At 36.7% G+C, this 117,273-nt stretch overlaps 1 protein-coding gene across 2 annotated transcripts; it reads left to right on the top strand.

The window, feature by feature from the left end:
* The first annotated feature begins 23,224 nt into the window (after positions 1–23,224).
* On the top strand, positions 23,225–107,528 carry PAG1 (phosphoprotein membrane anchor with glycosphingolipid microdomains 1). 2 transcript variants are annotated; one of them, XM_087931453.1, is made up of 7 exons: positions 23,225–23,980; positions 92,897–93,062; positions 94,544–94,595; positions 96,033–96,129; positions 97,854–98,443; positions 104,134–104,193; positions 105,706–107,528. In XM_087931453.1, the coding sequence occupies exons 3-7, from the start codon at positions 94,587–94,589 to the stop codon at positions 106,054–106,056; spliced, it is 1,107 nt and encodes a 368-aa protein (XP_087787579.1). In that variant the 5' UTR covers positions 23,225–23,980; positions 92,897–93,062; positions 94,544–94,586; the 3' UTR covers positions 106,057–107,528. The 2 variants fall into 2 exon arrangements, with proteins under 2 accessions (XP_087787579.1, XP_087787578.1); XM_087931452.1 differs by lacking the exon at positions 23,225–23,980 and adding an exon at positions 74,543–74,756 and having other exon boundaries at positions 92,897–93,103.
* The last annotated feature ends 9,745 nt before the right edge of the window (positions 107,529–117,273 follow it).

Genomic DNA, 117,273 nt, shown 5'->3' with positions numbered 1-117,273 from the left:
TCAGGGCTGCCATATATTGATTTATGGATTCCCCCTCAGCTTGCTTCCTCATCCTAAAAGCGAAGCGCCTAGCAATCTGAGACGGTTTTGGGGAGTAGTGGTTGGATAGCGTTTCCACCAGCTCTGCCCATGGGACATTCCCTATTTCTCGTGGGGCCAGGAGTGCTGTGGCAGTGTCATATACTACAGCCCCACAGTAGCTGAGGAAGTAGGATTTCTTCCTCTGCTCCGAAGCTTCAGCCAGTCCAATGGCATCGATAAAGTGGTTGAAGCGATTTTTATATGAGTCCCACTTTTCCTCATCGGGTTTGAAAGGGGGGAATACTGAATTGACATTCATTTTGGATCCCTCAGTCTCTTGGTAGACTGGTCTGCCTCACTGGGAGCTCGTTGTCTTGGATTGATGCTGCTTGGGGGCGTGGGCGGCTGTGGCTACAGTGCCCTATTCTCACTCAAGGACTTCGGCTTTTCTGAGGCGCTTGAATTTTCGTGCTCTTTTGCTAGCGTTAGGCGGCTGTGGCTGTGGTGCTGTACTGACAGCGCTTTAAATTCGAGCCCTTTTTCTTCTTATTATTAATTTTTTTTTTTTTTTTGGCGAGGCGGCTGAGGCGCTCGCAATTTCACTGGGGAGTCTTCACTTAGAGACGGCTTCTGTAATTAGTGCCCAATTGTGATCGAGGCGGCTGAGGCTCTCAGCGCCGTAGCTTGCTCGGGGCTGCAGCTCAGTGACAGCCGTTAGAATTTTCGCGCCTTTTTTTCACACGCGCGGGCGGCTGCGGCTTCAGCGCCCGACTTTCCCTATCCGTGGTGCTCTAACCGACGCGCTTTCTCTGATAGCGCCCGGCCTTCTCTAACCCGGTTGATCTAACCTGAGCTTTCACTTTTGCGCTGACAGGCTGCTGAGTCCGATGGCTCGGTAAGCAAACGGCAAGCGGCTGCGGCTTCCGAAGACAGGCTTCTGAGTCCGAGGCTCGGCAGCAAAACGGCAAGCGGCTGCGGCTTCCGCTGACAGGCTCCTGTTCCTTTAGAAAATGCTCCTGGCTAGCCTTCACATCCCATCCTCGTCGCCAGTGTTGTATTTCAAGGGAAAGAGAGGCTTAGACCAGGGCATGCAATTAACACGTTTATTGAAGGAACAGTGGTTGTCGCGTCTGCCAGCCAACGGGCAGACTAGCTTGCGAACAACGGCTGGCTTGGCTTGACAGCCGACTTTTTATAGTCGGCTGTCAACCGACGCCAGCCAATAGGAACGGTTGTTGAACTTGCTTAACGAGTGGACCCGGTTGGAGCCCCAACCGGTTCCCAAGACATAACATTTATGTTCTTGTTGTGGGCAGATCAGTCTCTAATTGTTATGGCGGTTCATAGTGCAAACCCTCTGTGAAGTGGGGAAGACCCTGTTATATCAGTCTGCCCCAAGCACCTAATTGATCCATTGATCTTGAAGGCCTGTCAAATTGGTGACCCATGGGCCAGATGCATCATGCACAGGCCACGCCCACCCTGGCTCCGCAAAGGCAAAAAAAGTCACAATACATCCAGTTTGACACCCCTGTTTTAGAGGATGTTTAGGCCATTTCTCAAGGATCTGGTAGGAAGTTTGGTTAGAACTTTGATTGGCCAAAGGAATAAAGTGTGGCACTTGACCAAGTTGCTCTAGAGTAGCTTTGTTCTGTTGGTAGATCTACTGTACCTTCTTGCTTACTGAGAACCTCAGAAAGATGAAGCCTCGTCTATCATAATTAAAGTCTTTTAAAGCAGCAGCGGATTGGATTTCAATAATACTCAATACGTCTTTCAGTGATGGGATGTTTTCTGTCCTGCCCCTGTCGGAGTCTGAATCTGAGGGGAAAGAACAGCTGACAGAGAGCAGGAGAGTGGCTCTGTTGGCTGTGGGGGAAACTGGGAAAGGGCAAAGTCAGGCTGGGCAGAGCAGGGGAACAGCAGAACAGGGGAGAGGGGGTTCAGATGAAGAGTAAGACCCACCCCGTCCTCATCCTAGGGTGCATAGGGAAGAGTGCAGAAGAGAGCAACATGGGTAGCATGGCTTATGAGGAAGAAAAGGACCCACATGACTCCATATTGGCTGAACTGAGTGGCTATCCACAACTATATTCATTTTCCCATTCAATCAGGTCACCTCCAGCCAGGTCCCATCTATGTAAAAAGGCCATCTGGCATGGTCTTGGAAGCAAACTTTTTCGATCATTGCTCCCATCCTCTGGAATTCCTTCCCAGAGAGAAGGCATGCTGCAATTGGTAGAATAATCAAGTCTTGCCTGCTTTCCAGAAAGAAAGAGGAAGGAAAGGACCGTATTTCTGCAGAGAAGAAGGGCAATTCAGAGTGTTGGTTTACATTGACTGTTCCACCAGGTTTTGGGGACTTTCGGGAAATGAACTGAAATGCTCCCGGTGCCAAAATATTATATTAGTTTTAATTTTACCATAGATTGCATTTTCATAATTGACCATTTCTGTTCCTGCTTGTTTTTTTGAAATAAACTGTATAGAGTAGCCTTGGCTAAAGTAATTTATCAATTAATTAAAAATACAAGTAGTCCTCGACTTACAATGGTTCATTTATTAACCATTCAAAGTTACAAAGACACTGAAAAAGCGACTCATCGTCATTTTTCACAGTTGTGACTTTTCCAGCAGCCTCATAATCATGTGACCAAAATTCAGATGCCTGCCAACGGGTTCCTATTTATGACTGTTGCTGTGTCCCAAGCAGTGATGGGATTCAAATATTTTTATCACCGGCTTGGTGGGCGTGGCTTGGTGGGCGTGCTTTGCGCGTGTGCACACACTTTGCATGTGCGTGTGCACCAAACGCACACTTTGTGCAGGCGCAGAGGCATTTGCATAGGTGCAGAGGCGTTCTAACTCACCTCCTGCAAGCCTGCACAATCCCAGTCACTTCAGCAGCTGCTGCATGACACTCTTCTATGCTGCGCAAAGCAGCTGCGCTTCAAATTCAGAGGATAAAGGTGAGTATGGGTGCCCGGGCGGAGCAGTGGAGAGAACCGGTTTGGTCTCTGCTGCTACCGGCTTGGCAGAACCAGACTAAACCAGTAGAATACCACCACTGGTCCCAAGATTATATGATCACCTTTTGTGGTCTTCTGACAAGTGAAGTCAATGGGGAAGCCAGATTCATCTCACAACCAGGTTACTAACTTATCAACTGCAATGATTCACTTAACAACTGTAGCAAGAAAGGTTGTAAAATGGGGCAAAATTCACTTAACACATGTCTCACTTAACCACAGAAATGTTGGGCTCAGTTGTGTTCATAAATTGAGGACTACCTTAAAATACCATGCCAATTACTAATGTCTCTTTTAAATTCTATCAGCTCTGTGTTTTTCATTAAATATAGTGAAAGCCCACGTAAGAGTTGCCATTGATGAAGGAAGCAGTGTTTGGTGTTATGTAGTAAACGTCACTCTGAAATATAAGAGCTTTTCTTTCATTCTTTTGTATTTGTGTGTGTGTGTGTGTGTACAGCCTTCTTCCTGCTGAACATCCAGCTTTCAGAGTCTCTGTCTGTCATTTACACTTACTTGTGCATCACTGGAACTCAGGGATGCTACATATAATCTGTGCAGTGCTGGTGAATGAAGATTGTGCCACCATCTGTGATGGGTATCAAATACTGTAATATGGTAAGTCTTACCACCTAACATCTTTCTAACATGCCATGAGGAATACAGATAAAAAAGCTTTGTTGTCTGCTATGGCAATGGCATTTGAGCAAACATTAAAAAAATAATTTTCTTTTGCCTCTGTAAAATTATTTGCTTTCTATGACACTGCAACACTCAACAGTAGCAATTTCTTTTTCCAATAGAAGCATTACCCATAAGCCAAAACTCTCCCCCTTCTATGGACATTGTAATGCTAATCCATTTGCAGAAAATAAACTGGATATTTAAAGCAGCTTATCTTGAAACAAATTACTTCCTTTTCCCACACTTTCTTAAAAAGGCCTTGGCTGCAGCTTGAGATCCCATTTAAGAACAGCACTGACTTATTTATAGCAATTCTTTGCATATTTAAAAGGGACTTTCCATATGGTATGAGTACAGGAACCTAACAGTGTAACAATTAACTGACAATGAGAATGGTCTTTACAGTACCTCCCAAACAGAGGAGAGATTACTTAACCATTTGAAATAGTGAACCCTGGATTCAAACATTGGAGACACCGCTGTTTCCTAGCTATAGAGCTTAATCAGCTGAATTTTCAGAAGTTTGGGGGATGCATTTTAGAGACTATATTATACTGAAACAGATTATTGCTGGCAACCCTGGGATAATCAGCTTTCTTTTAGATCCATTGTCTTAAAGGCCTTGCTAAGTATAATCTATGGACTATATTTCCATCTTAATCCAATGTTTGTTGCTACTTTGCTGCATATTTATGCTTTCTTCCGTGGAGTGGCCTCTTTGAAAACAGAAGAAGTCACATTTTGCAAATGGAGATGAGCATTTTAATCTCATATTAGCTAAACAAAAGGCAATATCTCTACAAGCAAAGAAAGATTGTACAGTACGGTACATATGATATTATGCAACACCCTGCATTTGTTTCTAAGACCATATTCATGCTGGACGCTCAGTATTCTAGTTAATTGAAATTTCCTATCCAGAAAACCTTGATTCTTGTTTTTATTTGGTATTTTGACTTCTTAGACGCCAATACTGTTCAGTACAGTCACTCATGTACTTACAGCTATACTGGTGGCTTCCAAATTCAATGAATGCTTTGGAAATTTATCTGTCATTCCTTCATATAATCAGTAGGTTAATGTCCTGAAAATATCTTACCCCAAACTACTGAAAGTAAGCCAAAGAATTGCCGAGTACGCTAAGTCTATATCAGTATTGGGTGATCTATGAGCCTAAAGATACTCAGATTCCCCTTTTTATTTCCCATGGTATCAGTGCTGACTGATAGCTGAAAAACCTTCGTTTTATTATAGGAAGGACATTAAATTTGTTGTGTCAGCCTTAACATGGGTACAATACAGTTTTTAAAACCCCTTCCCCCAAATCATTGGAAACTCTCAGTGCAGCAAGGTTATTGTAATATTATATACATGAAGATGGAAGAGTACAGTAACACTAATAATGGAGGAATGGATTAGGAAAATGGCTGAATTTGCAGAAATTGCTAAATTAATCAAGGAGGAAACTACAGTCATTTTTATAAGCAGGAGTTGTCTGATAGAAATAAAAACTCTTTATAGAGCTTTTGCTGAAAATGGATGAAAATGAACTGCTGATTTTAGGATTTATTGATTAAAATGTTTGTTTATGGAAAGAAGAGAACTATGATATGTAATATGGGAGGATGGAGATGGTAATCACTGTATTTCTAATTGCTGCAAAGAAGATTGGAGGTCACTTCTTTAAATACCTTTTTCTCCTGCTTTTTGTTATACTTCACTTTTATCCTTTTCTAATCTTTTTGTATTTCTTCTATTTTTCTGCAGGTTTTTTAAAAATCTTTATAAAATCTTCTTTTAATAAAAATCATTTTTTAAAAAGAAAAATCTCCAACACAAGTGTGATGAAGCTCCACCCACTGTAATTCTTGAGCTTTTCTTTCAACCATTAAGAAAGAAAGCCTGATGATTAGATCCATCAAACCATAGACAATATTCTATGCTTCAGGATTTTCTCCAACACGTCAATGTTCCTTGATTTGCCAGAAAGGAATTATCTGCAAAACAATATGAAATGGAAAGGATTTCCTGGGGTCATAAATGTTCATTATTCAGTATTGTAAGCATTCAAAACTGAAAAACGTTTATATTTGATAGCCAGTGTGCTATAATAAGTAATTTATTTATTTGAATTTAAAATAAGATTAGGGAGCTATAAGTTCATTCTCAGCCGTGGAAACCCCTCCGTAATTTTGAGCCAATTATTTCTTTTCAACTGCCTATTTCATGAGGAATGAAACCTTGAGCTGTTGAACCTTGAGGAAAGATGGGTTATGACACATACATTAAAAATGTAATAAATAAAATTTGTAACCATATCAACAAGAAACCTATCTTTGTTTTTAATCATTTTTGTATTTAATAAAACTATTTTGAACTTTTATGTTCCAATACTTGTTAGGATCCTTTTTTATATATTAATGGAATGCAAAGGATAAAAAAAATGTCTTTATAAACATAAAAAGAATCTCAAAATCTCCATTTTAATGATTCTTGATTCAGCTTGAGATTAAGAATGTTAGGCCTTTTATTACATTAGAAACTATTCAAAGTCTCTCTAAAATGTGACAAAACTGTAACTTGTGATTTTATAACTCCCTATTATGTAATTGTATGTGCAGAAGTAGATATTTTATTTGATGCTCATACCAAAAATGGAGTATTTTTCTCAAAGAAATATATAGGATGCCATAGATACTCCAGATTTATTCAATAGTGGCAAACTAATTACAACTCGTAATTTTTATCCAGCATATATATTTTATTTGTTTATGTGCAAGCTACATAAACATTATGAGATGAGGCAAGTTTTCCATTCTTAAATAAGTAAATTAAGGTATAGAATACTTTTTACTCTTTATACAGAATTATATTTTTACCCATGGATATTAAAATAGAAATGGCAAAGTGAACTGATATGTATTTTTTTCCGAGCTTATATAATAAGAGTAATTCTATATATATCAAAAATGTTTCCTCCATGAATATCAGTATTATTTCAGCGTTTGCCGAAAGAACCGATGAAGTGTGATATAGGGACATGTATATGAATCTTTGAACAATTGAGGGAAAAGAAGAAGAAGGGGATGGCAGAGAATGAGGTGGCTGGATAGAGTCACTGAAGCAGTCAGTGTGAGCTTAAATGGACTCTGACGGATGGTAGAGGACGGGAAGGCCTGGGGTTGCAATGGGTTGGACATGACTTTACAACTAACAACAACAAATATGAATCTTTATATATATCAAGGAACAAATTAAATTTAAATGTATAATTTATTCCATGTAGAAACAAATCATAATCTTTCAAAGCTGTGGTCATAGCCTAAATCCCACCAAGCTTTGTTATCAACATATAATTTTAGAGTAAGAGAAGACCAATATTAAGAACTATATGATCAAATGGCACTATTGTTAAAAGTGAAATTACATTCAATTTTTCTATTTCCCCTATCTTATTTTTACATACCCTCTCTATTCTTTTTCTAGAAAACACTATGTCACCCTGATTTATGTCCTTTTTTAGGAGCTGTGATGGTGCAGTGGTTAGAATGCAGTATTGCAGTCTAATTCTGCCCACTGCCAGGAGTTCGATCATGACAGGCTCAAGGTTGACTCTAAGTGCTATTATTATTGTTATTATTTAAAGTGGTGCACAAAAAGATTAGTTGCAGAACATCTCACAACAGAATTACAGGTAGACATTAAAAAAAAAATAGAATGTCTCTCCAACAAAGTGGAAGGGATAGGTGGAAGAATGTAACAGGACTAAGGAATAAAACCTCATTGCTTCTTGTCATTGTAGACCAGGGCTGTCAAACTCACGGCCCACAGGCCAAATGTGTCACGTGCTGGCCATACCCCTACCTGGTTTAGCAAAGGGGGGGAAGTCCCAATACATCACATGCCATGACGACGTGAGATTGACACTCCTGCTGTAGAGTCCAACTCAAAAGCTTCATTAGTGAATTTTGGCTCATTCTAAATAATATTGCTTTTTCACAGACCTTGGCTTATGATATTTATATATTGATTTTCAGGCGGTTGCCCAGTCTAGGCAGTAACTCATCACTAGTAGAAAGAGATATATTCAGACACAATGACCATGGCCTACAGCAGATTCATATCTACTAAATTGCTCTTCCCTGTACTCCTGGCAACACTATTTAAAAATAGCTGTATTCAGACTTTATTAAATTAGGAGTATTCGTCGCATGAACACTCCCAGTAAGTTCCAACAGTGACAATATTATGCAGCTGAGATCAGCCTTCAGCCATGAATCCTGAAGAGTCTTTACATGTACAACTCCATGCACTTGACCCACATCCCTGACAATGAAGAAAGCTAGTTTTTCAAAGGAGACCAGAGAATAAAACTATATTGAGTTGGTCAAATATGTCAACTTTGACTTGTATCAAGATAAATGTTCATTTCTTATTTACCTTTTTTTTAGATTAGGTTACCTAAATAGAGCTACAATGACATTATGTGCCATTTTAGAAAGTTTTATTTATTTATTTATTTTTATTTGTCAATTGCTTACAAGATAATAGGTATAAGTAAAAACATAGTTATGAATACATGGATACATATAAGAAAAAGAAAAAAGAAAAAAGAAACAATAGGACAGGGACGTTAGGCATGTGGGTGCACTTATGCACACCCCCTACAGACCTCTTAGGAAAGGGGTGAGGTCAATAGTAGACAGTCTAACGTTAAAGTTTTGGGGGTTTGGGAAAAAAAACACAGAGTCAGGTAGAGTATTCCAGACATTGACCACTCTGTTGCTGAAGTCGTATTTCCTGCAATCAAGTTTGGTGCGATTAACCTTGAGTTTGTATCTATTGTTTGCTCTTGTGTTGTTATGGTTGAAGCTGAAGTATTCATTGACAGGTAGGACATTGCAATGTATGATTTTATATACTATACTTAGATTGGACCGAAGGCGGCGTAGTTCTAGATTTTCTAGGTCTAGAATTTCGAGTCTGGTGGCATAAGGTATTCTGCAACGAGTAGAGGAGTGGAGAACTCTTCTTGTGAAATATTTCTGGACTTTCTCAACTGTGTTAATATCAGATACGTAATGTGGGTTCCAGACTGATGAGCTTTATTTGAGTATTGGTCTAGCAAATATTTTGTATGCTCTAGTTATTAGTGTAATATTACCAGAGAAAAAGCTATGTAAGATTAGGTTAACAACTCTTAATGCCTTTTTGGCTATGTGGTTACAGTGGGCTCTAGCACTTAGGTCATTAGGGATGAGTATTCCAAGGTCCTTTACAGAGCTTGGATCATCAACAAGGCCTTGACTATTCAGCCTGTATTTTATTTTCTGATTTTTTTTTGCCAATGTGTAGGACAGAGCATTTATTTGTTGAGATTTGAAGTTGCCATTTGTTTGACCATTCTGATACATAGTCAAGGTCTTTTTGAAGGGTAGCAGTATTGTCTGTGGTGTTGAATAGCTTTACATCATCAGTGAAGAGAATGCAGTTGCTCTTAATATGATCACAGAGGTCATTTATTAGAGTATGAAGAGAGATGGTCCTAGAACACTGCCTTGGGAGACACCACTGTTGACAGGTACAGAATTTGATAGGATGCTCCCAATTTTGACCATTTGTTGCCTGTTTGACAAGAATGCTTCTATCCAGTTATGCAGGTGTCCAGAGATACCATAAGATTTTAGTTTTAGGAGTAGTTTGTCGTGTACCACTGAATCAAAGGCTTTACAGAAGTCTATATAGATTGCGTCTATTGCTTTGCCCTGATTGAGTTGTGTAGTTCATATGTTTTTGCAGTGTAAAAGTTGCAGATTATATGATAGTTTTTTCCTAAAACCAAATTGTTTATTAGAGAGTAGGTTGTTTGTTTCCAAGTGCAGGATGATGGACTGGTTAATAATTGATTCCATGACGTTAAAGGTGATGCAGCATAAATAGATTGATCTGTAATTTTCAACTAGGCTGGGGGCTCCCTTTTTGAAGATGGGGATGACCGTGGCTTGTGACCATAGTTTTGGCAAGGAGCTGGTCCTGAAAGATTTTTCAAAGATTATGCTTACAGGTTCCGTTATGGCAGTGGGTAGCTTTTTTAAGAAGTAGGCACATATTCTGTCCAGTCCAATAGATAGAGATGGTTTTAGATTGCGTAGTACTTTTTCAACATTGTCTTTTATAAAATCGATATGTATTAGATCACTGTAGTTGTCTGTGGTTCGACTAGGAAATACTGGGCATGATCCATTGCTGTTTACAAATACTGAGCCAAAGAATGTGTTAGAGAGGTTGGCTTTAACAATAATGCTTGGGGGATTTCACTTTCTAGGAAAGGACACTTCAGGGCAAGACTTCTACTCTGGGTTTCCACTTCAGAGATGTTGGTGGACCATATTCAGGCTATAAACTAAAATTAAAACACTTCTTTTCAAATACAAAACTACTGACCTAATTTTCAGGTATCTAGCTGAAATGCTTCTGGCATTCTGAATATACCAGATCTGTCACTATGGTAATGTTTTATTTTCAGAATATTTAGTACAGATACTGCCATGTAGACTGGGTTCTTTTTTTTTGAAAAAAACAACATAGACACACACTCACAAACATTCTTGTGTACATGGTAGTTCAAATTCAGTTGCAGAAAGATGTTTCAAAGTATGAGGAAGTATAAACCTATCACCTGCTATTCTTTAAAGCAGCTGCTTTGTTTCCTGCTGGGATTGCATAAATGTTTTATTTAAAAGGTACTGTTGCTTTAAAGAATTGCATGAAGATTCTACATGTGCTTTCTTATGAACTTTAAACCTGTTTTGGAAACTGAATATGAAGCACTCCACAACCCTAACATATACACATTGAGAAAAAATGATATCTGTCCCCGTCTCTCAGTTTATTTCTTCTTTTAATGCATGACACATTTTCTCTTGATGACTCTGACCAGAATATTTGAATATTTTTCTTGTTAGAAAACAATATCTATTTTCAATAACAATTTACAAATTAAATAGACAAGTGTTGATTTTAAAAGGAAGTTAGTATCTTTTCATCATCAAAATCTGTCTTGTGTTCCAAATAAATAAATAAATAAATAAGTAAATAAAATTAAGGGGGACACTAACTGAGATAAAAATCAGATAGCATCAAAGGTACATTAGAATGCCTTAGCCTGTTATAAAGACCAAATCTCAGCTTAGTATCACTGTTAAAATTTTGCCACCATAGGAAAGAAAGCATAGTCTGGATCAGCTAATGCCAGTACTATACCTTCTCATTTATTGAGTTACAACTTCCATTATCCCCACCAAAGCATAATCTCCAAGCCTACCGAGGATGATGGAGTTTTAGTCTAACAGATGTTGAAACCATTGGGTTGGGAAGTTGGTATAGCTGAAAGCCAGCAATATAGTCCCCTATATTTCAACTGTCTGGGCTGGATCTCCTGGCAAATGTCTTTTCCTTGGGTTCAGCTGTCGATCTTGATGCCAAGAATCAATATGCAGTTTCAAATTTTTATTCACTTAATACAGGTGTGACTTTTCAGCATCATCTGGAAGCCTTCTTGCATTTTAGTTATATAGAATCATGCAAATAATAATTTTTAAAATTTATTTATTACATTGGTTTGTGGCCCATCTTGCTTCAAGGCGACTCTGATTACATAGTTGATTAGGGAGAAGAACAGATCCTTGGAGAATCTAAAAGTCAATTCCATTATTCATTATTGCTCAATAGATCATACCCTTGTGTTCACTTGCCTGCTTTCAGTGGTCTGCTATTTATCATTCTGTAATAATAAAAAATTAATCTTTAGTATGGCTTCAAAGAGAGTTGCTTCCTGCCATTTCTAGATGACAGCCAACTCTTCAATATCAACAAACAAGAAATCCAACAATTGAGTAGCTAATAGTAATAGCACTAAGGCAGTACTTTACCCTTTTAATGCTACTCTGTTTTCTTTCTTTCTGAGCAGAGAGCTACACTTGAGTTTTAATGACCATAGTTGGTTTGAGTTTATTTCTCTCAACAGGTGGGCCATTAATTGAAATAGAAATTTTGAAGATCTATTTTTAATTCATTCTTCAGGCACTTTGATGTGCTTCCAAGTATTCTGAGGAGACAATTATAACAGACTCACAGTCCAACTAGTTCTCTCCCTTCTGAAAGAAAAATAAAAGGCTAGGCACACATACAAAACATGATCAGTTCAGTAATTTCACCACATAAGGCAGTTGCTTGTAGGTCATTATTACTATATACAACATTGGAGAAATTGGTACAGAGTATTTGCATCAAAATAAGCAAAGCTGCTTTGGATCCTGCATCTTTGTCAACTTCAAATCCAAATCTGGCCTGCCAAATTTTAAATAGACTTTGCCCAGTAGCAACTCATTTGACATGTTTTGAGTGTGGAGGGGGGAAATGAAGGGATGAGAGTGGAAGGAGTATCTAAGAAACAAATGAAAATAATTGATAAGAGTATCTTGAAAAATATACATTATTGATGATTTTCCCTCAGGGATTGTTAAAAAGGACGAAGTAGATACTAAACTGGTTAGACCTGTAACTCATATTAAGTTTTCTTAACAAAATCAACATTTCATAATCATAAAATGTTTTACTCACTTTTACTCAGGCTTGAAAACGATTTCAATAAGTGTTACATTTGAATGAGATGTTCAAGAGTATACCATTAGTAAAATTCATTATGTGAAGTAGTTTGTGTCTCTTTTTATCTATTAAATTCTGTTCTCCAGGTACTGAGGCAGTAAAAAATACATCAAAAACACAATAATGAAGACAATTAATCTGAACTCTCTTGTAGAAATAGCTTTTGTGAAAGACAGAAATTTCAATTGCCTCAGAAAAGTCCCACTCTCCCATCTTGGAAGTGCATATTTTGTGCCTAAAATCTACCAGATACTATATTTTCTACAAGCTGTATTTGACATGAACAATAAACATACTACTAAACACTAACAAGAAAAATTAAAAAGTCTGGAAAATCGATATGATAGTACAAAGAGACAGCAGAATAAAAGAGAAAGAGCTGGAGAAAACCACAAAATGCAAACACCAAATAGCAGTACCATGTCTATGGCAAAAGAAAGCAAATATAGTACCAATGAAAATAGGTGCCTTGGGTGCAATCCCCAAACAACTGGAGCACCCCTTGAACACCAGCGGTTCCAAATGGCAGCTTTATTTGCAACAGCTTACATCCTGCAATTCTGTCTTTAACATCAACAAACATCTGTTTATCCCAGGTCCTTTGACAAAAATGCCAAATCTAGTCTAAATACCTGGATGACTGTATGATAAACAACAACAACAACAATAATAATAAATAAAATGATGATAAAATAAGCAAAGGTGGTACCAATAGTAATAGGCGCCTTGGGTGCAATCTCAAAATACTTGGAGTGCCACTTTGGCATTGACAAAATCACCATCAGTCAATACAGCTTACATCCTGCGATAAGACTTTTAACACATTTACATCTACTATCCCAGTCCGTGGGAAGGATTCAATAGATGGGCAAAAATGCCAACTCCATTCCGAATATAGGGCTGATTATACTCAATGATCCAAAATGATGATGATAGTGATGATGATAATGATAAATATGATTCCCTAAATCCCAAAAACTTTAACCTTAGACTGTCTACTCTTGACCTCACTCCTTTCCTAAGAGGTCTGTAGGGGGCGTGCATAAGCTCACCAACATGCCTACCGTCCCTATCCTATTGTTTCTTTTTATTTTTCTTATATGTATCCATTTCATGTATTCATAACTATGCTTATATTTATACTTATTATCTTATAAGCGATTGACAAATCAAATAAATAAAATAATTCATAACAGAATTGAAAACCAAGCCCTATGAAAAAGGGATCAAAAAACTAATATGTCTGTAGAAGAGGTAGACTTTCGATATCTAAAGGCCTGTCAAACAGTAGACAGCGTAGTTCTCTTTCACCCAAAAGGGACAAAACCAAAACCAGTGGATTGAAAATAGGTTCAATTTAGATGCATAACTGAGAGATGTTTCCTGACAGGAAGAGCTACTAAGCAATGAAATATGCTACTTCATGAAGTGGTACATTTCCCCTTCACTGGAAGTTTTCAAACTTAGGCTGGATACCCATCTGTTAGAAATACTTCAATAGATTCTGAACTAAGCAAGGATGGACTATATGACCTTTGACATCTACGATGTATTGTATTATGATTCTCATCCTAAAAATGCTTGTTTCTGTGGTTCTCCTGGTCTTAAAAAATCAAGGGGCTTCCAGAAATTGAGTACAATGGCCAAAGTTGGCAATCTATTTAGTTTAGAAGGGTAACATAAAATCTACTTGGCGTTAAGACATATCTCCCACTGGTAGAGTTATTCTAGAATCAGATTTTAATTCTAGTATCTATCAGTGTGGAAGCAATTTCCAAGATAGAGACACTGGGATAAATCTTCTCAGTTCTAAGCATTGTTTTTAAGGAAGGCCTAGTTTTCAGTTGGGAGTAGTAAATTTAGCTATCCAGAAGCATTCCACATTAAACGAGACAAAGAACTAACTGTAATTGGTTTGCCTAAATTGTCAGTCTTGTCTGACAGGATTTATTTTACACATATCTCACACAATGCAAGTTGTCATTGATTTGAGAAATGAATTGCCCTGGATGCAGCTATTCAGTTTCTGTCAAGCTGGGGTTTTTTTTAAAGCTGCAACAGAGCTATATTAAATCATACAATTTGCCAGCAGCAATTCCATTCTGGAACACTGCTTGAATGAAGCAGATCCATTCTAACAACTTACATATCTTTGCCAAGGCCCATTAAATTTATTGACTTGCAAAGTTCAAAAAGTAGGTAAGATTTTCTCCATACCGTATTTTTATTGGCATATCTTGCAGCAGCACCATGATAATTGTCCAAATAGTAGGAAAGGGTGGATAGCTTTTCTAAAGGATGCAAAGCCTTTGTTGAAATAACAAACTCTTTATTCAGAAGAATCAATAATATTGCAGAGGGGAATAGATCAAAGAGCTTCAGAGATATTTTTAAAGCAGTTTTGCAGTTTTTATACTGATGTGAAAAATTGCAGCTATAATGATTATTATGGATGTTTTAAATTGATAACCACGATGCAATATTATAAACTACTGTAATAAACAAACATATACGCATATATCAGGAAAAGTGTTTTAAAGAAAACATTTGCAGAATGATGGCAAAATCTTTTATTCCATTCTAAATATTTTTAAACAGGTCTATTAGTAGATTTATATTTTAAAGTAGCAACAAAAATAAAACTTGCTGCTTCCAGAAATTCATCACTACATCCAGTAAAAATCGGAATGACAGAATAGAAAAGGCCCCGGTGTGCATGTGCTAGAGTGGCAGTAATTCAATTCCTCCACGGAGTTGAGCCCATGACTAATAATGCTTCCAGTCTGCTTGGTCTGTCATAATGCAAGTAGAACCAGCAGCTGAAGGAGAGGATGACACTTGACTAGCAATATGAATTTGAAGGTTCATTCAGAAAAGGACACCAGAATGTAGTCTAGAATGAAGATATCTGCACTTCATACAGCAAAAATATGTACATTTCACTAAGCCAAAATATTGTTTCCTTGCCCAGCTTATTTTATTACATGGCTCTACCTACTGTCCTTGTAAACCATGATCATGCCGTAGTGTCTTGTGCAACATAGCTATCTGTTTTATTCAGCAACAAATCATGGCTTATTACAGGTATGATCATTAGTCCACAAGCATCTGCACTTTAGCCAGTGTCGTCAATTGACATAACTTTCTCCAAACATCCAAACAGAGGGAAAGGGAAGAGGAAGGAGAAGGAGGAGGAGAAGGAGAATTTAATTATTATTTGATGTTAAATAAAAGTAGGTCAGCGGCAACTGATCTGCTCTTGGCCAATAACTGGCAATTAGTAGCAGAAAATAAGCAGGCCAGTGTGGTTGGTGTGTTTTTTGCCATCATGCAAGACACTGAAATGCTGAGCATGTAGAATGGTATCACCATGCAAGCTCCATAAGGCAATGTTGTCACAATGCAGGCATATAAAGGACATGCCCTGTGATATTACTGCAGGACAGAGCATCCTATAAAATGTCATTTTTGCAGTTGAGATCCTTAGGTTTAGTCTATTTTTCTGATAAGGTGGAAAATAGCACAAGCTTTTCTGCTTTTGTTGAGATAATAAGTAAAATTGTTGAAATCAAAGTCCAAAAGCTTTTACTTAATATGTAGTGATACCCAAGCCTCTGTTATCTCTTACTAAAATCTCTTTTTTAAGGCCATTTGGCAAATTTAGAATATTAGAAATATATTTCTTACTGTTCATTTCCTTTTAAAAACAACCAGGGAATCTTTGTTCTGTCCATCTTTTCCTTTACTGAAAAAAAGGAAATTATATGGGTTTGAAGCATCAAATAACTACATGTAGCAAACCCAATGTCCTTAAACAGATGTTCCTCTTAAGTAGATTGTTCTGTGCCAGAGACAGCTTTGCTTCTTATATGCAGAGACATGATACGTAGGATTTCTGGTACTGTATCCAAGGCTGTGACACCACAAAAATAACTTTATGCTGGGAAAGCTGCTTAGTTTAAAAACCCTAGTCCTTCTTATATTCACAGTAACCAATGAGCAAACGATAAAAAGGAATATGAAAGCAGGATCAAATGCATTAGCTACTACTTCAAAATAGCTAATAGCATTAAAACTGCAAGCTGAGAATAGAAGGGAAACTAGAATATTCATAAAAACACTGAACAGCTTTTGTACAAGTTGAGCATATGGTAGATTTCTGCACCTTCTGCAAAAGAAAAACACACATTTTTTTACCTTATAAGTAGCAAATGCTACAAAAACTTCAAAGAATTCCTCCAGTCTCTGTCTACCAATAAAGGAGAATATTTGTAGGTCAGTGATGATATGAGGGATCCTTGGTGCTATATCCTTGGTGCTCTCTGAGCTTGGTTGTTTTCCTGCAGACATTTCATTACCCAAAGTAGGTAACATTATCAGTGCTAGTAAGGAGTGGGTTTGCTCTTTATATTCTATCTAGTGGCTTGTCTTGTCAGTGTTGGTGGGGGTCATCTTAGAGGTTCTTGGTTTGGTCTGTTTACTGTTAGCTTAGCTGGCAGTTCCTTGTTTCAGGTATTGTTCGCTTCTTGACTATTGGTCTGATGTTAATCTTGGAATTAATCTATAGTTATCTGAGTGCTGAATGCTGGTGCGGAGGTGTTCTAGTCATTTTGTTCCCTTTTTGGCTTGTTGATTGTTTCTTTCATATAGTATGTAGATATTTAATTTCATAACATATGGACAGACTTAACCATAATTTCAGCTGGGAAACTGTGACCATCCTAGACCAAGTCAGGTCCAAAAATACTAGGGAATTTCTAGAAGCCTAGCATTCTAACAAATTAGCCATTAATAGACACAAAGACAAAAACAATATCTATATACCATGCAAAAGAGATAATTAACAAGCCAAACAGGGACCAAAAAACCAAAACTACTCCCCACTAGCAATCAGCTCCAGATGAACATAAATTACCTCCAAGATTAACATCATACCAACAATCAAGAAGTAAACAGAGCAACCAAAGAACCTTGAAGATCACCCACATCAACTCTTGACTGGACAAATCAATACAATATAAACTGAGAGCAAATTCCAGTCCTTATTAACACTGATGATGTTACCTAGTTTGGGAGAGGAAACATCTGCAAGGGGGAAAAAAACCAAGCTCAGAGAGCACCAAGAACCCCCCAGTTTCTCTCTATTTTGTGAAATCTTTTGGTGTTGTTTAGCTTTGTTTTGATGATTTATGGAACTCAAAATTTAAAAGGAAAAAAAAAACCTTCATTCTTACTAAGTCAAGAACAAAATTTGAGGTTTTCCAGATGCTGATGGATTTTTACAATAATTCCACTGATGTACATGTGTTATCCACCTTGATCTGCTTCTGGTGACAATCTGCAGCTTTTCCAAGATCATCCTGGTAATTTTCCTGACTCCATCCATATATTTTATTCATTCTATTCCTCTTACTCTCCCTTCTTCAACCTATCAAGCATAACATTTTTCCTAGTCCATACCAAAGTTATGACTTTCTCCTTGCTGATGATTGCCTCAAGACGAGCAACTGCTAAGAACTTTGTATCTATTACCACACATATATTGTTTTTTCCTCTGAAGGCTGGATAGTTAAAGCATTTCTAGTAAAAGAAAAACATCCTGGGTTATTATTGAGCTTTACTTATTCTTCATGATCTTTTCTAAGTTTATCATTGCCTTATAATCCCATCTCACTGCTTCCATACTGTCTATAAAGGCTGAAGCTGGTAAAGTTGAAACCAGTGATCTTCAGGCCAAAAAGAACAGCCACTTTCACTTAGAAAGAAAAAAATTAGCATAATCTATCTTAAGTTTTTCGCGGGTACTTACATGTATGATATTCAGCTTTGTTCGGGTATTTTCCCACGTCATTATAGTTGTGCTTTTAAAGTTGTAGAAAAGTTTTGGCAGAATCTCATCTGCCATCATCAGGCTTCTGTATAGTGTTCATCTGTGAGTCAGACTTTCATAGCCGTTTCTGTTTTAAATTTGGTGCCAGCCTACTGCTGTGCCAGAATGTTCTTTCTTCATCCTGATTGGTTGGGAGTCTTGGTCTGTGTTTACTGGTCTTGGAGTTTGCTGTGTTCTGCTTGATTGGTGTTTCTAATATCTTCTGTCTGTTTTGGGTTGTTTTTTTTTTGTCTTGATTGGCTGGCAACATTGTGTTTCCTGTATTGGAGGCTTTTAGTGCGGCTTGGCTCCAAATAAATGGACGGCTATCATTTATTAGGAAGCTAGGTTTCATCTGGGTGCCTGGTTGGGGTGTGTTTGAGCTGGAGGTATCGGGGGGGGGGGTCTGTTTGTGCCCAGGTGTTTGCCTGGCTTGTGGTGTGGAGATATTTTTTGTTTGAGAGTGCAGGCTTCCAGATAATTGACAGTCTGGTGGAGTCATCTCTTCTATTCATTCTTTCAGGTGTTTTTTCAATCTCTATGGCTTCTCTGATAATTCTGTAGCTGGGGTTTTCTACAGTGGCTAAGACTGCCTTCAAAACAGACAGAAAAATAGCAGCCATCCTAAGAAACCCCAAAGATAAAATTGACCTGGAAAACCAAGGCATATATGAAGTCCCCTGTGCATCATGCCCTGCCACATACATTGGACAGACCAATAGAATAAGTACCCGTCTAGATGAACACAAAAATGCAGTAAAAAAGCTGGAACACACTTCCTCACTAGTCCAACACATGAAAGCCACAGGTCATATCATCGACTTCAATGGCACCAAAACCCTAGCTACTATAGAAAACCCCAGCTACAGAATTATCAGAGAAGCCATAGAAAAAAGACCTGAAAGCATGAATAGAAGAGATGATTTCACCAGACTGTCCATTATCTGAAAGCCTGCACTCACAAATAAAAAAAACTCCACACCGCAAGCCAGGCAAACACCTGGGCACAAACAGACCCCCCCCCCCGATACCTCCAGCTCAAACACACCCCAACCAGGCACCCAGATGAAACCTAGCTTCCTAATAAATGATAGCCATCTGTTTACTCAGAGCCAAGCTGCACTAAAAGCCTCCAATACAGGAAACACAATGTTGCCAGCCAATCAAGACCAAAGAAAAGCTACAAAACAGACAGAAGATATTAGAAACACCAATCAAGCAGAACACAGCAAACTCCAAGACCAATAAACACAGACCAATACTCCCAACCAATCAGGATGAAGAAAAAATCATTCTGGCACAGCAGTAGGCTAGCACCAAATTTAAAACAGAAATGGCTGTGAAAGTCTGACTCACAGATGAACACAATACAGAAGCCTGATGATGGCAGATGAGATTCTGCCGAAACGCTGCTACAACTTTAAAAGCACAACTATAATGACATGGGAAAATACCCGAACAAAGCTGAATAACTAACATACATACATACATACATACATATGACTTTTTTCCTCTGTAATAAAGCAAATTACTCAAGCTGAATCTAGAAAAGTTTTTATTGTTAGCTAGTTACAACATGTAGGATTGAGTTTCTGCAGAACAGAGATTTATTGACATGGCTGCTGGAAATTTGACATTGTTCAACTTTACCTCTTCTTGAACCAAAACCATAAATCTACTTACCAATTTCACTTCTTTGCCATTAACTGTAGCTTATTAAAATGTTGGTTGATATTAAGCATGCTGATTAAGATTTCACTTACGTAATCTGCCCTTAGGTTTTCCTTACATTCAGCTAATAACGTGGTATCATCTGTATTTTTCAAAATATTAGTGTAAACAAGATTTACTTTCCGTTTTTATGGAAAGATTTTGGCTATTACCTGCTTCTATTGGGGCAACACGGGGGCTCAGCAGTAAAGATACTGGGCATGTTGGCTGGAAAGCTGGCCTGAGCACCACATGATAGGGTAAATTCCCATCCTCACTCGTTTCTGCCAACCTAGTAGTTTGAAACCATGCAAATGTGGGTAGATAAATAGGTACTACTTTGGTGTGAAGGTAACAGTGCTCTGTGATGTCATTAGGGCCACATGACTGCAGAAATATCTTTAGACAATGCTGCTCAATGACCTTGAAATTGAGATTTGCTATTAAAGCAGCAGTGTGGAATGTATCTATATGTTGCCTCTAATCCTAAGGTATTGATTTTCAATAACTGTTTCTATTATTCCATGAATTCAAGGAATTCATAGGAAACAAGAGTGGTTCTCCACATATTCCACATACAACTCTCAGTGTTTTTCACTATTGACCATGATGTCTAGTGACCATTACGAATTCCTTAAGGGCCACCTCTGGCTAAAGAATAAAAATTGTCGGATTAAAAAAAAGTCAGTATCCAAAATGCACTTCCCTAGTCATGTTGAACATAACACATTTTTAATAGACTTATCTGCAAGCACAGTGTCTCACACATGCATACAAAGCTATGATTCGTTACACAGTAACACTTCCTCTACAATTAATTATTTCATTAAATGATGAGCCACATAATCATGGCAACAATAAAAACCACTTACATATTTAATCTATGTACAATTATAAAAAGGATTTGTTTTAGGGTACTTTCTGTAATTAAATCTTGCTACTTTGTGTTGTGAAACTGTTTAAAATGCAAAACAGCAAACCTGAATCAGACTTTGCTAACACAAAGAAAATTCAAGGTTTTACTGAAAATGAAACAACTGAGCAGTCTTGCATAAACCAGTTGCTTACTTTCCCTGCTTCCACCACTTCCTGATAAAATGTCTTACCATGCACAATATAACTGGGGATGAAAAATGCCCAACATTATTTTTAGCCATGTGTGTTGCAAATAAAGTACAACCATTGTAATAACTGCAAATTAGTTTCAGTTCAGTTAGGGTATAATGGCTGCCTTTCAGTCTGTTCCCTAAATGGCACTGAAACGTACAGAGGTGTGTTTATTCAAAGAAAGAGCTTCCATTGAATTGGGCAAAATACCGTAACCTAGAATAGTCTATATAGTCTCCACATATTTTAATAGAACATACATTAAACAGTGAAAAGTGGTTTTACACAATACAATATTGTAGATCTGGTAGTCACACATCCATGCACCAAGGGAAAATGCTAAATGAAAAGTGTTACCATGTATGATCATATGAATTCAAACTACATTTTATCTTCTGCTGGTGATTATATTATGGTGATTATGTGGCAGAAAGACAGTGATCAATCATATTTGATATTAGCCAACGTCTCAGAGAGTGAGACAGTTTGGTCTAATGTTAAGGTTTTGAAGTAGAATTGGCGGCCTAAGTTCTAAAGCTGCCTTAGGCATAGAATCACCCAAGACTCTCCTTCAACTTTAGGAAGAACCACTGCTAAAAATGTTGCCCAAAACACTGCAGGGACCTGGGGAGTCAGACGCCAAGAGTCAAACCTGATTCAATGTCCATCCCACCCTCCAGAAATCATAAACACAGTATTTCAGCTCACAATTTTCAACTGTTTAACACATGGAGCATCGAGATGAAGACTGATTTAATGTTGTAGATAGAACTAAATTTGATTCATTGGGGTGGGGGGGAGAGAGATCTAAGATAAGGTGGGTTATATTTCTGCATATTTTTGGCATTTTTCTATAAGATGTCATCTAGAGTAGTCATATTGCTTCCTGGTCTTACCTTCTGAACAGAGGTACCACTAAGATTCTTATTTTATTTTAATAGAGTGCAGTTTATAAATAATGCAACAGTTATAAAGATTCTTACTGAAAGTTGTTACTTTTCTTTTCATTGTATGGCATAGTATGATGTTTTCCACCTAGAATCACTAGTTGAGATGGGCTGCTATAGAAATCAAATAAATAAATAAATAATATGGCGGCTATATTTTCATGATACTGTTTATCATAAATCATTGATAAGTCTTATATATGAATGTTATACTAGATGATCCACAATGTCTAGCCAGTTACTATGTCTGTTGGTCAATATTACATCAGCTTTATGATGACTAACACTTCTTGGTTTTGTCTGAAGGCTGGATAGTTAAAACATTCCTCTGCAATGACTGGATTGGACTGGAATCATTACACGAACAAGGAAGGGCTGGAACTCCCTGTCTCACCCCATCAGATACATATGTCTTTTTACTTTTTCACTGTCTGCAGAATTTGTACATTGCAGATGCTGAGATGCAGCCAAATCAATTTCCCAGGACACTCTCTAGTGACTATAGGCAGCCTCAAAGTGAGCATTTTAGACAACTGGGACTCCACCATTGAGTAGGTGGTTGCTGAACTCACATCATCACATATCAGAAGGTGTCAACAAACACAATGGGTTGTAATGCATTACACCTATTAACTGATAAGCGCTTGCCCTGTACAGTCCTCTATCTCTCAGATAACTTATATATGCATCAACCTTTCTTTCCCCCTTTCAGGCCCAGTTTGAATCTTACAACAGCCAAGTCGTTGTACTGCAACTGAAGGGGGCTGCAACTCACAAAAGCTTGTCTTTTAATAAAATGCATCAGTCTGAAAAGGTGGCACAAGATTCCTTCTGATTTTTCTGCCACCAGACAATAAAAACCTCTCTACTTCTGGGTGAAACCACTGATGGCTAAGAGATGCTGTGATGCCTGCAGTGATTCATCAAAGCGCACCAGACTTGATTAAAATCACCCGATCGGGATGATCGCATAAGCCCTTCAAGCCTTCGACGTATGACGGCCCACTGACCCAGTTAAAGGCTGCACTGGTCACCATCTGCCCGGTTTAAAACTTGGCCGTTCCTGCCCGCGCAGGGATCTTTCACTTGCCAAGCCAGGCGAGATTGAGCAATCTGACGCCCCGGAGAGGAGAGAAGGGAGGGGGGGGAGATTCCCCTCGAAGAAAAAGCCTGGCTGGGAATATTGCTCCGACGGAAAGTTCAGGGGAGCGCCGTGCGCTCCTCCTCCGAGGTCGGAGAGGCGCGGACGGAGAAGCGCGAGTGCCCAGCAAGACGACGAGACGGAGGAAGCGGCTGGCTTGGCCGTCGACCGAAGGACCAAGGCGGCCGCGACTTCCTTCGCCCTGAATGAAGGCCGCCAGCTCGCCACTCTCGTCATTTGACCGCCGCCGCCGCCGCCGCCGCCAGCAGTGCCGGCGGTGGCGAGTCTTGCGAGCCGGCGCTCATGCGCATTGCCGGCGATGCTTTCGCGCTGTCCTCTCCTGCTCTGCTGGCGCTCCTCCTCTCGCGGTGGCGCAGCGGCGGCTATTAGACTAGAGTCGTGTGCGGTTTTTTTTTTTTCCCTCCCTCCCTCCCGTATCAAAATTACTGAGTCGGAGAAACTGCCTGCTGTATGTGTGTATGTGTGTGTGGGGTTTCTCCTCTCTCGCCTTCACCACCCGCGCCTGGAGTGAGGCGGATGCCCTGGACGCCGCGCTTGCTCGGTCCCTGGCGGCGTGTCCTTCCCTCCTTCCCCGCCTGCTCCGTTTAATTTGCCGAAGGGGATTGCGGAGGGTTCCCGGCTCGCCAGGCTGGCTCCCGTTGGAATCGGCGCTTCTCGCCGCAGGAGTCGCAGCCGTAGCGCGGTAGTGCCGACTGCCGCCTCTGGAGGCGCGGCGATTCACGCTGGAGGGGTGGGGAGAGCATCTTCGGCCACGGACTGTCCGGCGGAGGTGCCGGGATTTCTGGTAAGTCGTGAACGGTTGGCATTTTCATACGGACCCCGACAAATGACGAGGCGGACCCCTTCAGCTTGGGGGGGAGACTTTCATGCTGCAGGATCCCAGGATCCGTTAGATCTTGGGCGGGTGGGGAACGTGTCTTAGGATGGCTCTCTAAGTAGTGAGGAGAGTGTACTCTGTGGATGCTCAGGAGCACTTCTAGGAAGCTACAAGAGCCCCAGATTCGGCGACCTTAACTTGGATCCAGAAAACTGAACTCCCTGTTCAGAAAGAGCCTTCGTAGTTGGAAGGAAGGGAGCGCAGGGACCAGAGGATGCCGGTCTTTGCTTCTGGATTCCTAAATGGAGAGGGAACAAGTAGCTGCCAGCCAGTTATCCTATGGTCTCAGAAGATTTAGCCCAAACATTAATACAATATAAACAGAATTTGAAGTGTGAACATGCGAAGAGCTTGGCCCGTGAAAGGGCTTGCTTTCTGCACCTCAAGAATGAGATGCCATTGATTCCAGAGGGCAGCATTTTGCTAACTGTTGTGGGGCTTGCAGGAGGCTGAGACTGGGAAGGGGTGATGCAGTTTTGGGGTACAGAAATGGCTACCACTTACTCCCACGTGGGAAGGGGGATTTTAGCCTTCTCCCAGAAGAAAGTTTAGTGGAAATCAATACATACTTCTTGAGCTGGTACATTTCTTAGATCTTAAGATTGTAGTATCAGTTAATTGATTGCAGCTTGACTTTGGGGTGGGTGAAATGCAGTGGAATGATATTCCTGTTCAGTTTATGGAACTTGCTGGGTGGTCCAGGGAAAAATCCTAGAATAAATGTATACAGACGAATGGGGAATGACAAAATCGCTTCTGAGAGGCACTTTAGAAGGCTGAATAATACCGCTTTGCGGAGAAGGGGGTTGAAGAAAGCTCAAGAGGAAAGAAAAAGCTGAGAGAGTAGATGCAACTTGGCATAATGTCTAAATAAATTAGTGGAAGATTGCTAATTATGAACTTCAATAACAATTTGTGTTTAGGTGCCTTTACAGCCTGAAATAAAGGACTTGCAAAGTCAAAAAATTTGAAAGATAATGTGTTTCCTTGGGGGGGGGTGGGGGGGCGAAACCCCTAGTTGTCTCTAAACTGTAACATAGGCTATAAGAGCCGGTTGTTTGATTGCAGCTATTTGTGGTTGTTATCACATAATCCCCATGATGTCAGTGGAAGTATTTCTAAATTAATGGTTTGTAAAAAAAAGCAGTCCAAAGAACTGTCGTGACAGGATTTGGGAGAAGATGATGGGATGAGGAGATTGCTGCAGTCGGAGAGAAACCTCCATTGTAATTCAAGCAGAGGATGGAGAAAGGGTAGCATGTGGCAAGTGTAATGTACATGCAGTATGAGCAATTTACTCCAGCACAGAAAGAGCTGCAGGATTATTCAGTTCCAGGTATTGGATCACAGGTTGTGCAGCATCTAGTGGATTGGTGCCAAGTCTTTGTAAACAATGTCAAAAGGATTTCCTCTCCACCTATTCCAGTCATAGCACATTTCGGTTAAATGTATTTTTAAGTTAACATTCTCTCAGCTATCGGTTAACTGATTGCAGCTGGATTTAGATGTCATGGTACCTTTGCTCAGATTTATGTGAACATTTTTCTAAAACCTGTCAGCACCACTTTAGGGCCATTGTGATTAGTACAGATGCTGCATTTGTTCAGATTTATCTAATTTAATTTTGGAATGCGGGGGCTCACGCATATTAACTATGGAAGAATCCCAAGAAATAGCTTGTGGGAAGCACTGATGGACTGAAAACTGTTCCACAAGAGCAAAGCTAATGACCACAGCAGAAACAGAAGGTGGTGAATAGATCAGCTCAGAATTCCTCTCTGGAATAATGAAAGGACCTGGATCACCCACATGTACTCCATACAGTGGTGCCCCATGAGGAAACTGTAAGAGTCTCTAACGGTTTTTAGAACTCTGGGAGCTGAAGGAAAGTCACCTCATCTAAGCCACAGTTCAATACCTTAAAACTGTGTTTTCATACTTTTTTTCTTAGCCACTTTTGGAAATTTTTTGTTAATGTTTTTATGGATGTCAAGAGTCTTCAGAAGTTTCGTTACTCTGTGTAAATTTCCTTCTATTCTTGATAAAAGAAATTTCATGAAATTTCATGAAGTGCTTAAATTTACTTAAAGGACTTAAACGAACAATGAAAGGGCTACTCAAATGTTGGTTTGGGAGAGTTTTGAAAATTATACACACATACATAAAGATTTTGAAACTAATTGTAAGAAACTTTACAATTGTATTTTTATTGTTGAATAAAAATGATACAAGGGAACTAAAAAGTTGATTAGGGAAAAATAGAAAGAACTAAATATTATAATTAAAGGAGAAGAGATCCATTAATACAGAATAGAGTAGTATTATTTGAATGTAGAATAATTCAAGGCCTTTAAGAAAAAAGCACTAATTATTTTTAAGATAGTTTGCTATTATAAAAATGGATTTTTAAAAAAGGAATAGATTTTACTGGATGAAATAGAAAAGGGCTCATCTGAATGTGTATGTGAAAATGGATTTTAAAATATCAAGCTTCAAGAGTGATATGCAAAATGCTTTTACACTGAATTTACAAATGAAACCAGCTGATGTCTTAATAACTTAAAGAGGATATACAAATAATAAACCAGAAGAGTGACTTGGATAGCTTTATTGTCTTGGATATACAAAAGAGATGTGCCAAAAGTAAAAGTAAATGATAAGAGCTCAATTTGTGGGACATTATATGAAGGGATTAAAACTCAGGATTTTTAAAAGTGAACAAAAGGAATACAAAATAGGTTTATTTGATCAAATTTAGACTTGTATTTGTATTCATTAGATCAAAATCACAAAGTTTTAAGGATTTGTTTATAGATAAGAGATAAGATATGGAAAGAATAATTTTTGTTGTATTGTTAAAGAAAATGTTATGCTACTGTGTTAAAAATAAAGGAATACAAATTTGATTTATTTGATTGGGGTTAAAATATATGTGTTACTTTTGGTATCTCTTAATGTACTTTTGCTGTGTAGGGCTGAATGATGGGACATCATAATTTATATATAAAGATGAGATATTTTGATGAAATGTCAGACAAGGTAATAAGTTACTGATAGTATATTTATCTTGATAGTCATTTTTATATATCTTTTCCTTTTTCTATGCCTCTTCTTCTTTCTTTTCACTTTATATATTTTTCTTAGTATTTTTCTTTTTTATCTTTGTATCTTTAAACCTTAAAAAGATATCAAAAAGAGAGATTATTCCAAGAAACCTTTTCTTCATTGGCAAGAGGAAGATGATTTTGACAATATTAAGTATATAATTATAATTTGTGGAATAAACTGATACTACTAAGTGTATGATAGAAGGGGTGAACTCTGTGTCTGCATTTCATTCTTGGTTTCACAGCACAGAAAATGAGGAGCAATTATAAGAAGGTGAGACATATCGGCTGCTGTTAGCATTCAGCAGACCTTATCTGAACAGGAACGTTAAAAGCAGGGTCAAGGCTTATTGGTATTTGGATGGGAGACTTCAAAGGAATAATGGAACATTAATCTGCAAAATCTAAAGGAAAAAAGCCTTGAAAAAAGCAGTGACTAACCACTTCTATATGGTAGCCAACAAAACTAACTGCATATATGATCATGAAGTCAACAGGAGTTCGGTGCAATTTTACTTTAATATAAAGCAGCATGTCTCAACCTCTGTAACTTTTAAGATTTTGAAAGCCACACAAAATGACAAAGGTGCAAGGATCCTGCTATAAAGTCTACTGTGGATAGCTGCTAGTAGTTATTGGCAATGTTTAATTAGTAAACCACAACATCTGTTGTGGATCTTTTGAGACATAATTACAGGTCAAGCTAATATGATGCCTTCTGCTGTTTGAAAAACTACTTTGATAATAGGATTGTTTCTTCTAAAGCAGGAGAAAGAATAAGCTATGCAGGTAGATATCAATCATGATATATGATATTAATTTTTCTGAACTATGGTTGCAACTGTATCTTAGGTTTACTCAAAAATCATTTCCTAAATGTGTTTAATCATACATCTAAGTTTTAAATCATCAACTGCAAACAGTATAGGACATCATAACTTGAAAGAGATAATAGAAATGATGCCATGAGAATCTTAAGTTTATTTATACTTGCAGCAGCCTGTAATGTAGGTTTGCCTGATGAACTTCGTTATTAAATCTAGAAATTAGGAGTCATAAGCTACAGAAAATGCTGCAATGAGCAAACTATATATTATATACATGTATAATTCTTGAACATGGTAAACTAGGATAAACTTTGGATCTTGGGTCTTAAATTTTCACATGTACACTGGAAATTTTAAGATTTGTAGTTCCTATACAACTAGAAAGCATCATATTAAAATGTTTAATGATAATCATTAAATGTTGCATATACTTTCTTTGGGTTGATTGGAAAAATGTCAAGATAATTCTCCTGCACATAGGGTACAATGCTCCCACAAAATGCAGCTGCAGTGCAGTCTTTGAAATGCCACTCCCAGGTTGAAATATTTATTTCATTTTGCTCCCAAGCAGTATAAAACCTTTATTTCTGCCATACATAAGCTGGAGCTTTTTCTGCATAGATGCAGAGGTGTGTATTTATGATGATTTCTCCATGGAACTTACTCCCACGGTTACTTGAAGAGAAAACTTCCAAGCTAGTCATGCAGTAGAAAAGCTTTTCCACTAAATACAACTAATGATCTACTTATCTATGTACACAGCCAGTGATTCATAAGTATCTGAACTGTAATGCTGGGAATATGAAAGGTCTTTAACCTTTTCTTTGGATCTGGCACTCAGAAATCTGGCAAGCAGCAAAGCAATTTATTATCATTTATGCTGAATATTTGAGCTGATAAGAAAAAAGGTTGTTTACATGTATAGATCATTTTGCAAAGTATTAAGAGTCTGCCAGTTAGGATTAGAATTAGGATTCAGAGCAATTAAAATATTGAATAATTTGTGCTCTGTCTTTAGGCCAGAATATACCATGGTTGATGCATTTACAAATTGCAGGAAGGATAAAATCAGATCTCAAGAATGAAAAAGGGATATTAAAAAAATGCAGCACATGAAATGCTCCTCTAAATCTAAATATTAAAATGTTAGCAATCATTAATTAACACTGTACAAATAGCATTGTATTGAAAAAATAAAATGGATTATGTAGTTTTACAATATAATAAAATATTACAATAAAATATTGAGCATAATTCTTTCATAAGTCCTTTCTTGGCAAGTCTGCTGGAGGGCATGCATTATGTAGCTCTTCAGCATATGAAATCAGAAAAGGTTATCCTTGACTCTTCAATCTGCAAAAGGAATATTTTAGGATATTTTTTTATTTATTTATACACATTGATTATATTTGGATATTTCACTAAGCCTTAATATGATTTATTTTATTTAGTAGCTTTTATTTTATTTTGATTGTATTTATTTTCTCCTGTTGGTTTCTTATGATTTATCAGTTGTAATTTATGATTAATGATTGTAACTATGATTATGATCTATGACCTATTGCTGTTTATATGTGCAATATGAGCAGGGGTGGGATTTAGATTTTTTAACAACTGGGTCTGTGGGTGTGGCTTAGTTGGTGGGCGTGGCTTGGTGGCCATGTTATTGGTTGGGCATGGTGATTCAATATCACTCACACCGAGGCACGCATCTCTTCGCCTGGCCTCTCATGACTGTGGGGATGCTGCAACAGTCGTAAGTGTGAAAAATGGTCATAAGTCACTTTTTTCAGTGCCATTGTAACTTTGAATGGTCACTCCACACAAGCAAAGTACCAGCAAAGGAAGGGAAGAAAACCTCCAGAGAAGTTCCTGAAACAGGAAGTCTAGTCCTGCCAAGAATGTAATAAGGGTTAACGGAGATGCAGTTTCTGTAAGCAACACCAGAATGTTTCCTTCCTGCCTTCCTTACAGGATTAGAACAGTAATTTCTTTTAACAACCAGTTCTCCGAACTGCTTAGAATGTTAACAACCGGTTCTAGCGAATAGGTGCGAACTGGTAGAATCCCACCCCTGAGTATGAGCTTATGCACTGGTGACAAATTCCTTGTGTGTCCAATCACACTTGGTCAATAAAGAATTCCATTCTGTTCTGTTTTGGTTCCTGTTTCTGTTCCTATTCTTGATGTTTTTAATCCCACCTGGTTTCAGCAACCAGTTACTTTTTTCTTAAACGTTTAGTCCTTTGGACTTTTCAATATTTTATTTAATGACTCTTATGAAGAGGCAGAGGGATTATCTATCAGATTTGTATCTGATGCAAAATTGGGTGGGATACCTAAGGCTCAAGAAGAGAGACAGTAAGTTCAAAATTCTTTTGACAGATTAGAGAAGTAGATGAAATAACAGAATGAAATTGACATTTTTCAGACCCATTGAAACAGGTGCAAAGGATAGTGGATCAAGGGCCTGGCTGATAAGCTTTGGGAAGAGAGACTAAGGGAACTAGGTATGTTTAGCTTTTAAGAAATGGTGACTAAGAAAAGAACAATAGCACTTTATATCTACCTGAAAAGGTGTCATTCAGAATAAAGTCAAAGATCTGTTCTTTATTGGCCAGAGTGGAGAAATAGAATAACAGTGTTTTTACAGGAAAACAGGATCCAGTTAAATATTATGAGAAGCTTCCAACAGGTAGAACAATTGCTCACTGGAACCTTAGATTATGATTATATTATATGTATATGCCTTCACTGAATGTTTTAAGCAAAGGCTGAACAATCACCTGTTGATAGTGTGCATTCATGTGAATTCCTTTAAAATATGAATTTAGCTGTTGTTGATATGAAAAACATGGCCTATGACTTAAAAAATGTGCATGAACTTAGACAATTGGTTCATTTAACAAATCACAGATAACCAAACAACTGGCTTTTTTTTAATAAGAAAAGAGTATTTATACTATATATTTGTTTGACAACAATATATATTACATATGATTTGGATGAATAAATAATTCTGGTGAGTATTTCCATGTTACACTCACAAAATCATTCTTTTCCTTTACATAATGCTTTAAATACGGACATCATATTATTAGTGCAAGATTACAAATCACTTTGTACAAATCAAATCAGAATCAGTTATATTATTAAATATTTTTGCTGGTACTTATGTGTATGCCCCATAGATGTTGTATCGAATGTAAACCATAGTAATCAGTCTGTCTTCTACAAATAAAGGTAAAAGAAATATGAGTAGAATCATTTAAAGATTTAACAATTACATAAATTATTTTTTCTATTTTTTTTGTTAACATCTATTTTAATGAAAAATTAATTTCCTGGATTATTCTTAATATATCTAAAAGACAGTGTTTGTATAACTGGATAAGAGAGGCAAGGCTCATTCATGCATCAATTTCCATTAAGTAACTTCAGTTTTCCATTATCCAGTTATTAAAATAATTTTAATTTGGTGGATTGTACCATCAGCAACCTGTATTTTAAGAAGAAAATGTTTCATAAGCTAAAAATAAATTGTTAAAAGAATTACAGGGTTATTTGTTGTGACATGAGTCTTTCATTCATTAATCTTTATAGACCTTAAGGCAGCATTCTGTTATTTGCCCCAGTCACAAATGAAAATGCTCTGTTGACCTGGATTGTGCAAAGCCTTAAGAGAGGGATCAGAAGCAGCTTCCAAAGCAGTCACCCAAGATTCAGTTATGCTGGCCATTCAGGGATACTCCATAAGTATGCTGGCCTATTCAGCATTTATGTCAAAAGCTTTGCATGGTGCAACTTACATGGTTTGGCTGTTTAGTTGCAAAATAAAACACTGTTGCAAAGGTATTGTTATGTTTGAGAATCAGCAAGATTATTAAGTATTATTCTAGCAAATATTTATAGTTATTTGTACACAAAAGACATCTACAATATTTCAAATGTACATAAAAAGCCCCATATACAATATGAAAGATTGATACCAACAACAATGGGCATGATTTAAGATAACTTCAAAAAGGTTGGTTGCAAAATCCATTCCTTTTCCCATTCTTATGCTAGGACTAATGCTGATTTATTGTTCTGCTAGTAATAATACTATTATCAGATTTGCTGCTTAACTTGTAACTTGAACTTGATTTTAACTGCATAACTGAACATATTTATTTGTTCTGAAGTTTCACAGTATAAATTAAGCAGCTCCTCCTTTACATGTGTTGCCCATATTAATTTTTGCATAAATTGACACGTTTGCTGCTGAGGCGGTAATACTGTTATTTCTATCTGTGTTGTGACTGCTGTTGGAATTCTGGTCAGTATAATATGATGCCAGTATGTGATTAATGTAGAGCTCAAAAAGGTGCAAAAAATGGAAGCCACTCATTATAGGAAGAAGCATGTTTTCTAAAGACAGAGACGCTCCGAAAAGATCAGAGGTGGCTTTCTAGTAATGTAGATTTTCCCCTTTTTCTTGTGATGGAAGGTGTTGCCCAGAAGATGAAATGGGAGCATTTTAAAGGAGTCAAATATCCCCGTTCCTACCTTTATTTTAAGTTTTTTAAGCTGAATATTATTTTATTTTGAGTATACTTCCAATTTACATAGAATGCTATTGGTGTGCTTTGGTCTTATGTTTGTAACATTCCATATGCATATCAAACTTTCATCAAAGCAACTTGAACTGGAACCAATTAATCTAGAAACCAAGTCTTTCAAAGTTTTGATTAACCCTCCCACTTGTGACTGTATGACTGTAACTTTGTTGCTTGCATCCTTATGATTTTATATTGACTGTTTCCTAGTATGATTTGATTGCTTATTGTAGCCTATGACTATTATTAAGTGTTGTACCTTACGATCCTTGACTCTTGATTAATGTATCTTTTCTTTTATGTTCACAGAGAGCATTTGCACCAAGACAAATTCCTTGTGTGTCCAATCACACTTGGCTAATAAAGAATTCTATTCTCTTTTATTCTAATATTTGTTAAAATGAAGATGCAGAATTCCAGTGAACTTTCTACTTATTTCAATGAGAAACTTATTATGGGCAAATTAAGGCAGATAGATTCTGGTTCATTTTTTTTTCCACTTGTTTTGGGTATTAGGGGGGGAAAGCTTGTCTTTTCCGTGAAAGAAGGAAAGGCTGCACCTGTCAATTGCTTTGGTAATGGCTATTAGGCTTGTTATCAGTGTGAGAATCAGCTTCCACAATATGCAACATTTTGTGGTTTTTACTATTGCTATTGCAGCATTATAGCCATATGATTAAGGTACTGTTCAATATGGTTGACTATATACCTGTATATAGGGCATATATTTAATTTTTCCTTTCTGCCTGGAAAATATTTTGAAATTCATCATATAATTTATAGATCTTTATGAGCAAAATATACTCATAAAAAATTATTTTACAAATCAAAAAGCTTTACTTGTGTTCTAGTATCATTGCAAATGTATTCCAAATTTAGTGTTCAAATTTGGTCTTTTTAAATTTCTGATCCACCTACCCACTAATCAGGGAAGCCTTTTATGAGAACATGGTACAAAACCATACTCAATTAATTCCAGTAGTATGCACATTAGCCAATGTGAAAATGGAAAAAGCAATTCAGTTCATTTCATATTAACACTTTTAAATCATAAATCATCTTATTATTTGTATTCTTTAAGAAGAATGCTTGGATATATTTTGCCACAAAAGATAAGAGCTTGGATTCTGATTTTTTTTTATTATACTTGTTAAAAAATACAAATTTTTAGTGCTGTGATTCCATTGCTGATAGTTTGAAACTGTTGATAAAATGACAGCTATGTATAGTATTCCTTCAGCTTTTCAGTGTTTTCATCTATGTAGATAAACTTTCAGATCTCTGCAGCGCCAGGCAATAATAGTGCAAAACATTTTACTTCCTAGAATAAAGATCCAAATATGATTTTAAAATGCAGCTGTTATTTGTGACAATAGAAATACAGATGGTTAGATATGTTTTGTTACAATCAGTTTAGCTTAAGTGCTTGCTGCTATTCATTGCAAGTATAAAATGCTTATTGTACTTATCATAAAGGTAATGGAAATATGTCACTCTACAGTCTAGCTGAACTTAAAGCTGTGACTTGTAGCTATGCTCTTGTTGATCACTTTTAGCAATGGAAATGGCAAACATGGGGAGTGGTTTGTTCCAGTTAGTTCCAGTTGGGACCAAATAATTAAAATCATTTACCATTATACTAGGACACAAGTGTAAATTAAGTACCCCGTGCTCACTCGATTGCAGAATTTGTCAACTTAACAACTTTAAGATATGGAGATTCCAGCTCCCAGAATTTTCCAACCAGAATCTTAAACAGAATGACAAAATGAAAGAGTTGGAAGGAACCTTGGAGGTCAACCTCTTGCTATACCATTTCAGACAAATGGTTTTCTAATCTCTTCTTAAAAACCTTCAGTGTTGGGATACCCACAACTTCTGGAGGCATGTCGTTCCACTGATTAATTGTTGTAACTGTCAGAAAATTCTCCTTAGTTTTAGGTTGATTGTCTCCTTGATTAGTTTCTATCCATTGCTTCAGAGTCTTTGGAGAATGGGTTGCCCCCCCTTCCTTCTTTGTGACAACCCCTTAGATCAGAGATCTTCAAACTTGGCAATTGTAAGACTTGTGGACTTCAACTCCCAGAATTCTGAGGAATTCTGGCAGTTGAAGTCCGCAAGTCTTAAAGTTGCCAAGTTTGGGGACCCCTGCCTTAGATATTGGAACACTGCCATCATGTAACTCCTAGTTCTTCTTTTCATTAAATTAGACATATCCAATTCTTCTAACCATTCTTTGTATGTTTTAGCCTCCAGTCCCTTAAACATCTTTGTTGTTCTTCTCTGCATTCTTTCTAGAGTCTCTACAAATTTTTTAATATCATGGTGAGCCAAAACTGGATGCAATATTCCAGACATGATCTTCAAGATGCTGAAGCTGGTAAATACTGCCGTAGTGTAAAAAATATATGTATTTGACCCTGGCAGAGTATTTTGGAGAAATTATAGCTTTAGGGACCAAAGCTATCAGCCAAATTAGTTAGAACATCATGCTAAGTCAGTAGCACAGAAGGGGGGAGAAGATTGGCAATTCATCCTAGAAGCCAAAAGCAGCAGGAAGACCTTGAGGCAGAAGTCTAAAATCTGTTTCCAGTTGAGAATGATTAACTGAGGTGAAATTCTGAGAGATTTTGATGAGGGAAGAGCTATTGAAATCTAATTAAGAGGCCTCTACAGTTTAGAATTCTATCCATTATCTCTAAGAATTTTAGAAGCTATATTCTGATTCCAGTTGGAAAGAACACTTCATTTCCTTATATAAATAGTTTGCTTTTAAACATCTTTCAAGCAGTGGTGGGATTCAATTTTTACTACTGTTTCTGTGCACTTGGCAGGGGAAGGATACTGTAAGATCTCCAGTCAGGTGGTATTTGCTGGTTCTCCGAACTGCTCAAAATTTCCGCCACCAGTTCTCCAGAACTGGTCAGTACCTGCTGAATACCACCTCTGCTTTCAAGCCTTTTTTCCCCTGGTGTCTCCATCATATAATATACATCCATATATAATTATATATACAATAAACTATGTCAAAATAGCAACCTCTATGATACTGTAGTATCTTTCATTCACTTGCAATGGAAGTAGTTCACAATGGCATATATTGCTAAGTTATGTTATGTGTGGTTTTGAAATTGCCCCAATTTTGTTCACAATCAATATGTAGTACAGAGCAATGATAAAAGTACAAAAGAACATTCCACAGTGTTCACAGTATTGTATTTCTGTAACAATATGCTTTACAGGTAAATAGTATCATCTAAAAAGCAATTAGATGAGTTTTTTGATGCTGCAGAAATCACTACTCGAGTAATTATTAATTATGCAATGGTTCATTTTAGTAAACTGTACTACCACATGGAGAAAATGGATCAACAATAAACTCTTTTAGATATTGATATATACATTTTGGACCAAAAAGTGGCTACAAATTCTATGTGAAGTCCATAAATTCACCTGCACTGCTGAAGGGAGATTTGTGCGAAGTGCCGTGAATCTTGTGTAAACATAGCGTCTTTATGTGGTTCATTAAAGCAGGCTGACTATCTCTGCTGATTTAGAAGTTACATTAACTTTATGAGTGAATCAGAAATGGAAGCTTGAAAAAGTCAGGTGTTCTGAATAGCAGAGAGATACTATCACTGCATGAGAACTGTAGCACTTCCCTTAAAGCGTGTGCACAGCCCTAGTAGCTACTACATTTAGCACAAAGCTACTTCCAAAATCAAATGCAAGCCATCCAAAACCAAATCCAAGGAATTACCAAAATGCACACATAGATTTATTACAATCAATAGAATTGTAAGTTAAATTATGTCAAAAGACAGTTACAGAGCAAAGCAGGTAAAATATATAAAATTAATCAAGAAATAAAAGTAAAAATGGAGGACTGGTTCCCAAGTGAGACCCTAAGAAAGGCTGATTTCTAATAATGAAATAAGTTGGAGGAAACTATGTTGTTTTGTGCAGTTACTTTAACATAAGCAAAGTTGTTACCACAAGAAGAATATCAGTACTATGGAGCACTGCTGGTAAAATTTACAACTGCAACAATGTAGACCAGGTTCTTCAAACTTGACAGCTTTAAGACTTGTGGACTTCAACTTCCAGAATTCCTTCTCAAGTCATGTTAGCTCAGATTTTCTGGGAGTTAAAGTCCACAAATCTTAAACTTGCCAAATTTGAAGATCTTTGCTGTAGACCTTTTAGGGGAGAAATGCACCTGACCCAAGCATTTCACACATGGAATGAATCAGGAACATTCTTCAGTTAATGCAACATAAGATATTATTATTTTACAATTTTGGTGATTCTTTGTCCTGTAAATGCTTGCTATTATTTGAAATGTCAGCATCAGAGCCAGACATTTTATTCATTTAGCTGGCTCCAGCCTGGTGTTGGATTTTAGAAAATGTTTTCAAGGGGAAAAAAGGCTTTCAAAACTGATAATAATCAATAGGGCAACATTCTTCACTTCCAACTTTATATTACTTAGAAGCTGCTTGACAGTTGGAGAACTTCTGCACATCAGCTTAACATTTTTCAGAGATTGCATCACTGACATCTGTGATTTAGTAAAATGAATGTGTTCAGAGTTTTTAACCAGCTGTATATGTTACTTCTTTCTCACTTGCTTTTGTCCCACATATATGACTAATCAGGAGGTGTTCCTGCCAAGATGAATGTCTAGCTCAAGGGAATAGTAATTTTTGTGCCACACTTTAAAACATAGCATTGCAGAGATGGATAGAATAAATACAGATGATTCAGAGAAGTGATGATTTATTCTGATAGTAGTAATGCTATGCTTTGCAATCAGAAAAATGAAAAAAGGCTAATTGCATGAAAACACAAATGTCTCCTCTTCTGCTATTGAGTTATTGTTTTCTTTTAACTAATTTAGAATAGCAGAATAGTCTTGGAGGTCTTCCAGTCCAACTCCTTGCTCAGACAGAAAATCCTATACCATTTTAGACAAATGGTTGTCCAATCTCTTCTTAAAAACTTCCAGTGTTGAAGCACCATAACTTCTGGAGGCAAGTTGTTGATTCTTAACACTGTCACAAAACCAATTATAGGTTATAGATTTTATTTATTGCATGATATCTGTAATCCATTGTTTCTCAACCTTGACCACTTTAAAATCTGTAGACCTCTCCCAGAATTATCCAGTCAGCATGGATCTCAAGGTTTCACTCATTTTAAAGTCGTCAAGATTTGTTGACTAAGGCTATGCAGATTCAACTATTTTATAAACACATGGCAGCAAACTAGGATGCGTTTTTGGGAAAAAAATGGTTACAGTATTGTTCAAAGTGATGTAAGGAAGTTTTATAGCAGAGGAGAGTGATATTTTAGTGATCATAGGCCCAGTTTTGACATTTGAGGAGAAGTGTGGGCAACAGTAGATGGACATAGGACACAAAATAAGTAGATTCAAAGCACTTAAGTAGCCAGAACTCTACTCTATATGATGATAGATTTGGATTTATCTACATAGCCTCAATGAGCCATGGCATTTGGCCAAGTTCAGTTGGACTCAGAAATTAAGCAAACTCATGCCTCATCAATTCTTGACAAGATATTTTTGGAAATACCAAGGTTATAACCTAGACCAGTAAACTGAAAAAAAAATATTTTAGGAGAAGGCAGCAACAAACCTTTGTAATGCCATTCTCCTCTCCCCAAAAAACATGAAGATATTTTATCTAGAATCAAAAACTTCATAAATGAATATTTTATTTTGTACATGTAAATTAATATTGATGTTTTTTTAACTTGTTAGCAATATACTGTAATGGTGACATTAAATAGTGTAATAAAAATCAAATGAAGAAACAAAGTTGGGAATAAAGTTCTTTTTTCATTATGCTATCTCAAAGAAATTGCCTATGAGCAAAGCCTGCTGCAATATACATTTCCAGTAATTGCTAATTTTCTATTGTTTTATGTTAATTGGGTCTGAAAAATGTATGATAAATGGAACAGCAATATCATCAGTACTATCACTTGTGATCACAAGTTAGGTTATCTATTAAATCCAAATCTATACTGATAGGAAATTTTCTATCTTGCAATATTTATTAATTTGCTTGAAGAGTTATTCTTTGTCTTTCCCCCTACCCCGCCAAAGTTCTAGTGCAGAATATTCAGAGCTTTATCTTCTATTGTTTGTAAAAGATTGGTAGAGCAGAAGAAAATTAAAAAGCATAAAAACCACCTGCTGGAGTCCTTATCTATTATACTCACTGTCTCTGCTTGAATTGATTGATGTGAAGGATGTAGAGACTGGAACTGGACAATTGGCTACTGGCTCCCAACCCCAATCAACCCACCGTGGACTTCCTTTCCCTGCCACTCTTCCCACATTGCCTCGCTGCAGGCAATTCGCTGTGGGACAAATTGACCTGACCAGTTTGCCGCAAGAGACAATTAGCCGTGCATCCCAGTGGCCAATTCTACTTCTATTTCACTTTGGATGCAGTATGCAGAGAGGGTGCTGGATGGGGCAGGCAGCTTTTTCAAAACAGGAACAAAAGGAATGTGGATAAGAATTCTTAATACTACATCAACTACTTTTCCCACTTAAAATCTTCTCTCCCACTTTCCTTAGCAAATAGAATAATGGGAGGGATGGTGGGTGGGAGGGAGGGAGATAGGACTGAAATAGATTTTGGATTAGAATTCCTGTAAAAGAGAAATAATGCATAAGTAACCCTTTAAAACATAATTTTGAAAGAAAAAAAAATAGTTTATAGCATGAATATCTTTCCTTTCTGCCTTTCCTCTGTTCCAGTTTCAAGCTTTCGGTAAATGACTTGCATTGAATTTTATTTAATCTCTAAAGGTAGATTTGAACCAGAGGTCCCCAGAACTAGCTGAACATCTTAACCACTATGGCTCCAAAAAAAAAAAAAAAAAAAAAGACTCATCATTGCTTCAGTAGCCACATGGCCCAATTTAAATTATTTACAATGATGTTCACTTAATGTAGCTTTGGCCGCTTTCTGCAGCCCTTCCTTTTATTGTTTGCCATTACTGCTTTTCTGTGTTAGATCATCTAGACACCATCTCTGGACTGATGATGAAACTGAATGCAAATATAATACTGTTATTTTCTTCCATTATGAAAGTATGTAATTATGTTAATTTTGTTCAACGTATTCTTTGAAATAGTGTAAAACTATTATGGTAACTGTATTATGTCTCCAAAAAAAGTATTGTGTCTCCAGTGTTTTCACATTGTATAAAGATGGAGGGAAATCTAAACATTTATTATTTACGTGTTCAAGCTTTATTTAAGCAACATTAGACAGAAAGTTTTTTTGTAATTCCAAAAGGAGTTCTACATTCTATATGATCTGTTTTTCACCAGAAAAAAAAAAAAAACATGGGCAGAATAATGACATGTCTTTGCAAGTAAGAAGATTAGAGTAATTATAGTTCACAGTCTTCTTGGAGTGATGGGTGACATTGCTGAAATAGTAGACTTCTGCATAGTCTGTTAACTTGCACACTTTTTTGTTTATTATATACTTATAACCAATTATTTTGCTTTCAAAATAAGCAGAAGAATAATGAGTGGACTACATATTTAATGAAGATTGTTAATAGAATATGAAGATAACATTAAGGAAAAAAGTGAAGATGACTGTCAAAGTGTGTATAAATAATTCAAAACTACAGATAAATGTAGTTTGTAGTTCCGCTTTTGGTACTTTCTCTGTCTTATTAGATAAAATTTGTTCCAGATCTGTTATTCCTTCATTAACATCATTTTAGACTTAGTCTATCCATAGAAGCAGACATTGTTACTGACAATTTTAGTATTATAGTTACTAATTTCTGACTCCATTCTTCAAATATTTCTGATGTTATAATATTCTGGGTAATTTTGTAAGTCCCATATTAACTGACATCAACAACTGGCTTGTATTATTATTTTTTTCTGCTGCCTGTCCAATCAGCAAGCCCCCCACCCCCAAGGCTGTGTGCTTTCTCCACTTCTCCTTATATACCAATGACTGCATCTCAAACGATCCATCTGTTAAATACTGAAGTTTGCTGATGACACAACAGTGATTGGTCTTATTTGAGACAATGACAAATCCGCATACAGACAGGAGGTTATACAACTTGCCTTGTGGTGTAACCGGAACAATCTGGAACTGAACACACTCAAAACTATATAAATGGTGATAGACTTTAGAAGAAATCCTTCCATACTACCACCTCTTACAATACTAGACAACACAGTATCAACAGTAGAGACCTTCAAATTTCTAGGTTCTACTATACCACATGACCTAAAATGGACACCTAACATCAAAAATGTCATCAAAAAAGCACAACAAAGAATATTCTTTCTGCGCCAATTCAGAAAGCTCAAACTGCCCAAAGAGCTGCTGATCCAGTTCCACAGAGGAATTATTGAGTCTATCATCTGCACTTCTATAACTGTCTGGTTTAGTTCTGCAACCCAACAGGACAGACACAGACTTCAGAGGATAAATCTGACTGCAGAAGAAACAATTATTATCAACCTGTCTTCAATCGAGGACCTGTATACTGCACAAGTCAAAAAGAGGGCTGTGAAAATATTTACAGACCCATCACATCCTGGACATAAACTGTTTCAACTCCTTCCCTCGAAATGACACTACAGAGCACTGCACACCAGAACAACTAGACATAAGAACAGTTTTTTCCTGAAAGCCATCACTCTGCTAAACAAATAATTCCCTCAGCAATGTTCAACTATTACAAAGTCTGCACTACTAATTTTCTCATCACTCCTTATCACCCATCCCCTCTCACTTGTGACTGTATGACTGTAACTTTGTCACTTGTATCCTTACAATTTTTATTGACTGTTTCCTAGTATGATTTGATTGCTTATTGTACCCTATGACTATCATTAAGTGTCATACCTTATGATTATTGACTCCTGATGAATGTATCTTTCTTTTATGTATACTGAGAGTATTTACATCAAGACAAATTCCTTGTGTGTCCAATCACACTTGGCCAATAAAATATTCTGTCTATCTGTCTAATCTGTCTGTCTGTCTATCTATCTATCTATCTATCTATCTATCTATCTATCTATCTATCTATCTATCTATCTATCTATCTATCTATCTGCTTAGAATAGTTAATCCCCTCTAATGTGCAATTTCTAAAATCATCACTTATCCTTGTCATATCCTATAATAATCAAGAGAGCCAAAATAAGCCTGTCTCTCTTGAGACGCTTTTTATTTTATATAGTTAATTCCAAAATCTTATAGCAAATCTCAATATTCCAAATTTAACTGGGTCCTTAATCCATTTATAACTTTTTAGATCAACTTTCTTAGATAGCTTCTTGCTGTTTATTTCAAATTCTGTAATTTCTTGAGCTTAGAATTTTTGTTTTGTTCAGAACTTTTGTTCAGAGCTGAACTTAAATTTACTCAACGAAGATTTTTCAAACTTGTCATTCCTATAATCTGTAATAGCTTTAAGATGATTAGTAGGCAATTTCTGAAAGGGATTAGAAAGTGATGTTTAAGGATTTAGCTTAGCATCCTTTAAAATGGTTGCAGCAAGATGGCTGATCCTGTCATCTTCCAACACTCAGACCTGTAGAAAATCATTACCTGCAGTCTCCTCACAAGCAGTAGCTGTCCAGAGCACATGTGGATGATCTCCTGTGCTCTTTTTATACAGAAAGTTTTCAAAGCACTGGTCTGTTCACTGGCTACTTGGCCTTTCTTGTACTTGTCAGTCCCAATTTCAGTATCTCCTGCAAATCCTTAACCTGAAAATGATGAACTCTCCCTTTCAAATTTAATACTTAAATATGCCCTAAATCTCATATACTGGTCTAACTTATAATGCTTTGACTCACACAAGATCTCATGAAACTGTGTTTTTAAAAATATACTTTATATTCATTTTTGGATGCTTGGACATTATGTGAATTACATAAAAATATTAAAAAAAACAATTGGGAAAAGTTTCTGATTCCTGCTCTTAACACCTGGTTCTTCAAAATAAATCTAATAAGGGAGATTTCTATAGCATGTTGGAGTTTCTTCATTTGAAAACAGCTGGTATTATAAAAATGGCTGTATTTTTAATATTTTATTATAGTTTTTTAACAAAAAGCCATGAAAGACCATTTGAATTTATAACCAAGCTCTGTTCAGTGGTATGTTTTTTTAACACCTCAAGATGAAAACTACAAATGTATGAATTGTGCTAATATAAATTATGAATCCCCCACTTTAAAATATGTCGGGGAATGTTTGAGCCCTTTCCAGCAGGAAATTTATCATAAATCTTTTCTAAGAAAATGAACAGAACTTAAGAAAATTTTGTTTTGGATGTAGCATATTATACTCTTTTCATTTTTGATTTAAAAGTGGTATAAGAATATTGCACTACTATTTCTTTTTCACTTCTCACCACCTCTATTACTCTCAATTCATATGCCAAAATTTGTGAGAGCTTTCTTGCCTCTGACCAGGAGAGAAGAGCTTTTAATATGATAGATCACATCAGAACAATTTATAGGGGCTGAGCCATCATTCGTTGTATAACTGCAGTTTGCTTTCTCTAGAGGTCAGTTTGAGTTTATTCCAGGCTTGTATGAAGACAGTTACGATTGATGGAGGCACCAGTTCTGAGCAATTAAACTCAGTAACAACATTACATTTAACTTTTAGTGGAACATTTTAACTTATGGCTTAATTTTCCTTTGTGTGCTATATTAACCTATCCTCCCTTCCCTTCACAGCTGGCTGCTGAAACCTAAAACTTATTACCAAGGATATTTATGATCTTCCAGAAAATGTGTGTTATTAGTTACATAACCTTTGCAAGTGACTGTTTGCACACAAATATCTACAAATAGTATAAATTAATTCAGAAATACTAACCAGTTTTAATCAAAAGCAGTGTTCAGTGTAGATATTTTCCTACTTGAAATGGAATAGTAATTTCCATTCCCTCCCCATCTCAAGTCATTTATGATTATAGCATTTGAAGAAAAAAATCCCACAAAATAATTCTTATTCCCTATTATTGGAATTACGATAATGACCAGTTCTCCTGATACTTCCTGATACTGCCAATCATCTGCACTTCCAGTTCCACTTCTCATCAGTCCTGCCCACTTCTCCAATCCCTGAAAGATTTACAGGGCAAAATGGGCATCTTGTCTCCTCAATGCCTACCTGGTGTGAAATGCTGCATACCTGAACCTGGATATGGTTTCCAAGGTACCCTCCATTGGTGTTTGAGAGCAATAAGGTTCTCATCAAACCTAAACTGTCTTTTTGATAATCAAAAGTAAACATTGAAAAAAACAAAATGTTCTATAATGCTACTCCCTGACTGTCTACAAGACATGTAACTAGAGGTTTCAGTTCATCTGTTGGTGGTGCTCTGGGCTCCTTGTTTTTGTTTTCTAGGCTTCCGAGTGGAATTCAAGTCCTGGTTTTAATCTGTGAAGTCCTATATTTGTGATGGTGAACCTATGACACATGTGCCACAAGGGGCATGCAGAGCCATATGTGCGGGCACGTGAACCCCAGCCAAACTTACCTGCACTGAGCATGCACATGCCTCCCAGCTGATTTTTGGCCCATTTGAGACCTTTTTTGGCCTCCCAGAGGCTTGAGAGAAGCCTTTGGAGGCCGAAAAACAGGCCTGTTTTGTCACTTCTGGTATTTGAGGCCGAAAAAGGCCTCAAACGGGCTGAAAATCAGCTGGGAGGCATACGCATGCACAGTGCAGGTAAGGGGGTGGTAGAGGGATCACACCCACATGCGCAGGAGATGGGGAGCCACACGCATTGCCTTCTGGGTGCTAGCATGCAATTTTCGGCACAGGAGCCCAAAAGGTTAGCCACCACTGTCCTATATGGTTTGTCACAGATCTATAGACCATCTACTCCGACTAGCTTTGTCTGTGCAGCTCATATGTTCCAGGAGGAACTATAAATGGCCCCAATTTTTCAAGTTGAGAAGTAAAGAAGTATACCAGTGTTTGGAATAGCCTTCTGTGTAAAATTGATTGGCCCTTGATTTGGTAGCCTTCCATGACTTGTTAAAAATTGAATTATTTCGGAAAGCATTTGGTGGTGGAGGTGATGCCATACTTTTTTTTTTTGCTCCATGTGTATCAGTTTATTTTCTTTTATATTTAACTATTGATTTAATTGTATCAAAATGCATATTGTTTCTTTCATGACTGTACTGAAAACCACTGAGAGTTTTAAAAATTGTGATGTGTCCAAATCAAATACATAAATAGATTCCTAATTTGTGTAGATGCATAAAGACAATGAAACAGTGAAGTTTGTATACTACATAGAGAAATAATAAATTAATACAGAGATTTGACCCCAGGGTTTTTTTTCCCTTTGAAAGGAAGAAAAGCCTTTTATACTCACCACAAGATAAAAGTCTGGAGGAATCTGCTATTGTTTATATGAGAGAGAACTGGTGTTCCTCTTGGATGTTTGATGTGGATGTCCAAACATTTGTCAATGTCTGAACCTGTCCAGTAGGAAGTATGTTCAAAATAGCACTGTGGCCTTTTGCAATTATCTTCAGCCCCTTGAAAACTGTGGAGAATTAGTGAATTAATAGAAATGTCAATTTGCTCAATATTCTATAGTTTGGGGTCCAGGGCAACATTTTGTTTAATTGTTCATTGGTGCTTAATGAATTTTTGCTCCCTAGCTGAACCCTGAATCCATTTGTGGTTTTTACTTTTAAAACTCAAACCACCACAGACATTTCTTAATCTTTAAGTAACCCGTAGTTCTGCATTTCTTTTTCAGTGCAACTGATTAATGAGTCCCAGGTGGCAACCCCTGATTCCTTCCGTTACAATATATCTTGGCTTGTTGTTTCTTAATAGTTCATTTGGAAATCAATGTGAATTGTCAGAATGGAGAAGTACCTATTTTCATTTATTATCAATATTAATAAGAAGGTTGTGCGTTTCCTCAAGCTCTAGTCTGTTTAGTAAGATGATCTTTAGAAGCCAAAATCTGAAATTTGCTTATAAGGACCTTATATATTTTTACTCCAGTCTGCTTCTGTCATTAAAGATATTTTCATCATTTAGTATAGCAATAAGGTGAGTAATAAATACATTCATTCTTTAAAACTGTGTATTTCTATTAATGAAAAAAATATTCTCAGCATAAAACTATAGAACCATAACTTGAAAGATAACATTTAGGCCCCTTGATCCAAACCTGTTTAGCTGTTTAATTTCTGTGAAAGTAATTTCTTCTACTGTTCAAGGGTTCTTTCTTTTAAGAATGGGAATGTGGGGTTTGTGGGTTCCTCCCCCCCAATCAACAGGAATCTGTCTGTCTGTAATTTTAATCCCCTTTTCAATGCCTGCACTCTGAAAGATAAAGAATAGGTCTTAGTATTCTGTAAGACATCCTTTTAAGTATATGAACAAGGGTTATCATATCTTGATCATTTTTCATTTCTCACAATTGAAAGAATTATCTTTTCATAGGATTTAATAGTCTACTGGAACATTAGAATGGATATGAACAACAGCTAGCAAGTGAAAACAGTGCTGTTTGTTACTATATAAATATAATACAAAATACATTTACCTTAGAGGACTTATTTATACATGTGTCTGTGTGCATAAGTGTACAAGCATATTCTAGTACTTAATACTTAGAACTTAAATGCCATAAATTTTACTACTATACTGGAATACACAGCTGCTTTATTGCTAGCTTCTTCCTTCTCTTCCCATGGTACTCTACCTACAGACTTAGGAATGCTAACAGCTTTTCTTCATAACACTGTTCTATCCAGTCGTTCAGGTAGAATTCACTTTGCAACAATCTAGAGTCCTAGCTTTTGCCTGGCTCTGTTCTATAGGTTCCTTGACTTTAACTGCTTGAGGATACTTCCTGGCTCTTTTCCAGGACTATGGATTGTCTAGCTTTGAGGCTTCATCCACCCTCTGATCTATCAAATTCTACCAAATTCTGTACCTGTGAACAGTGGTGTCCCCCAAGGCAGTGTTCTAGGACCAACTCTTTTCATATTCTACATAAATGACTTCTGTGATCATATCAAGAGCAACTGTGTTCTCTTCGCTGATGATGTAAAGCTATTCAACGCCACACACAATACTGCTACCCTTCAAAAAGACCTTGACTATGTATCAGAATGGTCAAGCAAATGGCAACTTTAAATCTCAACAAATAAATGCTCTGTCATATTGGAAAAAAAAAAATCAGAAAATAAAATACAAGCTGAATAGTCAAGACCTTGTTGATGATCCAAACTCTGTCAAGGATCTTGGAGTACTCATCTCAAATGACCTAAGTGCTAGAGCCCACCGTAACCACATAGACAAAAAGGCATTAAGAGTTGTTAACCTAATCTTACATAGCTTTTTCTCTGGTAATATTACACTAATAACTAGAGCATACAAAACATTTGCTAGACCAATACTCGAATACAGCTCATCAGTCTGGAACCCACATTACGTATCTGATATTAACACAGTTGAGAAAGTCCAGAAATATTTCACAAGAAGAGTTCTCCACTCCTCTACTCGTTGCAAAATACCTTATGCCACCAGATTCAAAATTCTAGACCTAGAAAATCTAGAACTATGCCACCTTCGGTCCGATCTAAGTATAGTATATAAAATCATAGATTGCAATGTCCTACCTGTCAGTGAATACTTCAGCTTCAACCATAACAATACAAGAGCAAACAATAGACTCAAGGTTAATCGCACCAAACTTGATTTCAGGAAATATGACTTCAGCAACATAGTGGTCAATGTCTGGAATACTCTACCTGACTCTGTGGCTTTTTCCCCAAACCCCCCAAACCTTAGACTGTCTACTATTGACCTCACCCCTTTCCTAAGAGGTCTATAAGCGCACCAACGTGCCTAGCGTCCCTGTCCTATTGTTTCTTTTATATATATTTTTCTTATATGTATCCATGTATTCATAACTATGTTTTTACTTATACCTATTATCTTGTAAGCAATTGACAAATAGAAAAATAAATAAAATAAATATTTGATCATCCTGTTGCTGTCATTCTTGACACACCTAGAAGACACTTCCCTCTTCCACAAGTTGTTGTGGCCTCTTACCGTGCTTTCCTTTGAAACCAGGGGCAAGGGATTCTAAGGAGTTTAACATTTTTTTTCTGTAAGTCCCTATGAACCCAAGCTGGACAGCTGACGGTTGAACCACTGAAGAAAATTTTTTTATCTAGACAGGCCCAAATAGCATTTTTCTGTTTTAGGGCAATTTGTCCTTCCACAAATCTCATGACCATTCTGTTTTTTCTCTGAACCTGTTATTGTTTGTCTGATTCATTGTGGTGGTCAAAATTTGACACAATGTTTAGATTGATATCTTGCCAATATAGAAAAAACTACTGTATATCTTGCAGCATAAACTTACATCTTGTAGAATAAACTACATGGCATCTTGCAGTTTGCAAATTATACTTTTCTACATGTAGCCAAACACCATGCTTGTTTTTTTCTCTCTCTTCTGGAGTGACATCACAATGTTGGCATTTTCTTCATTAGAAGTAAGTCATAATTTAGGATTTATCTGGATTCATTTCCCTAAGCCATCACTATCACATTAAAGCTGATTTAATAATGGAAAAGCTTTCCAATCTTTTATACCATCTCTACTTCAGCTTTATATCACATAGCAGAATATCAGCTGCTGTTTTCTGTGCATTTTTGGATGGGGAAATATGCATTCCATTGGGACTCAGCCAGCATTTGTTAAGTTTTGAATTTTGCATGTGTTGTTTGGAAAACAAAACTTTCATCTTCTAATTATTACATTAGATTGTATGCTTATTACATTCAAAAATACATTTTTAACAATCAAAGAAGTATGTGTTTCTGATTTTGCAAGGAATCTGAGGAAATACATGTAGAAGGAACACATGAAGACCACATTGAGATAAAAAGGTTACAAGAATAAGAAAACTATCCATTAAGCAAAATTAGTAGGAACCAGAAAATAATATGCTTGAGGAAAAGACTCTGTACCAAGTTATACCCTTAGATATGCTCTTTCCCTCAAAATACGACCTACCCTGAAAGTATGTCCTAGCTTGATTTTTACACATATGCCCAATATAAGCCCTACACTCCCCAAAATAAGCCCTAATTAAGATCCTGCCCCCTTGAGTACACTGGTAAAAAATTACACTATGGTGGGGATGGGGTGGAGCTGCCCTACTACTTAACCTTTGGACAGTTTTAGCATACCCCGACACCTGCCTTACCGGCCCATTTCTTCTGCAGCCAGCAAGGCTGGCAAGGCCTTCCTGAAGGCCTCTGTAGCTGATAACAAAGCTCCAGATCTATCTGGAGCTCTGTCATCGGCTGCAAAGACCTTCAGGAAAGCCTTGCTGGCCACAGAAGAAGTTCCTGAAGGCCTCTGACAGCAAAAAGGAGGCCCCGGGGTGATGTGCACAAGTGAGGTTAGTCAGTGGATGACATCCCTCAAAAATAAGACCCGGTGCCTTTTTTGGTGGGAAAATATAAGACAGGGTCTTATTTTGGGGGAAACACATGAGAATCTCCGGATAGGCAAAATGAGTTTTATCAGGTTCAAAAAATGTTAAAATTATACCAGGAAGTCTTGCAATACTCATTGGAGAATCTGAGTGGAATTCTGAGGAGAATCTGAGGGCATCATGAGAGGGAGAATTATTTTACATGTTTGGGGATTTCCATTGATCCCAAATGCAAGCATGCTGGCTATTCAAAAAGTATTACAGCATAACATTTTCAAAACAAGCACATGCTTCCCAAGTTGTTTCCAGGTCTAATTAATGCTGGACATAGGAAGAGCTTGGAAATACGTAAGGATGAGGCTTGAGAAGATTCTTTACCTAGAACTATTCACTTTCACCCCACTATTTACTTTCATTTCTCACAAGATCCAAGTAACAACTTGAAGTAGTCTTTGTCTAGCTTAGCCTTTTCCAACTTTGGTAATTTTAAGATACATGGATTTCAACACCTGCAATTTCCCAGCCAATCATTCCCCATGCTAACTGGGGAATTCTGGGAGTTGAAGTCTACGTAACTTAAATTTGCCAAGATTGGAAAACACTGGTCTAGCTGGAGATTATTCATTGTTTATTTATTCACTTGTTAAATAGTTACTCCTAGTATTTCTCTGGTGTCCAGGTCCTTGTGGTTTCTCTGCCTTGGTTATGAAGTAACAGATGTGTGCCATCTTCTCTCTGATATACCTGAAGGCTACTATTCTTTTTTCCTTTTTGAATAAATTGTAGTGCACATTGTTTATTTGCAAAATGAAAAACAGTATCTTGCACATTTTATCTGCTGGTATTCTGATCCTCTTTGTTGAAAATCAGCTTGCTCATGCTCATTAAAAATATAAGAACTTTACAAAATTCCCTGATAGATTTAGTTTTTCAGTGAAGCATTTATAATGACAGAGAACCTACTACAAAGAGATTCAGTGAAACAAATTCAAGAGTCAAAATAATTTACAATTATCACCTTTTGCTAGGTAGCAGAAATCTGTCCATCATTTTATTCAGGCTATTATGCAAACAGCATACCAATTCACTTTGGAAATAATTATTTTTGCAGACAGAATATAGAATGAAGTAGCAGCAGGCTGTTAAAGCTTCTGTTTGAAAATGCCACCTTTTTCATGTTTTGTCATTAAAATTGGTCTATAAATTTTAGGCAGACCTCAGTTGAATGAAAGTCTATCACGTGCCAGACATATATTGATTTTTCTCTCTCTTGAATCAATGCTTTCAGGGCTCATTATTTATTCATAAGATAGAAAAGTTGTCTGAGAGGCATTTATAGAAGTGTAAATGTGTAATCCAGAGAGCTGTGTAAAATGCTCTGCAGGACCCCAAGCAACTGGTGTTGGCAAGAAAAATATTGTTTGATTTTATTCCAAGGACATATTCATTTTTGCATTTTTTTCCTCACTAACACGCACATAGGTATTATTGAAGGCTGATATCCCACATTTTAGTGCTTTCTTAATTTTATGCATGAACATTCAAGTAAAGGAAGTGAGAAGATTTTCCATATTCTTTCCAGTTTGAAAAAAGACCCCTTTTAAACATTTTAAAATCGATATTGTGTCTAAGGAAAAAAATGTTTTCAACAGATCAGATTTTAAACCCCCTCCATCATTGTTCAATCAGTCTAAAAATAATCAGTATGCATGTTGTGAATTTCCCTTGACCATAAGAATATTTCATTTTACACTGATGCCTTTGCATATATTCACAATATTAACAATGTTTGCTAAATGCACTGCAGAGGTGAAAGAGTAAGGCAATATTCTAAAACGTATTAACAAGTTCAGAATGTTTTATGTCTACGGACATTATCAGCAGCGGTGGGATTCAAAAATTTGTGTGTGAGTGGCTTGGTGGGTGTGGCTTGGTTGGCATGGCAGGGGAAGGATATTGTAAAATCTCCATTCCCTCCCCACTCCTGGGGGAAGATTACTGCAAAATCCTATCCCCTCCCGCCCCGCCCCCAACCTGCTTTCCAGCTCTGTTCTCTTGTGCAGGGCAACAAAAGAAGACCCAGCCAATCAGCTGGGACTTGGGAGGCAGAAAGTAGATGTGGACGGGGCCAGTCAGAGGTGGTCTTTGCCAGTTCTCCAAACTACTCAAAGTTTCCGCTACCGGTTCTCCAGAACTGGTCAGAACCTGCTGAATACCACCTCTGATTCTCTTTCATCCAAATCATGGTTGTCCCAAGGATGCTTTTTTTCAAGAGGCAACTGGACTTTCTGGTTTTTCTTTGAAGACGTTTCTCTTCTCACCTAAGAAGCTTCTTCAGCTGAGTGGTACTTGTAATAATGCAAGACAATGTTATATACTCTGTCCTAGGATCAATATCCCTTTGCTCCAGTGCAGATTTTAAACTTAACACCCTGATTCAGAATGAGAAAACTAATCTCACTGAGATATGTCACTACAGTCATATTATAATCTTCTTGATATTGGATTAGAGACCAAAAACATGTTAGAGCCTCTGCTCATCAATCTGCCCAACATGCTTATATCCCAGAAATCTGTTTTAATTTACTATGTGAACCATTGCAAGCAGTTGCAGCTTCATAGTATGATTTGGATGACTGAGAATCAGAGGTGGTATTCAGCAGGTTCTGACCAGTTCTGGAGAACCGGTAGCGGAAACTTTGAGTAGTGAAAAATAATTAGTCATAGCAACATTTTTTAATTTACATTCAGTCCCACAATAAATTGCACTTATCTGCCGATAATTGTATTTTTTGAACTTCTTAATTATGTTTTTGATATCTTTGATACTCATTTATTCATTTAATCATTACACCATGCATGCTACTAATTAGTTTATGATTTCTGCACCTAATTTAAATCTCCTTCTCCCAGTCTTCAATCTTCACCTTATACAAAATAATACAAATATAGTTTCATTTCCCTCTCCTCATATCCAATTTAACTTCTTTTCATTGTCTCTTGGAAAAATTGTTGGAACCTCAATTCAGACATTTGCCTACTCTAATATTCTGACAATAATCTCCCTTCCTGATACTATAAAGTAATATTTTTATGCTTTCTATACAGTTCTTAGAAATTTGAATGCTCCATTCTTCATTGTAATGATGTGATAGCATTTAAGCTCTAACCAGAATATATTCTTCCTTTGATATACTTTATAGCAGCAAAAAGTGAGGCTATGTGTTGTATGAATAAATTATTTAGTAACTCATTACTCAATGATTTAGCTCAATTATTTTTTTCAGCCTTCTGCAACACAACTTTCCTATTTTTACGCAGCAGTAATTAATCAACTACTAAGTGTGAAACTGACTCTTAGTAGTTGAGAAAATAACACAAGGGATTTGATTTTTTTTTTTGAAGTGACAGTTTACAGTCATGGGGGGATCTTCTGAATCTGGCAGGGCCATCAGAGAGAGCCACATGACATCTGTGGTAAGGTCATTTGTCATTTTTACTTTGGCTGATAATGCTGCCTTCTCCCTGTAAAAGAGAACTGGTGTTGGTGACACATACCCTGATAACCTTATGGCTGGTTTATTTTTCATAGAACACCCAGAAATGGAATGTGACAGTACAGATAGAGAATGCAAGTATGATTAAATGTGCTAGTTGTTGTTTGTTTTTTGAGGTCAAATCAGGTGTTCACTTTGGTAAGCGAAAACTTAACTAAGGCCCAACTACTTGTATGAGTGCCTGCCTACTCTCTCACTTTCAGGTCTTCAAGGGAACACTTTTTGCATGTCACATCAGGAACATCTTCAGCACAGACTATGAGTTTACTGAAACACTTGGAAATGTGCAGCATATATATTTGCAAATATCTTTCCAGATGAAGTTGTCAGGAGAGTTACAACTGGGTCAATAAAGGAGAATATTTGTAACTCAGGGTTGATATGAGGGATCCTTGTTGCTCTCCGAGCTTGGTTGTTTTCTTGTAGATATTTCATTATCCCAACTAGGTAACATCATCAATACTCAGCACTGATGTGCAGCATTGATGTTGTTACCTAATTTAGGTAATGAAACGTCTACAAGAAAACAACCAAGCTCAGAGAGCACCAAGGACTCTCATTACATCTGAAACACTGTTTTCTGTCAGCCAAAATTGCCCTCCATGCACTGCTTCCCCAGACATGGGGGGGGGGGAATATTCAGGGACTGCATGTTGTTACTCCCATTAGGATAACATATTTGTTTAGGTCCATGTCTTCAATCAATGGGAAATCAGCATTGTTGGGTTAGTATCCTGAATAGAATGATACCATGTTAAAAAAAGAATTGAGTAGCTTTGCTCATCACCCACCAACTTACCAGCTTCCCTTACTGTCACCTCAAAAAATATTCCAAAAGTTTTTCCAAGAACTTTCCTGTGAATCAAACCATTGGCAGATGCTATAAAAGAAGGAGTTGATAAAGATTCCTATTACTTAAATGTAGGAAGAGCCCTGTGGGGTCTGGTGGACCATGCTGATCCATTGTGTTGTGTTGCACAATGTGTCACACGAGGGCCCATCACAAGTATGAAGGAACCCAATAGCACAGGCCAGGAAAAGGGTAGGCTATTCCACTATTGTTCCTCAGGTATGCTTCTTGGGATTCAGGAGACAGAAAATTGTGTTACTGACATGCCATTCTTTTGTGAATTTGCCCAATGCATTTTATATCAGTGGCCATCACTCATCTGATGGCTGCAAATTTTGGTTTAATTATGCGGTATTTCAGTCTTGAACAAATGACCCAATGTTCTAAATTTTGGGGAGGCAACACTCTGTCCAGATTTTCTTTATCATCATGATTTTATATCATAACATTATATGTTTATATTATGAACACGGTTCAAGTGAAAATACAGATTGTTGTTCTACTTCTGCACACATACAGAATCTGTAGCCAAATCCAGTCTGCAAGGCCTTCATATTTGAATTTCTTAGTTCACTGATCCTTTTCCTCTCAACGCTCCCCCACCCGCTTATCTTTGATCCTACAATTCATCTTTCCTTGCCTGTGTCAGCTGCTGATCCCATTGCTCTCTTTTCCTGTGTATAAACTCTCTAGTGGATCTATTAACCTTCTGTTTTGGTCTGTAGCATTTAAGGAGTTTTGTCAAGAATTGATAGTTCGGTGGCACATTCTGATTCATTTTTTCCTTTAGTCTTAACAACTTTACTACCTTTTGACATAGAAGTATTCCCTTTCTCAGCAACAGCAAAGATCCAGAAAATTTCTTTACAATTCTCTTTATCTTTCATAGAGTTTCCAAGTATTTTTCATGAAATTGAGGTGGTTAAAAAATGCAGGAGAAATTCTGCACTGGAATACATTTATATGATTTCATCAGATAATAGTCTTTTACGGGTAACGAAGGTAGGCGGAACATAAGTAATGGTACTCCAGTTCTTAAATGCATTTCATTGCTATGGAGCCAGCCGATTTTAAAAATCTGGTAAATAAAACAGTGCAGAAGTTATGGCTTCTTAAATACCTTTGCAAAGAGCAGCAAGGTAGATGTTTCTCTCTCTTTTTAACACTTTATTCTATTTTGAAAATTATAGTGTTTAGCCATTGTTATTGAAATTAATTGAAGAAGTGGCAGTGTTATTTTTGGCTGTGGCAGCAGTATGATCCTAGGGAATTCAGTAATATGGGAAATGTAAATGAATGCAACAAAAATATGACTACTCTAGCTGATGCTCTTTAAAAAGAGTAAGCAAGATGGGTAACTATATCCCCTCAGATCTGTGGTGAACAGATTGGAAGTCAGTGTGAAATTCTAACAGAATAGAGATTGTTCCTGCTAAAAGGGAGAAGAAATCTTAATTGACTGATCTCTGCTTTCCACTGGAATGTAACTCCATATTTTTCTTGATACAATGCTTTAGGAAGTCAGTATTATATATTATGATATAGAATTAACAATTATTGGACAGTCTGAAAACCATGCTTCCATAATATTTGTATGTATCAGTTACAATATTTTAGCTAATTTTCATTTGGAGACAAACATCTTTTAGGTACTTTGGGCAATCCAATAAATTTTGTGTGCTTGTATATGTATGTGAGAAAGAGAAACAAGAAATGCAAATACAAAAGCATATTTTAAGTGTGAAGGATAGCAGCTTTATCTATATTAGTGCTTGTTTCAAGCTTGATATATTGTAAACATATGCTTAAACAGATATCAATGTGTAATTTATAAAAATGACTTGCTATGATAAAATTACCATGGGATTTTGAAATAAAAGCCCAAAAGATGCTGTAATTATACTAAATATACTGCTTGTTCAGAAGACAGAGACAAGCAGAATTTTGTGGGTCTATTTCGGTATGGATAGACTTGTGTCAATACATTAGCATTTTAAGTCCACCTGTCCTGTCTGTTGCTTAGTTTTTGGGGTGTCAATTTTGGCATCATGCTGTTCAGCTGTTTTCAGCGGAAAACTGCTTTTTGGATGAAAACCTAGGTCTATAGATCCCATTTAGTCACAGTTTGATTTAGTTATATGAACGTTGCCATGTGTTTTTCCCTAAAAAATATGATTTGATTAATCATAGCTTAACATGTTAGACTAGCCCCATGATGGCGAACCTATGGCACGCATGCCACGAGTGGCATGCAGAGCCACTTGTGCTGGCACATGAGCCGCAGGCAAACTTACCTCACTGCACATGCGTGCACCTCACAGTTGATTATTATTATTTTTTCGGTTGGTTTGAAGCCTTTTTAGGCCTCCCAGAGACTTAGAAAAAGCCTCTGCAAGGCTTTTCAGGATGAATTTTGTCACTTCCTGGAATACTGGAAGTGATGAAACGGACCTATATTCGGCCTAAAAAGCCTGGCAGAGGCTTTTTCCAAGCCTCTGGGAGGCCGAAAAAGGCCTCAAACCAACCAAAAAAACAGCTGTGAGGCACAGTGCAGGTAACGGATTGCGCGCACATGCGTAGGACGCATGGGGAGGGGCCGCACATTACAAACTGGGTGCTGGCAAACGAGTGCATGCGCGTGCACTGGTGCACACAATTTTTGGCACAGGAGCCCAAAAAGGTTAGCCACCACTGGACTATCCTATATTATCCTATTAATTAATCTATGGTAGTCTGAACAATGCAAAGCATGTTTAAATAAACAGAGGTTTTTTTCCCTATTGGTAAGTAGAAACAGGATATTAGAAGACCCTGTATGCTATAATTACTTGTATTAGATAGACTATGCAGAGATTATCTGGAAAATACATAGGTGAGCATGTAACCTGTTTCAGGAACTCCTTAAAGCAGCCACCATCTGTGCAGATACACACCCACATACACACACACCCCACCCACCCCACACAGAGATTCTAGTGTAATTAAGTTTGGTTGCCTTTTAAAATAACTTGGTTAGGGCCAAGTTAAATATGCATATTTAAGTAATTAGTAGTCATTCTGCAACAACATATTGAACCAATACTGTTTGTGGGATTTCATTGTACACATCTTTCAATGGACATCATGTAACCATGAAACTTTGTTTATTGTTGAAAAACGAGCAACTGCTTTCTGTTTCCTCTTCTTTCATGTTCATGTTTATTGAAGCAGCCCTGCATTTATGTGAGAATTAATATTTGCAATAGCTAGAATGATTAAACCACAATTTCCCTCATATTCAAATGTTTTTTTAAATGACTTTCCACATTGCTAACTAAAGTGTAATCATCTCATTTCTTTCTTTCTAATGGAATGTTACTGAAGGCATTAAATCTGATTTTCCAGAAAAAGCCTTTTGGAGAATGTGATTTTGTTGCTGTAAATAGGCATTATTTCTGTATATAAATACTTGATTATGAGAATGAACACTTGATGTGCAACCAATATCTGACTTAAACATAAATGACCATGTGTGAAAATCAAATTGTTGATTTAAATGGTTATAAACACTTTGTGCAATTATTTTCCACTCCTGTTTATTAGAAGAATATTTTGGAGTAAAAATGAGAAACACATTCCATTACCTATATTTCTTCTTAGGATTATATATGCAATGTAATCTGGATAATCGATTTATTAAAATCAGTTTATTTAGCTCTGTTTTCTGTGGCAGAGGGCTGCAGGGGGCAGTTGCGGATGAAAACAGGGTACAGGAGGCTGAACGCACCCCTCCCTGAGCTCAGTCTTCGCTGGCAGGAGCACCATGGGCCAGTCCTTTGCTGTTCCCGGCCCGGCCCTGCGGGCCAGATTTAAACACCCCACAGGCCGAATCTGGCCCACGGGCCTTGAGTTTGACACCCCTGCCTTAGCTTGACTGGATCATCAAAATTAGCCCACTGGCATGCCACAAAATATTGTAGTTGTTCAAGCCCTACTGTTGTCCATTAGAAGGAGACATGCCTATTTTGCAACTATCTCTGTAATAATGCCAACTACAGGTAGTCCTCAACTTTTGACATAATTGAACCCAAAATTTCCATTGTTAAGCAAAGCAGTTGTTAAGTGAGTTTTCCCCATTTTATGACCTTTTTACCACAGTTGTTAAGTGAATCGCTCCAGTTTTTAAGTGTTGTTAAATGAACCTGGCTTCCCCTATTGACTTTGGTTGTTGGAAGCCATGTGGGAAGATTAGAAATTGTGATTACATGATCCCAGGACAGAGCAACTGTCATAAATACATACCAGTCCTAAGTGCCCAAATTTTAATCATGTGACCATGGCAATTCTACAATGGTTGTAAGTGTGATAACTGGTCATAAGTCACTTTTTAGTGCCATTATTGTAAACCAAGGACTATCTGTATAAATCTTACTTGAGACTACAGTGGGAAAATCCTCAGAGTTTAAGATGTACAGTTCACACTAAGTGAGAAAAATTTCCTAAGGCTTTCTAAATTTCTTACCATTTTTGTCATTCATGGTGGTGTGTACCTTGAGATTGGGAGTCACCTGCTTAGTGCTGACATTCCTGAATTCCTGAATTCTTTCACAATTTGGGGGCAGGGTAGTGGTATCTGAGACAGTTGCTCTGGGATCCAAAGAATTCTCCTCATGGTACTGCTTTTGAGGATGCTTTAATTTGGATTCTTGAATTGATCTGGTAAATCAATTTGATAGTGTAAACAGCCCCTTCCAACTTTGACTCTGTAAAAAGCATTAAAGAAATAAGAGCAATATAACTTAGAACTCTTCAAACAAAAGAGATGCTTCTTATTTTCTATATTTTCAGAAATAATGACTTCTGATTTGTATATATGCTAATAATCTATTGTCATAGGTTTCGTCTGTATTTTGAACATTGCAGTTGTGGGATTTTTTAAAAAAATCATTATTGGGTCTCTTCCGTTGTCACTAGCAACAGGAATTCCATTCTAGTTATATGATAATCTCCCTGCCCCAACTGTATCTTGACAGGAGTGCTAAAACAAGGTAAGATTATAAATTAACTCTGACTACTGTCGCTATTGTAATTGCTTTTAATTAAAAAGATGTTTCTCTGTTGCAATTCAGTTGTGTAACATTGCAATGATACTGATTCTGCATGAAAAAAGATACTATACAAATATCCTTATTACAAAATTCAAAGGAAACATTAGAAGATTGGTGTGAGCCTGAAAATATGAATGCTTGGTGAATTTTAAGACTCAGATTAGTTCAGGAAAAGATAACATATTTATTTTTGTTGCTTTTTGATGTTTGAGCTAGTAAGCATGCTGCTACACAATTTTTCACTTACTGTTATGGTTGGTCACACAGCCAGGCACATGTTTAGATTGGATTTTGCATTTTTATCTATCCAGTCCATCCTAAAAACCTTTAATACTCAGATGTTCTTTGATGATGTTAAATGTATTGTTGCACTATGTAAGCTGTTCCAGGTAAAGCTGTTTTGTGTGATTGACTGGTGGTGATTTTGTCAGTGCTGAGAGTATTCAAGTGGTGCTTGTTATTATTGTTATTATTTTAGCTGTCTGTCTTTTAATTTTTAATTATGCTATTAGATGGGAGCATTAGGAGTGAAAATCAAATCTGCAGTGTTGCTTTTCAATACTACTATACTAAATTCAACCATTTTAAACTTATGGATCCAGAAATCAAAAGGTTTTTTAAGAAATGTAGTAGTCTGCAACCAATAACTGAATCAAAAGATAAACAGTCTTTTTTGACTGTTTAATCTTCTCCTGCAGTCTGCAGCAAAAACAGTGTTGCTGAATGGTCAATGAGAATCAGCTTAGCCTGTCTACCAACCCTACTGTCATCTTACCCTTAACAAGATCATCTCTTCTGATAGTGGAAAATACTTGTAAGAAATATGGAGCTTTATATCACTGGATGTCTAAACAGAAGCAGAATTTTCTGTGCTAATAATTTCTACGCATTCTTATAGATAGCATTTTTAGATAGCTATAACTAAAGAGCTATCGCTTAGATTGCTATGTTTTGTTAATATGACTAATTCATCTTAGTTTTATACATTCCCTTTCTTGCCACCAGAATGGCTACTTTACCAGAAATATCATTATTTTTCTCGCCTCTGCTTTTCATGCTGCTCCTCAAAGAGGCTGTTTTGCATATGGCATTGAGCTTGTTAAACATTGTTTTATAACAAATATGCAATAATAATTCTGAAATCAAAAGAAAAGACAGCGGAGAATGGACCTCCTGTTTGTTTATTTTTTATTTTATATGCATTTATTATTATCAGCAACTTGTAATAAAATGCCTTAAAATGAAAAGATCCCTGAAGCAAAATATCAACATTTTCTTGTCCTAAATACTTGACATCAATGAATATCTGAAAATCAATTTGTGGATTTGAAATTTTGGGATATTAAATAATCTGCACTGCATACCTTGGGAACTTCCATGTTGCTTCTGTCATAGACTAATATACTATATGTTTTCTTAATTTCATTCAGTGCTGAGTAAACATTGGTATCTTTGCTTTGTTGCTGTTGTAAATAAACCTTAGTGGAAAGCCAGAGGACTTGGTCTGCAAATAATACACATGATGCTAAACAAATGGCTTAAAAAAAATCTTTAATGACTTCTGGTGGCAGAAATAACCAAGAAAAACCTATTGTGCTAACCTACTTTTATGTGGATTCCCACTGCAATTGACTATGAATGTTTAGCTTTAAAATTAGTTGTGTAGTAGATAAGGTGTCAGGCTAGAGACCAGGAGATGGGGAGCTCTAGTTCCAACTTAAGCACAAAATTAGTTGGGTGACTTGGGCCAGCCACTTTCTCTCAGTTCTAGAAGGAAACAATGAGCAAACGACTTGCAAAAAATCTTGCCAAGAGAACTGCAGGGACTTATCCACGCTCTGAGAATCAGACACAATTGAACAGAAGGGGGAAAAAATTAGTCCAACATGTACATTTGAACTGTCCTTAAATTCTACTTAAAAGGGTGTTTTCCCTTCAAGAAGTACTTGAAGGAACTGATACTTGACTTGATTCAAAGATCAGGAATATACAGTATAGTTTTGCTTTATTTGACAGCTGCACTAGCTTTTATGGAGCATACCAAGGTCAAGTGAATAAGCCCAGAATTAATTCGGGTTTAAAGGTTCATTTGGTTACTGACCAAATGAATGTTTTGGGTTGGCTGCCCTGTGCCTGTTAATACCCTGCCAAAAGTTTCCCAAAAGAAATTTTAAACTTTCCTCAAAAGGAGAACAAAAATTTAGTCTTACCAACTTTGGGGCTCCAAGGATATTGGTGGGTATCATCTGAACTTTCAGTTATACTCTTTGCATTCTAGTTATATTTTTGTAGCATTATTTAATATAACTGAGTTATACTTTTCCTTTATTTCTTCCTATTGTAATACAATTTAAAATCCTTTGAATTAATGAAATTCAGTTTCAGAATAACTAATTCCAGTTCTGATTCTCATTTTCTGGAAGGAAGCATCCCAACTAATACAGGTATACAACAAAATTGCATATTACCTTCACTGTTTTTTAATCTATCTAATGTCAGGTGCAGGAAATGGGGAACCAGGATAGAATTCAAAAGCATTATGAGTTTATTCCATGCAACCTATACGTAAGAATCTAATATACTAACAGTCAAAGCAAATTGGCATCAGATAAGAGTCAATGGACTTCAAGGGGGACTCTTTACAGGAATGTAATAACTCCAAACTGATGGTGTATTTGACCCTACCCTTGGGGTCAGCTGGGATGCCTCCTACATATATTCAAGTATTTTAGCTAATTGTGTGATAACAGTATTACTGTTTGCCAGTATTACTGTTTGATTTAAATCGAGTCAATTTAAATCATGATTTAAATCACTAGTAAAAAGTTTTGATTTAAATCAACTCAATTTAAATCATAATTTTTAAAGAGCAACTGTCATCTCTGTCCCACGGTGGCTCCTCCTCTGACCCGCTGTTGACTCAACGAGAGTCCCATTCACTTCAGTGGGATGGCTGGTGATGCAGCCGTGACATAACAAGGTGCAGGATGTGGCAGGCAGTAGGTGAGTGGATGCACGCTAACAGCCATGATGGATCTGAAATGTCAGGCGCTCTTTAAATGGAAGGACTCATTCTTACTGGTAGTTAGAATCTTTAATATTGTTATTTGAAAACAAAATGAAGGTTTCCTATTTATCTTGCAGAGCTTGGATTCATTTGAATGAGTTTACCAAAAATGTAAATATTGCAGAATATACAGCCTCATGCTACATAACTAAGCTCCATTTCATGTTGAATAAACTAAATTATTAATGTATCTTAAATAGAAAGATATCTTTAGATAAATTTTACTCCAAAAGCATTTTATTAAAATACATTTGATTAAAAAAGATCTGTTTTAAATAAAAAAAAATCTAATTTAAATTTTAGAAATCCGTTTAAAAAAAAAAGATTAAATCGATTTTTATCCACCCTGCTATATACCAACAGTGTAGTTACTATGTCTATTTCATGGATAGGAATGAGAAAGACATCCCATTTATCACCCATTTTGATTCTGAAATTTTGAAATATTTACACTTTAGCCAGGCTGGATGCATTGCCCTCAGCAGTCATGTTAAGGATTCTCCTATGTATCTTTAATTGTGTCCATGTAGTAATGGCTCAATAAAATTGAAAGCCATACACTACCATGCTTCTCCCTATATAAGAAGTCTAGATCTTGAAGAAAATTCCAGGCAGAGAGTATGATTTCTCCATAATGTGACTTTCTTCAGGAAAGGACTCAAAAATATCTTCATAAATCATCCAGCTTTTTTCTATCATTTGTACAACACACGGCACTAATTAAATTTGGAACAATATACTATTCTTATTCAGTTTTATTTTAATATATATATTCTCTTAAATGTTTTTAGATCCTATTATACTTACTTTTTCTGTTTCTTATACATATAAAAGAATGTAGTAGTTCTCCTATTAGACATTTTATTGTATCCGCCTTAGAGCTGTAATAAGTTGATTTGATTTGGAGGGAAAGAGGAGAATTTTGAGCATCAAACTAATGCTAGAGCCAACAGTTTATGCTGGCCACTTTTCGACCATAAGTTGTTTCCCAAAGCAGCTTCTGTCTCAATTAAATAAGTAAGAGAGAAAGGAAATAAATAAATAAGAACAGCAGAGAAGAAACAGATTAAACTCTAATCTACAGTATTTTGATTAGAAGCCTGTATTGCTTTTTAAAAGAAAAAAACATCATTGTTGACATTGTTTATTCATTCTGAATACAAAAATGATCTGTAAAGATTTCCTCTCTTCAGTAAGGCTATCTAATTATTGTCCCAAAGATGCTTTTTCAAGAGGCAACTGGACTTTCTTGCTTTTCTTTAAAGATGTTTCACTTCTCATCCAAGAAACTTCTTAAGCTCTGACTGGATGGTGGGCAATGGAAGGATTTATATTCCTTGCAAGCAGTTGAATATGAAATTAATCAAAAGGATTACAAAGGTTATTTGAACAACATTACTAACAGACTGATGTAAGTGTGCTATATGTGGGGTCCTCTAATGCAGGGATCCCCAATCTCCAGGGCATGGCCTGGTATCAGGCTGCAATTTGGAACCAGACCATGCAAGTGGTGGGTGACCACAGCTCCATTTGCATGAGCGGCGCCTCCTGCTTGTATGAAACCCTCCCCCCCACCAGTCTGCAAAGCCAGAAAGGTTGGAGAGCACTGCTCTAATGCATCATGGAAAGGAAAAACTGATTAAATTATAAGGAATTGCCTTATTCAGAACAATGTTGTAAAATTTACATACAGATCAGATCTGCCTATTAAACTGAGGCCCCAAAAGTAAGGGCATTATATACATTTGTGTTTAGTGGGGCTGGCACTTATTACTTTACTGCTATTTTTTAGATCTTTTGACTTTGCTAAATATAAGCCAAGCAATACTGATTTGCTTTTACACATGTATTTTTTAAAAAAATAGGCATGTTTTTCCATTTTTATGCCACTTCTCCAGAAGCTCATGTCACATATACCAGTGTTAGTAAAATAGTAAGTAGGTTTAAATATATTATTAAGTGAATGGTAATAATTTCTTATTTATAATTGCTTAACAGCAGCAGCAGGAGTTCATATTGTTCTCCTCATTCTTAAATAATATTGGTGAAATATATGTTCTTCCAAAGATATATGAGGTAGAAAAATCAGATTATTTTAAAACTGTTTTGAACCTTTTATCTTTCCATTTGTAGCTGTCTTTATTAATGTTACACAAATTAATTAAAATATCTCTGCAAAATAATTCTTTGGCTGATCAAATGCTAAAGCAATATGCACAGATGAGAGTGAACATCTACCAAATTCCTTTCTTTTTCTTATTCTTCTGTCCATGAGAAAAACTGAAACATGAGAAAATATTTATATTTATATAAATATAATATAGGTTATATTATTTGCACTAATATAACCATAATTAAGCTGGAGTCCAGTGTTTACAAACCAATTCTGACCAAGATTTCAAAGAAATTTAGAGGCTAAAAAAAGTTAGATCCCAAGTTTATCACTCATTAAAATCAAGTCAATTTGAGTCCAGTGATTGTACTTTAACAATGGTTATATCCGGATCTAATCCTATGCTTAACACAAATACAATGTGAACCATACAATGCGAACTAGGAGAGAAGGAAATTGGTCCATCTTTATTGGTGGCTGGAGAAGAGGATAAATTCCCTATGAAAGAACAAGCAATTGAGATACAGAGATGATCTTTATAATTCTCACAACCATTCTTTTTTTGACTAAATGTCCTTATACTAAGCACTATATCAAATTAAAGACTGTTGCGGGCTTCCTGTTACTTGATTCTAAGAAGATTCAAGTGAACGGTTTGGGTAATTCCACATCAGTAGAAATTAGATCAATGAGGTTTTCATTTTATTCAAATTGGTTTTCAAACCAACAGCATCTAAACATAAATCCTTGAGTGTCCCTTGTCAATTTCACAATAAGAATATGCTTGTTTATGAACTGTATTGCATGCTGTGAAGCTTTTTTGTTATGGACATTTTGTGAATTAGACTGTGATACAATTGATTTGTGGAAGACATTAGAGACAAAAAAACATTAAGAACATTTATGGGTTTGCTGAGAAACTATTTCCTGTTAATCTAGGCACTTTTATTCAAAACATGCTTACAAATAAAATGCTTTTGTTTCTCGCATAAAAAATCAAGCAATACTTAGTCATATTGATTCCTCTGAAAAATAATGCTTAACCCCATAAATTGACTCCAGCCTTTAAAATTCTGCTAAAACAGAATGAGAGAGAAAAATCAAATGCTCCATTCCCCATTTCCTGCAAGGTTTTAATGGATTACTAAATAAATGCTTTTTTATTCTTCTTTTGGTCAGGAATTAATGGAATTTTGTCCATTTCCCATTTAAAGTGTGAAAATAGTGACATACAGCTTTTTATGGCTAAATAATGAAACTCTAATACATTTTCTTCCTGTAACAAGTTAGAATTTGTAACAGTTCCTTTAGGCCATAGTAATTTCAAACTTCTAATAGCATCCAAATAAGATCTCACGACTTTTTTGTACAGCTAAAAATCCATCTCAAGTACAAAATGTATTACATACAAAATCATTTTAAGAAGGGACATTTTTTTTCAAAAGAATTAACCATTCTTGAAAAAAAATATTAATGACATTCTCATTAAGCATAAGATCCAATTAATGCCTGGATAAAGCTGTTTTGTATAGTTCCTTTTTTGAAGGGAAAACTTCAAACTTATTATATTTCATTCGATAGCTTTACTGTTAAAACCTTGCTCTGGGCGGAAATGTAGAAGACATCACCACTTCACTGAAAAACCATTTGTAGTGTCCAGTTGCAAAAAATGTGTTTTCTACTAATGTAACAAGTAGCCCTACTTATATAAAATATTTATTTGGAGAAAACTATTAGAGCTGCATCTACACAAATATTTACAGCCCCCTGTATGTACCTTTTTGTCTTCAGAAAGAAGCTCAGCTCAATCCTTGTATCTTCCTCAGTTGCCTTCATTTTGAAGTATGACTATGTTTTTTCCTGTGCCATAGTCATATGCTTTGAACCATGTACTAAACTTTAATATATAGTTTACAAATCAAAATGACTTCGGGCAGGGAAAGTGGGGGTGGTTTTTGCCTCCTTTAAGAATTAAATTTCTCCTTTAAGGGAAATATTTTACCCTGCCTTTTTAATATTTCCCAAAACGTTTCATTCTTTGGGGGAAGGCGGGGCTTCCCACATAATTAATCAAGAACCAGAAGTATCTAGACATGTTCAGTTGCTAAATAATTTCTGTAACAAAGTTTGTAATAAAGTGTAGAGAGAGTCCGTCACCTTCAATATACCATTGAGTTGAGATTCTGCTCTATCTTTCTATATGCTAGCAGTTAAAAGAAAACATTAAGATTCAGTATAAGGGGGAAGTAGGCAGAGGTGGCATTCAGCAGGTTCTGACCAGTTCTGGAGAACTGGTAGCGGAAATTTTGAGTAGTTTGGAGAACTGGCAAATACTACCTCTGATTGGAGTTTTTACAGCGTCCCTCCCCTTCCACACCCATCAAGCCATGCCCACAGAACCGGTAGTAAAAAAATTTGAATCCCACCACTAGGAGTAGGCAATACCTAGATATTTTGAACTATATGTTCCATAACCCTCAGCCAACCTAGCAAATACAATAGATACTATTCCATATAACGTGCAGATACTGGCTCATCTACCCCTTGGCTAAGTTATGTTGTCCATAAGGATAATTTATAATAATTTTCTGATTGAATTAAAACTATAAGTAAAACTATAACTTGACTGATGCCCAGGCAAGGTGCATGGTTACCAAGGCAAATTAAATTATTTTGACATCCGAAACATAAAATCCATTGACATCTTTTTCCCAACCACAGTAAAATTAATTATAACAAATTGTTCTTTCATGTTACTAGAAATCTCTTGCTGGAGGTTACCACTACAGCCTAATACTTGATATCCAGTGCACGCATGTGTCTTTGTCAGGGCCTGAAATTTTATAAAAGCAACATTTTGTTTTAACTGGAGAAACATATGGCAATGACAACTTGAGCTTGTTATATGCAGAGATTTTACCCTAAAGATAAGTCTTTAGGGTAAATTAACAAGACTGTGTTGAAAGAGCAAATTGTGATGTGTGTTCAAGATATTGTTGCTGAAATGGTTTTAAAGTACAGTCTCTGCCTAGGTAGTATTTTTAAGATACATCTGTTGTTTTGAGAAAGAAAACAAAGAATGTAAAATCTCAGGCGTATTCTGCTTGTTAATTCATGACATGTAGGAGCATTCTTTGTATCATTTGAATGCCTTTGGGTTTATGGAAAGAAAACTCATCCACTCTGATTATGACTTTAGCAATGTCATATTGATTATGGTCTGCAAAAGCAATTTTGCCCTTTTCCTAACGGAAGGCAGAACTGTGGCTCAGCTGAATCAGTTTAAAAGCCATTTTGGAAAAAGGGAGTTTTCGTAATGGAGTTTTCTTTTTACAGTATGCATATGGGATTTCCACTGTTTTTAATTCAATGATGCATTAAAAAGAGGAAATATCAATTGATGGGGCTAGGTCAGGTTAAAGCATCTGTTGCTAGGAGAGATACAAGATGAAGGGACCCAGCTGGAATAAATATATTAATAAGAGATTGAAGATAGCTTAGCTGAGAGAAGGAAGTTGGATAGGGCACTAAAAATGGATGAGGTACTTACAAGTGAATGGTGCTCATTTGTGGAAAACATTTATGAGGCCATAAATTACTCCTTGAGCTGTTACTGAGAGTGTTTGTTGGGTGGTTATAATACAGGAAGGTTGTTTGGAAGCTCTTGTGTTGATTTAATTTGGTCTCTTAAATTTGTTTCCATTTTGTTACTTTTTCACTACTGATTTGAAATTGGGGCACTTTTAAAATAATGCAAAATAATTAGGGATATGCACTCTCTGCGCCACTTTTTCCTATATACCATTAACCTCTTTATATTTTTCCTTCATGGCAGATAGTGCTGCCATTTGAAACAGAGGGTGGTGGAGTTTCCTGTAGTTGCCAGGCAACAGAAAGAGATATGGACCAAATGCCCTTTTGTCTTAACCAGTAAAATGTCCCAGTCTGGCTGTTTGCAATTGCAAGACTAAGATGAAAACTCCAGAATTTGCCTAGGAACTTTATGGAGAATCTGTATTATGTGTTTGATGAACTACTTGAATGTAATGTTCTTACCAGATGTAAGGCTGCTTATTTCTGAAAATCGACATTCAGTGTTCTGTGTAGAGTTAAATGAAATCCTATTCAAGATCTATGATGTCTAAGTTCTCTCCATAATTTGGAGCCTGATTTTATATTGAAAGACATTTGGTAGTGATTAAGGAAGAATTTGAAATTGACTATATTGTGTAGTCATTTCTTTAATTATTTCAACACGAAGAAACAGAATATGAAATAATTATTGCAATGCTCAATAAATTCTTTTGGGGAGGTAAATTCTATTTCAAGAGTCAGAAATATTTTACATAATTAATCTTAATTATCTTCATGCTGTCTCCCGGGCACATTTATTTTTAGTAAGTTGGTTCCCAGATAAAAGAAGTTCCTCTTTGGTTCAAATAAATAAAATAGCAGTTTAGCTGCCTGAGTTCCCACAATATGAGCAAATGATCTTATTTCAGGGATAGCTAAAGCCTTTTCATCATAGAATGATCATTGATTTTTCAGAAGCAGCAGCTGCAGACCTCATGGGAAAGTTCACAGCTGTTTGCAGCTGCTAGAGTAAATTGTTCTCCTAAGGATCCAATACAGCTTTTTGAAAAGAATAAAAAGAAGTGTAAGAAAAGAATATTAACTATGAACATAGTACGAAAGAGTCTGGTGGAATAATATTCTTTCTCATTGAAGGAGATCTCTGTGTAGCCACAGTTCTGATTCAGTTCTTACACTTTATCTCTCCAACCCTGCCATAGTCCAATTATTACTTATTCTTCTGGTACAACACCCTCCAGATCTTCTACTCAGGAGTGTCAAACTGGTAGCCTGCAGGCAGGATGTGTCACATGCAGGCCAGGCCCACCCCAGCTCCGTGAAGGGAAAACAGTAATAAAATGCAGTGGTGGTATTCAATTTTTTTTTTACTACTGGTTCTGTGGGCATGGCTTGGTGGGCATGGCAGGAGGTTATTGTAAAATCCCATCCCCTCCCCAGGCAATCAGCTGGGACTCGGGAGGCAGAGAATAGATGGGGGCAGGGCCAGTCAGAGGTGGTATTCCAAACTACTTAAAATTTCTGCTACCAGTTCTCTGAACTACTCAAAATTACCGCTACTGGTTCTCCAGAACTGGTCAGAACCTGCTGAATCTCTAACAAAATGTCACATGACGGCAACTTGATGCCATGAGTTTAACGCCCATGTTCTACATGGATCAAAGTAATTAGGTTAATATTTTTGTGCACTAGACATGTCCCTTTCCTTATCACTGGCTATTCTTATATGAATACGAATGCAGGACTGGATACCGGTACTCAAGGTGGTATTAGCCTTTCTAGGCACTTGATTTCATTGGCTTTTCCAGAATTATTTCAATCTTCTTTTACTATCCAGCTATGCTAGCTTCATCCTCCATTACATGATTCCTTAGATCAGAGTTGGCAAATTCGCATCGCCACATCAGCATCACATGATATATCGGGACTATCCCCTTTGCTAAACTGGGAATGGGCATGGCCAGCGCGTGATGCATCTGGCCCACAGGCCGTGAGTTTAACAGACCCGCCTTAGATGAAATCTTCTATTTCAGACTTAATCCACAACTCAACACATTATATCATTCTCTATACTTCATAGTCTTAAATCTAGATAATGTCAACCTGCAACATCTATTCTTTCCACAGCATGACCAATGACAGTTTTTTTCATTATTATTACTATTATGGTAAAGACATTATTCATTATCTATGCTACTTTTAATCTAATAAGTGTCTGTGTTTGATTACCTCCCGTTTTATCTCTTCATTGGTGCAAGGAAGTCTTTATCTTGACTGTTTATACTCAACACAGGTAGTCCTCAACTTACAACAGTTCCTTTTGTGGCCATTCAAAGTTACAACAGCACTGAAAAAAGTGACTTACGACCATTTTTCATGCTTATGACTGTTGCAGCATCCCCCTAGTCATATGATCAACATTCAGAGCACATTGATATTAATGAGTCAGGACTGCTAAGTCCAAACAACAACTAGGATCAAAAAGAATTATCAGAGAAAGCAAAACAACAACAGAAACAAAGTTTTATTAAAGAAAGTTTTGTTTTATACATGTCCTGCCAGATGGAAGTTTGGGTAAAAGCTGCCAGTCCTTCACTGGAAAGTTCTGCTGAACTTCTGCTGAACTTCTGCATTGGATATTGATCAACAATTCACATGTTACAATTGGAAATGTACCAAGTCATATTCATGTTATACTAAACTGAATGAAATTCTGCCCAAACCAGCAATTTATCACATTTATTTTCAATTGAAGGAAAGTGTTAATTTTTTCCCCTGGAAATTGCTTTTCTTAATTTAAAGCTGGGCAAATATTTTTAATCTATTCGTGAATGCCTTATTCCATGAGCTGGTTTTTGTTTTTAAATCCTTGCTATCTAAACTAACCTTCTGAAATTCAAATGTAGTCTAATGTTAATGTTTCAATAATCAGCTCAAAAATAGGACAGTATGTCTCCAACTGGGATGTTCATTTCTTTCTTAGCCCATCATATCTTCATTAACAACCTTGTAATTCAAGTGTTCGTTCTTTTATAGCAAGTAAAAAAAAATCTTATGTGAAAATGATAAATTATTTCTAACTAAAAAGTGGTTTCTAAATGTTCAGTGCCCGACTGCTTTCAAGAGGAATTGTGAGTTGGAAAATAATTTTACCATTGTAATGGAGCCACTGATGTCATCTCTACTGCTATTAAGGGTAGTAAATCGCATAAGGAACAGTAGAACAAACATTTTAAAAATGAGGAATATAATATTATCTAATTTAAAATGAAATAAGCTTTTGACACTTTCAAAACAGCAAGTGACCCTAAGGAACATAGACAGTTGTAGATTAAAGATGGAAGTCTGTGAAGTGGGGCGAGGGGGAGAGATCTACCACTCTGTCGATCTTTTAACAGATTCATGATCCTCTTAACAGCTAAGTTCCTGCTCCCAATTTTGCTTACATGTATCCTCATTTCTTTCCAGATGACAAAATGTCAGCACAAAAAAAAAAGAACATGGCTATATAAATCAAACACATTTGGCTACTATATCTTTATCTTAGTAACAGTTTCATTGTAGATTGACCAATTGACTTTTTTGTCTATGAACATAATTTCTGCTAGCCAAATTTAGCAAAATCCATACTTTTTCCACATAACTATGAGCAGACGTGCTTCAAAACCACTTTTTAAAAATAATTTCTCATCAAAATCATCATGCATTTTAACATTATTGTATCTGAAGCTATAAAAGCAAATAAAAAAGAGCAACAAAGAAGCCAAAAAAATTTATGGCCTTGTATTGATATTCAGAATTTTAGGATGAAAATTTTAGGATTAATGTTAGGATTAGTTATCTGGTGATGTACAATTCTTGGCATCTCCTTCTGGTAAATGAATACATTTCTGGTTCCATTAATATTTAATTTCAAAATTTTCCATTATACTGACATCTAGTGATTTGGCATGCTTCTTGACATTCTTTTTAATTGTATATGCCATGTCAGAAAAGCATTGTTATTACCATTCCCTTGTGTCCTAAAGTCTTAGAAAATTTATTTACCCTAGGAAATATTCTGCATAATTTAAATTATGTCCAGGGAGTTTTTATTATTTAGTCATGCCATCATTGTAAATGGATTGGCTTTTATATTTCTGACATCACATTCATTTAAATGTGATTCAAAGTCACTAACATAACAGAAGAAAGTACAAAAAGGAAAATACCCCCATGAAAAACCCTCCTAAGTGCTTAATCTATGAGTAGTGCCACTCTTCTTATATGTGACACAAACAGTACACTTGAAATGGCAAACTACACCAGTATTTCCTGTCTAATATTGAATAATTGTTGCCAGTCCACACAATTATTTCTAAAACCTATACATTTATTTTTATCGCCTTTATTTTAGTGTATATGAATCCATTGATCATTGCATAATCCAATGAATGGATTCAGAAAGTTCAAAAAGAATTAGCTCAAGCCTCAATGTAGATACTTTAAGATCCTTCTTACTTGATAAGTAATTGGTTTGGAAAAACTGGTTCCAATTCATGTGAGAAGAATCTCATTAGATTCAACAAAACTATTTCTTATTTCTCCCAGAAAATAGCAAGCAAGTGTTCCAAGACAACAATATGAGGATATTGTAACTGAGTATGGAAAAAATTCTAGCAGAGCACAGGAGCACTGTTGTCCTTTTTCCTCTTGGGTAATAAGCACACTAGGACATTTTAGGCAACAGAAGGGTTGTTTTTTAAAGTGAGGTGAGTTCTAAGTGATTTTCTCCCCACCCTGTCCCTAAAAGTGTATATTTTTCATCTCCATTGTTGTCACAACATAAAGGAATATTCTTGCTCTAATTGTGTTTGAATGGTTCAGCTCTACTAATCAATTGTATATTTTCAGGATCCAACCTCAGTCAGTCACTAGTCCTCTGGTCTGGTGACTGACCCAGATTGGATCCTGCTACATTATCCTAGGACACATATATTTACCTTTATGTGTGCATATTTTCAGTAGATTAAATCCTAAACTTGTTTTATATAAATGGAAGGCACTCCCAACCATGGATATTTTTTGATTTGATGCAATATCAACTAGATGGAAGAAGGGAGAGTGGCTTTTTCAATTCTCTTCTTGAAGTCTTCTCCCACTGTTTTGGAAAGCCCATGAGCAGATTTTTATAACAGGTGAAGAGGAAAAGCAACATTTGTTGAAATTCTCCTTATGAGACAGGAGGATCTTCTGAACACACCTGTGTCTTGAATCCTCTGTTGAATTAGTTGATTTTTCCCTATTTTAAACTCAGGTTCTTTTCATTTTTCACCAAAAATTTTTTTCCATAAATAATATGAAAGAATATTGTATGCAATAGCTCCAGAATAAGTTATTAATTCATTCTGTGAGTTACGTTTTGGGTGGAAGATTTCTATATTACTTAAATATTATTCGATAGAAAATTAATGAACAAACTAGCCTTGAGCAGTAAATGTTTTCCAAATATCTATAAGATGTATATGCTATTTCCTTTTACTAACCATTTGGGAGAACAAGTGCTATAATAAGCAGAAGTAAAACTAAGTTGTATCTTGGAAGAATTAGATATTCATTGTATGAATTCACTGCTCTTATAATCGTCATGGAGCTGGTATTTAAGAAATGTGTCAAATACAATCCCTGTATGGACCCTATTCATCAGAAGATTGTCTCAACTCAGTAGGGTTAGTTGTCTCAGATTTTTTGAAAGTTGTTATAAATAAATGCACATAAAAGTTGAAGACTGTTTCTTTTTGATTTATTACAAATGTAAATGTGTAATGTAAATCTACATCATTGGCTAAGGCAAAAACTTGAAATTTTTGATGAGTTCCTATGAGACCCCTCATTCCAGCCAAAGGCCATTTGATCTAATGTTCTCTCTCCAGCAGTGACCTGTCAAATGCCCCAAGAAACACTTAAATAAAAGAAGATGGCAAACAGGCACTCTCTGTTTGTCTGCACATTTGGCAGCTCTAATTTAGCCTCAGGCAGGAGGAAAATGAAACAGAAGGCCCAGGAGTCATTAGATCCAACTGCTCTCAGACTAGGAATGTGAAAGAATTTCATTATATTCATATTTTGATCATTTGTCAACTTCATATAAATGTATCAATCAATCAAATATAAATTGAACTTAACCTGTATTTACCCCACTAAGAATTTGGTAATGCGATCTTCCAGACAACAAAAAGTGCATAAAAATGGGAAATTGAAACACAAATATATTGAATATGATCAATACTCTTATGTGAGATATATACCTTCAAAATGCATATTACATCATACAGAAATTCTTAATAAAATGTACATGGTGGAAGAAACAAAAATAACAACAACATTGACCATATAACATATTTCAAGTACAGTTCTGTAGTTCAAACTAATAACCTCTTTTCAGTACTGTTTGGAGTGATACTTGAACAACTTTATTAAAACACAGATATCAAAGGAATACTTTAACCTTTAATCATGTATTTTGAGCTGGGTCAATGTATGGAAGATGTTTATATAGTCTATTGCAGAAATGTTTACTGAAGAGAATTCTCATTGCTGCCACAGGACAAAGTAAATCTCCTGTCATTGCAAAGATTTATCTACTTAACTAAAATCTCACTTGAAACTCTTTGTTTTTTCATTTGAAATACAAACACTTTATCTCCAAATCCATTTCAAAACAGAGAACAGCAGACAGATATATCCACATTCAGATGATTCCCATGGAATTTTCTTTATGCCTGTCTTTTTGCACAAACTTTCTAGGCCTCATAATGGTTATTCCAGATGTTTTCTTTTTTTTACATTCAGTCTCTTGGCATAAAAATATGAGGCTAGCAGATACTTTCCATCTGTACATCTGAAGTTGTGAGGGTTTTTTTTAATGGTATCATCTTACTGCCCTTTTAGTAATAATTATTTCCTTTGAGGAAGGGGGAACATCATAGTACAGATATCCCTGATTTTTTCCCATCCATTCTCACCCTACTTAGATTGCTTTGAAAGGAGGAGGAGAAAGAAGTTAAGATCTGTACATGAGAGGAGTGTCCTTGTGATACTATTCATTCTCTGTTCTGACAGAGAAGGCATTGTCTGTTCAGTGTAATAGGCTTGGCAGCCAAATTAGGTCTGTGATCTGTGCTGTGCATGTAGACTCAGAAAGTATCAGAGCAGGCAAGAAACTGGTAATTCCAAGAATTGGATCACTAGAAAGGACTTTCTAACATATATATGTAAGAGAAGCAGAGTTGAGCGGGGCACATTGCTTCTGCTTTGGAGTCTGTGCTACATGAAGAAGAGTTTTAGACTGAAGGTAATCCCTTTCTAAGTTTGCATGTTGCTTGCTTGAAGCCACTAAAACTTGAGCATTGTGAGACTAACTTGATTCTTTGGGATTCTGAGAATCATTTATGATCAGAATGCATGCCTCTCCACTGGGCCCATGTTGACTGAATTAATATTTAAATGAGGAAAGTACGTGAAAAAGAAAAGACTAACTAGTTCCCAGATCTATAGCATTATCCCAAATAGCTTATGTTTATATGTAGGGGTTTTGAAGATTTTGTTAATTGAAATGCATTAATGTAGAACCAGTCTGCAGGATTACAGGCTTTGCACGGAGTTTCTGTCTTTTTTATGTCTTTTGTAATAGATGCTATACTGAATGGTATATCAAAATGTTATTTCTATATCATAAAATAAAACTGGGAGAAGAGAGAAGCATTATTCAGTATTAGATTGTGCTGGTTAATGACAGCAGTAACCTAATTTTCTGAATATTAGGAAACAATATTTCTTAAGAAATTGACTACTAATACCAGTCCTTCAGAAACTTTTAAGTTTAGATTTGCTTTCTAGTTCTCTCACAAGTATTCTTTCCTTAAAATATTTAGTTAAAAAAAAAACATCCCAGTTTGAGAGCCTGCTTGTCTTTCAGCTATTTTTCATTGCAGCTGTGACCTACAATCATTAACTTATTATTAAGTAGAGAAATGCCTAATATTTGTGGGTCTGGGGGGTTGCATATTTGTTTACTTATCTAACTTTTGCAAATTTGGGGAGGAAATGTAAGTGGCCAGGAATCTGACTTCCACTACTTGAAAGGTGAGGAGGGACTAGAAAACTATCTGCATGGCATCCTGTTGAACACCTGCAGCCATTCATTCTGGAGAACCTTCACGTGCTGTTTGTGGATCTGCTAACAGTTCGGATCTCAAGGGGCTCAGAGTTTCTTTGGGCTTCTGTTATGTCTTAATCCACAGGGAACAACTGCTCTAAGGAGAAAAACACACTAGGTTATATGTGAGGCACTGGAAACGTGCTGCTGCTTGACAACACCAGTCCTTGCCTGTCTCATTCGAAAGTGACCTGACCAGCTGTATTTAGCTGTCAAGATTAGGAAACCAATAATTACACTTTTAGCTAAAAGAAGGAACCATTTCACATTTCGTTACCAACTGCTTTGAGCTTACCATTTTTAACAGAAGACATTTAGGATCTCTTCCCTGTTATATTTTAAGGTGGATTGTTAGATAAAGATTTATAAAAACTTCATTTAATCAACTCTAATTGCTGGTAAGGAGAATCAATAAAGAATGTTCCATTTAGGATTTATGGTTGAAGGGGGTGGGAGGAAGAAAAAGAATGAGAGTAAAAGAATAACCTTTCTTGGCACTGCTGGGCTGCTTTAATTGGCAGTGCAGGCTTCAATGTGATGGAAAGGAGCTTATGTGGGCGGGAGATGGGAAGAGGTTCTAAATATAGGAGTATGAAAGCGGGAAATTTCTAGTTTAGGTGTTTCCACTTAAGGAAAAAAAAATAAGGACGGGAAAAGTGACAGCAGGAAGGAACAAAGAAGATTTGGCCAGGTGGCAGGATTGGTTCATGGTTCAGAGACCTGCTTGCACAGATGTCCTGTTGATTTATCAGGTTCCAGCAATCAGCAATGCAAATGGGGAAAGGGTTAAGAGGGAATCTTTGCACAGCCTTTGCAAAATTATGAACGTGGAAAACTGATGCTGAAAATACACTTAATACAAAATTTCCCTGGCTAGAGTGTTAGGAATAGTTAAAGTTTCCTACTAAGTCTGTAGGCAGTAGCAAATTCATTAATTAAATAATATGTGGAATGAGCCATAGTTAGATTTGCAGGTAGATGAAAATGAAACTACTTTGTACCACATCAGATTTCTTTGTTCATCAAAGCAAAAGTTGACTAGGTGTATACACATCGTGGTAATCTATAATGCACTTTGCTTAGCGTATATATACACCATGATCTCTGTCATAGAATATACAGTATTCTAAACTATTTCCAAATCATTTTGGCAATACTAAAAGTCTGAAGGAGTTTAACCTAAAGGATTTTTTTTGCCCCTAGCTAACTAAATAGTTTTGTAATCTATGGACATAGATTATATTGTTGGATTGACTAGTGGTCATTTTATGACATTCTGACATAATGTTAAACCAGAATGTTTAACCGCTGCTGGTGGAATAAATTATAAAATGGTTTGTTTCCCTTATTTTAACTAAATTGCCATCTGTCTTCACTGTATCAAAAGCTGAATGGGTAAAATAATTGGAAACAATATGTGGATTAGTGCTTGAACTTCTGTTATGTGAAGTAATATCTGGAACAGAAGATTTGCTATCTTCTGCTCCAGATATTTCTTCACATAACAGAAGTTCAAATTTAATGCTAAGTTTTCCTACAAACTCAAGTACTGATAACAACCATTAAAACATATATATAAAGTAAGAAAAACACTTTTTTCTGGAATTAGAAACATTTTTCAATGTTTTTTTTCTTTGCCCTATGAAATTAGCCCATGAAGTGCTTTGGTCATAAAAAAATAGAAACCCATATGGGCCCATGTATCAAATAGAATACATATTGCTTCTAAGGTCTGTGTTTTGTCTAATCTTAATTTTATGTTAAAGAAAGACCCACTGTTTTCTCTAAAAGAAAAGCATCACTGACATTTAATCATTTTTTCTTTCATATGTTCTTAAGATCGGGAGGGAAGTAGTCAGAAGATCTATGTCTGTGTAAATTGAAAACATTTGGACACACGCCTCAGTTATGTCTTTCATGAATACTTACAGAACAAATATATGATTTCCACATTGCAAATCACTCCACTCTTTCTGCTTTTAACAACAGTCTTCCTGACCCTAAGAGACAACTTTTAATAATTGTTATTAAATTACATTATTTTCAGAGAACAGCTGCACATAAAGATTTAGTGTTAAAAATAATCATGTAAATTTCTGAAATGTCAGAGTAAATGTTCCAGAAATAGTCAAACTGTCTAATTAGTCATTCATATAGATTTACTTTTCTGATTATTAAAATACCCAGGCTGGAATTTAGCATGCAAACAAGACTAGAAAAGTTCATTGAAATTAATTTGCTCCTGCAGAGGCACGTGATATGGGCCAAAGGAACAATATATTTTATAAAGTTTATAACAGTTTGACTAAGAATGTCTCAAATATAATATTATTTGATTAAAAAAAATGTAGTTTGGAAAAATCCATTTTTCCAACTAGTTCAGTGTTTGTGAAACACAGCAACTTTAAGATATGTGGACTTATTCCACAGAGCGGGCTCCACAGATTGTAAAGTTGCTGAGATTGGAAAACTCTGAGATAGATGACAGCTTAGTTGATTTGAAAATGCAAAGTAAAGACAAAACTGGTTATTAATGGAAGTTCACCAAGAAATTTCAACCCAGCCCAAGAAGCCCTTTCATAAAATTGCCAAGAAAATGCCATGTCTGTGTATTTTCTTTTATGCAAGAAATAGGAAGCTCCCATGCCCTTCTTGAGACTAGTCATTGAGGAAGAAAGGTAATTTTTATAAGATCTTTTTTAAGCTTATGGACAAAATAAGGAAGATTAAAGCAGATATGGACAAAACACTATCAATTCATTTTCAATTGCCATAGAATGTCAAGAATGTGTACCTAAATGGCAGAAAATGGAGAAAAATAGGTGTATTATGCTTTAAATGTGTTCTATGTTAGATAACTCCCTCCAATGCTCCCAAAATGGAGACAGGTGAGAAAGTCCGGCACCAGCTCTTCAAGTGATGCCCTTATGCTTAAATTCTGTCTTCTTGGCTATAGCTCTTGGCTATGAAAAGATGCATGTAGCAAACTGGACTTCAGCCAAAAAGAAGGGATCCCTGGCTTAAAGGAAAGAGTTTGTTGGTCAGCCAAAGGCTAACACTACAGCTTCCCATTCACTAATTCTCCTTGGCAATGTCATCATTTCAAACACCATTTGCATTTAAGCATCAAATGCAGTGTTGGGTTCAGAATCTATGTTTCCCAGAAGAAAGTACCCTTTCAAGTTCATAGAAGCCTTCTGATCCAGCACAGCCTTCTGATGTTGAATAGGGAAGTATTTCTAATCACCAGCAGTTCTACTACAAAACATTCTAGAGCAGAATCCAGAGGAGGAAGGAGGATGGGAAAACATTTGCCTTCAGCAGGAATAGCTCTACTCAATATCTCTTCACTCTGGTGGAGCTGAAATAGTTAGTCCAAGAGACTTTCTGTGAAATCTTTGCCATGATAACAGGTAGAGGTAACTTGAACTTCTCTTTGAAATAACCAGTTTTTTTTTCTTCTTCACTGTGCCTGTTCAATGACTCTAATATTATTTTAAGTTAGGCAGAATAGGAGGTTATTCATCTCAAGCCTTTTTCCCCCAGTGTATGCATTGCTTCCTCACTGAAGCTGCATAACAACTCTCTAAGGTAAGCAAGCATTTTGTGTTATTCAGTTCAGTCAAAGGGGTTCAAAACCACTGCCATGCTTCCCAGTTTAGCACTGGGTTTTGCCTTCTATCTTGTCAAAGCTCTTGCCTTTGCCCAGGAATGTTTGAATGCTGGGTCATCCCAGGGATGGGCTGCTGGGGCTTTGCAGGGGTTTAGGAGATCTTCTAGTTAAGATTCTCCACAGTTCAGAGAACCCCCAAATCCCAGTCCTGGCTGGCCTCGTCCACCCAGCCCCATCCCTCCCAGGAGTCCCCACACGGCCTGTCTTGGATGCAGGTAAGTGCAAGGCACGTGCAGAGGCTTGGAGAGGGTGAAAAACGGGCCTCCCAGAAGTTCAGGAATGGCGGAAATGAGCCCATTTCCAGCTTCCAGAGAGCCTCTGAAGCCCAAGGAGGCCATTTTCACCCTCCTGGAGCCTCAAGGAAAGCCTCCAGAGCTCAGGGAGGGCAAAAACGGCCCCCCACACCATGGTGCAGGAGGCTGACTAGGCCATGCCCACCATGGCCACGCCCACCCAGCAACTGGGCAGAGAACCCGTTGCTAAAAATTTTGAAGCCCACCCCTGGGTCATCTATATCAATAATAGTCACCTATGTCATTCCAGTGGTTATCTATATACAGTATAGCCCAAACAGTAGCTTCCATACACAGTTTCTTGCAGATCCTGTTTATAACTAAGTGATGAATTCTAATGGAAAAGTCATTTCCTTTGGATTCACTGAACTGTGAAGCCAATAACACTGCAGAATGCTCAAGTAGTTAGGGTCAAACACTGCATTTACACATGTATTTGTCTATTTTGTAATTATCTACATGTTTTTTTTAAATATTTTTCATTAAATTGAATAAGAATGGGTTGAGAAAAACACTGAAATTTTCTGTTGAACATTACATATAACAGAATTCCATAAACCTGTAACCTGCCTCTCATAAAAAATAGATGACAGGAGAAAAATCTCATATGTCTTTATAATCATATTTTTAGAAAATCATATAATTTAAAAGTTGAAGTATTTTTCCTTTCAGACAAATGCAGTGCTTTAAAAGCCGATGTTACATTTGGTAATATCACAAGATAAAAATGCTTTAGTTTTATTTAGTGCTGGGGAGAAGTGCTACTCCAGGTGTGTGCAATACCATCTCTTGACACTTCAGAATCACATACCATCTCCATATAGTCCTTAACATCAAAAACCACCAACTGCGGGATCTGTTAATTGCCCAAAGAAAAGCAGACAGCTCCTCAAAAGCGGTAGAATAAATCACAACTTCAAATCTGTCAACCTTGGGGGGAAAATTTGAAGGCTGTGGTATGTTGCTGAGACAACATTTTTTCATAAATCAGTTTCTTTTCCATTGATCTGTCCAAGGTGCTGAAGGTCCCTATTGTCTTGTGCCCTGCACCACCATGGCATTGCATGACTCCACAATCAGACCAATTCTGTGCAATATACTTGCTTTTAAGTATCAGGTCACTTTCCAATTTTCTTTTATATTATGAAAGCTTTACCTGACCTTTTACATAGCAAACAGAAAAAGTATTAATACAATTTCAGTGAAAATATTTATTTATTTATTTAAAAGGCTTATATAGCTGACCATGTTGGAGACATGATTCTAGGTGGCCCACAGCAATAATAAACCAAAGAAATTAAAACCGCATAATACTTGAATCTCTATTCCATCAAGCCACACATTCCTTGGGCTCCAAATTCTCCTTATCTCAATGCCTGGGGGAAAAGCCAGCCCTTTATCAATTATGGAAGACTAAAAGGGTGGGAACCTGGCAGATCCTGGGGGAAGGGTACACTCCAAAGCAATTTTGCCATAATAATAATGAGTGTAGATGTAGCCTTTGGTTGTAAATGGCTATCTTCCATTACACTTTTGTCTACATAAATATGTGACATTACTATTTCTTACTAGCCCCTGGTTCTAGACCTGGGAGAAAATTTGTGCACTAAAATTACTTTAAAAAGTTTAGAATTTTTAAAAGTGAAGTAGATTGATGAGTGGATGGATAGATACGAAAGGTAGGTAGGTAGGTAGGTAGGTAGGTAGGTAGGTAGGTAGGTAGATAGATAGATAGATAGATAGATAGATAGATAGATAGATAGATAGATAGATAGATAGATAGATAGATAGATAGATAGATAGATAGATAGGCAGGCAGGCAGGCAGGCAGGCAGCAGGCAGGCACAATCATGCATATATACTCTTCCAAATTAATTTATGGTAGTTGCTGTCCAGAAATCTTATGGTCTTCCATAATCTCTGAGATTTAGATCTTTATTGGAGATATGAGAGTAAGACACAAGAAGATGAATGAAAATATTTACAAGACCTAGTAAGTCATAAAAAGATACAGGAAAGCAGGAAATGTGGAGGAGGGGAAAGCAGCAGCAAAATAATGACAAACAGATGTGAAGCCATTCCTTATAATGTTATATAGCATACGGCACATTACAAGCTCATTTGTAGTAAGACCTTCATATTTTTTGGATACACTAAAGTCAAGAAATAGAAAAGGTGCTGATATTTTAAATCATACATATCATTAGTCACAAATTGAAAATCTAAACTTTAGAACCATGAATCAGTTTATTAGTGATTACAAAAGAAATGTAGGTACAGTTTCTATTTACTTCTAGATATTACATTTTCCACTAATGATATTTTATATGGGACTTTTACTGTCTACTTGAACTTTGGCAAAAAAATTACTAGAGGAATTAATTATTTAGTTGTACTAATTATGTCTTTTTCATTTGTTTGCATTAGGAATGCTATTAGGTGCTTGATTTTATTTAATAATCTTATGAAGGATAGTACTTTAAGGTGAGGGGTTTATTATGAAACACTTCTGCTTAATTCATGCTTCTTACTGAGCAGCAAAATGTCACAAATTTCCTTTTTGTAATCATCTATTTTTTGCATTGCTGTTTTGTCTTTTTTTCCCCTATATTTTTCCTGCACTTAAGAATAAACCCGATTAAACAGAAAAAAGACAAAAGAACTGTTGTGAAAGCTAGGGCTGCACAAACTGCTTCACAGAGATAGTTGGGAAGGCATTCAATCTCTTTGTTTATCATTACTGTAATGATACATTTTTCGATACATTTTTCTTGTGTGCTGTTTCTTGTGGTCTCCACATGGACATGCATGCAGAGCTACTTCACTGCAAAGGATATATCCAGCCTTAATGAAAATTAATAGTTAAATGTCTCCATAACAGCACATTTTTTTTCTGTCTCATTTCTGTGTATTCTTTTAGAAGACAATGTTAAATCATAATATTTTTTTCAGACTAGATTACTATGATATGGTATCCATATTGGCCATATTGGTAATATGATTAATCTAGAACTGTAATCTAAGAGAAATCTCACCACCGGGGCAAATGTTTCTTCTATAGTTGGAGCTCCAGAGAAACCCACAGGAAAACAAATTAAAAGTTCAGAAAAGAACTAGTACCAGTGGTGGGATTCAGCCAGTTTGCACCAGTTTGGGCAAACCATTAACTAACTTTCTGAGCAGTTCAGTGGACCGGCTGTTGGAAGAAGCAGCCTTTTGTTTTTTCCACCTTACAGAGTTAATCCTGTCAGGAAAACCAGGACAGATTCTGGTGTGCCTATGTGTGTTGTTTCTAGCCTAATCCTTATCTTCATTGCCCTGCTTAAGTGTGTTCAGAAACAGCCTCTGCCTTAAACCTTGTTACATTGTAACAGCTAATGGTTCTTGGCAGTACACCCAGACTTAATGTAGCCTGAGCTGCTTCTCTGGAGTTTTTTTTTCTTTCCTGGTACTTTATTAGAGGCTTGACTTTCATAAAGGGAAAGCTTATTTTAAGCTTTTCACACTGCTTTGCTGGTTCCTGCCACTGTCCTTTTGGGGTGTATTTCCAAGAGGCAGGATGCAAGCTTGGCACTGATTTTTTTTACTGCCTTTCTGGGGAGCATGTGATCGTTCCTTAAACCTGAATGATTCCTTAGGATATCTTGTGAGGTGAGTGAGACCAGCTGGTATCTCTAAGTGGTGCAAATGGATCTTAAGGATTGCTTTTCCTGGGTGTGCTTTTTCTGGAGAGCTTAAATGACCTCTCTGCTGAAGGGTTTCACTTTATGAGCAAGAGATGGCTGCTTGATAGTTATCACTGCATTTTAACTATTTTCATTCCTCAAGGTGCTCTGACACTGCCTGATCTGTAACTCTGGCTTGCAATCTAATTTTCAAGGTGCTGTTTATTTCATTTTAATCTAATGATTGGTATTTAGGGCAGCTTTTTGCAAGCAAAGAAGCTTTTAGTACTTTTGTACAAGTAATCCTTGATTTACAACAGTTCATTTAGTGACCATTCAAAGTTACAGTGGCACTGAAAAAAGTGACTTATGACCATTTTTCACACTTATGACCATTGCAGCATCCCCACTGTCATGAGAGGCCAGGCTAGGAGAATGGCCACACCTACCCAGTCACATGACCACCAAGCCACACCTACCAACTAAGCCACACCCACAGAATCAGTTGTTTAAAAAACTGAATCCCACCCCTGGTGTTATCTCTTAATCCATATTGGGTGGGCAGTATGATACTCAAACTTCAAGTCATTAAGGGTTCAGTACGTAATAAACAGCACCTTGAAATGTATTTTGAAACAAACTGGTAACTAGGGCAGATCCCACAACAAAGATGTTATATGGCACTGCCATGATTGTCCAATAAGTACATGGGTATCTGCTTTTAGAACAGCTACAGTGGTCTTCAAGGATATCCCAATGTTATACAAATTGCATGTTCCCAGTGCAATTAAACCAATGAAAGAAGGACCATCTTCAGCATGTCCTGTTCTAGATAACGCCATAACCGAACCTAGGGAAGACTCTCCTGGCCTATTCTTCCAGCAGAAGTAGTATAAGCATGTAGATCCTAAAGAAGATCAGGCCCATCAGCAAAAGAAAAGGATCATCCTGGGAAATAAAATACCTGAAGAAGTAAAGATTTAACCTTCCTTGTGAAATGATCTTTACAGTTTAGAATCCATGTAGTTATCTTATAACAGAAGGCTTCAAATATTTATTTGTTTGTTTGTGTGTATATACTGCATTTATTATTTTTTAAAATAACTCAAGACAGCAATCATATCTTCCTTCATCCTATTGTGCTCACAACAACAGATATAACAGAGTTGGAGGGAACCTTGGACATCTTCCAGTCTAACGCCTTGCTCATGCAAGAGATCCTATACTATTTCACATAAATTATTGTTCAGTCCCGTCTTTAAAACATCCAGTAATGGAACATCCACAATTTCTGAAGGCAAGCCATTCCACTGATTAATTGTACTATCAGGAAATTTCTTCTTAGTTCTAGGCTGGTTCTCTTCTTGAGTAATTTCCATTCATTGCTGCTTGTCCTGCTTTCAGGTGCTTTGAAGAATAGGGTTATCCCCTCTTTGTGGCAGCCCCTTAGATATTGGAAAACTATTATCATGTCATCTCTAGTGTTTATTTTTATTAAACTTGATATACTCAATTCCTGGAACCATTCTTCATATGTTTTAACTTCCAGCTCCCTAACCATCTTTGTTGCTCTTCTCTGTATTCTTTCTAGAGTCTTAAGATCTTTTTAAATATTGTGGCAAGCAAAACTGGATGCAATATTCCAAGAGTGGACTTACCAAGGTTTTATTATAAAATGGTACTAACACGTTATCTTGATTTTGTCCCTCTGTTAATGCAGCCAAGGACTTTGGTTGTTTTTTTTTTTTTTTTGGCAGCTGCAGCACACTACTGGCTCATACTTAAGTGATTGTCCACTAGGTCTCCAAGATCTCTCTCAGTTACTATTCTTGAGCCAGGTACCATTTACTCCAGACTTGTGCATTTGTTTTTCTTGCCTAAATGTAGAACCTTACTTTTTTCACCATTGTTTTTCATTTTATTAGATACGGCCCAGTGTTGAACACTGTTGAGATCCTTCTGTATCTTAAATCTATCTTCTGGAGTGTGTCATCCCTGAACTCAAAGAGACATAAAATAGGCTGGATTTGCAGATGTTTCCTGGGTGTCAGAAGATGATTTCATTCTGGAAAAGCTATAGAAGTATTTTTCTTAAGTTACAGATGTTTGTAAAAGGAATTATCAGAATGTATATCCCTTGTTGCACAATTTTCTGTAATGTTCAAAAATTCCATCATACTAAGATGGACTATGAAGGAACATGAAGCAGTGTAAAAGAGTAAATAGCACAGAAAGCAACACATTTTACAAAGGAAGCAGCTTCTCTTGGTGCAGTTTGATAAAAACGGACTTTCATATGCTTACCTACTAAGGATAAAATGATACCCCAGTAACAGAAATGATTATGTAATTTCTGTGTGATGCTCACAGAACAAGCTGTTTTAAGAAAGAGCTTATCTTTCAAAATTTGTCTTCCTAAAATGACTTATGTGGCATAGACCACTTCATTTTAATTCTGGAATTGAAAATGATAATTCTCCCCTAGAATTATCATATTTGGCTGTTTTTAATCATCAGTTCTATGCATGTGTAGTCACAGTGGGTAAATTTGCAAGCAAAGCAGGACACACAGGCTCTGAGATCCGCTCTGCTTGTTCAGCAGATGGTTGACATAATATCTTGCAGTATAGACCTGCTGAGTCCTACAGGCAAATGTGCCATAAGTAACCTTGCCATAAGCCAGTTAATGCAAAGGCAATTTTCTGTATTGAGCTTTGAAAAGCTCCTCACTTGTCTGCTGTCTGTGTACAGAGGCTGCCTGGCAGATTGTTTGCTTTAATCATACACTTTTTCTTGAAAGTGTTTTAACAGACTGAACATGTGTGAACTTTCAGCCTTTTATCATAAAACAGAACCACACATTATGCCATCAATTACAACCAGTGAGTGGTGCTGTGTATCTTCAAAAGACATTTCACATTACTGGGCTGTTTTACAAATCTACTATTACCACATTTGCAACCCAAGATTACAAAGAAATTGGATGTGCTATATGGCTTTCCATGTAATACTGCAGGAAATAGGAAGCTAATCACTTAGACGAGGCAGATAGGAGTCAAGGAAAATCGAAATTTCATTTGAAAAGAGACAGTGCTTTTGCTTCACTTCAGAGCCGTCCAAGCCTCTTACGTTTGCAATACGGATAAGCGGAATTTTTTCCTAAGCTGCATCTCACAGCTTTGTGTATATGGATGAGCGAGAATTTTTCATTGACAGCAGTGGACCAGAAATGTGAAACCAGAAATGGGGTAAAAAGAAAAAGAGGTGTGTAATGGTCCCAAGAGACTTAAGAATATAGGAAAACGAGTAGTATTCAAAAAAAAAAAAGAAAAAGGCCAGAATGTTTATACCTGATATGCCCAATTTGCTCTCTAGGCGATAGCCCTTGGCTGATCTTGAAAAACAATCATAGAAAGATTTAATTGGTTACTGCTTGAGTGGAAAACCAGCAGAAAAGGTTATAGCTAGACAGAGAAAGCATAAGCTGGAATAAGATAATGACTAACAACTTCAGAGTCGCTAATTTCTGAAACTCCATCAGTTTCTGAAACTGATGACTCTTGGCTTTTCACCATGACTAATATCAGTATTAAGATAATATATTCATATACCCAATACCTAGAAAATCTCAAATATTTCAAGAATAGTTATATAAAGGTAACACTGAAGACACTGCTGTTCTTTCCCTTTGCTACAGCTTTGATGTCTCATCCTGTGTAGGTTGAGTTCAAATAATAAATTTCAGAGTCAGATTATTCTTCAGCCCTAAAACTTGATGAGCATTTATAGATCAATGTTTCTTACAAACCACTGTACAAGCTTCTTAAAAGGAAATACAAGGTCCTTAAAGGAAAGTTGAAAGTAAAATGTAATATATGAAATTTAGAACTTAGTCCACAGTGGATTGCAAAATCTAAAAGGATTACAAGAGGCAAATCAGGCAACTGTGAGTTCTAATCTCTGCTTTAGGCATGAAAACTGGCTGAGTGACTTTGGGCCAGTTACTCTCTCTCAGACCAAGCCATTTCATAGAGTTGTGGGGGAAATAAGAGGAGGAAGGAGTATTTGGTGTGTTTGCCACCTTGAGTGATTTATAAACAATAATAACGACAGAATAAAATCAAATAAATAAATGAATGAAATATTTTATCCAATCAAAGACACCTATTGTTGAGACTTTTAGCTGAATGGAATATTAAGCTCAGTTCGATCTAAGATTCCTCTTTTTTTCAGGGAATGGTGGTAGGAGGTATTGCTGCAAGAGTGGCTGTATACTTATGAACTTTCCCTTTGGGATCATCAAAATTGCAAAATTGGTTGACATATAAAACTATCTGAAAACTTCATATCTCTCTCCCCTCTCTTACCCAATTAAATGTGCAAAGACTGATGTTCATTAGTTATGGAGATTTTTAAGACTGTATAAACAGCAGATAATTAGATTTGATAATCATATTTGCTCTGTGGTATTTAAGGAAGAAATTCCACTGCTTGCAAATTGTTCTCTCAGGTTTATAATCTTACATTTTCCTTTTGCAAAAAGAAGGCAGCCAAGTATCACAGCACGGGAGAGTTGAAATCGTTGGATACAGATTTCTTTCTGTCATTTGATCTAAAAATATGAAGGATAATTAATATTTTAGAAAAGCAGTGTTGAGTGGATTGTTTCATGTATAGCAATAAAACTGGAATCCTAAAGATACTTCAATTAAGTACTTTATGTTAAATGTATTTAATTTCAGATATCAATGATCAAATGCACTCCCTTCTTGTCTGCATGTGAAGTGATTATTTGACTATTGGTTATTTTTAAATGTATCATTCTGTAAGTACATAGTTCTCAAAACTTTGCAGAGTTCTTTAAACCATGCCATTTATTACCAACAAAGAGATTGTTGAAGATTAATAAAAAGTTATGTAGGCTTGTTTAATTTGCTTCCTACTTCACGTGAAATTAATAGGAGCGTGTTTTACAAAATTTAAGAAAATTAGAGAGTTGGGGAAGCTTCAGAGATATGTACATACCTGCATCCCTTTTTAAAAACGACGAATATACAGAAGATTTTCAGCAGAAGGCTGAAAATCTCCAAAGTCAGCAAACAAGGTAAATTTGAAGAATGTAGAGTTTGCTTGCTTTAGCATATCTCTGAAATCAGTGGTGGAATTCAAATTTGGGCATGGCTTGTGGGCATGGCAGGAGAAGGATGCTGTAAAATCTCCAGTCAGAGGTGGTATTTGCCGGTTCTCTGAACTACTCAAAATTTCCACTACCGCTTCTCCAGAACTGGTCAGAACCTGCTGAATACCACCTCTGCTCTGACATATTCGATGTATACAGGTGATTGTGTCAAATTTTTAAGTTCACACATCTTAAATGGATACAAAAGAGCTATTTTAAACCATATTGAATTTTTGGAACACTTCTTTCTTGCAAGCTTCTTTAAAGTTTGAAGATATAGTTTGGGTCATTTTAATTTATATTTGGTAAAGATAAAATAAGTATTTGTAGTTCAGTGTTGGACTGTGGGGTCCTTGGTGCTCTCTGAACTTAGTAGTTTTCTTGCAGACTTCTCATTACCAAACTAGGTAATACCATCAATATTAAAGAACATTTTTACCTAGTTTGGTAATGAAACATTTCAGAGAGTACCAAGGAACCCATATATTTGGTAGTATTTGTTTAATTAGGGGAAGGTGTTTCAAGAATTACTGTGTGGGGCAGTGTCAGTGACTCTAATTGCATAGAGATTATTTCCACATGGACATTATACAACTTAAGCAATACCTAGTTGTCTCCGGGAAGCATAAAATTGCTGTGTACGCAGTCAGGAAACATCATACTGCTATACTCACAGGCACAGAGCATTCCAGAGAGGATATTTATCATGAAAATGGTTCCAATCTTAACAAAGGTCTAGAGCTATAATATATAAAGTTGAAAATTATGCCATGAGCTTAAAAGGGTCATTTTTATTACTTTAATCAATAAAGTAAAAAAAAAAAAGGAGGGAGGACCACTAATAGTATCAAATGGAATTGCAAGCTGCCTAAACATATAGCATCGGCACTGACATATACATTTTCTGTCATCTTTTTTTACCTAAACAACAAGCTAAAAAATAATCAGAACATTTTTTTCTCTTACTCTAAAATCCATTTTTTTTCTGAGTGGGATCTCTACTTAATGGGAAGTCCATACATTCATTCTGAAGGTATAACATAATGGTCTTTTTTGTGACCAGACGAGTATTTTTAAATATTTTTAGCTGCCAAGGACTCCAAAGTGTATAGCAATAACAACACCACAAAAGGAGAGACTGAACATTTTCACTTTTCTCATGGGTGAAGTGGGAGTCTTAAGGTATTTAAAGGCAAAATATTACACTTGCAGAAAATCTAGCAGAGACTGAAGGCACAGTACCTACTGTCGTTCTTTATATAAGGAAAAACAAAAATTGTATTGTTGAAAATTGTTGTTTTGAAAACATAGCCTGTTCTAGGGCTGCAAAAATGAAGAGAGGTGAGTCACAATGCATGAGCTCTGAAGTTCCCATTTCTGTCACATAAAGATTCAATTGTTTATTACAGTTTAAAACCATAAAGTTTGGTGGGAAGAATTGTCTTGAAAAACAGCCTGTGCATAATCCCTATAATTATTTCTCTGATTCTAGAGAGAGTCAGAGTGATAGAGAATAATATGCCATAATTAGGCAATAATATATGCTTGTGGACAACTATTAGGTAGCGCTGACATCACTAAATACTACATTATAGACATTAATTAAGAAGTTAGAGAAGTCTGTAGGAAGCAATACTTCACCTTCATTGTTATTTATGAATCCATCAGAGATATATCTGCCATCCATTTTCATTTCCATCGGCATATAAAGTAGTTCCAATGAGATCCAAACTACTAGTCTCTATACATTGCATTTTAAATAGTGTTATTTACCATTGAATTAAATAACTTAATGTGATGATTTGGGGCATGGCACAAAGGCAACACAGTCACATAAGTAAGAGTCTCTTCAATACCTCCAACTTTGCCCCCAATGTCAAGGTTACCTTTGGTTGGATAAAAAAACTCTCCCAAGAACAGTCTTTAAATGGATGAAATTCAGTCCAAAAACAAAGTATATATAAACTATAAATAAAAATCCACACAAATCATGCTGCAGTAATTAACTTGACAGGGCAGCATAAAGAATTGCAGACTTGAAAGACAGCAAAACATACACAGTTGGGAAGACACCAGGACCCCAGATAAGCCTTCACAATATCAGATAACTCACAATTTCCTCTCAACAATTTACTGTGCGCAACCTCCCTTTTTAAACACTGTTCCCAGCTGAAGCTAATGAAGGAAATCAGGGCCCTGTCCTCCCCCATAAGCCACGCAACTCAAGTTGTTCCCTTCTCTGTTCCTCCCTGCGTGCCCTAGGATGAAGAGGGGGTGGATCTTCTCTGAATTCCCTCTGCCTTGCTCTTCCTCTCCCCTGCTCTGCCAAGCCGGACTTCCTCAGTTTATTCCAAAGCCAACGGAGCCACACTCCCACTCCCTGTCAGCTGCTCGGCCTCCACCTCGGAATCAGATTCCAACAGGGGCATGAGACTTACTTTTCAGATCTTGACTATCAAGTGATGGATCAGCTGAAAAATTTAGGATGAGAAAAATCTGAGATTTTATGATCCCTTTAAACCAATGTTTCCAAAGACTGCTACAGCAATTTCCAAACCTATTTGGAGCAGTAACAAAGAGAATCAGCATTAACCCTCCTCATATGACCTGCCAAGCAATATCCTCTCAACTGGAATATTGGAGAGTTCACCCCACAAGAAATCCCACCCACCTACCCCAACCAACCACTTCCCTTCACATTTACAAATTACATTGTGATTTTAAAAATAATTGTGACAATTTCCTGGGGCCGGGGTCAGAATTCTCTGTCTTCCTCCATCTACTTAGTTCAAAATACCAGTGAAACACTTACCATTACTATAGCAGTCAGGGAAACTTAAGGTATCTGTATCTTTTTTAAAAGTACTAAATTTGTTAGATTATATGCAGTGGTGTGATTCAGCCAGTTTGCATAGTTTTTGGCAAACGGTTGTTTAATTACCCACTCCCTGCTATCAAAATGGATCCTGGGTGCTGCGCTGCAATGGAGAAACAGGCAACGGAGCAGCCGGTGCAAGAGAAGAAGGCACTTTCCCTCTTTCTTCTCCCTGCTCCTCTTCCTTCCCTCATGCTGGCTGCTCCATTGCCCATTTCTCCATAGCAGCACAGCGCGCAGGATCTACTGTGATAGCGGGACCGGGGGAGGGTTAACAACTGGTTTACCCAGGGACAGGTTGGCCATCACAGGAGGCTCATCCCACATGTACAGTGGAGCTGGAGGACAGGCCACACCTCCCATGACAGCCAAACTGACCCTGGGCGAACCAATTGTCGTCGAAGTAGTATAAGGCAGGTCTGATCTTTCAGCCATATTCTCCTTTAATGTTGTTCCTTGATCAAGGGTTTTCTTCCTCCTTCTTTTAATTTGATTTCATTCTTGTGAATGAAACATTAAGAATGTTTGTTCTTGCAATAACGCTGTTCCTAGATCTGTATCAGCTTTATGAGGACTTTATGACGCTCTCTAAAAATTATCTCCAAATGTATTTCATTTCTTGTTCTCCATAACTGGCAAGACATAAAGAATGGGCTAAAATAATATTATCCTTTGTGCAATGTATAAAATGACTGTAGGGACCGTTGTCAGAGATAATACTGAAAATACATTTTGTTGTGTGGGTTGTATACTAGTATGAATTGCTAATCTAAAAAAAGGTAAATGAGAAAATGGTAATTAGTAATTTAACTGATGGATTATAATTGAATAATCGCATTCCTGTGAAATGTTATCATAGCTGCAATTTATACTATGGCTTTAAAGTAAGAGTGGATTTGCAATACACAATATAATGGGTTTTAAGTATCAGGAGAAAACTATAGTCCACTTCTGCCATCTTGTGCTCAAGGTTGGAACAAGTCTTGCCATCAAGCAAAATTTAAGGGAAACAATTTAAAACATTCACACTGGACATAAAAAGAAAAAACTATAAAATAACAAATGGAATCTATCAAGCAGGAGAACTGATTGAACTTGCCAACTGAGACAATCTCTGGCAAATCTGATCAGTTGAGTTGGCGACATACTACACAATTTGCTATGCGAACTAATCACAGTGGCAAGGTGGGAGCAGTAGGAAAAGATAAATGAGTATAAGTTAGGAAAAAGGAATCTTTCAAATTTCATTATGAGTTCTGTATCTTTTTCTGAATAATTTTAGCATTTATTATCCCAAAATTAATAGGGCATTTACCTCACAGAAATGTGTTGAATTGGACTTGTTTAGGTTTCAGTATTGGAACAAGTGCTAAAATAACAAAGCTTGCTTCTCAGCTACTGAAAATTGCCAGTCTCTTCATACCAAGTAATCACAGTTGTTATATGGTTCAGGATAGTGTCCATTTTGATTTATTAAGCCTTGGTTTAATATTATTTAACATTTAAAGTTTGATTTTCACTGTTATGGCTTACTCTATGTGGTTTATTTGAATTGCTTCCTCTCTTCTCCCTCTTTTTTTATCCACTACAGAGAAGCTCACTCAGATAAAATGGCCAAGTATTATTGCGAGTAATCACATCAACTGTTCCTATCTTCACATCCTTTATACGTCATGGGACCTGATGGCAATTTCCTAACTACTGGAGTCCTTCATATCATTGTATGGGGTAGCTTGGGAGCCATGGCAATGCTTCTGGTATTTAGTTTTCTCCTCTTTCTCTGCTCTGGTTGTGACAGGTAAGGACTTAGTCAAAAAAGAAAGAACGGAAATATAATTACTTTGGAAAGCTATTAGCCAATAGGTGAAGGGCAGGCAGCAATCCATTCTGAGTTCCATTCAGGAACATTGCAATTTCTTTGCGTAAGGAATAAAATATATCCAAGGGAAATATTATATTGTGGTTCCTTACTAGGAGCATAGAATCCTGCTTATTGGTGGAGTGGGGGAAAGCAAATAAACCCAGGAGCCGTGGTAGCAGTTTTTCCAATTAACAAATTTTAATTCAACTTCTCAGAACACTCCATAACAAACCTCAGCGTGGCAATCTTATGAAAACAGCAACAACAACAATAAATTGATGAACATCAAATTTTAAATCAAAAGGTTTCAAGAACTTTCAGAAGATTTCAGCAAACTAATGAGTTTTTAATGTGTAACAATGGTTAATAGTTACGATACCCATAATTTGTCTTACATTTCACATCTGTATAACCAATCTAGTTTCCCCTCTCTTCACTTTCTCCCCCCACACACATACACTTTAAATCCTATATCATTTTAGTTGCTCTGTGCAACTCTGTGTCCTGATGAAAGAAGCTGCAGCTCACAAAAGTTTGTGCCTTTTAATAAGAATTTCTTGGACAGAAATCCTTCTGCCAGGCCTCTGATTTTAGAGTAACATTGCTGTTCTATTATAAAAATAAAATATAATATATAAAATATAATAAAATATTTAAATACATAGAAAATAGCAAGAGCTATGGATAATTTAAAACAAATGTTTAGCATTTTTATTTGGCTATTATCTATTCATAAAACCTGATCAAGAATTTCAAAAGACTTTGGCAAAGATTGTGTAATCCATTTCCATCCAAAGGAAAACAAAATGACACCAAGAATTTCTGAGCAATGCAGAGATTAATGTGTTCACTTTGACATGTGCTTTCTTAGCAGCTAATAAAAGAATTGTCCTACTTATAAAATTATATGAGTACTATAAATGTTTTCAGATTGTAGAACTTATTTTTGGTTGTAGTCAAAAAGCTCAAGTTAAAACAATCAGCTGCTCTGTGAATTATATATATCATCTACTTCTTCAGAATGAGAAAGTTCTCCATTATATTATCTCATAGTAGAAAGAAATTAATAACATTTCCTATGAGATTTAAGAAATGAAGATTTTTTTGTAGGTACCATTTTGCAGGCCAAAAATTTTTGAATCAGCAACAAAAAAGATTTGGATTTTTTATCCCTGTTCAACACCAGCCAAAAAAAAAGAGAATAGAAAAGAGCATCAGCTTGAACAATATTATTTCATGTGGCATATTTGAAAGAAGAACAATGCAGAATTCAAAACTGAAATATAGTAATAAGCATATCAATCCTAGTCAGAAGTCAGAACTAGTCATAATTTACATTATATAAATCTTATTTGTTGAAACTGATTTGCATTACAGGGAGAAGAGGCCTGAGCAACAAAATGGGGACCATGAAAATCTGATGAATGTGGTAAAAAAAAACTAATAAAAATAGTTATTAAAATGTTTTTTTTCTGTAGTTTGTCTGTAATGAAGGAGAAAGACTGAAATGTGGAGCTGGAGTATTATTTAAGGGTTGGGTATGAATAAATGCTAAGAATGCATTTATGTAATCCTTATACAAAATGAAAAAGATCTTTGCCTCATTTTATAGATGAAAAAACTACAGGGACTACCTAATCAATCTGAGCACAGTTATTTTTATCCTGCGGTATACCCACTTAGTACACCAGTACATGATTTTCTGATCAAAATAGGCACATGTAATAAACAATATAAAATAAGAATTCTGCTGCATACTCCTAACAGAAGGAACTTTCACCATTTGAAAAATGATCTTCAGAATTTCAATAGTATGTTTAATATTTCAATGCACTTTTGACATCATGATCATTCCTTCTCTGCAACCCTTTCAGGTCTGAGGGATATCCGACTGAGTTAAGAGGGATGATCTTTATATGAATTTTTTAAAGTCCATGAAAATACATATTTTTAAAATAATTTTTAAATGATTCTCATTTTGATTTTAATCCCTGATCAGCAGTGTAATCTGTTACTGGTATGGGATGGGGCAGCTATATAAATTGAATACATAAATAATCAGGAACAGATATCTACAAACCTATAATTTTAAAAACATTTATAACAATTTACCTATACACATAAACTTACAAAAAGTGTAAAATTATGAGATATGCATTTTTATAAGCCTCTTTTTTCAAAATGTAGTAAAGAATATTGTTAGATATCTTTGGCAAAGAAAAGTCTTTATTATAGAAACCTTTTCTGAGTTCATTAACATTAGCAATAGACTTATCCACACACTCTTTTCTTTACCCTTGTACATTGAAAAGTTTTTGTCCTTCTCCTCCTCCTCCTCCTCCTCCGATTAAATATTTTTACCATCACTCCTCTTCTTCAGTTAATCTTAACATACAAATCTCCCCTAAAACTCCAAGGACAATAAAATAAAATACAATATGTACGATAAAAAACAATACAACAAAACTTTTGTAAAGCTTGACTTGTAACAATGTAACTAGAAAGTTTTTCACGCTTCTCTTGGACTCTGTCTGGATCTCCTCAAGGAAGATACTCACAGTTTGGGAAACTCTGTTTTATACACAGATTAGCAATGTGAGTTATTCAGTTTAGAAGGCCCTTACTCTTACAGTGTTTTCATTTTTTTGTCTTAAGTACTGTCTGACTTTTTTTCCTAAGGAGAGATGAGAATAGTTCTGAGATTCAGACCATCTACAGATCTTCTGTAGCTATTTGATGTTTTTTCAATCCTCACTACTAGAACTCTAACCTTAACATCTATCAATCTAGCTAGCTAGTTACCATCAATCATAAAATGGATGTTCATATCTGACCAGTTTTTTTAAATCCACATTTTGTTTTTCAGCCTTCAGATAAAGAGGCATTTAGTCACTCTGTCACAAGTCTGGCTACAGATCCAATTGCAAGCAGTGAACAAAATGGTGGACTCAGTAATGGAGATGGTAAGATTATCATTATGTGATTTCTCAGCACTTGATGACTCATCATAAATATGTACGTTGCTGATGTAAGCTGACAATCCTGATTTCATTTACAGTAACTATTGTTACAGAACAGCAGTAGTTCAGATAAGAGGATAAATGTCAATTTAAGATAGCTGGCTAGTACAAATCAAGAACAGCTGGCTCACGACCTTGGACAGTACTATATGATTTGTGACTTGAATTCAGCTAGCAGTCCTGTAGTTCTTAGTACTGTAGGAGAACCCTAACTAGTGCAAAAACTCAGTTGTTAATAGTTAAAAATAATTTTGATAAAATGACTAGTTTAGTCATTCCTTTGGAAATAGTTAATAAAACTAAGGGTGTTCTTATTCCCTACTTGAAGTTGAATGGGTATATAGCTCCAAATAGGATTCTACTACAGATGAGACTTTGACTAGCCTTATAACAATATATGAAAAATGATCAGATGAGAGTAGAGAAAAGCTACAGAAATTGGATCATAAAAAGAGGAAAAGCCTAGTTTCAAAATAACATAAAGCAATAATCAGATGGCACTAACTCAACCCTGGGTATCTTCAACAGTAAAACAGTATATCCAGTTCCCAAATCTTGTAGGTGATCCAGAAGCTAAACATAGTCAATGATATCAAATGCTTCCAGAGAGTGAAATAGTACCAGCAGAAAAGTACCACCCCAGGTCCTGACAGGCATCCACCAAAGTGATGAATGCCATTTCTGTCTCAAGTCCAGGCCTGAAACCTGATTGGAAACCTAACTGTTTTCCCTAGGGCACTCTGCAGCTAAACCCATTAGAAAAGAAAGGTTGGATTGTTATTCACTAGTCCTAGATCCAGAGAATTTCTTTTCAATGAGAAAAGCACTTACTTAAAATTAGCAAGAAATTGCTTAAAATTAGCCAGGAAAATCCCATTCACCAATAAGGTATCAGTAGTTTCATGGATCCTGTGATCTGTTTTTGTCTCTTCTGATCACCCAGAGGAACTCAGGTCACATTCAAGTCCATAGAGAGTGTCTTATACTAGTGAAATATCAATCACAGTATACAAGCCAAAATGAATCCTAGATAACCATATAAGGCACTGTTCCAGTCACCACTACAGATCCTGCCAATAAGAAATAAGATTCTGGTGAAGTTGAGCGACTTTGCATCAAAATGCAAGGGAAATTGATCTCAGTAACTAGGAAGCAAATTCTCTTTCCCCTTTTTAGTAGCGATTGAGTGGTGTTAAACAGAGTTACTGACCACAATACAATAAAAATGCCAAAATGTCATCTTTCCAACTACAATTAACAACTTTCACACTTACCCATTCATTCTAAAATCTTTTAGCCTATCTTTCATCTACCAATGTTGTCAGTTCTATCCATTCATTCTCTTTTTGACCAAACAGTCCAACCTCAACCTTCCATAGCAGTTGGAAACATGCTGCAGTAATGTCAAAGAAAAACAGATCCAATACCAAACAAACTTCATGTGACCCGAAACAAAAAAAAATCCAAATGGAGTGAAAAATAATAAAGTTAACAAATGAAGAAAAAACCAAATATAAACCAAAATAAACTTATATTAGTATTTTCAGTCTGGCAGCCAACATGTTCCTTATATGCCAATGTCTTTTTTAACAATACAGATACATTGTGTAATATAGATTAATGGCCTTATGAGCCTATACTTAAATATCTATGCAACTTTCTTCTAGTTCTTTCGGAAGATAGTACAGCTGCTTCTCTCCAACCTTACGAAGAAGTGCAAACCTCTGTTACAGATCTTTTGGATCAACAGGACACATTGGGAAGATCTTTAAAATGTCATCAAAGTAGAGAGCTACCTAGCATTCCTCCAAATAATGCCATGGAAACAATTCTCACCACAAGAAATGCAGAAAATGACCAGAGTTTGGGAATGGAGGGGCCCTATGAAGTGCTGAAAGATAGTTCCTCCCAAGAGAACATAGTAGAAGACTGCTTGTATGAAACAGTGAAGGAAATTAAGGACCTGGCAGCCAACTCAGAGAAATGCAAACCAAAGACTACTGTAATGGTTAACGGAATTTTAAATCATGTCCTTGAGAAGAAGACAGAATCAGCAGAATATGCATCCGTTGACAGAAATAAAAAAAGTTGCCACAGTGTTAATTCAGAGAGTCCTCTTAGCAGCACTACTCCAGATGTGGAAGAAGATGCTCCACCTCCTGTACCAATAAAACTTCTTGATGAAAATGAAAATGTACAGGATAAAGGAGCCAAAGAAGAGGAGGAAGTAATGGAAAGGCTTAATGAACCCGACAAGGTATGGGTTATTTTGTGTTATTAGTATAAGAAAGTGAAGTTGTAATTTGAAAGACTTGAAGTATGTATGTATGTATACTATGACAAACGATGTTGTTCATTAATAAATATAAATGTATAGTTAACTTTTTTCTCTTGGTATCTTCTGCTGATGCCAAATCTTAAGATCAAAACTAGCAGTATTTATGTGATTTATGTATAATATGTGATTGTTCACATGTGCATTCATAAATGAAAGATAATATTCAAGTGGTGAAAGGAAGGCATGGAATCATATGCAGTTGGTGATAGTTTTAAGAGTACTGACAGCTTCCTAAAATTTTAGGCATTTGCATGAATGTTTTTTTCAGCATCTACCCAGGAGACACATGCTTGCCAACTGATCATTAATTAGTCTAATTAATCTGTCCCTTGTTTTGAAATATTCCAGATAATCTGCATTGGGAGCAGAAGGTATTCAAAGTGTTACTGTTGGCCAACATCTAGCTAGCCAATAAAAGGCAAAATGTAGGAGAGAAGAAAATCCTGGGGTGGAATAAAACTGAATTTTGGTAATGTGATATGGGTTTTTTTTGCTCTCTCTCCTCTGCAGTCTCTCAAAAACCTTCAACATTTGTTCCAGAAAGACAGAATGACTCACGGCCTACTGTTTTCATTACTGCTCATGAAAACTTGCAATTGGATTTCTCCCCTGGGCTCCAGATTTCTGATCTAATTTTAGATTTAAGTGTATCCACAATTTTAATTTGTAATAAAAACAAAGAACTTTCTCTAGTTCTTGACACAAAGGTCCAACTGCTTATAACAGCATGAATTTCTATTAAGTAGATTATAGATCAAAATATGTCAAGTATATCAGTTTTCAGAAATGCAATCTGTCACATTTTAAATAATATTAAAAACTAATTTGAATAACTCCTTAAAGAGAAGCAACAAATGAGGGAGTTAATTATCCCTACAATTCTATCCAGGACAGTGGCTTACCAATGATAAACAAATCAGTGGTGTTTTCCTGACCCAGATTTTCAAATTGTGCAATTATAATGCTGAGGAGGAGGATGAAGATGATGATGACAACGATGATGGGGTATTTGCTGGAAAAAAACCTTATTTGTTGATAAACAATTCAAAGAATTCACTAGTACTATCCAAGGGATTGGAAAATGCTCATGTCTTATTCCTTTCTTTTCTTCCATTCCACAAACAATTAATCTTAATAAAATTATCATAGAAGTAAAACTAAGTCAAACTGTTAGCTTGTTTTTTCCAGATCCATTGGCCAAAGTTCATGGCGGGATGGGGGTAGGAAGGAGGAGCTAAGCACACAAACACAGAGACAGGAGGTTTACTTAGTATTATATTTAAAGTATTCCAAATTTCTTAACCACAAAAATTTAAAAGTTAAAAAAATAGAACTAGTATAAATTTGTTTGCTCCAGTTCCATGAATGCTTATCAATTGTTAGTCATCCAAACTGGAAAAATACTTTTGGAGTTATTATTTCAAATATTCAAAAATGTATTAATAAAAAATACAAAAATAGAAAATAACAGGGAAATAAGGGAGGAAAAAGAGAAGAGAAAAATGTAGGGTAAAGGGGAAAAAAGAAAGAAAAAGCATTGACTTCTGACTCCTTTTGGTGCAGTAGAATGAGATAACAGCATCAGACCTCAAGTTTTTACTTTTATATAACAATACAAATTAGTTATATATATCTAACAGACCTATCTAATCGACAAAACCCAAAATCAAAGTTTCATTTTTTTTCACCTCGAGCACAAAGTCCAAAAGCAATTTCGAAGTAGAAACAAAGTTAATATTGTTGTTTTTAAATCAGAGCAGTCAATTTGGTCATCTCGGCATCTTTCCATCAACATTTGTAGCCATTTTTACATTATAGGAATCAAAGTGTCCTTCCATTTTTGTGCATAAAGTAATCTTGCTGCCGTCAATATACGGCATATATAGCATTAAAGTTCCATCCCCCCCCCCACACACACACACCAATCTTCTACCATGGAGTTTTTAACTGTTACTTTTCCTTAGCTATTCCAGATACCGTGCTTGACTTAATTAGTTATTTATACTATTGACTATTTGTTGCTAAAGAATAGAAAAAAGGCAATTCTCAGTTTCATTGAAGCTCTCCACATTTATAGCCTTCTACTTATTCCTCCTCTCCATTCTTTAATCTTTAAAAAGTAGAATAAGTCTTCTACTTATTCCTCCTCTCCATTCTTTAATCAGTTGAATCTCTTCTTTTATCCTGTACCTGCTTGATTTGCTGAAGAATTTCTGATGAAGGCTTTGTTTGAAAACCTTTTGAAAATCTAGATGATCATCTATCAATCTGAAAAAATAGCAAGACACTTCTCTTTCAGATTTTTTTCCTTTTCAGCAAATCTTGATAATTTTATCTTTGATAAGTGTTAGGGATATACCCTAGCAAGATCTGCAGGGCAGTCAGGCAGGCAGGCAAAATATGTGAGATAAGTGTTTTGTAGCTTACACACAGTAAAACAGAGGGCACAGTGCTAATTAAATAGTTTTATTCCAGCAAGAGTTAAAGCATAGTCAAAACAGTCCATATATCATTCACTTAGTTCAGTCCGTCCAGGGATTATTCATTTGCAAATTCCAGTGTCAAAAAAGAGAGGTCAGTACACTTACAAATATCAGTCCGGTGATTTAAAACTAGTTAGGTGACCTATGTTATACCTAACAATAATAGGTTGCTAATAAATTTCAAGGGATTAAGTTAACTTGCCCTGATGCATTTTAAAAATCACTGTGACATTGCATACTTTCTAGTACCCTGGGAAACGTTTGGAAAGAGCAATCTGTTTTCCAATCTTGCGTCTTCTTCCTTAGGAAGGAGCTGTAGTTCAATGGTCGATATAGCATATGCTTTGCATCTTCCTAGAATTGGGATAGTTGGAACAAATTCAGGGCAACTTGTAGAATTGCTGCAAGTCACTGAAAAAGAAAATGATGACCAAGATATATGATATACCAGTAGTCTTGATAGCATAAAAAAGCTTGAGTGAGAGGATGGTTCTGCATATCTTGAAGGATGCATCATGGTATGCCTCTTCTTCAGGAAGCCGCAGCTGGACCCAACAAAATTTTTGTCCCATCTCCAACCATCCCTCTCTAGGAAAGATGGTTGAAAAGATGGTCAGATTGCAGTTTCAGATGACCCTGGAAGAAGTGGATTATCTAAACCTTTTCAGTTAGGATTCAGGTTGGGGATAGAATAGAGATAGTATTGATTGCACATCTCAATGCTTCTGACCGAGCTAGTATACTGTAGCTGTGGTGCAGCTGCTCTGGTTCTTTTTGCTTTCCTGCCATCTTCTTTCATTATGTATTTCTGCACTGACTGCAGGGAGTAGGAGTGGGAGACATGGTGATTGGTGATTGTTTACCATTCTCCATGGCTAGTTACAGTGAGTGGTGACAGAGTGTGGAGAGGTTAAACCAGAACCCTATGTTTTGTACGGTGCCACAGATCTCTACATATTCCCTTCCTGTTTAAGATCTACATGGGGATGCTGAGGGATGTCATCTATCAAGATGTGATCAAGTATCATCAATATGCTGATGATACCCAATTATATATCTTGATCCTGGCACGACCAAGGAATGCTGTGGATGTCTTATCCCAGTCTCTGAAAGCTGTTAGGTCTTGGATGAAAAGGAAGGCTTAAACTAAACCAAGTAGTTCTGTGTCCCTTGGATTTTCCATCCTTGGTTCTGAATGGAGTACAATTGTGCACATTGGTGCACAATTTGAGTTGAAGCTTTTACCTGTACATTCAGTGGCAGCTGTGGCCAGGGATACTTTTGCCCAGATTTATTTGGTATGCTGGTTCTGCTCTTTCCTTGTGTGATAATTCCTTTTCACAATTAGTCCCAACCGAGTCACCTCATGTGTAGACTATTGTGTTGCATGCTACATGAGGATGCTACTGAAGATTAATCAGAAGCAGCTGGTCCAGATACTGGCAATGCAGATAGTTATGGGAACCCCTTGTTGTGCCCATGTATAACTTCTGCTGCATGAGCAGCATTGCTTCCACGTGCAATTCAAGCTGCTAGTTGTAACATTCAATATAAAGCTTTTGGCAAAGGACCTTGCTATTTGAAGGACTGTCTTTCTTCTATTACTTCTGCTTGTCCAGTAAGGTCTGGCTGAGTGACCATGTTCCAAGTCCTTCTTTAAAATAATGGCACTTACCCAAGTGGTTCACATTGGCCCAACCTTGCTCTTCTTTAAACAAGCCTGGAAGACTTGGCTTATTTCCCCTGATTGATGAAGTGCTTTCTCTGAGAATATTATTAACGTACTAGAAGTATGAATCTCCAGGTTATTGTTTTCCTTTTGCTTTTATTGTGCTGGATGTATTTTTAACTTGAATGACACCCTAAAGTCCTTATGAGTTGAACAGCCATATAAATCTGATTTATAAATAAGCAGGTGATTCTGTTAAGACAGAGAAGCATTTGAAAACTGAAGCATAAAAATCATTTGGGAGAGGTCAAAAGTTTATCAATTTTGTCATTCTGTAAGCATTCATTAGTATGATTTTGCGCCCTTCCCCCCCAAAACCCTACAAACTGGAAGTGTGCCTGCCTCTTGTTTCTTTACAGCTCTAACCAGATTTGGCCCATTTACAAACTCGATCTTTCTTTTGACAGCTTCTCCTACCACTCCAAATTAACCATTCAATTCTGTTTCATTTTCAGAGGTTATCCTGCTGAGAGACAGCCAGAAAATGGGAGTCTTGAACCCATTCCAAATAGCTGCATTCCAAATATTGGCAATGTGTCGATTGGCAATATTTTTGTATTAATAACAACAAAAAAACCCACCATGGATTAAATGAAAAGGCCTGGGTTTACTTGTATTTTTACTGTATTGTTTGGGATTCCTTTCTTTCTTTATTTTCCTTCCTTACCTTCCTGCCTCTCTTTCTCTGTAGAAAACAGCTGCTTTCTTTTGAGTACTTAATTGTAATTTACATCATAATATAAAGTTCAAATTGTCTCAGGTTGAGATCATCTTATTTATGGACTTCTAATGCACCATTATGTTATCCAAATACTATATTGCTTGCTAGGTTTCATTTTATGTTTTTTTTCTCTAATTGTTTTTTGTATTGTTTTACAATTTTATATTGTCATTTGGGTTCTGTAAAAAAAAAAGGATAGAAATAAAATTACCAAAAATCACAGCAAGACAAACTGCTGTGAACAATTAATTATGTTCTGAGTTGGGCTATCAAATGAGTAATAGAACAAAACTTGGACATTTTGACAGAGCTAAGAAAGTACCACTAAATAATATTGATCATAGAATTCAATAAAAACGCAAAGGAAGTTCCTACATCAGTCAGAAACTTTGTTTCAAATACTTAAATATAGACTTATGCTATCTTAATCACATTTCAGTGGAAGTTCAAACATTTGAAAGAATTCAATGGAACAGATGTCAGTACCATTATTTTTACCACATGTAAAAATTCTGTTTCAGTCTGCTTATCTTCAAAAGTGGGCTATTAATTTCATCTAATGAAAAATGGACAGATGTACCATGAAACGGGAAAATATGTTTTCATTTATTCTTTTATTTTTGTACTGAGGAAAGTGTTAGCTTTTAAATAAAATGTTATATTTTATCTTTTTCAGAGGCTTAGTTCATTGATTTATAAATCTCGAGAAGATGACCCATCTCTTACAGAAGATGAGGTGAGTCTATCTTGTATGAAATATATTCAGAAAATGTTACCTGAATAAATCAGTATTAAATGTTCTTTGATTAAGAAGATCTGAAAATGACGGTTCAAATGCAAGCCGGATTAAATGATTATTTTTGCCAAATGCCTTTATATTAGTTTCAGCTTTTCATAGTGGAACTATTTTGGGTCACTGACTATTATTTGGGACTCTCTTCTTGGCTATTTAAGAAGAGCCAACATTGATATGGATGTAAGCCCATATAAATATCTGAAGACTGTACACATTAAATTGTAAATGATCCTGAGTCCTGACTCCATCCCTTCATATCACATGATAAAACTGTCAGGACTGGGAAGAACTTTTAAAATGGGGTATAATATGATAAAAGGATTTATATGTAAACCAAAAAACATCCTTATTGCAGGAAAGGAAAATTCTTTAATTTTGCAACATATAGACAAATTTAACCATAGTTTCAAATGGTTAAGTGGGAAAGTGTGACCATCCTGGACCAAGCCAAGTCCAAAAATGCCAGGGAATTTCTAGAAGCCTGGCACTCTTGACAAATCAGTCATCAATAGACACATAGACATTAACAACATCTATACAAAAGCAACTATAAACCAGCCGAAAAAGGGGGGGAGACCCAGGCACCTCTCCATCAGCAATAAGCACCCAAATCAGCATAGATTAACTCCAAGGTTAACATTAGACCAACAATCAAGTAAACACTACCCCAATCAAGAAACTGCTAATGAATCTCTAAGACCACTCCCACCAACACTGACAGGCAAAGCACTAGAACAGGGGTGTCAAGCTGGCGGCTCACAAGCTGGATGCATCGTGCATAGGCCTTGCCCACCCCACCTCTGCAAAGGTAAAAAAGTCATAATTCATCACGTGATGTGATCGAGTTTGATACCCATGCACTAGAATATAAACAGGCAACAAGCTGCACTCCTTACTAGCACTGTTGATGCTACCTAGTTTGGGTGGTGAAATGTCTACAAGAAAACAAGCAAGCTCAGAGAGCACCAAGGACCCCTCATTTCAATCCTGAGCTACAAATATTCTTTATTGGTATCTTAGGTCTATTTAAGTCTAATGAAGAATGGAGCATATATGCTTCTGTCAATTAAGTTACTCAAAATAATAAATAAGTTTTTCCAAACCATCAACCAAAACATTGTACATTGACCTCCATTCTGTGAACATTTTATGAAGACCCCTTTTTTACTGCAAGCAACATTGAATGCTTACCACACTATTGCTTTTCAACGATGTGGTAAATTTATCATGCCTTGCAGTTTTTAATGGCAAATATTACATACATTTTACAAGGCGGCTTTTTTCACTATGGATAATGGATTCATTTTAATAGCCCTTGTTTTGTTAGATCAAATATCTCATATTGAAATAGACTACTTGTGCTACTATATTATTCACTGAATATGGAAATAACACCATTACAAAAATATTTGTTGCATTTCAATGCAATTACTGTATTTCTTTCCTTCATAGATTTCAGCAATGTATTCTTCTATAAATAAAACAGGACAACCCTCTAGAGACTTGGAATCTACATATACCTGTATTCCTGAACTTGTACCTCAGAAGTCTCCATCTATTTGCAGTGGCCTCTATGCCAGTGTAAAGGACTTGGAAACAAATCCAAACCTTACTGATTTGCCTCAGTCAACAATACTTCTAAATGGGGACTTGGAACCAGACTATGAAGCAATTCAAACTCTAAGTCGAGAGGAGGAAAGAAATGTTTTGATGTCTAGCACCATTCAAACCATCCTCCCACAAGAGAATGACTATGAGAGTATTGGTGATTTGCAGCAAAATAAAGATGTCACCAGGCTTTAACTGATTCAAAAGCAAGACTTCGGAACATGCTGTCTTTAAGATGGGTTTACTCCATGACGTATCACTTGCAAACTTAACACACATTTGGAAATGTAAGATGGCCAAAAAGTATTTTGCTTGACATGATGTCAGATGATGTCAAAACTTAGCCTGGGATGTTTGAACAATGATTCTTGCTTCATATCCATCAAACTATCATACAGATATGAACTTACCCTAACAAGGCAAGTGCTCCTTTTGAAGAACCAAGATCACATGGATGAAAAACACACACACACAAAACAAAATTGCTGCTGTTTCATCAATGTGTACAGTGATTTTTCTACTCCCATATGTGATGTTATCACAACAACATATAGATAAAATCAGAATCAAATATGATCCTGGAAATGCTTCTATAGAAGAGACATGTTGAACCAAGAACGACATGTTTGGAGCACACGTTCAGACACATACTCATATCCTAATATATAAAAGTGGTACTGTCAAATAAGGGCCTTTTTAAAAGATCTTTACTTTCAGTTACTTCAACCATTTTATTAAAATGTATTCCCAAATTACAAATTCATTTAGGTTGTTTTCAAACATAGGCACAGCTTGCCATAAAAACTAGATAAATTTAGTGGGCTAATTTGCTTTTAATTCATTGTTTCTCAACCATGGCAACTTTAAGCTGTGTGGATTTCAACTCCCAGAATTTCCCAGTCATCAATAGGAAATTTTGAGAGTTGAAGTCCACACAGCTTAAAGTTGTCAAAATTGATAAACATTTCCCTAATAAATTTAACGCAGCCATGAGATGTTGTGCGTGAATATGTTGGCCTATTCTCAGGTTCATGCTTCAGCTTTGATCTTGCTCTAAAGCAGGGCTGTCAAACTCGCACTGGTCATGCTCAAGCCCAGTTTAGCGAAGGGGGAAAAAGTTGCAATACATCACATGACAACGCCATGACAACACGAGTTTGACACCCCTGCTCTAAAGCAATACAAGAGCAGGGGGTGAAACACTGGCATTTGTGGGAATTAGGAAAGACAGTCCCTTTGTGAGGAGCTACGAAGAAGAAAGCATGCACATCTTTGCTTCGTGTGTGATTTGCAGACTGGCTTTGTGTGTGATTTACAGACTATAATTCCTGACTATTTCTATAGTTTTTCAATTTTGTAATTTTCTTTCAATATAATATTGTGCTAGGATTGATTTACATTTACTGATGGTAAAGTCAGGATATTTAAAAATATATTTAATACATATACACGTTCTACTTTTCAAACACTAGCAATCACTTTCATTTTTATCCTTAGTGTATTTTGCACCCTGCCCAAACAAGCTGCAACATTTTGCAGAGATTATAATTCTGTCAGAAACAAAAATGCATCTTTAAGAAGTATCTTTTTATGTAAAATTGTAAATAAAAGGTAAGACATGTTATAGCCTTGAGTTATTTAATGAAGTGTTCAGGATATTTGAGTCTAAAAAAGCCTAAAGAAAATTGTTTAAAAGAAAAAAAATAATACAAATAAAGGGAAATCGTGTTATTCTTAGTAATCTACAATTTTAGATATTCTCATAATCACTCTTGAGAATATTCATGTTCATTTGTTTAATTTTGATTTGCAGACAACTCAAGATAGCTACTGCCACTGAATCATTTCTTTTATAGCGAGGGAAGATTTCAGTCAGTTTTGAACCAGCAACCATAGAAACACAAAACAACAGACCTTTCTTGCAAAGATTGTAAATTCCACAGTATTACCAAAAAAGTGATACTGTGTTTGGTTTTTATAAAGATTAGTGCCAATACTTAGCATGTGACTTTCCTCTAATCCATTTTACCAAAATAGCATGTGTGAAATTGTACTTTGCCTTCCAGTCTTCTTTATATTTCCATTCCCTTTCTACTCCTCAGATTTATTCAGTTTATTTACATAAATATATCTTACAGCATTGAAAAATAAATACATATACTAGAGCTTAAGATTTTGAATCAGATTGTCACTTTATTCAACCTTTGTTAAGCACCACAAGATGTTTAATCTGTTGCTTAAAAGCAATAAATATGGCTGACCTCTGGAAACTGATCCACACAATTTCCAAAGGATGTGACATTTAAAGATGTCCTGCATAGATACTTGTAGAACTAAATATCACTTTATGTAAAAGAAAACTGCATGTCTCCAACATTCAGAGGGAGCCAACATCCTGTAAGGAGCTTTATTGGGAATAATGCAGCTTTTTGAAAGAAAAAATGCATATTAATTTACTGAATCTGTTGTATCAGATGTGTGTCTTTATGTTAAATACTACTATTTAACATAAAGTTGATTTATAAGCCTACAATATAAAAGTAGTTGTATGAATATTAATTCCCATTAAAAAGTTGGATTATCTTTATCAGAATAACCTGCCATGGAAATTGAGGGCCTAGTGGTCACAGAAGCTTTGTCTTTATTTTATTATATTAGTGTTAAACTGAATTAAGTCTTCATCTTAAAAGTTGTCACATGGACATAATTTCATGGTCTTTTCTTGAGGTTGCTCATTTGTTGGAATTGGACAGTTAGCCTCAAGGACTGAGTGACAAATGTGTGTGTGTGTGTGTGTGTGTGTGTGTTTAGCATTTAGGAAATTTATTTTCCGAAGTTTTTCATTGAAGTTCTGCATATAATGTATGTCCTAAGGTGTTGGGTTACATTTCAATATGCTGTTTCACATGAACACTTCATCCCTGCTGGGTTTAAAAAAAATACTTGGGTGGGCGGGCTAAATTTGAAATAACCACCTCCTACTAAGCTTTCAGGATACATGTATACTAATACAAATCATAATTCTGTGGAGAAATTCTGGATCCCATCAATCTTACACTTGTGAAGAATTAGTTTCACCAAAGCCATCTGTTTGAGGAACTTTTATTTTAAAATATATAGCAGAAAGTATTTGTGAACTCATCTTCCAGAATAAATATATTCTCCTACGTTGTAATATGGCAGTAGGCAGCTTATTCCTTTCAGCTTAAAAGACTGTGCCTTTACAAATTTACCTTCTATAAAATCTCCGGACAAACACTTCTGACAATAGAAATCTTGGTGCATTTTCTTAAAACTATGGTGCTGTACAAAATTCTTACAAATATTTCATTGTATGTGTTTCTGATAGCTTGTTTGTACTGGTTTTTTTGTTTCTGTTTTTTAAAAGGGAGAGTTTTTTTCTACTAAATTATCTATGTTGCTTAGTTTGGAGTACCTTATTTCAAGGAATGCTTTAGTGCGAGGAGCATCACAGGCATGCTTCTAAAGCACCCATAAAAAGGATAGAAGGGTATTCCTGCTAGGATCTAAGAAGGTAATTGTAAGTATCTAGTGGCAGTAGTAAGAAGCAAAGGAAGTTAATAGTATTGCAGATACATATTTGCTGGCCTTGTGTTACATATGTGATGTGTGTTCTACCTGTATGTTTTGTTTTTTATATATACATGTTTGTTTTTCTTAACAAAAGAAAAATATTTGATTTGATGTTTTGTACTTCTGCCTTGTACCTGGTTTCTGTCAATCTATTTCTGCAAAAGGATATTAAAGCCGAAAGATAATGGATGTCAATATATTGTATGGAGGTTATTGACCAAGTAACTTTTCTTTTAATCTCAGCAGTTTCCTCTCAGGACTGGTAAGATACTACTACACCACTGCAAACAGGCAGCTCTTTTGTGAGAATGATCACTATATTGTCAAAACTCAGCAGCCTCAAAACGTTAGGAACAACCTTGCCTTGGTACTTCTGAAGTCTAATTTGTTTTTGAAATCTAAAAATGCTTTCATTTGAGAAAAGAGTGGAGTGTATCATTAAAGAGTAAGGATACTGCATTTGTTTGCCCAGTTGTAGTTTCCCATCATTGTGTGTAAAGAAATGAATGCAGCTATGAGTGTCTCTGTAGTTTTCTAACTGTGAAAGATTGGATTGCCTCCTGTTTGTATTGAAGATAGTTTCTCTGGTGACAGTAATTATGCAGCACTTTCATGCTTAGAAAAAATATCTCTCTGAATATCAGGTGCAAGGACAAAGCTTGCTCTTTAAATGCCCTTTATCTAATTGGCCACTACTGGCAGACGATAGTCCTTGGTTGGTCCACAAAGATTGTCAATAAGTTCAAAGAGAGGGACAGCTCACTGTACTTAAATTGTTTGTCTTGTAGATGAAACTTAAAATTTAATAGAAGAGGCTAAAAAATGCATTCTAGGAAAATTACTGTTTTTCAATGGTTACTTTTTAAGCATCAGAGGCATGACAAATCAAGAGGAAAGATAATGTGTAAATTATGCTTTGGGATCAGAATGCTTGGCAGGATACTACCTTGCATCATGAAGCTGTCTATAGTATACCAAGTTATTCTCTATATCTTTGTTGCTTAAATTTTTGAAATGATCTTCTGTTATTTATTTTTATAACAGATGGTTCCTGATTGGTCCAAAAAGTGTGGCTCTACATTTAGTTGTCACAGTTTTTAATGGTATAAAATTTTCTCTTTGCCTTACATGTTTATCTTATGGATGCCTAAATGCTCATAATAATTCATGTAGTATTCAATATACTGAAAGTAAAAACCAGTAGAAAAACGTGAAAGGTGGACAGATTTTAAAACTGTCAAAGTACTCCTGTTTCTAAAGTCTGATAATAAGTGGTATGCTTCCTTGGAATTGATTGAATTGACAGATGTGTTTGGCTTTTAATTTGAATGATACTAGCTTTTCCTCAAAATGTCATGCTAATATTTTCTTTTATTATATTCCACTTGCTTCTTCTAAACAGAACTGCCAGAATTGCCAGAATTGGAGAACACCAATATCTTCTGCCATTATAACATAATATTTTCAAAATTTGTAAAATTTAGTCTGCCAATGACCTTCCATGTTTTTTTTAAAAAAAACAAGCTGGAACAATCCATCACCAAGACACACAAACACATCCATCTGCAAGCAGGCAGATTTCGATATATAGTCACATGATATTACTATATAGTATCCCACATATATCCACCAGCTGCCTTATACTTTTAAAGAAGTTGGGACTTGAATGATATGCATTTAAGAGGCAGACTAATATTGCTCATGTGTACACTGAATGACTAAAGATGGCTGTACATGTTTCACAAAATAGATTTTTTTAGGAATAGATAAATGGGACGTTGGTCCTACCTGAACGCTTCTTCTCAGGGAGCCGAAGGGAGAATCCAGGCTGGGTAGTCTCTAGTCTCCTAGCTCTGCAGACCGAGTTGAAAAACTGAGGACACACCCCCTGGTAACAGTCCCCAGTTCTGAATGACGTTGATGCGAATTCAGCTGCTCCTTGTCCTCAGATAGTTCAGTTGATACTGAGAAAAAAAGGGACATTTCCTCCCTATTCCAACCAGACATAATACAGGGTGGGACTGGATTCTCCCTTCGGCTCCCCGAGAAGAAGCGTTCAGGTAGGACCAATGCCCCTTCTCCACTGAGCCAAAGGGAGAATCCAGGATGGGACATACCAAAGCTGGCTGATGGCTGTCCTACGGTTGGTATCTGGATTGGTCGGAGGTCCCCACCTCTATATGCACACCCTGCAAGACTCGTCTTCCAAAAGACGCCTCCACTGAGGCAAAGGAGTCAACTTTGTAATGTCTTATTAATGGGGTCACCGATGACCAGGTCGCAGCTCTACAAATGTCCAGAATCGAAGCCTGCATTGCCCAGGCTGAGGTGGGTCACTGCACTTCTGGTTGAGTGTGCTGTGATCCTCCTGGGTACCGGAAGGCTCTTTGCAATGCAGGCTCTGAGCCAGCGACCTATTGTGGAAGGTGTCACCCTGTGACCCAAAGTTGACGGCTGAAAGGAAACAAACAGGGCTTCCGTCCTCCTAAAAGAAGTTCTTTTAAAGTAAAAATGGAGGACCCTCCTAATGTCCAAGGTGTGCCATTTTCTCTCCAGTGCATGGGTAGGCTCAGGACAGAAATTAGGCAAAATCAACTCCTGTGAACGATGGAATAAGGCGTTCATCTTGGGCAGGAAGGTAGGATCCAACCGCAGAACAACCCTGTCTGCATGGAATACGCATAGATCCTTCCTGATGGATAAGGCCGCCAACTCCGAAATACACCTGGCCGAGATAATGGCCACCAAGAATGAGAGCTTGCACCTGAGAAGGCGAAGGCAGACTTTACGCAAGGGTTCAAATGGGGGAGAAGTCAGTGCCTGCAGGACCTTAGGCAAATCCCAGGTGGGGTAGCAGTGGACCACCGGTGGCCTCAAATTCGTGGTTCCCCTAAGGAAGGCTTTCACCCTAGGGTGTTGGGCCAGAGCAGTAGAGCCCTTGACCGAAATCACCAAGGCCAAGGCAGCCACCTGTCTCTTCAAGGTATTGGGGGTGAGACCTCTATCCAACCCATCCTGCAGGAACTCTAATACCTTTGCAACAGAAACAACAGTGGGTTCCAATTGGTGACTAGCACACCAACTGCAGAAAATCTTCCACGTTGCGTTATATATTCTGGTCGTGGAAGGTCTTCTGGCCACCTGGATGTTCTGAATGACCTTTGTGGAAAACTTCTCCCATTTCAAGAACCCCCACTCAAGCACCAGACGGTCAAACCAAAACCAGGCTGGATCTGGGTGCTCGATCGGGCCCTGGCTGAAGGAGATCTTGTGCAGGGGAATTCTCCAGGGTCTGGTGACTGACAGGTCCACCAGGTTGGCGAACCAAGGATGCCTGGGCCAGTAAGGGGCTACCAACAGAACTTCTGCCCTTACTATCAGTACTTTCCTGATTGCCCCCAGAATCAGGGAAAGGGGGGAAGGCATACAATAGTCCCTGGGGCCACCTGCACTGGAGAGCGTTGACCCCTTCTGCTCCCCAGGCAGGGAATCAAGCAAAGAACCTTGGGAGGTGCATGTTCTCTGGCGATGCAAAGAGATCCAGAATTGGGCAGCTGAAGCATTCCATCATCTCCTGGAATAGACTATGATGCAGTCGCCATTCTGACTGGTTGACCGTGGCCCTGCTCAACCAGTCTGCCTGCACGTTGGATACACCCAAGATATGTTCTGCTCATAGCGACAACAGATTTATCTCCGCCCACCTGCACAACTTAGTTGCCTCCTGCATTAGAGATCTGGAGTGTGTGCCCCCCTGCCGGTTTATGTGGGCCTTGGTAGCCACTTTGTTCGTGAGAAGAACATGTCTCCCCACCATCTCTTGCCTAAGATCCTTGAGCGCTAAGCGGGTAGCCCTGAGCTCTAGCCAATTTATGTTGTGGGTGAGCTCCTCTCGTGACCACCTCCCCTGGGTTATGGCTCCCAAGTGGGCCCCCCAACCATAGAGACTGGCGTTGGTGATGGTAATCCTCTGGGGTTCCCTGTACAAGCATCCCTGATCCATGGCTCGGGACTGCCACCAATGGAGGGAATGAAGAACTGGCAAGGGGACGTGAACCCTCCTTGGAGAGTCGCCCTCTGGTAAGGGAGCAGAAACCACTGAAGGATTTGGGCGTGGAAGCGGGCCCAAATCCCGATGCACGATATAATTTTGCCCAAAAGTTGAGACAGCAAGATGATAGGTGCCTCTCTGGAAGACAGGATCAGCGACATGACTTCCCTGATACTGTCTTGACGCTCCTGTGAGAAAAAAAACCAGTCCGGCCAAGGTGTCTATAATAGCCGCCAAATGCAAGAGCCAAGTCGATGGTACTAGGTGGCATTTGTACAGGTTTATTGAGAACCCATGCTCTTGAAGAATCCTGATTGTCAACATCAGATTCTCCTCCACCTGGGGTCTGGAAGAGGATGCTATCAGGATGTCGTCCAAATAGCATTGGATTCTTATGGGTAAGGCCCTGAGGTGTGCCGCTACCGCTGCCAAGAGCTTGGTAAAAGTCCGAGGGACTGATGACAGGCCGAATGGGAGAGCCCTGTATTGAAAATGGTGGCCGCCATAGCAAAACCTCAGGAACTGATGTTGGTTGGGGTGTATGGGCACATGGAGGTAGGCCTCCATCAAGTCTACCGAGGCCAAAAAATCTCCCTCCCGCAGTCCCTCTAGAATGGAGTGGAGAGAGTGCATCTTGAACCTTTGGTAGATCAGATGTCTGTTGAGCCCTTTCAGGTTGAGGATTGCTCGCCACCCCCACCCCCCAACGCCTTTGGAATCACAAACAACATTGAATAGAAACCCCATCTTTCCTGGTCCACCGGAACCAGCTGGATGGTCCAAATGTCCAGCAAATGGTGGATCGCTGATTCCATGAGATCCCTCTTTGATGAGTCCCTGGAAACGGGGCAGCACACAAAGGCTCTTGTGGGGGAGAGAAACTCTAGAGAGAGACCCGACTGTAAGGTTAACAGGATCCAAACATCCGTTGTGGTCTGCTCCCACCTCTGCCAGAATAGTCCCAGACGGCCCCCTATGGGGGATGAGGCTCTGGCATCACTTGTTGCACCTGAAGGGTCTGTTGGAATCTAAAAGACCTTCTGCCCTCTTGCCTCTGACGCCCTCTGGAGGCAAAGGCTTGTCTATCAGCCTGAGAGGAGGATCTTTGGAAAAACAGCCTACTTTGACAGGGAAAGCCTGCCCCAGCTTCCCCCTGTTTAAAGGAGGGCTTCCTGTCGTAACTTCATCTCAGTGGAGAATATGATTGATTTCACAACACAATAACATTTATCCAAAGTAAGAACTCACATGATACCTTTAAAAAATGATCAAGCCAAGAATTTTCTATATCCCTAAGACTTCTGTGACTGAAACGTAGGTATGAATAGAAAAAGCCCAATAAATACAGCTTCTCTCACTGCTCTTTTGCAATGACAACACACTTGTATCTGCAAATCTTGTTTATTGTTAAAGATTCAGAAGCCACATTCCATTCTATATTAACTAAGCCAACCATTTTAAGAGCATTTGGCCTCAATAATGTTTATATGCAACACAAACATCATATTTAATGGAGGACATAGTAGCACCTTTTCTGCAAGAGAGATGAAGAGTATCTTTTAGCCGAATTTGGAGGTTATCTCTGTTTTTAAAAAAATCACTCCTAGTAATAGCTTAAGAAGCAAAAGCTAAGATTCCAACAAGTGTAGCTCAACTCCTGAAGATTTGATTTATTGATGGTCTCTGCCCATCCCTCCCCCCAGCTCCCGTTACCTGCTGCTAACCAGATCTATTCCTCTCCAGCTTTTTCTAGATCACTCAGCCAAGGTCAGTGAGGTATTGCTGGGTATATTTCAGCATGTTTACTAACCTTGAAAAAAATGAGTTTCTATTCAAAGCAAAATGATTACAGTCACTAAGGTGACAAAAGGAAATCTGAAAAAGAAGCTGAGAATTACCAGAGAAGAATTAGGAAACGAACAAGGCTTTTTCAGTCTCGATTGGCAGTGCTTGCCCTCTCAAACAACTTGGCAGTGGGGACGTACAAGAAATGGTTATTATTTTAAAAAAAGATTGGGGAGTAATACCATTGCTTATTTGCTAGGAAGCCCAAATTTTGGTTCATACAGAATGAGTTAATATTATGGAATTAATATTATGGTAGAGAAACCATTATTGTTTATAAAGGTGAGGTTGTTTTTAAAGCTTAACATTAAACTTTAAAAACTGCATGGGGGATCTTTTCAGGTTTTTTAAGGGGAAATTTAGAGCTAATTTAAATTAATTGTCAACAAGTCTGTCCTACTCCTTTTTTGGGAGGGTGTATTTGTGCCTTCAAGTCAGTGTTGACTCCTGACAACTGCCCAAACAAATCCTTGCCATTTTTTACTAAGATTTTGGAAGTAGTTTGCCATTGCCATTGCCATTTTCTAGGGCTGAAAGGGTGTGGCTGGCCCAAGATCACCCATCTCATTTTGTGTCTAAGTGATTAAAGTACCAATCTAGAAATTGAAAGATGGAGAGTTTCTGATCTAATGTTCTAATCACTACACCAAACTGGATGTGTGTACTCTTTTAGGGCTTTTTATTAATATTTTAGGAAGAGATAATGTGGCCATAACTCTATTTTTTATTATTTTTAAAAAAGTGTTATGCTTAGTAGATAGAGTTCAATCTAAAAGATTGCTTATGTAGATTTTGAAGGCAAAAGCTTATCACAACTCAACAATTATTAATTTTTTATTAATATATCAATATGTTGAAGCTGTCAAAAATAGTTTTTCCCTGTTATGCTGATGTTCAGAAGACACTCCTTAAAGACACAGACTATCATTCAGATGGAGGATAAATGCATGGCCAAATGCACAGCCCGTTTTCCTTACAGAAGTGAAGAGTAATTTTGGCATGGAGTCTTTCCATGTACACATCTGAGCTTCTGGGATTGTAAACAAACAACCAGTTGTACCACTGGCTTCACTTAGGGAGGCCTAAAAGCATTTATCTCATGTTAAATTGCTATGCTATCAATGGAAATCAGAAACCACTTTTACTGCTGTAGGAACTTCATATGAAGTAAGTAAAGTTTTACTTTTTAGTTACATTTTGATAGTTTAATACACCAATCTAATAGGAAGTAAGTTAGTGTCATTTTCAGAAATCCCATGTAAATAATTGTACGTTTGCTTCAATTCTAGCTCTGTCTATTGAATAAGAATTGTTGGTTGATGGTTATCATAGCTGATAATTGCAAAGAAAGTCAGTTCAATATTTCTTGTAATATATGTCTGTTGTGATACAATTTAGCAAACCTGTTTTCCCAATGTCATTAAATATTTGTAGCCAATTTTAACAGTCAGATGCTGAAAGCATAATAGGCTCTGGCATTTATTGACTGTAAATAAATCCAATCTTATGTAAACATATTGGAGCATAGAGGTCTTGTTCAAGAACTAATTTTAATGATAGAAAATAAAAGATTCATTTTTTTGTTTCTCTCTCTACCTTAACAGCAGATTTTTCGAATTCTTTATTAAAGACCTTTGAATATTATTTTAGAAATGAATACATTTTACAAGCCTAATGGTATAGCCTCAATATAATATACAGCTTATCAAAATGTATTATTTTCTAAATTTTACAATTTACAAGGTTTTGGATCTGGCATGCAGCTATACTATCATTGCAATTCTGCCTTACACCTCTTTTCACAAGACAGTGATGTCAGTTATATTTGCCTACTTTCAAATGAAGTTCCAAGAAGTTCAGAGAGAAGGATAAATTGTCCGCTTTCTGAAGAGTATAATCGAAAATGAAAAAATGCAATGCAC

The sequence above is a fragment of the Pseudonaja textilis genome, chromosome 3 (assembly GCF_049901715.1).
Source record: "Pseudonaja textilis isolate UNSWEBS1 chromosome 3, rPseTex1.2, whole genome shotgun sequence".
Taxonomy (NCBI): domain Eukaryota; kingdom Metazoa; phylum Chordata; class Lepidosauria; order Squamata; family Elapidae; genus Pseudonaja; species Pseudonaja textilis.
The sequence above is the reverse complement of the archived record's forward strand: the minus strand, read 5'-3'. Positions and strand labels throughout refer to the sequence as shown.

Bases quoted from the DNA above. Each gene is read 5' to 3' on its own strand.
- PAG1 (XM_087931452.1), top strand. From the start codon at position 92,979: ATGGGACCTGATGGCAATTTCCTAACTACTGGAGTCCTTCATATCATT. The intron at 93,104-94,543 runs GTAAGGACTTAG...TTTGCATTACAG, and splicing joins CTCTGCTCTGGTTGTGACAG to GGAGAAGAGGCCTGAGCAAC. The intron at 98,444-104,133 runs GTATGGGTTATT...TATCTTTTTCAG, and splicing joins GGCTTAATGAACCCGACAAG to AGGCTTAGTTCATTGATTTA.